The sequence below is a fragment of the Nycticebus coucang genome, chromosome 17 (assembly GCF_027406575.1).
Source record: "Nycticebus coucang isolate mNycCou1 chromosome 17, mNycCou1.pri, whole genome shotgun sequence".
Taxonomy (NCBI): Eukaryota; Metazoa; Chordata; class Mammalia; order Primates; family Lorisidae; genus Nycticebus; species Nycticebus coucang.
In genome coordinates, this window is record NC_069796.1 from 85,537,189 (window position 1) to 85,680,021 (window position 142,833).

The 142,833-nt window shown below is 49.0% G+C and overlaps 2 protein-coding genes and 1 pseudogene across 22 annotated transcripts; 2 read left to right on the forward strand and 1 right to left on the reverse strand.

Moving 5' to 3' along the window:
* Window positions 1–6,105: 6,105 nt before the first annotated feature.
* Window positions 6,106–63,852, reverse strand: TRMT44 (tRNA methyltransferase 44 homolog). Of its 13 annotated transcripts, none has more exons than XR_008375206.1 (13): window positions 59,497–60,142; window positions 45,352–45,466; window positions 42,150–42,369; window positions 40,481–40,549; window positions 39,665–39,772; window positions 38,469–38,540; window positions 27,390–27,496; window positions 25,810–25,993; window positions 23,453–23,882; window positions 20,859–20,975; window positions 19,007–19,071; window positions 16,250–16,360; window positions 14,440–14,572 (listed from the first exon to the last, which is right to left on the reverse strand). XR_008375206.1 is itself a non-coding variant. In XM_053566554.1 (12 exons), exons 1-11 carry the CDS (start codon window positions 60,083–60,085, stop codon window positions 19,028–19,030), a joined length of 2,055 nt encoding a protein of 684 aa, XP_053422529.1. In that variant the 5' UTR covers window positions 60,086–60,142; the 3' UTR covers window positions 14,452–14,572; window positions 19,007–19,027. The 13 variants fall into 13 exon arrangements, 8 of the variants coding, with proteins under 8 accessions (XP_053422527.1, XP_053422526.1, XP_053422534.1 ...); XR_008375207.1 differs by lacking the exon at window positions 14,440–14,572 and adding an exon at window positions 14,611–14,720; XR_008375205.1 differs by lacking the exons at window positions 16,250–16,360; window positions 19,007–19,071 and adding an exon at window positions 6,106–10,700 and having other exon boundaries at window positions 13,931–14,572; window positions 59,497–60,141.
* Window positions 34,029–38,462, forward strand: LOC128568733 (cytochrome c, somatic-like; annotated as a pseudogene).
* A 3,619-nt stretch (window positions 63,853–67,471) lies between the features above and the next one.
* On the forward strand, window positions 67,472–114,976 carry ACOX3 (acyl-CoA oxidase 3, pristanoyl). Of its 9 annotated transcripts, none has more exons than XM_053566563.1 (18): window positions 67,472–67,546; window positions 70,228–70,382; window positions 70,730–70,963; window positions 71,563–71,637; window positions 72,124–72,213; window positions 78,162–78,305; window positions 80,925–81,013; window positions 87,100–87,196; window positions 89,354–89,536; window positions 90,874–90,996; window positions 92,542–92,662; window positions 94,521–94,643; window positions 94,920–95,033; window positions 101,399–101,514; window positions 107,132–107,306; window positions 108,541–108,608; window positions 110,493–110,579; window positions 113,976–114,976. In XM_053566563.1, the coding sequence occupies exons 2-18, from the start codon at window positions 70,239–70,241 to the stop codon at window positions 114,288–114,290; spliced, it is 2,298 nt and encodes a 765-aa protein (XP_053422538.1). In that variant the 5' UTR covers window positions 67,472–67,546; window positions 70,228–70,238; the 3' UTR covers window positions 114,291–114,976. The 9 variants fall into 9 exon arrangements, 8 of the variants coding, with proteins under 8 accessions (XP_053422538.1, XP_053422537.1, XP_053422535.1 ...); XM_053566562.1 differs by having other exon boundaries at window positions 67,478–67,558; XM_053566560.1 differs by lacking the exon at window positions 67,472–67,546 and adding an exon at window positions 67,563–67,637.
* The last annotated feature ends 27,857 nt before the right edge of the window (window positions 114,977–142,833 follow it).

A 142,833-nucleotide genomic window follows, 5' to 3' on the forward strand; every position in this document is an offset into this window, starting at 1 on the left:
CTCACACCAGGCGCCGGGTACACAACACACGCTGCACAGACAGACACCAGGCGCCGGGTATACACCACACACTGCATAGACACACACCAGGCGCCGGGTACACACCACACGCTGCACAGACAGACACCAGGCTCTGGGTACACACCACATGCTGCACAGACTCACACCAGGTGCTGGGTACACACCACACGATGCACAGACTCACACCAGGCACCAGGTACACACCACACGCTGCACAGACAGACACCAGGCGCCGGGTACACACCACACACTGCACAGACAGACACCAGGCGCCGGGTACACACCACACGCTGCACAGACTCACACCAGGTGCTGAGTACACACCACACGCTGCACAGACTCACACCAGGCGCCGGGTACACACCACATGCTGCACAGACAGACACCAGGCGCTGGGTACACACCACATGCTACACAGACTCACCCCAGGCTCTGGGTACACACCACACGCTGCACAGACAGACACCAGGCGCCAGGTACACACCACACGCTGCACAGACTCACACCAGGTGCCGGGTACACAACACACGCTGCACAGACTCACACCAGGTGCTGAGTACACACCACACGCTGCACAGACTCACACCAGGCTCTGGGTACACACCACACGCTGCACAGACAGACACCAGGCGCCGGGTACACACCACATGCTGCACAGACTCACGCCGGGCGCCGGGTACACACCACACACTGCACAGACTCACACCAGGTGCTGGGTACACACCACACGCTGCACAGACTCACACCAGGTGCTGGGTACACACCACATGCTGCACAGACTCACGCCGGGCGCCGGGTACACACCACACACTGCACAGACTCACACCAGGTGCTGGGTACACACCACACACTGCACAGACTCACACCAGGTGCTGGGTACACACCACACGCTGCACAGACATACACCAGACTCACTCCAGGTGCTGGGTACACACCACACGCTGCATAGACTCACACCAGGCTCTGGGTACACACCACACGCTGCACAGACTCACACCAGGCTCTGGGTACACACCACATGCTGCACAGACTCACACCAGGCTCTGGGTACACACCACACGCTGCACAGACTCACACCAGGCTCTGGGTACACACCACACATTGCACAGACTCACACCAGGTGCTGGGTACACACCACACGCTGCACAGACATACACCAGACTCACTCCAGGTGCTGGGTACACACCACACGCTGCATAGACTCACACCAGGCTCTGGGTACACACCACACGCTGCACAGACTCACACCAGGCTCTGGGTACACACCACACGCTGCACAGACTCACACCAGGCTCTGGGTACACACCACACGCTGCACAGACTCACACCAGGCTCTGGGTACACACCACACATTGCACAGACTCACACCAGGTGCTGGGTACACACCACATGCTGCACAGACTCACGCCGGGCGCCGGGTACACACCACACGCTGCACAGACACATACCAGGCTCTGGGTACACACCACACGCTGCATAGACACAGCATTGTGGCTCCTTCCCCATAGGGCCCCCCATGTAGCCACCTTTGTTTAATAATGAATGGATCAGTACGGGGACACGCCTAGTGACAGATTAAGCCACACAGCTTTACTGTGTTTGAACAGTGACAAGTCCTCAGAGAGAAAAGGTAGGGAAGAAGTAGGGCAGGCTCCTAATTTCCCCAGGGCTACAGAGAATAGCAACCCTCCCAGGACACAGGTGGGCAAACGGAGGCCTGAGGCAGACCAGCTGTGCGCGTCTGCACTGGTGTGTGAGTGTGGTGGCAGTGGGGCTGAGCCACCGGCCGCGGCCGCGGCCCAGCTGTCCATACATATCCATGCTCCTGCTTTGCAAATTGCTGCATCTTTTCTCCACACTTCACTCCAGGGAACAGAGAATGAGCACACAGCCAGGGGCTGGATGTGCTGGGAGCTCCTAGACTGCACCTGAAAGCATAGGCTTCTCCAAGGTCATCCTGCCCATGAACAGGTGACGCTGTAACTCGGGTCTTGGGCCCAGCCTGTGTTCCTGGGCATTGCCTTTCCTTTGCACCCCACCCCCACCTCTTGCTGCCCCCAACACTCTCTGGGATCCTAGCTCTGTCTCACCAGTAGGGTGGCCAACCACCCCTGTTTGCTGGGATCTGAGGGGCTTCTCAGGATGCAGGCCTTCCAGTGCTGAAACCTAGAACATCCTGGCAAACCTGCAGGACCAGTCACCCTCCCCACTGAGGCTGCACTTCCCCACCCCCAAGAATAGTCTCCCCACCCCTCACATCTGCCAGTGTGTTCAGGGCTCTCTGAGCTGCACAGCACCCAATTCAGCAGCCAAGTGCATGGATCTGGGGCCAATGCCTTTCCCTTAGCCTCAAATATCCAGCACTGGAACAGCAAACGAGGCACAGTGGGGGATATCCCCACACTGCTGCTGGTTACGGGGGAATTCTAGACCCTAGACCCTAGAATTCTAGATTCTAGACCCTTTTTCCACAGTGGACATCCCAGTGGTGCAAGGCTAGGAGCCAGAACAGACAGACTTTAATAAGGCAGACACAGTCACAGCTGGCAACCTCCCTCACAATGGGTCAGTCACTCCAGCCACAGTTCAAGTGGCCAGTAACCAGGGGCTGCCATACAGGACAGTGCAACCCTAGAGCATCTCTGTCATGGCAGAAGTCTCTACTAGGCCCAGCAGTCTAAAGCAGTGGTTTTCAACCTTTTTTATCTCACAGCACACGTGACCCTATGGTTAAACTTCTTGGCACACTTAAATGATGTTGATAAAAAAAAAAAAAGTTAAAGAAAAGAATATACTTACTGTGCTTTGAACTTCTTTAGAAAATAATTTAAAATTTTTCATGGCACATCTAAGATCCTCTTACGGCACACTGGTTGAAAATAACTGGTCTAGAAAGGTCCGGGAAGATCAACGGCTGAGAGAGCCAGAGCTTGGCTTAGATGGGAGAGAAGAACTGTGGGGGCCTGACCTTGGAGGTCAGCAGTCCGTGGCGGGGTCTGGACACATGTGTGGATCTGAGATTTTCAGGCTTTAAGCCGCGGGCATTGACTGAGATGGGAAAATAGATGTGGTCGTTGTTTCCTTCAAGCCTCATAAGACAGGATTCCAGCTTCCAGGAATCATGGAGTGGTGAGTATTGGACAGACTTGTTTGTGAATAACAATTATAAACCTCTCAAAAAAGAACAAGGTACTGAGAGTGATCAAAAACAAGCGAAAACTGGAGGGAAGCCCACCCCTGAAAGAAAGGGGGCACAGAGGCACAGTCTGTGTTTATACAGCTTTCCCCTGAGGACAATGCCAGACCACACAGGGCACAGGGACACAGACCAAGGAGAAATGTCATCTTATCACCCTGAGGAGTTAGCACATAGAGTTCAGGGCAGCAGAAACAACTGGAAATTGAGGGGGAAACCTAGAGAGGACAGACCCACAGAAGGCGGATTGCCAAAATCTGCACATAAACTCTCCTGATACCCTGGCTGTCTCCTGAATCACACAGAGGCAGATTAGGAATACAAGGAGGTTAGGGAGAGACAGTCAGAAGCTTGGGTGAGCGGAGCAGGCGGCAGCTGCCCACCAGAGGAGGGACAGAGCTTGGAGTTAAAGTCCAGCTAAGTTAGACAGGTTTAGCAAAACCTTGCACTGTCCACTGCAACCTTAGAAACCCCACCTTAAATGCAAGAACCATGTCCCAGGACTGCAGGGGGACATGTTATAGGGATTAGGAATAAGGGCAAAACAGAAATAGATCTATTTTAACAAAACCTAAAACCAAGGCTCCACAAAATGAAAGTGACCGCAGGTAATTTTAAAAGTACTAAAACAAAACTCAATACTCTCCAGAGGAAGATAATAGAAATTAGAATTTTGACAATATATCATCCATATATCCAGTATACAATAAAAAATATATATTCTTGTGAACAAACAGGAAAATGTGACTCATTGCTAAGAGAAAAAGCAGTCAATAGAAACAGACCCCTGGGTGATTCAAATGTTGGAATTGGCAGAAAAGGACTTTAAACCTGAGGAATAATGACTGAAGGGGTGACATTTTTTAGAAAAAAAATCATTTGTTACAAATAATAACTAGATGGAAATGTTATAAGTGAATACATTACCTGACATTTTAAAAACGTTATCATTGAATAGGATTAATAGCAGATTGAATGTAATAGAAGAAAAAAACCACTTTAAAGAGATCAAAATAGAAATCATCAAACTGAGGTATGTAGGAAAAAAGTAGGCAGAGCCTCAATGACCTGTGAGACAGGGTCCAGTTCACCTAACTGAAACTTCAGGAGGAGAAGAAAGAAATAAGGGAGCAGGAAAAAATTATGGACGACCGTGTCTGGAGCCAGACAGGGCTTGATGCCATGGTAACCCAGATTTTAGGACAACCAGAAAACACAAGGTTCCCCAAGCTGACAAGGAAAAGATCACGTCTCCTCCAACAGCGACAGAGGATGTGAGCTCAGAGTGTGCAGTGTTCAAAGGTTACACAGTTGAAGGAGTCCGGCAGTTACCCTGCAATCACCTCTTTCACAGTAGCTGTACTGTGCTGATGGCAACCATAGCTATCCTAAATAACCGTCACATACAGGGCACTGCTGGACAGGTCCTGGATGCTCCAAGGTCCATAGTGCCAGGGCAGCCTCCCAGGAGGATGGGAGGGCTGGGAGACAGGGAGGCTGGGGACAGGGCCTCGGGACAGCAACTCACTAACCTCCTGTGTTCTAGGAGGATCACAGGGTGTTCTACTAAGACTTAGATCAGCTGATCACTGCGGGCACCCCACCTATGTGGCCTCTGTGGAGCAACAATACACCCTGCTCTTCTGCTGGCACCAACACTGATACCTGAGGCCCCTTCCTCCCCACCCCAACTCCAGACCTGGAGTACCGACTAACTATAAATTTAGGGCAGAGTAAGAATGCTTTGAAGACATAAGCTCTTTAACATAGGGGGATATTGTATAACCTTGTAAACTATGAGGAGGAATCTATTTAATGTATACAATGATTAGTAACATTGCTGATGCTGCTTTTACTATGAGAGTGTAAAAGTAACAGAGAAACCGGAGAACAGAACAGCTCCTTGAAGAGATATCCTCACTGTTCTGTGGAATTTCTGATTTTCTGTAAATAAAAGTGAAACTGCTGTTCTCTCATCCACTTCTCCGTTTATTGGTATAGTGACAGGTGGACAGATTCCTTGGTCCGGCAATAATACCATGGCCATAACTGCATGACACATGTCCTGCCTATAGGAAGAGCTTAAATGGTGAGGACTCCACTTGGTAAACCCAGAGCTCCGAGGCCTCTACAAGAAACAGAGTTAGCAATGGTAGCCCCTACATGACCCACTGACTTTCTGAAGCTAAAGACCACACCTGAACCAGGCCTATGGTAGTCTTACCATAGCTGTAAATTATATCAAAAAAAAAAAAACACAGTAGATGGATTAGGAATCACATACGAAACCCCAAACCATGATATTAATGCCATGAGTGTTTTTCTTCTCTAAATGTAAAGTTGATATTTACAGATGGAATTGTGAACTAAAATCCTAAGCAAACCCCTCCTCCTCCAAACGCTGATGAATGGGCACCCCCTCTCTTGGCCAAGGGGATGCCAGAAATGCCCTAAAGCTGAGTTGTTGGCCATGAGAAGGGAGGACAGACGTGCCCCGTCATGCCACCTCCCTGCTTGGAGATATTCTCTGTAGCTCATTACCAGGCCTAAAGCTGTGCCCGACAAACTTGAACCACACCTGCAGGTCCTCTGTTTACTTAACACATCTCTTGAGTTTGGGTGGATGTCCAATGGCTCATCTCTGATTATCAGACTTAAAACATTCCAAGCCTTCAGACAAAGCTTCATTGTAGCCAATTAAAAATCAAAGAATATTAAGGCGGCGCCTATGGCTCAAATGAGTAGGGCGCTGGCCCCATATGCCAGAGGTGGCGGGTTCAAACCCAGCCCCGGCCAAAAACTGCAAACAAACAAACAAAAAAAAAAAAAAAATCAAAGAATATTAAAACCCACCTATAACTTATAAGGACCCCCCACTTCAAAATGTCCCACCTTTTCAGGCCACCTCGATCTGCTCCTTCCACACATTGATTTACTGGAATTCCTGTCTCCCTGAGATGTATAGAACCAGACTGGAACCCAATCATGGCAAGTCCAGGGGCTCAAGGCTTCCTGGGCATGGCTCTGGCCCATGGTTCTCATATGTGTCTTAGAATAAACTTGTCTCTTCAAATTATTTTACAGAGTTAGGCCTCTTTTCTATTGACATATCCGACTGCTGAAAGAAAAATTTTTAAATCATCTAGACAAAAAATATTCCCTGCATACAGTGTACAACAATACAAATCAGGATTAACTTCTTTGAAAACACTATGGAGGGCAAAAGACAATGGATAACAACTTTAAAATGCAGGAAGAAGGCTCGGCGCCTGTGGCTCAAGTGGCTAAGCGCCAGCCACATACACCTGAGCTGGTGGGTTCGAATCTAGCCCGGGCCCGCCAAACAACGATGATGGCTGCAACCAAAAAACAGCCGGGCCTTGTGGCAGGTGCCTGTAGTCCCAGCTACTTGGGAGGCGGAGGGAGGAGACTCGCTTGAGCCCAGGAGTTGCAGGTTGCTGTGAGCTGTGATGCTACAGCACTCCACCGAGGGCGACAGCTTGAGGCTCTGTCTCCAAAAAAAAGAAAAATGCAGAAAGAAAAAAGATGTCAAGATATAACCTTATATACAACTAAAATTCCTTTCAAAAGTGGAGACAAAATAAAGCCAGTTGTCAGACAAACCAAAGGTGTGAGGTTATGTTGCCAGCAGAGCCACAGCACGAGAAATGCCACAGGAAGCCCTTCGGGCTGAAGGAGGGCAGATGGAAATTCCCGTGTGCAGGAAGGAACGGAGAGGACAAGAAACAGTAAAATAACCTGTGCTTTAAGATTATAATGTGAGAAAGAAAATGTGTGACAACAGTACGGAGGACAGGAGGCACAAGAATGGACCTGTGAGGCTGCATGTTCCGTGTGACACCGATCTTAGGTAGACTGGAAACATTAAAGATGCAGATTTAAACCCCAGGCAAGTTGGGCATGGTGGCACCTGTAACCTTAGCTACTCAGGAAGCTGTGACAGGAGGATCACTTAAGACAAGGAGTTTGAGGCTGCAGGTGGTGTTGTTAGCTCCGGGGGAGGTGTAATTCCTTCTCTCTGCCCCAGTAGTTCTCGGCCACTCAGTAACACCCCACCCCCACCATCCATCCTGGCCTGATGGCAAAGAGCAGAAGGCCCCAGGGGTCAAACCAGCACACTATCCCCACCTGGGTAACATCTATGCATGGAAAAGGGAGACCTAGAGCCCCACCACAAAGGCCTCCTGCAGCCTCTTTTCATTAAAAAGCATTACACTGCTAATTGCACAAGGAAGAAAAATTCCCTGGCTACCCCAAGGCTCTGTCTGGCATCTGCCGGAGAAATTAATATGTGGTTTTAATCAATCACCCAGCAGTGTCCCGGATGGACTCCTTTCCCCTCTTGGGGACTGCAATCCTCATTTGGAAAAGCTGCATAGTTTTTTCACTCCTTCTCTGAAGAAAAAAGAGGGCTCAGCACCAGAAATGAGGGAGGCTTGGACTCTCATTTCAGCAGATGGAAGAGGGGTTGGGGGATTTATGACTGCAGCCCAGTAGCAGGAGACAGCTGAAAACGGCCTTTTTGGCTCTTTTCTTTCTGTTTCCCAGGCAGCAGGTTGATAATATAGTTTGTTTTCTCTGAATAGTGAGAGATGTACGGGACCATCCCCCCTCACGCAGAACAACTTTTTCCAGGCTGAGAAAATAAATTTTTCAGAAATAGTAAGTTAGGCCACAGGTGTTCTAATTAAACAAAGAGGGTGGTTATGCTGGGAGTTTTCAGAGGGGAAATGATGTGCTATGAGTTTATTTCTTTTACTGTCTTTGACAGTTTATTTTCCTTTGGTAGACGGGTTAATAGTAAGACCACCATTCACAAACTTGCATCACTCAAGACCCACCTTCGCAGGTTCAGCCCCCTCCATGTACCAACTCAACTACCGTGTTTCCCCGAAAATAAAACATCCTCCGAAAATAAGATCTACTTACAGGTTTCCTTCTGGGTGAAATATAAGGCATCCCCCTGAAAATAAGGCCCCCCCAGGCTCTGTCTCGGAATGAAAATTAATTTACCATAAACTGGTTGCTAGGGCCGCCTTGACTGGCGTCTAGCAACCAGTGACGTTAGGCGGAGTCCTGAGTCACTGCTGTGTGGAGGCGGAGCGGAGGTCAGAGTGAGCGGTGAGCGCGGGGGCGGAGAGGGGAGGAGACTTTCACAGATGCGTGTATAAGAACAGGAGGATCAGAGCGGACGGGTCGCCGCGAACAATAAATGTGTACCGTATTCTTCTTCATGGAAAAATAAGACATCCCCTGAAAAGAAGACCTAGCGCATCTTTGGGAGCAAAAATTAATATAAGACACTGTCTTATTTTCGGGAAACAGGGTATCATGTAGTTACTATTTTTTATTGACTCACTTTGTCCTGAATTGGCTTCATCTTGAAAGTACGCTTTAGTTCATGACCACCAATGAGAGACCAGCACCTTGTGCCATCACTGGGAGGTGAAAAACAAATGCACGGCCACCACACTAAACTGCACGCGTCCCTCTGGCCCCAGGCCTCGAATTTTAAGAGACCTGCTGGGAGGTGGCAGCCCAGCCTGTAAATCTTGGCTCTGGCAGTTGCCGTGTAACTCTGGGCAAGTCCTTTAATTTCTGAGCCTCAGTTTACTCCTCTGTGACACCAGATCACTGACACTCATGGGAGAGAGGTTTAACAAGGGCAAAGCACACAAACTGTCAAGTGCAATGGGGCTGTGAGGGGCACTGCAGGCCTCCGAGTCCACCTCGAGCCTTCTCTCTACCCCTGACCTGGGTTCTCCCAACCCAAGAACTTCAAAAAGTTGTCCCCCTCTGACGGAGGACCCCCACAGTGGTCAGACCAGTCATGGCAGCCACTTCCTTGGCCATTTTTAATGTAACATTTCAGTCTATGATGGAACACATGGAGACGGTGGTCCCGTAAGAATGTAATGGAGCTGAAAAATTCCTATTGCCTAGTGACGCTGTAGTCACTCTAACACCAATGTGTGACATATGCCTGGTGTGTTTGTGGTGCTGCTGGTGTGAGCAAACCTACACGCTTCCAGCTGTGCACGGCACACACTGAAAGTGGTCACAACCCACTGTATTACTGGCTTATTTACTATCCTACACTTTTTTTGTCATTAGAGTGTCCTCCTATTTATAAAAACCAAGCCCATCATGAACAGAACACCAGGTGCCAGCCTTGTGTTTACTGTGTCTCCTGATCACATCTTTTTTTCTTTGGCTTATCTTAATCCTATGGTTCTGTTCCTCATTGGCCCCTGGGGATAAAAAAATCCAGGGCTAACGTTGCCAGCAGGAGGCCCTACCCAGTGATTGACCTGAAAACGAAGAAAAGTGGCTGAAGACCATGACAACGGAAAATCAAAGACAGCTGCCATGCTCCAGCCAGGCACGGCCCGCCCCGCCATAGGGGCAAGTCTCACAGCAGGAGCAAGTGACAGGCAGGGATCTGCTTCTTTGAAGGTAATGAGACTAACAAGGTTTAAGAACAGCTTCTATCAGACACAGACCAGGCACCGAAGCAGGGTGCCCCTGCCCCTATCAGCACCATGACAACCATGGCCAAGACAAAAGAAAAGGCTGAACACAGCTACAGAGCTGCTTTAGTTAGTTCCAGGTGGCTGATTCCAGAATCCTTATTCACTACATACTGTGAGAATGAAGGGCAAGTCTTCCAGGGCTGATGTGAAGGCAGATGAAGAATTTTTAGAAATTCTAGATAAGCTGAGTGTGGGGGGAAATTACTTGCTAGAGCAAATCTTCAGCATGGATGAAACCTCTGTTCTGGGAACAGATGCCTGAAATGACTTCCATCCGGGAGGAGGCCCAGTTGACACCAGGTTTCAAAACTTTTAAGCATAGGGTGACAGTCTTGCTTGGAGGCAGGGCTGCAGGTGACAAATAGAAACACCTCATGGTCTGGCACAGTGAGGACCCAGGGCCAGCACACGCAGGAGCAGCAGGAAGTCACAGCTCACCCAGCCCCTCTTTCCAGACGCCCCAGCTGCCCTGCACGTTGGCACACCTTTTGAGACTTTGCTCACGGTGGACAATGCTCTTTCACACCCTCCTCCTGCCAGTGATCTTCCTCCCAGTATCAAAGTGGTGCTTCTCCTTCCAAATAGCACCTTCAACCCAACCACAGGACCAAGGAGCTACAGCAGCTTTTCAGGCCTACGACCCAAGGCCCCTTGCCTAGGCAGTTGCTGCAACTGAGGAGGATACTGCTGCAATTCTGTGAAGATCCCAACATCCACGACACCGTCAAGAAACGTGCCTGGGCTTGGGGTGGTGCTGCCAAAAACTGTGTGAGGGACATCTGGAAAAAGTCACACGAAGGGGATTTGCCAAATCTGAGGAAGCAGCAAACATCGTCAAGGCTGGAGCTGACAACCTGGACCCTGCCCTGTGCTGCCCGGTGATGGCAGGAGGCTCTCCTGAGGAACTGACCGGTGAGGAGGTGCTGGAACTGGAACAGAAAGGCACCGGCGGGAGAAAAGACAAGAGAAAAGGTGACTGCAGGAGAACAAACCGAAGAGCCCCCAAACTCCACTGGGAAGGGTCAGCAAGAGCTTTTAAAAACTTCAACAAGTTCCTAAAAAGTGTGAAAAGACTCTAACGCTGACAGGTTTTCACTGATAGAGAGGTGTTCAAGGGGACTTAGATGCTCCCAAGTAAAGTTCTGAAGAGAAGACCCAAACCAAGCAAACCGCCTGGGATCTATTTCTGAAGAGGCCACAAGTCCTCCGGGCTCTTCCGGAGGGCACTGTGACCACAGGAGATGACAGCCGCTGAAGACCCTCAGGACAAGACGTCGGCCCTGTCTGGACAGGCCAAGGGAAATGTGTGTTCTCAGTTTTTATTTTTATTTCAGATTAATATGAAGGCACAAACTATCAGGTAACAATGTTTGCGTTTGTTAGGTGAGGGGCCTGCTGTAGTTGGGTCCCACGCCCAGGAGGTGCCATTATGTCCTTACATTGCGTCCATTAGTTGGGAGCACACGGATCCCCCTCGCCCTCCCTCCTCCCCCCAGCTGGAATCGAGTTTTCTCCTGTGTATTAGACCGTCTCCTGGCTTCACGTTAGTATTGAGCACACTGGATACTCGCTTTTCCATGTTTGTGATACTTTACTAAAGAGAATATAATTCTTAAGTTTTTAACAAACAAGTTTTTAAAATATTTTTAAATAGAAAAGTTTATTGAATGAGGATATAAAGAAAAAATATTTTTGTATAGCTATATAATGTGTATTCTAAGTGTTATAAAAGAGTTAAAAGTTAAAAAAGGCTTATAAAGTAAAAAAGTCACAGTAAGCACATGTTAATTTATTACTGAAGAAAAACATTTTTTGGTAAATGTGGCGTGGACTCAGTGTGCAGCGTGTCCCCCAGCTCCAGCAGCAGCGGCCCCGGCCTGCAGGTTCACCGTTCAGCAGCTCACCCAGAGCCATTTCCCAACCCGCAGCTCTGTGGCACGCCCTACACCATGCACCATTTTTATCTTTCATACATACTTGTACTGTCCCTTTACTACGTTCAGACACATTTAGATCCCAAAGCACCTGGAGTTGTCACTGCGCATGGCATGCTGTGTGGTGGGCCGTGCCACCCAGGCTTGTGTCGTACACCCTATGATGTTCACACATGACAAAACCGCCTACCGACACTTTTCCCAGAATTTATCCCTGTCATTAAGTGACATGTGACTGTACTTTCTTGTGGACCATCCTTCCCCACAGCAATGAAGCCCACAACACAGCTTTCTAAGCAGACAACTGTTAAGGAAGTGTCGGTCAGAAATGAGGTGAAGAAAGTTAGCAGAGAGCTCTGGGGCTCCTCCCTGGGCACTCCCCAACATGGGTTCTGCCCACCCAGGACCTGGGGTCTTTTCCTGTGGCAGCTGTGGCCCTGGCCAGTGACCCCACAGTGGGATAGGTGGTCAGGGCAGGATGAGAGGGGAGAAGCCCCTCACCCTTCCCCCAGGAAGCCTGTCCGGCTGAGGCAGAGCCCGCACAGCACCATGACTGACCCCAGTACCTGCCTCAGGGCACCATGGTCACCAGGGTCCTGCCTCACTGCATCTGCAGGCCCCAAGACAACTCTGCTCACCCTGAAGGCACATCCCTGTGACAAACATGAGCGGCTCTGGGAAGGGGGAGGTACTGCCTGGCCGTGCACCTACTGAGCCCACAGGGTCCCCTGAGGACCTGGGAGGAAGGCAGGCTGCAGATGGGCCTGCTGAGTACTAGTGACCGGCAGTATAGGTCCAGCTGGGACCTACAGCAGTATGTGCCCAGCTGGGCTCCTGTTACACCTACCCACAAGGCATTCCCTACAGCCAACCTCTCCAGGTTAAGGAATTTAAGCTTAGAGCAGTTGTAGTGAGTCTTTGGGGCAGGCCACAGCCAGGCTGCTGTGGTGACTCACTGCCAAGCCTCCACCTGACTACCATCTTGATGCCCAGGCAAGTAAGAAATGGCACGTGGGCGCTTCCTGGACGTGGAGTCCTCACAGGCTGTGGGAGTTCCCTGCCTGCAGATATCCACGGGGTTAAAAAAAGAAAAGAAAAAGAAATGGCACCTGGAACCAGTGGTTAGGCCCAGAATTATGCTGGGTGGAGTGTGAGGTATCTTTGGGGAATGGTGGCCCCCATTCAGAACAGCTCTCAGACTGGCAAGACCCCACACGGGAGAGCTAAAGTCACCCAACACCTCCTCTCAAGACACTTTCTATCCTTGAGCAGAGGTCCACAGGTGGCTGGGTGGTGGGAGCGGCTCTGGCTGCCCCCCTCAGAAGCCTGGAGATATCTCTGGGAAACGGATTATCTGCTCCACCACACTCCGTGCAGGGATCCTGGCGACACCCTCAGGGCTTCCATGTAGGAGGTATCCCATGCAGGGAGGACTCCCCCCAAGTGGGTGGGACTCCCCAGAAGCCCTGGCAAAGCCCCGAGTTGCTCACTGGCCTACGCAACCAAAGCAAAGAGGCATTCCCACTGCTCACAACAAGTAGGACTTCCTTCCAAGACTTGGGGCTCCAGGCAGCAGTCTCACGGGGAGCGGTGGGGAGGGCAGGGGGATTCAGGCACAGCCCCTTCCCTACCTGGCCGACTCCTCCTCTCAGGCTGCAGGACCAACAGGGCACTCCTGAGGGTGGGCCTCATGCCCCAGCAGGCCCACTGGGGTAATGCACAAAGCTCTTGGCCCTTGCAGAGCAGGCAGGCCTTTATTACCCTGGTCCAGGATGAAGGCCAGCGTGCCGGGCCCGGGATGCTACACAGCTGTCAGAAATAACAGGGCTGATGAGCCCACACGGAAAGGTCACCGGACACATTCTGTGGAAAATCAGGGACCAGAACAGCGCACATCACATGCAGACTTTTGTGTAAAACCATAAAAATAATTTTAAATAGAAAGACATCTTAAAAGGAGGGAATAAAAAGAACGTGGCAAGACTTCTGTACAGTCTTCTGTACATCTTCCCTTTTGGGGGAAGATGGAGCAGGGCTTAGGCTTTCTGTAATAGTCACATTTTTTTAAGCCTTGTAGATATCATCACTTATGATTCTTTTTTAATGCTGCTCATAGTGGCTAGAAGGGAAAATCACAGGCGTGCCATTGTGTTTTTTCCTCTATAATTCTCAAAGTAACCTCAACATACGCAGCAGTAAGCCTTACACGTTTCTAAAATACACACCTGGCGTTTGCCCCCCAGCGCAGGAGGCTTGGCAGACACAGCTATACTTCTCCCGTGTCCTGTCTCTCCACAGAGACACCAGTGTAGCGTGACTGACAGTCAGAACAGGCCCTGGAAGGGCCTCGGAAGGTCTCCCAAGCTGCTCTCCCCAGGAGATGCGACAAGGACCCGCACATGTCCTCTGACGCAAAGACGCTGCGCACATTTAAGTGACCACATTGAAGACAAACGCAGCACCCAGTGGGGTTGGTGATGTTGGCTTCTCTGGCTCACTGTTGATGAAGTGCGGCCGTGGCACCGTGAGAGTCTGGACAGAGGCAGAAGGAACGGCTGCACAGAAGCACAGTGCCCAGGAGAGCTGGCAGCATTCCTTCCTGCTCAGCCAGCCCGCCAGGTCTCAGCGGGCAGCTCACGGAATCGGCCTTTTCCTCTTGGCGGCCTGAGAGGGCCGCAGCTCCCCAGGCCCATGGGCAAATGGGCAGCAGTCTGAGGGCAGAACGCAGCCGTCAGGGTGATGGGTGAAAAACCAGCAGACGCGGGTTTTGAAGGATTCAGAAAACAGTCTCCGTTTTGCTTCTGGTTGCTTTTTCTTCTGTAGCTTCTCTTCTCTCCAATCGCGAATGTGAACTCTCCCATTCAAAACTGGTTTGAGACAGAGAAGACACCCCATGAAGTTAGCTGGCAAGTTCCCGAATTCTCCAGGATTTGTCAAGCCCCCACTCCATGGGAGGTACCAATCCAGGGTCAGGGTTTCAGCAGAGAGAGCAGAGCCAGAGTCCCTACCCCAGACCTGAGGGGGGGGGATCCAGGTATCAGGCAGGAACCGGGAGGCCTCCAAGAGAAGACACTCCTGCAGGAGGGGAGGAGCGGCCCCATGCACACACACCTAGGAAGAGCATTTCAGGGGGAAACAGCAACAACCCCAAGTGACATGGGATGGACTGCATCAGGGCTGGCCAGAGTGGAGGGGCAGAGGGAAGGACAGAGGACAAGGCTGGGTCATGTGAGCTGTCTGAGCTGGGAGAGGCTGCAGAGTTATTTTAGAAAGATAATTTCCATGTACTGAAGGATGGACCAGGAGGTACAAACTATAAATATGGCTGTGGCACTGATCTTTGAGGACTTTGTCTCACCAACACAGGAAACAGAGCCAGGCAGAGTGGCTCACTCTTGTAATCCTAGCACTCTGGGAGGTTGAGGCGGGTGGACTGACTGACTCAGGAGTTCAAGACCAGCGGGAGCAAGAGTGAGACCCCGTCTCTAATAAAAATAGAAACACTAGCTGGGCATCATGGTGGGCACCTATAGTCTCAGCTATTGGGGAAACTGACGCAAAAGGATCACTCAAACCCAGGAGTTGGAGGTTGCTGTGAGCTATGGCACCATGGTACTCTACTCAGGGCAAAGAGTAAGACTCTGTCTCAAAAAAAAAAAAGAAAAGAAAAGAAACAGAAAACCCCAAACAAACAGGAAACAGACGTGTGGCAGGAGGCAAAGGAGGGTGCTGTGTGCAGGGCAGGCTCCTCCACCAGGCCACCTACACGGCCGGAGGCCTCCACCCTGATGCAGAGGGGAGCTGGGGACCAGGAAAGGGATGGGGGGCAGAGCCTCCCTGTGTGGTGACTCGGACCCCCAGTCTGGAAGTGCCTCTGGGATCTCACAGCCAGGGCTAGTTTCAAAGCAGGGGAGCTGGAGGAACACTGGAGCGGGCAGCTGTGGGTCACTCATTGACCAGGGCGGGGGCCCAGCTTCCCTGACCCAGCCGTCCCAGTCAGCCGAGATTCCCCACTGTGCTTCTACTCAGCCATCTCCTACTAACAAGCCAACAGCTCCGCAGGAAATGTGGCCAAAGCAACCAAACCTTTCCTGGTTTTCACAGGAAGCATAAAACCACTTGAAACAGAAAGGTTCAAGAAGAAATAAAGGAACATTATTGAGTAAGTCTGGCTCACCAACTTCCAATGAGAAAACTTGAAAGTGTGTGAATTAAAGCTTGCATTTTGCTTTCAAATCACCTTGTTATATAGCAATCATGAGCCTGTTTGCCTTCAGCAGACGGACTTTTAAAAATATCTTCCCTTGGAAATCAGAGAAACAAGCTCAGAGAGGCACCTACTGCACTGACAGGCACAACGGAGGGATTCATCTCCATGGGATGGGAGGCCCTGACGCCTCTTCACCCTTCCACGGCCAAGGCCGTCCTGCCTCCTGACCCAGGGAAGCTGAAGTCTCCTAAAAGGAACTCCTGGGCTCCGGCAACTTCAGGACGTTGGCTGGATGCTCCCGCAGCAGCACCTCCTGAAGCAGAAAAGGACTCACCTTGGACCCCCTAAAGTGTGCTTGGGAGCTTCAAGGGAAAGAGCCTCCTCCAGACTCCTTGCAGGGCACATGATCCAAATAGCAAGGTGGCCTTGACACCCCCCGGAAAGTCTGAGTAAGAAGGAGTACAAGGAAGAGGGGGTCTGAGGAAGAGGGCTGGGCTTGCTGGGCCCAAAGCAGGGCAGGGATTCCCTGACCAAAGAGCTGGTGGCCCCACAGGCAGTCTTGCCTTTGCCAAAGAAGACCACACTGGCCACATTATTGGAGTGATACTTGCAGGGCCAGGGAAGAAGGATCCAGCAGGATTTCCACTGCCTGGGAGCATGGAAGCTGCCAGGCACCCCCACCTGCTCCTGGGTCAACACTCCAGGACACAGGGCAGCTCCTTGCTACCCCCTCCTAACATAGGAGCCCCTGTCCTGAGCAGACCTGTGCCAGGCGCCAGAAGAGGCAGACCTGCAGGGGCACAGGCTGGAGCCAGCTCCAAACTCAGGCCACCAACAGACTCTCTCCTGTGGAAATGTGCTCCTAATTTTAAAACAGAATCTTGGGGGAAAAAATACACCCTACATAAGTTCACTTCTATGTTTCTGAACTTGCTGTCTCCCTACTGTCTGTGGCCCTGCAACTTGCACTCAGCACAGAAATTCACCATTCTGTCTCTGCCACTGTTTCGGACAGCAGACATGCCCTGAATTGTTCTGTAGAATTGGCTAAAGGTTAAGGAGAGTGCTTGGATTGTCCCGTGCTCAGATGCACCAATGCCAGGTCAGACTTAGCCTGGGCCATCAGTGCACCCTCACTGGCTGGGAGATCTCAAGCAAGCTCCTAAACCTCTCAGCACTGTGTAGTGTCCCCTCATTCAAGGTGGGAAGGCCTGATGCACACTCGGCGCTGGTCACCCTGACGCATGGTATTCCTGTCCCCTCCCCGGGCCACACACCCTGAGTTTCTTTACTGATGCTGTGCAGCAGTCCCCAGGACAGTACATAGTGCACAAAAAGGTGCTCAGCAGCAGCTGACCTGAAGTCACCTGAAATCAGTTTTATTTCCTCAATCTCGAGCTTTTCTTGAGACTAGTCACGTTAGAAAACAAAACAAAATCTCATTCAGAGATAAGACCCAGCTTCAGTGCATATTTTTTGCATGACTAGAGGAGAATGTTTATATGAAACTCAATCCCCAAGCCTCTTACTCAGAAGTGTTTCCAAAAATAATTTTCCCGCCTGATGTGAAATGCATGGAAAAGCACTAATAAATATGCACATTTACAGTGGAAAAAAGATACTATTTCAAAAAATCAAACAAAAAAATGTGCTAGGAAAAACAGAAGAGAGGCCCCTCTGGGCTACGGGGAGTATTCTAACCGCCTACAGCTCTGAGAGCTGAAGAGCAGACTCCAGCTCACTTCCAGCTGAGCCTAGTCTGGCTGCACACCCGGTGACCCCTCACGGACAGCCCAGGCCAGGTCTGACCTGGCACCGGTGCTTCTGAGCATGGGACAGTCCAAGCACTCTCCTCTGGGCCTCCCCCTCATCCCCTGCCTCCAGAAATGCAGACTCCAGCCACACTAAGCAAAGTCAATTTAGATGAAAGCCAAGTTTAACTCCCCAAGGATAACCAGGCCACCCAAAGGCTGGGTATGTGAGAAAATGTGGAACTTTTGCTCTATGTACACGTGTGATAGTGTGTGTACACCCACGCTCTCACACATGCAAGGCACATGGAAGTGGTGGCACCACTCAAGTCCCTTACCAGGCCTATGGGCTGAGGTGGGGACAGAGATGCCTCTGTCAGTCTGGGACTCACTGCAGCTTCCTTCCCACCGCCCACCTCCCTGAGCCACTGCCTAACCACAAAGATGGGGGTGGGCCATCCGCCCCAAATCCTGGGGCCCAGATAACGCTACCTTCCCTGGCATCATCAACCAAGGCGGCAAGGCTGGCAGGTGCCCACCCCCTGCGGCTTCACTCACTTGGGAAAGCTCCCCAGCCACCCAGCAGGCCCAGCTATTCCCTTTCCCACAGACACCCCAGCAAGGCACTTACCCTGTTCTGCTGGATGTACCCCATAGGCTTGGTGACCCTGAGTCCCTGTCAGGCCTAGGGACAGGGAGTGGGCAGCCCTCAGTAGAGCATTTCCATGCACCCACATGGAGTCCTGTCCTTAGATGGCACTTCAGGGGCCTGTGAAGCAGCTAAGGAAATTTCACCCCAAAATATGATTCCTTGGTATAAAGAATATTTTGAATTAAAGGCCATTCATGACCAGAAAACATTGGTCTCTCCTCTATAAAACCCAAGTAACCTGATTTAGAAGCAAAGGGGCTGCTGACTTCCTTATTGCATACTAACAGACCTGGCCCTAAGGTCATCTGAACCTCTCAGATTAATCTACAAGTCAATCTGTTTCCACCCATCTACACACATCCTTTCAGTGAGCCAACCGAAGGGAAAAGGGCAGGTTTCCAAGTGATCCCTACACCTGCAATCAGAGAGAGGGTGGGGTCAGTGAGCCCCTGCTCCTGGCCATCACTTCCTTCCCAGTAACACGAACACAGCACCACAGTGGTGGCTCCAGGCTACAGTGACGGCTGCATAAGGGCACGGCCCCACCCACAAGGAGCTCACCATCTCACTGGGCGCAATGTAACTGAGACACAAGCAGACTGTGAACCCAGGCTCAGGCCAGGCGGGCTGGGCGGGGCAGATGGGAGCAGTTTAACAAGGAAGGCTTCATGAAGAGGACACTACACACCTTGCAAGACCTTGCTGCTCATCAGAGACCATAGCACCAGTGGGACAGGAGCAAGCAGGAAGCTTCTGGAGAAGAAAGAACACAAGAACAAGAGCCACTAGCCAAGCGAGAAGAATGGGGGTAGGAGGTCAGTCTGGCAGAAATGGGGGGGCCAGGATGGAAGGCAGGCAGTGTATGTAACTCCCAGTCCAGTATACCACCCGGTGCACACACTGGCAGGAGCCCACACACGCAGCTGGCCTGCAGCCAGCCTCTGTGCAACATTTCAGAGCAGAAACAGGTACCAATCACTTATGAAACACCAAGCATGGAGCCAGCTGCCATGTGGGAAGTGAACACATCCCTGCCCTCATCCCCCACAACAACCGAGAGACCCACAGGGACTCCAGACCCTTGACTCTACGGGAGGGGAACATGGAAGTTGGACTGGGGTTCCTTCCCACCATGACTTCAGTGTCATCCCTCCTGCTAGTCACAGAGGCTCCCATTCTCCTGACATGCAGGTGCAGCCCCACAATCCAAATCCCTACTCCTCCCAAACTCAGGCCCTTTGCACATGCTGTTCCCTCTGTCTAAAAAGCTTTTCCTTGTACTCATCAGCAGATTCGCTCCCATTTTCCTTCTATTCCTAGCTCAAGTGTCACTGCCTCTGTAAAGCCTTGAGCCCCCTCTGGGCCCAGGCCACTTCTGCACAGAAAATTGTGCTTCTGGCATGGTGGTAAGGCAAGAAGACGCAACCACTATTATTCTTCTCTTTTTGAGACAGGGTCTCGCTCTGCTGCCCAGGCTGGAGTCCAGTGGTGTGATCACAGCTCACTGAAGCCTTTAATTCCTGGGCTCAAGTGATCCCCCTGCCTCAGCCTCCCAAGCAGTTGGGACCACAAGCACATGTTACCACGTCTGACTCAATTTTTTTTTTTTAAACATGAGATCTCACTATGTTGCTGAGGCTAGTCTCAAACTCCTAAGCTGAAGTAATCCTCCCACCTCAGCCTCCCACAGTGCTGGGATCACAGACACGAGCCCCTGCTCCCAGTTGCACACCAACTATTTTTAAAGATGCACACGGAAGTACACAGGAGTTCAATAGCACACCAGCTGAGATTTGCTTTAAAATACTTCAATAAAGAAAAAGGAAAAAAAAAAAGCCCCATGAAGCAAGTGTAGCAAATTCTCAACTTTCTGGTGGTCTCCTCCAGGAGCTCCCTATACTGTTCTCACTGCGGACACTTGAAAACTTTAAATCATGAAACATTTTTAAACCTCATGTTACTTTCCCTCTCCATGGTCAGACTGTGAACTCCGGCAGGGCAGGGACTGAACCTGCCTTGCTTTGCAGATGTGGAGGGAGCAGAGCACATCACCCCAAAGCATAGCTTCCCACAAGAAGTGCCCCACTGCAGAGGCAGGGCAGGGGCTCTCTGTCCCACCCCCGGCCTGGCTCTGCAGCTCCAGATGCTGCCAGCGTGCAGGCAGCCAAGATAAAAAGCAAAGCCAATGATGAAGCCCCAGCTTGGGAGAGTTCCCCGGGTGGTTCTGACTCACCCTGTATCTTGTGAGGAGCAAGGGAGTACACACTAGACCGGGTGAGCTGAGCCTGACGGGTGCGGGCTGGGCAAGGAGCTGAGAGGGAAAGGGGGAGTGACGTCCCACCCTGAGGTCAGATGCTAACCGTGTACGTCTGCAGGGCCCAGGGAACTGCACGCACGTCAGATCCTTCAGTGCGTCTCACTACCCTCAACTACAACATTCACTTAACTGAAAAGAGGGGGAAGGAGGAAAGAGAGTGGCACAGGGGCCTGAGGGAAGCCTGCCCTGGGAGGGTGGGGCATCCCCCATGCACGGCTTGTACCTTTGAACACCTGGTGACTGTTTCTGAGCAGCGTCTGTAGGCCCCCACACTCTCGCTTCAGCCTCTGCAGGGTCTCCTTGTCCAGCTCACTGGCTACTTCTGCCAGGGAAAGGCTCTCTGTTGAAAAATTGGGTTTTCCCCGAACAGTGACAAAATATTACAAACCAGTTAAAGAGGAAGAAACTGTTGGGTCTGGAGTCTGGAAATCAACCCAAGTTCTATAAACTCAAATCCCTCATGCACTTCAGCGGGAAGGGCCGTGTAAGTTTAATTTAACTTAACCCACACCTCACAACACTCAGCACCACCCCAAGCCGAGAGGCACAGCCAAAAGGGAGACGAGGAGAGAATGCTCCCAGGGCCCTGAGCGCTTCAGGACACTGCAGCTCTGGGTAGTCGCCCAGGTCCCTTCTCCATGGTGACCCAAATGGGGTACAGCTGCTTAAAGCCAAAGTTCCTCAGACTAAGGAAGGGAGGCCAAGGCCAATCAGCCCTGGAGCCCAAGCTCTCCCAGCCACGCTGACAGCCATGGCCTGGCAGCTACTGGCTCTCGGCAGGACTGACGGCGGCAAGTAGAAGGTTACGGGTTTAAGAAACAGAGAAATGGCGCAGACATTACAGCGGTGGCCTCTCTGTCACTTCACCTTCCTACTCTGGGAGCCTACATGCATTTCAAAATGCTCTAATCAGAAAACCCAGGGACAATGAAGTCGGCTTATTACCAAAATATGTATATAAACAGGAAACAAAAATTGGTTCTCGCATGTGTCCAAGAACTTCCCGCCAGCTGGGCCCTGCCCGTCATGCCTTACACACACCCTCCCTGTCATGTCTCCCAGCCTGGAGGCCCCAGGGTGGGCAGCTGCTCACTATCAAAGCCCAGCCCACCTTCAAGGTCCACCTCTTAGAGCCCCCTCACATTCATTCTGAGAGGATATAAGATGTTTAAAGAAAAACTGAACAGCATCCCCATCAGCCTACCCTGTCCTCTCTCAGGCTCTGGCCCACCACGACCGGCATGACACTCATCTCGACACCCACAGCTCAGCATGGCCTGTCTCTTAGTTGCTTGAAGCCACTCAGGACAGGGACCCCTTTACCCATCTCACCCAGCAGTGTCCTGCAGATGGCAGATGCCCTAGTGAAATCGGTTAGGTCCTGGGGACAGACCAATACATGGCCCTTGGGGCTCCGAAATGCAGAGGCCCTGCTTCGGGAAAGGCTGGAAGGGGGTCAAAGGACCTGAAGGCTACCCGTGGAAGGAAACCATGGCTGGGCAGCTTCTCATACCTGGGGACACCCAGAGAGCCTCCAAAGTGTCTCAGACCTATGGACGCCAAGCTGAACCCCTGGTTGCCCAGGAATTCCCAGCGGGTAGGTAGGACTGAGGCTGGGCCACTCACAGCCACCTCTGCTCTCTAAGTCTGAGAGAGCCCACTCTATGCTCACTGAAAGCCTTTCTACCCCAGGCACTGGCCAGCATCTCCTGTACTCCCATTATTTCCTGGGAACCGAAAGGTCAGACGCCTCACAGGAACTTTCACAGGTCGCCGATCACTGCACTCAGGAATTCTCGGATCCACTCTAATGTCCTGGGCACCAGCCTGCCTGCTTCTGAACTCTGGCCCACCGCAGAGGGGTGCACCTTGTCAACAGGGCCACTCAGAGACCCCTCAGTTACACTGCCCCATCCGCCACCTGAACCAGGGCCACTCTGGAACACAGATGCCACCAGATCCCTGGAGAGGCCCTTCTGACTAGACACCCTCGGTGCTGTGTTATTTCTAGAGGGAGACATCCTTGACGGCCTTGCCATGTCACATATACATGAGAGATGAGAAGAGGTAAAACAAAGAAGTTAACACAGATGCAGAAGACAGGGCGTGGAGAGGAAGGGGCACTTCCTCATCCCCGATCTGCCCTGGAGGCCAGCCAGCAGCAGAAATGGCCCACAGCGGGGCAGGCTGAGAGCCAGCAGGGCTAGACTCCTGCCCCCACTCCCGTCAAGTTACGCAGAGCTGCAGAAGTGGCTCCCTCCAGCCCCAGCACACACAGCCCTACACGCCCTCTGGCGGCTAAGCCACGTCCTGGGCACCAAGTTCCTCCTGGATGAGCAGCCCACCTCCGAATGCCAGTGTTCAGTGTTACTCACACTATGAGGACAATCAGATGCAATTTTCTGCCTTTAACATGACTGATTCCTCTATTTCATGGGTCACAAAGAGAATTAAATTATCAAATAATATTATCTGTAAATATTACCTATATTCAAAGGGATGGTGCATTTTTCTGGCATTTGGCAACTGTTTTCTGTTTGGATGATTTGTACAGATTGGAAATGAGTTAGCTCTAGCCTCTGAATCTGTATGTTTCTGTAAACGTTAATTAGGAGTCCAACGTAAAGTTTACCACTCCCTATCTTCAGTCTTAGGAAAATTTTAAATAAGCTTGGAAATAGCCTATTCATCATTAACTTTTTATTTTTTTTAAGTGTATTTAATCACAAGCCTATACAATTTTACACTATCATATAGAAGGGAATTATTGCCTGAAAGCCAGCATATGTACTGCCCTGGAAATAGTAGATGGCTTACCTCCTCCATTCCAGGTCTTCAAACTCCCATTCTGAGAACTTCTTGGGTTTAATTCCTTTGCACCTAACAACAAATTGGCCACTTGCAAAACCACTTGGTCAATAAAGTCTCGGGGGAGGGTGGCACAATTCCTCACGCGTTCAGCTTTGTCTCTGGGGTGAAAGCCTGGCAGCCAGGGTCCTTCCACCTGGACCTCTGCTCCATGCTCAGTAGTAGCCTTGGCCTCGGGGGCACACTCAACTCTGACGTCCAGGGCTCTGTGACCATCGTGGGGACAGCCAGCAGCTACCCGGGGTGAAGAAGAGGAAGGCTTTCCACGAGGCAGGCGCACAGGGCAGCCCCGCCTGCTGGTGATGTACTGAGTCCTCTGCTCATCAACCAAAGGCTCTGCAGTGGGAGGGTATGTTCTGGATTTCCCAATGAGACAGACCTGCATTCAAAATAGTAAATTTTAATACTTTAGCAGGATGGATGACACTTCAGGCTTCTCCATAGAATCCTCTTGTTCTGGAATACAAATTATATAAAAGTTCTAGACATCTAACATGAATAATCCTTATTTTAAAAACTAACACCAATATGAACAACTTAAAAATAAAAAACTAATAGAGCCCATGAAAACTCTCATCAGAGCCTGGGGGTTGCCTGATCCAAAAGCTTCGTGGCAACCCCCATTCCACCACACACTCATGCCAGGAGGAGACACAGGAGTTAACACTGAGGAGTTCTCGAGGGGGCTCTGAAAGGATGAGGCTTTGTATCAACCTTGCCAGAGCAAGTATACACAGCGCTTGGTACCGTGTAGATGTTTAATCTGCATTAATTTCTTCCCTTTTCAGTAAATCCAAATGAAGGCCACGGTTCAAACAGTCCCGTCTGCAGAGTAAAGCTGAGCCAACAGGACTGTGGCCAGTGCATCATTTCTGGACTTCCCCTCTGGGCATTAACTACAAAGCCAGTTACAAGGGATAAAAGAGGCCACACCTGGTTACTGCCCCCCCCAACTGTGTGTGATCTTACCTCCCTAGTGCCCATCAGGCACCCCACCCCCATTAGACGGCTGCTGTGTGTAGACTGCTTTAAAAGCTACAAAGCAAATTCACTCTTGCATGTGAGCCCCAAACCATCCAGTTATAAGAAAACTAAGGCTCAGTGAGACAAAGTGACGGTCCCTGGTCTCCCACAACTGGTAATGAAAAGCAAGTTCAAAAATCAACACTGTGGGATCCTCTAATCTACCTAGATGACCCCAAACTTCAGCAGTTTCCAAACATCAATTCCAACTTCAGAGACTAAGACATGCCAAAATGGAGGAATTTTAGAGGATGACATGACAGCTCTGCTCACAAGACGTAAAGGAACCTTCCACAGTAGCATCAGCAGTAACACCAGTGGCAACGAAGCTCCTGCCGCCAGCTAACGCTGCTCTTCTGCTCACAGCCATGGCTGCTGACAGCCAGCAAGTACTCACAACACGCCCTTACCACCATGGTCTTGTAAGACATCACTTGTTTCATCCTTAATACAGTCCAAAGCAGTCTTCCTGCCATTTTACAGGAGAGGACACAGGTTCGGAGAGTCCCACATTCGCCTGAGAGCGCACAGCCAGAGTGGCAGAGCCAAGGGCTAAATTCTGATCTGTCCCAATCCTTTCACTGAGGCCAGCAATCCAGCTGTGCCTTGGATATGACAGGGTCACTTTTTTAAAAGCACACCATATGAGAGCCATGGAGTCTCATAAAATAAAGGTACCACAGAATAACATAAACTACTATAAATACTTCCCAATATATTTCCAATGGTCAAGCCCCCAGGGCCTTGAGTCTGCTCCGCCCACCTGAAGGTCACACAGATAGTGCAGGGGCCAATTTCTGCCCAAGTGACATTTCAGGTAAATCTGAATTAACAAGGCTTTTAATGAGAAAATCTGAAATCGCTTTGGATTTCTGAAACAAACTTCAATTTTAGCTAATTATTTGGAACTCCAAGCAGTGAAGACTTCCCACAGAGTCCAGCTCCTGGCAACCCTGAGGTTGGAAATCCCTGCCTATTTGGGAAAAAGGGCCTCTGGAGCCCCTCCGCAGTCTTGGGAGAGAGATGAAGACTTGGCCAGGGCTCGTGCAGAGGCACCACATACCAGGAGGAGGGGGTGCCAGGAAGCCGTCAAAGGAGGGACTATCCATACAGAAAGAGCCTCTGAGTCCCATCACTGACCTCCACACTGAAATCAGCATCAGCACCTTCAGGAAGGTTTGTACACTTTGAACCTCATGGTGTGGTGTACAGTTCTGTGAGCTGGTCCTCAGCCCTCCAAACACTGACAGACCACGAGGGGAACGGTGATAACCAGGACGTACTCTTTTGGTTGAAGGAATTCTAAGGCAGTCTTCCTCTACATGAAATCCACAGGCAAATCCCACTTCTTTAATGAAATCAAGGTACTCTCGGTACTGAGTCTTCTTACTCTGCCTCCGGTGGTATTTTCCAGCGAAGTCAAAGAAGCAGCAAGGAAGGACAAAGAAGCGGCAACTATAGGAAGACCTTCAAAAACAGTGAACAACCACAGACACCAAAAATCTTGAACAGATTCATTAAAGAAAACTCAGCAGAATGGCCATGGCAATAGTGTGTCAGGGAGAAATATAGAAGATCTGTTCCTGGCTAAGGTTGGTTTTTATATTTAAAAAATTAATTATAGCTCTCTCCAACTTAATTTCTAGAAATAATGCAGAACAGTATATCTTTTCAATAAAATGTGAATATAATTGCTTTTATAAAAAATAATTTTCCATCACATTTACTCTTGTCAACTGTAATCTAAAACTTTCTGAAGTACTTTGAGATTTCAGCAATGAATAAGAAACTTCAGAGCTGGAGGGATAATAAAGATTAAGACTCTTTGAAAACTAAAACTGTTTAAAAGAACTGTGACAAAGGAGACTTGGTCATGAAATACTAAGGAGCTCCTCGGGGAGCCCCGACATACAGGGTGAGTGTCCCCGACAAGCGGGCAGTGCTCCCACTCTGAAGAGACAACCCTTACTACAAAAGGCCCATCTATGGACAGGTTTTTTTCTTTGAAGACAAATTGTTATCAGCAAAAAAAAAAAGAAAAAAAAAAAAACACTTTCAAAAAGGACACATCTTTTGACACTGGATAAAATTACTCTAGACGCAATCACAGTTTCAGTCAGTCCTGGCCAACAGACACATAATATGAATCACATATGTAATTTTACATTTTCTAGTAGCCGTATTTTAAACAGTAAAACAGTTAGATTTTCTTTTAAATGTAACCCAATACAGTCAACATATTATCATTTCAAAAATTTGAACTAGGCTCGGCACCTGTGGCTCAAGCAGCTAAGGCACCAGCCACGTACACCTGAGCTGGCGGGTTCGAATCCAGCCCGGGCCTGCCAAACAACAATGACGGCTGCAACCAAAAAATAGCCGGGCGTTGTGGTGGGCACCTGTGGTCCCAGCTACTTGGGAGGCGGAGGCAGGAGAATCACTTGAGCCCAGGAGTTGGAGGTTGCTGTGATGCCACGGCACTCTACCTAGGGCGACAGCTTGAGGCTCTGTCTCAAAAAAAAAAAAAAAATTTTTTTTGGAACTAGCTCTGTTTCAAGTACTTCACAGGAAGCACAGCTACTACTGTGGACAGCATAGTTTAGACCAGTGTTTTTCAACTTTTATTATCTCAAGCCACACTTGAACCTATAGTTAAACTTCCATGACACACTTTAATAATGTTGATCAAAAAAAGATTTAAAAAAATATACTTACTGTGCTGTGAATTTCTTTTGAAAATAATTTAATGAATGATCTTGAAAAATATTCACAGCACAGCTAAGATCTTCTCACGTACACTGGTTGAAAATCAATGGTTTAGACATTCTCAGCCACTCACCAGGCAACTTCTCTACTCACTCACCTGGATGCAATAACAGGTATCCATGGTGTGAGTTCATCAGAATGGTTACCAATCAGCCAATCAACGTCAGGGAAAAGGGTTTTATCATTAGGTGTTATTGCAGCTTCCTAACAGAGTAACACAAAAACAGGATTGGATAATTAGCAAATCACTGCAAAGCTCTGAGTCAGCAGCACACAGGAGGACAAAGGCTCAAATTCAAACGCGGTGGAGCTACAGTTCACCTGCTGCAAAAGTCACCAGCAGAGAGGAAGTGAATGTGCCTGCCCTAGAGGGCATGGAAGATGGGCAACTTCTAGGGCAGGAGTCCTAAACTATGGCCAAAGGTGGCCTGCCGAGGACATTGATCCGGCCCTCCGGGTGTTTTTGCCACCACTGCCTGTCCTGCTACAGTGCGCATGTGTGGAATGTGTGCGGCACTCTCCGACTCCCCTCCTCTCTGTCTCTCACTCCCCCCTCAGTCTTGGGACTACCTGATGCACACTTGCATCACTTGTTACACTAGCAGTGACAAATATGGAACGAGACATTGACTATCTCATTAGTCAAAAGCAGGCCCATAGTCCCCACTGAAATACTGGTAAGTTTGTTGATTTAACTTTAGTTGTTCTTCATTTTAAATATTGTATTTGTTCCCATTTTGTTTTTTTAATTCAAAATAAGATATGTGCAATGTGCATAGGAATTTGTTCATAGTTTTGTTTTTTTTTTTAACTATAGTCCGGCCCTCCAACAGTCTGAGGGACAGTGAACTGGCCCCCTGTTTAAAAAGTTTGAGGACCCCTGTTCTAGGGAAATCACAGGAGAAACTAACAGCATTTTCTGAATGCTAGTCTTTTGATAATTAAGAACATAATTTTTACATAAGTATAAAAAGGTGCTATAAGAGAGTGGGGATGTGTGAACTGCTTTACTTCTGGCAGAATATGGGAGCAGGAAATGGCATGAAAAGTGGGTGGATGAAAAGCAGCCAGGTCTGAAACTGATCTGAGCACACAATCCCTCTACCCAGCATAGCTGCAAGGGCTGGGCAAGCTACACAAAAGTGTGTCTGTGAAAAGATGGACGATGCGTCCACACAGGCACATACACATACTTTCTTAGCATTATGCTATTAACCTTTTGTAAGCTCTCAGAAAGTGATTACGCACTTCCCTCTGAATAAGCACTTTAACCATTCTTACTATGTAGTTAAGCTAGGAATAGCTTTTATGATTTAAGAAGTAAACACCTTACAAAGCAATCTCCTGTTTATCTCAGATTGGCTTTTGGCCCATGCCTGTGTTGTGCCTTGGACACACGGGCAAAAAGAAAACTTAAAAAACACCCTGTCCTTTCTAATAACTGGCAAGTCATAATTAATTGTTGAAATCAACAATCTCAATAGTGAATTTCGGTAAGAACCAGACAGAGAAAAAAAGACTATACAACCATTCAAAATCTTCTTAAAGTTATAACATGAATCCCTAAGGGAAGCAAACAGAATTCTATTCCCTTATCAGAGCAAACGGGGAAGATAATATAACAACATTCACTGTTTAAGGCCGTTCCTGATGACAACCTACAAAGCTACAAGAATCTTTGCAGATCTGATATATAAAAAATAAAGAACTGAAATTCTATAATCTTTCTGGCTCTTTGATAAGCATATGTGCTTCTATTTACATAGATGTTAAAATGCTAAAAATAGTATTGTTCATGAATATATGCGTATCTACAAGCGGGAAAATCAAACCTTGGGAAATAGTTATTCTTTTTTTTTTTTTTGTAGAGACAGAGTCTCACTTTATGGCCCTCGGTAGAGTGCCATGGCATCACACAGCTCACAGCAACCTCCAATTTCTGGGCTTAAGCGATTCTCTTGCCTCAGCCTCCCGAGTAGCTGGGACTACAGGCACCCGCCACAACGCCCGGCTATTTTTTTTTTTTGTTGTTGCAGTTCAGCCGGGGCCGGGTTTGAACCCGCCACCCTCGGTATATGGGGCCGGTGCCTTACCAACTGAGCCACAGGCGCCGCCCTGGGAAATGGTTATTCTTTATTCCCACTTATTCTAGACTCAAGTTTGCCCATCTGTCTCTTTAAATGGCTTGAATTAACTACCATGTAATTTATGCTTACTAATTCCACATTCACATTTACAGTTATCTTGCCAGTAGCATAAAACAAAATGCCAACTGTTTTATAAAAATTTTCAATCAGCATTTCGAACACAGTAAATTGCAATATTTCTATTTCATATATACACAAAATTAAGACAATTTGTGGTCACCACAATGCTATTGTTATAAACAGGTGTTACTATTTAATACACTCTTGCATACAATCAAATGAGGTTTTGAAAGAAAAAAAATAAGTATCCTATGTTTGGCCTTGGAATTTCTAGATCAATTTGTTCATGCAAATCACTCAACTGTGACTGGGAAGAAATAATTTACTGGGAATTAAACAACATGCACTTAGCAACAAAACCACTCTCATTTTGGCCATTTCCTCTAGGTCAGAAAGTGCAAAAGAAACATGGCTTCTCTACCCCTTGTATTTAACACTAGAATAAGCACAACTATTCTAGCACTAAGACGTAAGGTTCAGAAGTAATGAGAAAAAAATGAACTACACAAGTTATTAGAATACAGAATTCTCATTAGCAGCGACTAAGTGGTTGGAGTAAGTTTCTCCAGGATGACCCCACAGAAAAGTTTAAGGCAGGCTGCCAGGAACCTCAAATAAAGAACTAGAACCATCTATCCATTCTCCAAAGGCACCCCACACCAGGCCAGCTCTTCCCTAGGACCACAACCTAAAGAGAAGACCTATTCAATTGCTGTCTGAATATCTTACACAGGAAATTACTTTGCTTTTTCACCTGGGGACATAGGAAACTTGGAAATCAACCAAATTTCCACTCATTTTGCTTTCTTCATTCATTTAGAGCCCAATTTTGTTAAGTGTGTAAGAATCTAGTCTGCATACATGTTTGCAGAACCTCCCTAGTGCACCTACTAGTTTACCACCATTCCTTAACTATTTCAAAAACACTTTAAATTTACTATATGAATATATATAAGCAAACACAAATCCCCATAGAATAAAACAAAGCACATGTAGCAAAAAAAAAAAAAGGCAAATAAAGAGATGTCAGGCAGCTGCATCAAACTTCCCCTCCACCAATCTCTTTTCTTTCTTTAAATATTATTCTCAACTTTAAAAGGTGGTGAGGCCAACAAAAAATATAAAAATAATATCAGAAATTTTATTTTCTATTTAGTATTTTACTCCTAACTCTACAAAACTAGATACCAGAGGTTTATTTCAAAACAGCTGCTGGTGCTAATGGAGGAGGGGTGGTCTGAGAGAAAAAGAATCTTGGCAGTTGGCTGAGGACTACATGGGGGCCATTACGCGACTGCCTACTTTTATACATTCTTCGAGTTCTCCATGACAGAAAGGAAATACTTTACTTTTCAAATCTGGCAGATGAGAATCTATGACCCAGTCATCCCTATGCATTTAACTACAGGGGCAGAACCGAGGCCGTCGGAGCAGCTGGGCAACAAGAGTGTCAAGGCCGGAAGCCACGCCCACAGCACGGCCCAGCAGGGGACAGGCCACGCCCACAGCACCACCTAGCAAGGAAAAGCCACGCCCACGGCACTGCCACAAGAAGCCACACCCACCACACACACACACCACTTAGTGTTGTGCCCGAGTCCGGATCCCCCACATAAATCACTCTGAGACCAAGTCCATGCAAAAGCAAGAGGTTGTTTATTTACAAACTCCAGCCTGGGTTTCCTGCTCCTGACACAGCAGGAGAGCAGAGAAGTCCCGTTGAAAAGGAGGAAGGTTTTAAGTGTACAGAAAAGAAAAAAGGGAGGGGGTGTGAGGTGAGCCCCTGAGGCGAGCTGACAGTGGGGGGAGCTAGGGGACCGAGCAGTTGTCCTTGGCTGTCTGGAAAGTGCTGTTTATCGCACTCAGAGCAGACGTTGTGTAAAAGCGCGGATCATGGGACAAGGACGGGGGTCAGGGGAGGGAGCGGGTTGCCTAACGCCTTTGGTATGCAGCTGCAAAATGAAGACTGAGGGACAAGATGAAGTTAGTTTTAACAAAATGGAGTTAATTTGGTCCTTACATTAGCAAGAGGAAACCACACCCATAGCACTGCCGAGGAAGAAGCCACGCCCACAGCACCACCTCGAGGTCAGCATCCAGAGCCCACCCCACAGTGATGTGTCCTAGGAATGCTCCCAGAGATGTGACACATTACCTCTTTCCCTTTAGAGAGCCACTTCTTTCTGTCCTCAACACCTGGAAAAGCCAGAGATGTTCTTAACCAAGCTCTGACTTACCTGAATTCACAGTAACCCCATGGGCAGGTAGCTCTCCTAACCAGGGCTACCAGACAGCCCATGCAAATTTGCTGTCAGTCCCAATTCCAAAGGGCTTCTGAGTCTAGCCCCACCCCACCCGCCTTTTTATGTTCCTCCAGTGGTGAGGCTGTCCCTGGCTGCCCCTTGGCTGCAAACCCAGCCCTTCATGTCTCCTCCTCACTGGTCCCCACCCAATGTGCACATGGTGCACTGGTGGGTTGTCTGGCCCCCCACCTCCCACCACCAGGAAGGCAGGACCTCTCTATCACTGCTGAGTTACTTCCACCTAGGAGTGCCTGGCAGGTAGCAGGCACGCAAATATTTGATACATATTTCTCTTTTTTGTCCTGTTTAGTTGCCTACATCCCTTAAAGTATTCAAAAATTTTTTTTTGACATAAAAGTATAATTGAAGTAGAAACTTTCTGAAAAAGATTATGGCAATACGTATCAAAAACCTTTAATTTTGGGCAGCACCTATGGCTCAAAGGAGTAGGGCACAGGCCCCAGGTGCCAGAGGTGGCAGGTTCAAACCCAGCCCCGGCCAAAAACTGCAAAAAAAAAAAACCTTTAAAGTCCAGCTGAAGAAAATTGTTTTTGTTTTTAAGTGGACTAAGATGCATGCATAAAGATTTATGGATCTTAATTTGTAATCTGAAAACAGATGTCAAGAACAGAAGAGTTGAGTAAATAATTACACTTTTCACTACTTGCTGTCTATTTGGGTGACGTAACCTCTCCAAGTACACCTTGGTTTTGTCATCTGTAAAATGGAGATGAGAGCAGGAAACCCCTAGGGCTATTGTGAGGAGTACAGTTCAAGCACACGTCTTCATAAAGGCATCGGCACATAGCACTCAGTAACTAGCAGCCTTTCTTACCATACAATTGATCCTTGGCCAACATGGGGGTTGGGGCACTGACCCCTCCTCACAGTCAAGAATCCTCATATAACTTTTGACTCCCCAAAAGTTAACTATTAATAACCTACTATTGGGCGGCGCCTATGGCTCAAAGGAGTAGGGCACTGGCCCCATATGCCAGAGGTGGTGGGTTCAAACCCAGCCCTGGCCAAAAACTGCAAAAAAAACAAAACAAACAAACAAAAAACAAAAATAACCCTACTATTGACAGGAAGTTCTACCAATAACATGAAGCAATGATGAAAACATATTTTATATATGTTTTATACACTATATTCTTAAAGTAAGCTAGAGAAAAAAATTGTTATTAAGAAACTCATCAGGGGCTGGGCACTGTGGCTCATGCCTATAATCCCAGCACTGTGGGAGCCCAAAGCAGGAGGACTGCTTCAAGCCAGGAGTTCAAGACCAGTCTGAGAAACATAGCGAGTGACCCGATCTGTAGACAGGTGTGGTGATATGCATGCTTCTGTAGTCCCAGCTATTCAGGAAGCTGCGGCAGAAGGATTAACCTGAGCCCAGGAGTCTGAGGTTGCAGTAGCCATGAGGAGCTATGACCAGGGCACTGCTCTCCAACCTGTGTAACAGAGCGAGATCCTATCTCTAAACAAAGAAAATCATAAGGAAAAGAAAACACATTTACTATTCATCACATGGAAGTGGTTCATCATTAAGGTCTTCGTCCTCACCATCACTGAATAGGCTGACGGAAAGGAAGGGATTGGGCTCGTGGCCTCCAGGTGGCAGAGGTGGAAGAGGAGGAGGGAGGCAGGGGAGGAGGGAGGCAGGAGAGGAGGGAGGCAGGGGAGGCAGGGGAGGAGGGAGGCAGGGGAGACAGGGGAGGAGGGAGGCGGGGGAGGCAGGGGAGGAGGGAGGCGGGGGAGGCAGGGGAGGAGGGAGGCAGGGGAGGCAGGGGAGGAGGGAGGCAGGGGAGGAGGGAGGCAGGGGAGGCAGGGGAGGAGGGAGGCAGGGGAGGAGGGAGGCAGGGGAGGAGGGTGGCAGGGGAGGCAGGGGAGGAGGGAGGCGGGGGAGGCAGGGGAGGAGGGAGGCAGGGGAGGAGGGTGGCAGGGGAGGCAGGGGAGGAGGAAGGCAGGGGAGGCAGGGGAGGAGGGAGGCAGGGGAGGCGGGAGGCAGGGGAGGAGGGAGGCAGGGGAGGAGGGAGGCAGGGGAGGCAGGGGAGGCAGGGGAGGAGGGAGGCAGGGGAGGAGGGAGGCAGGGGAGGAGGGAGGCAGGGGAGGAGGGTGGCAGGGGAGGCAGGGGAGGAGGGTGGCAGGGGAGGAGGGAGGCAGGGGAGGAGGGAGGCAGGGGAGGCAGGGGTGGCAGGGGAGGCAGGGGAGGAGGGAGGCAGGGGAGGCAGGCACACTTGATGTAACTTTACAGGAATACGTCATAATTTCTGTCTGACTTTTGCTTTTTCACTTCTCTAAAAATGTTCCTGTCTGGTCCCAATCCCTCTTCCACCATTTACTTTAGTTTCAATGCCCGTATCATAGAAAGGTCCATGTTGCAAAACTGTCCAAGGCAGTCTTGGCTAACGTGATGGAGGAACCAGGCTGTCTAGTGCTGGTCTGTTTCCCAGCACGGCTTCTCCTCTGTCCTCTCTCCATCATCTGGCACTGGCTCGGAAGCACCTTCACCAAGTTACCACCTGTCTCTTCCTCTGGTATGGTGTCTATTAGCTATTGAATTTCTTCAAGATCCATATCTTGAAACTCTTTACCCAACCTTTTTGCTGCATCCACAATCTCTTTCATGATTGTAAAGAGACTGCTGTAAATCTGCTGAAGTCATGCACAACACACTTATAGTTTTGTCCAGCAGGAACTTATTATTTCAGGCTTCGTGACTTTCACGGCTTTTTCTGTAACAACAGCATCTTCAACATTGTAATCCCTCCATACTTTCACTATGTTCTTTCTGTTGGGGTTCTCTTCCATAGCACTGACAATCCTTTCCACAGACTACCATGTGTAATGAGCCTGAAAGGTCCTTCCTATCCCCTGATCTAGAGGGTGAATTACAGATGCTGGGTCTGGGGACAAGTATACCACTTGAACACCTCTGGTGTTGAACTCTGGGTGGCCCAGGGCATTGTCCAGTATCAAACTGGCAAGGTACTTCCTAGCTTCAAGGACACAGCACCAATGGAACTATCCTAGAAAGAATGTCCTTGTATTCCCGGCCTCCCTGCTTTACAACCAGAAGCCTGGCAGCTGGTGTTCACCTCTTCCCTTTGAGGTATGGGGTTAGCAGCTTGAAAGGTGAGGCCTGTCAGGATCACAGACCCCACTGCATTTGCACAAAGCAGTAGTCTGTATCCCTTCCTGCCTTAAATCCTGGTGCTTGCTTCTCTCCCTTATTAATTAATTTCCTTTTGGTCCAGAATAGGGCTCTTTCATCTGCATTTAAAACCTGTCCAGGCAGATATCCTTTCTTTTCAACCATTTTAACGGCATCTGGTAACTCATCTGCTGCCTCCTGGTCAGGGTAAGCTGCTTTTCCTGTTATTTTTTATGCCAAATCTCTTTCTAAAATTATCAAACTATCTTTTGCTGGCATTAAACTCTTCAGCTTCAGGTCCTTCACCTTCCTTTTGCTTTAAGTTGTCATCTAGTGACTTCACTTTTTCACACAAAGTTCTACAGTATGCCTTTCTTATTAACAATCCTGTACCTACATAAAAGCTGCGTTTTCGATTAAAGATAAAAAATTATTTCTCACAAAGTGCAAGGTTTTTGCACTTGCTGGCACAGCTGCAGCAAAGGCTTCACAAATCTCCTTTTCTTGTTTTTAGGGCATTCCTGACCCTGGATTCATTTATCCTGAAATGGTGGACAACCACAGCCGCAGACTTCAATCTAGAGGACACAGCAAGCAAGTCAACTTTTTCTTGTAATGTCATGGCTTTTTTCTGCTTCCTGGGAAGACTTCCAGCACCGCTGGTGGCACTTCATATGGGTCCCACTGTGTTATTCAATGTTTACAATACTGCAGTAAACATAATGAAAATTCCACAGGAGGTCACTTTCTACTTCTCTACACAATTTACTGGAAAGATGAACTGCTCACACAGAGATGATTAGCATCTCCTGGCACTTTAAGCAGACGTCACACTTCAGCTCACCCCAATAGCAACAGAAGGTGGCTACAAAATCCCTACAGTGGTACTGTACGTACTGATTTTATGCACTTATGATTTAATACTGCATCTTTACATTTGTTTACATTTCTCTTGACTGGAAATAGCACCATGTATGGCCTGTGTGTGAATTAAATTTTGATTAACTTTTTATAATAAACTTCAACTATGGGCGGCACCTGTGGCTCAGTGAGTAGGGCGCCGGCCCCATATACCGAGGGTGGCGGGTTCAAACCCGGCCCCGGCCGAACTGCAACCAAAAAATAAATAGCCGGGCGTTGTGGCGGGCACCTGTAGTCCCAGCTACTCGGGAGGCTAAGGCAGGAGAATCGCCTAAGCCCAGGAGTTGGAGGTTGCTGTGAGCTGTATGAGGCCACGGCCCTCTACTGAGGGCAATAAAGTGAGACTCTGTCTCTACAAAAAAATAAATAAATAAACTTCAACTTTTTATAATAAACTTCTGTATATTTTATGGTAGTAAATGACAAAATAAACTAGTATCTATAATGTATTTCATGTATTCATAATATACATCTTATTTTTTTCAATATTTCTAGGCTACAGATTTGCAAGGTTTTTCAAACTGTTGCAAACATCAAAAAAATTTTCCAATTTTTAAACGAAAAAAATATGCATGTAAGTGGGCCTGTGCAGTTCAAACCTGTGTTGAGGGTCAACTGAACTTGTTTACATTGTTGTTATAATACATACAATTCAATGGAACACAATGTCAACCATTTTAAAAAAGGCTTATAAATAATTGCTTAAGACTTCAGAAAATGCCTAAAATGGGAAGTTAAATGAACAGAAGGCAGGGTCAAAAATTTATAAACACCGACGTGTCCTTGGACTTAAGAGAGCAGGACGTCCGGCTTCTAGCTCGGAACTTTACTGTCAGCAACCAAAGAGAGAATTAAATATGGGTGATATTGAGCAAGGAAAGAGGATTTTTGTTCAGAAGTGTGCCCAGTGCCATACTGTGGAAAAAGGAGGCAAGCACAAGACTGGGCCAAATCTCCACGGTCTCTTTGGGAGGAAGACAGGTCAGGCTGCTGGCTTCTCTTACACAGACGCCAACAAGAACAAAGGCATCACCTGGGGAGAGGATACACTGATGGAGTATTTGGAGAATCCCAAGAAGTAAATCCCTGGAACAAAAATGATCTTCGCTGGCATTAAGAAGAAGGGAGAAAGGGCAGACCTGATAGCTTATCTCAAAAAAGCTACAAATGAGTAATAGATGGCCGTTGCCTTATTTATTACAAACGAGAAATATCTCACGGCTTTTTTTATGTATACCATAATTTGATTGGTCTCATTTACCAGAATTCAGATCATGAATGAGTGACAGAATATTTTTGTTGGACAGTCCCGGTTTAACTAAGACTGGCTTGTGGTTAAATGAGTATGATCGTTTTTTTGGATTTTGATAGTGATTCCAGTTCAGTAAATGCTATCACTGTTTTCCATTTCTAAAGATATGTTCAGATTTAATTAGCGATGTTTACCTTTTCACAAAGATAGTAAATTGCCATCCCAAAGCCTATTGAAGATTGGTTTTATATTAAGATTTATATAACTGATTATGTGAATATATTTAAATACTGGGGAAATCCCCTCTCTGTCTCAGAACCAAGCAAGACTCACTGATGTTTTAATTGGTGTTCATTAGCCTGTTAAAGGTGAGGGCTGGAGAGAAGGCAGCAATGTTTACTTTGTACTTTTGATCTTTATTACGCCAATATAATTTCCCTGGGTCTACTAAAATGCTGCCTTTTATTTATTAAAAGGCATTTTAGTTTGTTTTATGTGTAATGTCAAATAAAAAATATTTAACATTAAAAAAAATTTATATAATAAAGACAAATCATTTAAAAAAAATTTATATATAATATGGTCATAAATGTATTTTTTTTTAAGTGTACATAATTTGTGACCATGAATAAAAGAGTGATTATCTCTGGGTAGGGGCATTAAGAAAAATAAGAATGTCTCATTCAAGTTCTAGAAAAAGGAAAAGTGAAGAATCAAAAAGACTGGCCCAAAAGTATGAGAGAAATTCCCTGAAACCACACGGTCCACCCTACACATCACCTCTTGTGTATCAGAGACAATCCAGCAGACGACAACCTCAACTCTAAGCTGAGCACCTGGCCACCCCCAACTTGCCCCTGAAGACAAAGCTCTATGAGGTGGCTCCAAGAAGCCTTCTCAGAGCCCCCAAGTTGAGTCAAATGCCCTCCTCCGATTCCCCTCTGCCTCCCAAACCTAGCCCTGACTCGGCCACTGCCCTTCATGGCCAGGAAGCCCCCAGAGTGTTAGGTCTTGGAGAAAATGCAAAGAACCCAGGGCACGTCCACAGCCCTCGCAGCAGCACAGGAAATTCCACACAAGATGCAAGCTGCCGAGCAGATATGGGGAGGAGACAGTACTTCTGGCTGGAGGTAAGTGTCCTTTCTCTAGTTTAACCAGAGGCTATGCAAAGTATAAAGTTTCATCTTTCTTTTTTTCCTAATTCCAGAGCTCTTACATTAACATGAAGGTTTATGGTTATCATTTCTGATCAACCTATACAAAGAGGACACTCATTAAAACAACTGCCACGAGGGGCTAAGGCATGTTACATCAAGCACATGAACCAAGGCGGTACCTCTAACTGAGTCTGAGGTCCATACGTGTCCCAGATTTTCCTTCTTCGGACATCAATCCCTCTGCCTGGATGCTGAAATAATTAATTGTAGAAATCAAAGGTTAAGTTTTGTACGTAATAACATATTAGGAAGAACAACATAAAGCTCTGCAGGCACTGCCCCCAGAATGAACAGGAGAGACGCTCAGCATCTGGGCTTGGCACGAGCAGTTTCTCAGCTATTTGACATCTAGATACTCACACCCTTCCTGCGTATATAAAAACCTGTGCTCTGCTAATGGCCATTTTGAATCTTTAAGGAGAGAAATGGAGTCAAGTGACCACAGTGGCCTTTAGTCTGGGAACATTTCCATCTGTTCACAGGTGTTATGAATACAAACTCACTCTTTAAAACACTTCAAAAAGTGCATTTCGTAACAACTGTTTCAAGTTCCCACTGCTGTGGTCAAATATGTGTATCCCATAAGCAGAAAGCAACAGCAGGAAGAAAATCAGCTTGGGGTCACCAAGATTGGGTTTCAAATTCTAGCTGTGTCATCCTACAGTGTAAAGCTGCTCTGCTCACTTCTGGGTCAAGGAGCAATGGGACCTAATGCACTGGACAGTCCAGGAAGGGTAAGAGCTGATGGTGGGAAGCTGCTGGCACAGGAAGCCAAGCTGGCTGTGTGCGGCTCTTCTCAGTACTTGACTGCCTCTACTGCACCAGGTGAACATCCAGAAAATGGGCCCAAAGCCCAGTACCGTGCTGCCTTACGTTGTGCCTGTGCGTACACATCCTTTAAGTCCTCTGAGCTGGAATTGAAGCTTCTCAAAGCCAGAATCCACCTAAACCCTTTACTTCCTTCCAGTTCCTTGAAATGGTCGGTTTTTAAAAGAAAAATTTGATAGCAGAAATATACATGCTATCAACAGACAGCCTTTCATTTTAAAGGCCTATATTGGGATAATCCCTTGGACCTCCTCTTGCAATTCAATGAGATGTGTATTTCCCTCATTTTATGTGCTGTTTAACAAATTAGCAGAACTTTACTCAAACTTTATTCAGAACTTTATTCAACTTCAAAGTCATGACTTTGAAGGCCCAGCTGATTCTAGATCCACAGACTGTACCAACCAAATATGATGTCGGGGAACCCTGTGTCCAACTTGAAGAAACTGTGGACAAGCTACTAAAGCAGGTCAGAGTCAGGCCTCACCCCTTCACTGCTCAGGATGTGGACCAGGAGCCCGTTGCCGCAACCCAAGTCAACAAAAGACTGCTTGGCAGTTACTCCCCTCTTGGTCCTTTCTTCTTCCCATAGAATCTTAGCAAAGAGAAAAAAACAAAACAAAGCCAGTTGGTAATTCACTCTTTTCAAGAGTAATTCAGATACAAATTCCACCAGGGGCTATAAACAGAGTAGGATGGAAAAGTCCCAAGGAAGGCGATGCAGGCAAAGGGGCCAGCCGCTGAGTCCACTCTGAGGTGGCTGGAGTCAGCCCCATGCTCAGTACACACATCAAAGCTTTCTTGGTCCATCAAGAGTCCACAAGTGGTCACCTCTGGGTAAGACCTGTATAGATTATTGTTAGTTTCTTTATGCTTTCTCTGCATCCTTTCAGTTTTATATACTTTGATAATCAAAAACAGATGCTATTTCTAAACAGTCAAAGGGAATTATAAGTTCAAAGGAAATTGAAAAGTATCTAGTCTATTTAGATAACTTCTTTATTTATATAAGAAAAACAAGACTAAGGCAAGACGTCAGAGCCCCAGGCCAAGGCTGGAGACCTTCCCCTCTCCCCACCAGCCAGTACCTCCCAGTCACCACCAGTCATGGACGTACCAGGATGTCATTACATTCATGCAGAAGTCCCTCACAAAGTAAAACCATTCCCTGTGTAACCAAACTTGCAGACCAGAGATGTAAACACCATACGTTACAGGTCTGGGATATGCCCTTCACTGCGGTGGCACCTCCTACGGCAACCCTCGCCCACGCCAGATGAGCTTGGATTACAGACATTCTTACCAGCAGGTATGTAGCAATAGCCACATCTTCATATACAAACTTCTCAGGATCTGTTACTTCAGGCCACACCTAAAAATTTTCAAAAATTATTCTTAATCCTGAAAGTATCCCCAGAAAGCATAAATCAAACTAGACTAATAGTACAATAAAACAAGTCTCATCAGCTCATTCGAATGCACAAATTCATGATCAGTTACTTACAATAAGAAATCTACATATATTGGGATAGTATATGCTCAAGTTAAAAAAAAAAAAGACAAGAGAAAAAAATTTACATAAAGATACACAAAAATACGATGCTACTTGTACATAAGACACGCCACAGACAATACAATCCAAAGCAAGATTATGCAATAAAGAAAATGTAAGATGTTTAGACAAGGCAAGGGGACACTGGGGGAAAACACTCCACTCCACTGTGCTGTTTATGTACATGACAGTAATGAACAGGAAAAGGGGGTCAGGGGGTCGGGGGGTGGGGAGAAGCCTCCCCAGGGAGCAGGAGACCAGCGCTTGCCCTCTGACCCAGCAGTGCTCTGAAGGAGGAAGAAAGCCTGTGCTTTAACCGTCACGCAGGGTGATCACCAGGAGCTCTGAACCCTGGGTAGCACTAGCTGTGTAAAGGTAAGATCTCACTTTTTTTTTTTTTAATTATTCGGGATTCATTGAGGGTACAAAGAGTTAGATTACACTGATTGTGGTTGTTAGGTAAAGTAGGTGTCACTCTTACAATCAGTAATGTACACAACCAGCATTTGGTAGAAGAGAAAAATCCATGGCCAATATTAAATGGTGGAATTTCTATTTCCAGTCATAATGCATTAGATAATTCACATGAACCATCTAAAGATAATCTTAAAAGCTGGAAAATAAAAAGTATCTTCTTGAAGACACTGAATAGTTAACCAGATAGTGAAGAAATACCCACCCAAGGCCTGAAGGAAGTGCGGGTCCAGCCTCTGTTAGCCAACCCTGGGGACCCACAGGTGCTTCAGCAACAATGAATGGTCATGCGTTAAGCCCGTGACTTTTAGGGTGCTTTGTAACACAGCAGGAGGTGACTTTTTAAAGAAATACATGGAAACGATAACTGTGGTTCCTTCTAGGAGAAGGGAGGCAGATGTGAACTAAGTGGACCAAGGAGCCTCAACTACATTAGCAACGCTTTATTTCTCAGCATGAATACACAACGCTGGTTGTTACAGTCTTTCTACAACTTATATATTAAGGACATGTTATCACAAACTTTGTCTCCTTTTTGGAAATATGTTCTTTTGTACCTTAATTTTTCATATATTTTCTTAGAATATCATAAGTCTATACTAAAGAATTATGGTAATTTAGTCATTTAATCAAGGCTCAATTCACTATAAATTAAATGTTAGTATTTCCCTTTTGTTTTCCTAAAAAATACACAAAAAGAGATCCATTTCCATAGCATATCTACCTCTGTTTTTGTTTTTTTTGCACCACTAAGTATGTCAAAGTTCAGCATATAACAAGTAACTCTAAGTGGGTATACCTGGACTTGATGTCTGCATCTGTATAAAACTAGAAGGTTCACAGGAAAAACAGGCAATTTTTACCAGGCAGTTTGATCATGCATAGTATCGCCTCATTTAAATAAGGAGGTGGGGGGGGAATCACAGATGTTTTCCACCAGAATTACCTTAACCATTTCTTTATACTTCTCTTTAAGTTCCTGGTAAGCTTTGCTGTATTTCATAATGGAAATGAGGGAAAGGGTGCTTTTAAATTCACTCCTTTTGTTCTCCACAGACCACTTGGCCAACTTGGCCAACAATTCTTCTCCAAGCCAGGGGGGTTTGGGATACAGAATTCCATCTGAATGCCATCCTTCTGGACAGAAAATTAAAACAGACATGAACCTTTAAAAGTAAGAGAAACAGGAATAAGCAGAGCTAGTTTTAATTCTTATTTTTAAATTATATAATTATTTACCAAAACAGCAACTAAAACATTTATAATTACCAAATATTTTACCAAAAACACAAAGCAATCAAACTAGAGAATTTTCATCTAATAAAGAAAAACATGTAAAAAGCACAAAGAATCCCTCTTCTCTTTGCAAACTTAGCTAAAAATGCACATACACAGCCTGTGACTCCCATCAGACTGTTGAACAGGTAAAGCCCCTCCTTCTTTCTCCTTCATGCACAAACTAGCCAGATTCTAAAACATCTACAGTTCCTAACATTTTTATTGTTTATGCATTTTTGCATATGCAACTGAAACACAGATAGACTGGTTCACAACATATCAACCTGTATGAACGCTAAGGGCTCAGTCACAAAGACAGAGGACACACACGGTCCCTGTACAGGTCTATTTTCTCTCTCGTGTGTCTTCCACCTCCAGGAGGTACAAGGGCAGGGTTTTTGCCTGTTTTGCTCACGCTACACCCCAGCTCTGAGCAGGACCGGGTACACACTAGGCCCTCACTAGCTGCGTATTCAATACATGAGTGGATGCTCGCAACCCACGGGGTGGCTGGCGGAGACAAACAGACCCAGATGACAATACATTGCCCAAGAGCTGCTTTTGAGAATCCCAGTGGAGGCAAAAGAGCAGTAAGTTTACTAGGCAGATGAGAGAAAGCTACAAAAAAGGTAACATTCAACAGGCATCCCTAATAAAAAGAACCAGACTGCTGGATGAGGGGCCCAGCTGGAGGCCTAACAGGTACACTGGGGAGAGGTGGCATGGCACCAGTGGGGACAACCACGAGCAGTAGGCAGTCTGGTGAGAGCTGTGATTCTCAGGTTTTCTGCACCACAACACATCACAGGAACACAACCCAATCTCCTAAGATTCTCCAAAGAGACGCACCCCTGAGCAGGCCAGAACCTTTTCCACAGCCTAGCTGAGCTTCTGGCCTGTGAGGCCTGTGTGTCTCACTTTAGAGGCTCTCCTGTGTGGCCTGATACTAACCTCAGTGGCCTCTACACATTCTGCACACGATGTGCCCCAGCAGTGTCCCCTGCTCCACCCTGGTGTGATGCTCTTCCCCAGGCAGCCTCCTCCCTCATCCACTTACGCCTCCCTTTGATTGTCCCCTCCTCAGAGGTCTTTCCCAAGCACCATATACATGAGGACAACACTGTCATCTCTAATGAGGGGACACAGGGCCAGTGTCCTGTTTACCCGTTTTAGTGTTCTTCGCAGCACTGGCTGGCCTGGAAGCACGTGCTGTCTCCCCCATGAGACGTGCTCCCCACTGTATGCCCAGTGCCCAGCACACACCGGGCACACAGCAGTCACTGACGAAAAGCAGAGATTGTTTCGTTTGTGCTCATTTAGAATGCAACACATCTGGCCTCGAGCTGTGCCCAGGGACTGCTGCTGGGCCATGACAGGAAATACCAACTAGGGAAGGCAAGCAGCAGCAGCCACATCCTCACTGGCTTGTCAAAGAACAGTGAAGGTGACACCAATGCAGCAAACGCACCCCAAGCGCCTCCTCTGCCAGGCCCCGTGCTAGGTGCTCTCCCTACACTCGAGGAAAGGGGTCACCTTCAGAGCCTAGTGACAAACAACCGCAGCATCAGCACGCACGGAGGTGACTGCCACAGGTAAATCGCACGACTCCCAGCACCGCTCTCACTCCCCACTCTGCAACACAAACTCACTGACAGGACGTGACCTCAGGGTAGGTTCCTGTGACAATTCTGGGCAACACTCGGACAGTTCCCAAGGGGGGCTCTGTCCTTGGGGCCTGAGTGTTTTCGCCAAGCTTTCAACCTGCAACAGGTCCCTGTGAGACTCAGCCCAGGCGCCTCCTCAGAGGCTCAGGAATCATTAAGCCCATTTCATAGGTGAGAAGACTGCGGCCACAGAGGTAGAGCGACACACCCAAGACCATGCCGTGGTGGGCAAACCAGGTTCTCCCCACCATATCCTGCTGCTTTCTAGGAAGCCATGTGCAAACCCATTCTGGTTACAGACTCATCGCCCAAGACTGTTCTAGAAAGCACAAGCTGAATGTGGCACTCAGGAAAACATCAGCCAAAACAGTGATAAGTAAATTTACTCCTCCTCTGACGTTTTTGCTTAAAAAACAACAACAAATGTGGATCAGTGAGTAGGGCACCAGCTCCATGTACCAAGGGTGGTGGGTTTGAACCCGGCCCCGGCCAAACTGCAACAAAAAAACAGCCGGGCATTGTGGCGGGTGCCCGTAGTCCCAGCTACTCGGGAGGTGGAGGCAAGAGAATTGCTAAGCCCAAGAGCTAGAGGTTGCTGTGAGCTGTGACGCCACAGCACTCTACCAAGGGCGACAAAGTAGAACTCTGTCTCTAAAACAACAACAACAACAAATGGTATAAACTAAATTTCATACAGGTCCAAATAGCATATGAAATTAAGGGTTCTTACAATATTAAACTGTTACTTTCATAATAAGCTTTACTGAACATCCACTGCAAAAGGAAGCATTACCTACCTCCTATTAACAAGTTACAAAAAACAAAATAGGGCGGCGCCTGTGGCTCAAGGAGTAGGGCAACGGTCCCATATGCCGGAGGTGGTGGGTTCAAACCCAGCCCCGGCCCCAAAAAAACAAAATAATAAAGGATTTCATCTTTTTTGACCTGGGGCTGCTATCAAGGGTATGTGGAAGGTAGACACTAGAGACTTCGGCCAGGCTACGACCCCCCAGACGCAGGGATAGGCAGCAAGAGAAAGAAAAACATGCCACGGCCGTGCCAACTACTAAGTGCAGCCCTACAGGCCACACTGCTTAGCAGACGGGACCTGAAGCTCTTCAGCGGTCCAGAACCTTTCAGATACCTAAAGAAATAACAGATCAAAACCATAACACAGGGCAACAGGAATCAGCCTTCAGTTCTTACCATTCTTCCTTGCAATGACTGAGCTGAATTTGATACACATTGTTCATCTTAACTTTTAAATTCCCCTCATCATCTTCTTCCAGAGGTAAAAAAGTGACAGCTCCATTGAAGATATCTGCAAAAAAAAACCAGAGAAGGATGACAATTTCTAACTGTTTATTTCAGTGTCTTATCAGAACCAGTATTAAAAACAATAAAGAATAAACTATGACACTTTCAATCTCTCAGAGGCTTTCTCCAGCACTCTATTTATGATGGTACTCCAGGAGGGAGGGGCTTTTGTCACTGCAACCACCCAGTACCCAGAACGTGCAAAGCACCCAGCAGCTATTCTCAACAGCTATTTGCTGGGGGACCTATGAGCCAGGACCTGAAGGAAGAGCCAGCTAACAGGAGCCTGTCAGAGTGGAGACCTCTGTCCCAGTTAGGTGTCTGCTACAGCCTGACCTTGACCTTCAGACATGAGAAGCACAGAACACTGCTAAACCGTCAGAGGCCAGTTCAGGAAAGTAAACATTTCAGGTTCTCATAACCCAGGCTTCATGTTGTGTGGAGCCCTCACTATTTGCAGAAACTTTGCACTCACCTTCTCATTAAAATATAAGCAGAGTGACATATTCCTAAGCTACATTTACAGCATCATATCAATTTGTGTGGATACTTAGGTTTGGTTTATGAATTTCTATCTCCACCAGAAATTGCACTTACCTTTGATATTAAACAAAATCAAAATCCCAGTTAAAAATGAGTGTGTATCTCACTTCACAAACCAAGCAGGCATAAATGAAGTCTACCTTCCCCAGCAACCCAAAAGAACAAGAGCTGCCAAAAGGAAGTAGAGGTTAAAGAGGGTGACTGCACACAGACAGACTGACAGCAGCAAAGGGAGACAAGAAACTGTAAATCAGGTAAGTCGGGGTGTTGCTGCTGAATACAGGGAGCCAGGGAAGTCCTCCATAATAACATGACAGCTGAACAGAAAGCAGGAGAAGGTCACAGACTGAGCCACAGTATGTCTGGAAAAAGAGATTTCAGACAGAGAAGCAGCAAATGCAACAGCTCTGGGGCAGAAGCAAGCTCACGTGTACAGAGGACAGCCACAAACAAGGTGGCACGTAGTGGGAAGGGATGTCAAAGGGTAATGGGGCCAAGGCCCCAGAGGCCTTTCAACTAAATGGAAGTACAGCTTTCACTATGAGTGAGACCAGTCTGAGACAAGGACCGACATCAATCCATCAGCCTTTTGTGAATGATCTCATTTAAAACACACTACAACCTTCTCCTCTAGTATTATTTTACCACCGTCTAGATCAAGATTTCTCAGCCTCAGTGCTCCTGGTATTTGGAGGTGGATCACTGTATGGTTGAGAACTGTTCTGTACACTACAGAACGTTTAGCAGCATCCCTGTCCTCTACCCCCACATACCAGTAGCATCCCCTCCCTCTCCACCCAGTGTGGCAACCAAAAATCTGTTGCCACTGTTGTCTACAAACAATGACAAACTTCTGGGGATCAAAGCTGTCTCAGTTGAAAATCTCTGCTCTAGATGAAAAAATCGAGTTATTAAGGAGGAGGTTAAATAATCTGTCCCAAATTCACATAGCCCCAAATTGTATTCTAATCTGACTGACTCAAGTTGCTAAATTCTTAATTCCTGTGTTGTCCCAGCCTGCTACTAACTGTTAAGATTTAATCACATTAATCTTAATTCCTTTGTAAGCTTACCTAGAACAGGGTCAAGAAGGATATATAACCCTAAGAGAGCATCTCCACTATTCAGAAACAGCAGTTAGCATTTCCGAGGCACTTACCACGTGCCAGGAACACTTCTAAGCACTTTATAATGTATAATTTCACTTAACTCTTCCAGCAATTCTAAGGGATTTTATTATCCCATTTTACAAATGAAGAAACTGAGGCACAGTGAACACCACACAGCAAAGCCAGAATGCAGATCAGGCTGTCTATACTCCACAGAGGACCTACATATTCTGTTAGCCTTCCTATAGGAGCTGAACATGGAAAGTAATCCTGAAAATGACACTTTTTATAAAGGGAACACTGCTTCCCTAAGAGCAAGAAAGAAAACGTCCAGTCCTCACCCCCTCTTCAGTGAATGCTACATGTGAAAGTTTCAAGGACACTGCTTTCCTAACCTCTCAATCTAATGAGTCCAGGAGTCCAGATTCTTGGGTGATTTCTCAATGGCCTGGACTACAGCAGGTCAGTGCTGATTCTGCAACAAGAGAGTGAGGAGAGGATGGTCGGCTGAGAGGGTACCACGCCAGAGCAGTGGTGCCCCGAGGCGGAGAGCAGCACCCATTTTTGGCAACAATAGGGCTCACCCCCAGATATTCCGAAGTCACACCCCTGTCTCTCTGGGCAACCAGAGGAGGCCAGGCATCTTCTAAGGTGGCAACCACCTTGAAACAGATCTGGGATGGAAACGCAGACCCCGTGAATAAAGGGTTTGCCTGAGGCAGTACTGGCCTGGGTGGAGCGCAGGGAATAGAAAACGCACGCACAGAGCGTGCGGACTGACCAAGGGGACTGCTTTACTGAGCCTAATACGCACCCGGTGCTCAGGGGATCGTCAGCCTATAGACAAAGAAAGGCAGGAGGCTAGAACTGACTGTGCTGCGAATACAAACCTGCAGGAGCAAAGACAGGGCCTGAGGCGCAGGTTCTGGGAACTCAAAACAGCTTCTCTTCTGCAGAATTTAGCAGGGACAGAAACAAATTCCCGCAAAGTTGTTCTGTTCTGTCAGTACCATCAATCAGGGGTGGGGCTGGAACTGAGTGAACACCCCCAGCCTCCATCAAGCACCCAAGGATGTCAGGCCTCACCTCCCCCTGCTGGACAGAGGCAGAGAACAGCGGCCTGGCTGAGCAGCAATAGATTTCCTTGTGATTCAGGCAGATGAAAACCCCTGGAGTATCTGCTCATTGGATGCAACTGGGTCACAGCCCTGCGGGGTTATAAGTGACTGGGTGTGACAGAGGTACAAGGTGGGGAAGGAGGCATCAACCTTCCCAGACTAATCTATTAGCTGGGTGGGTCCTCCTGACTTCACGGAGCACCGGAGCAAGTCATATTTGAGTTGTAAGCAGACTCCTGCAATCTAGTTGCCAGAGACCTTTTAAAATCTCCCAATGAGATAGGTGCTGACTGAGACAACTGATTTAGATCTTTTGAACTGAGCCAATCGCCAAAGGACTATCCAAGAGGTGCCCTGGGTGTGTGGTTGTAGGAAGATTTGATTTTTCTTTTCCAATTGTTACCTGTGGGGGGCGGGGTGACTTAATTGCTGGTATTTCTCCACAGCTGAGACTTCAACCCAGAGTAACTGTTTCACTAGGGTCAGACAGAGACCAGCTGAAAACAAGACAGAACCACTTAGCCCCACCACACCAAACAGGTCCCCAATTTTTCAGGCCGAAGCACTGTATGGGTCCTCAACAAAGCTCCAGGGGAAAAGTGAAACAGTGTAAAATAATCATGGGGCGGAATCAGCGGAAAAACTCTGGTAACATGAATAACCAGAATAGATCAATGCCCCCTAAGGAAAGATATGGCAGATATAAGTGAATATTCCATTCATAAACAGCTGGCCAAGATGTCAGAAATCGAATTCAGAATTTGGATTGCAAAGAAGATTAATAGAATGGAGGAAAATTTGGAATTAGAAATTTGAGGAGCAATTCGAAAGTTGGAATTAGAAATTCGAGGAGAAATTCAAAAGTTGTCTCAAGAATTCAATAAATTTAAAGACAAAACCACCAAAGATTTTGACTCACTGAAGCAAGAATTTGCAGCTCTCAAAGATCTGAAAAACACACTAGAAGCCCTCAGTAACAGAGTGAAGCAAGCAGAAGAAAGGATTTCTGACATTGAAGACAAAGCTTTGAACGCTCCCAAACTCTCAAAGAGGAAGAGAAATGGAGAGCAAAACCGGATCATTCTCTCACAGAGCTCTGGGATAATTCAAAGAAGGCAAATACCTGCTTCATTGGAATCCCTGAAAGTGATGAAGTGGCCTTGCAAGGCACAGAGGCCCTTCTCCATGAAATTATGAAAGAGAATTTTCGAGACATGCCAAGAGATTCTGAAATTCAAATAGCAGACGGTTTCAGAACCCCGCACGATTCAACCCGAATAAAACATCCCCCAGGCATATCATAATTAACTTCACTAAAGTTAATATGAAGGAGAAAATTCAGACGTAAGAAATCCATTACCCACAAAGGGAAGAATATTAGAATGACTGCAGATCCCTCTGCTGAAACTTTTCAAGCCAGAAGAGGGTGGTCATCGACTTTTAATCTCCTAAAACAAAATAAATTTCAAACCCGGATTCTGTATCCAGCTAAACTGAGTTTCATTTGTGATGGAGAAATTAAATACTTTAATGACATTCATATGTTGAAGAAATTTGTCATAACCAAACCAGCTCTTCAGGATATTCTCAGACCTATCCTCCTTAATGACCAGCCCAATTCTCTACAACAAAAGTAAACTCACTCAGAAACTTTTGATCAAACTCCAACTTCCACAGGGGCAAAAGGATTAAAAATGTCCACTGGACTTTCAAAAAACTCGATACCCAAAATATTATCAGACTTATCAATATTCTCCATTAATGTGAACGGCTTAAACTGTCCTCTAAAGAGGCACAGGTTGGCTGACTCAATACAAAAACTCAGACCAGATATTTGTTGCATACAAGAGTCACATCTTGCCTTAAAAGATAAATATAGACTCAGGGTGAAAGGATGGTCATCTGTATTTCAGGCAAATGGTAATCAGAAAAAAAGCAGGTGTTGCAATTCTATTTGCAGACACAATAGGATTTAAACCAACAAAAGTAGGAAGGACAAGAATGGTCACTTCATATCTGTTAAGGGTAATACTCAAAATGATGAGATCTCAATTATTAATATCTATGCACCCAACCAGAATGCACCTCAATTTATAAGAGAAACTCTAACAGACATGAGCAACTTGATTTCCTCCAGCTCCATAATCGTCGGAGATTTCAACACTCCTTTCGCAGTGTTGGATAGATCCTTCAATAAGAAGCCGAGCAAAGAAATTTTACACTTAAACCTAACCATCCAACATTTGGATTTAGCAGACATCTACAGAACATTTCATCCCAACAAAATTGAATACACATACTTCTCATAGGCCCATGGAACATACTCCAAAATCGATCACATCTTAGGTCACAAGTCTAACCTTAGTAAATTTAAAGGAATAGAAATTATTCCTTGCATGAAATAAAAGTTGAACTCAGTAACAACAGGAATCTGCATATCATACAAAAACATGGAAGTTAAATAACCTTATGCTGAATGATAGCTGGGTCATAGATGAGATTAAGAAGGAAATTGCCAAATTTTTGGACAAAGAAGACACGAATTACGAGAACCTCTGGGATACCCCAAAGGCAGTCCTAAGAGGAAAATTTATAGCACTGCAAGCCTCCCTCGAGAGAACGGAAAGAGAGGAAGTTAACAACTTAATGGGACATCTCAAGCAACTGGAAAAGGAAGAACATTCCAACCCCAAACCTAGTAGAAGAAAAGAAATAGCGGGAGGGCGGAGCAAGATGGCAGCCCAGTAACAGCTTCCTTCCATCTGGGTACCGTGAGTCTGGGAATATAGGACTCCAGGCATCTCTGGCTGGTGGGATCTGCCTATCATCACCCCTGAGAGGATACAGGGAGTCAGCGAGAGACCTCTGGACCCCAAGAGGAGGACTAAAACAGTGGAAAACCGGCAAGTGGTCGCATGTGTTCAATCGTCTAAACCCGCCCGCAACTTCCACAGGCACGAGAACTTAAAGAGCAAGAGGAAGTGAAAGGAAAATTAGGGCAAGGAAACAGATAGAAGAAATCACCCATGAGGAAGAATCAGCAGAAAACTCCAGGCAACATGAAGAACCAGTCCAGAACAACCCTGCGAAGGGACCATGAGGTAGCTACTGCAGAGGATTCCACCTATACAGAAATGTTAGGAATGACAGAAAGGGAATTTAGAATACCCATGTTGAAAACAATGAAAGAAATGATGGAAACAATGAAGGAAACTGCTAATAAAGTGGAAAATAACCAAAAGGAAATCCAAAAACAGAATCAAATCAGAGATGAACGATATGAACAATATAAAAATGATATAGCAGAGCTGAAGGAACTGAAACATTCAATTAGAGAACTTAAAGATGCAATGGAAAGTATCAGCAACAGGTTAGACCATGTAGAAGAAAGAATTTAGAGGTAGAAGACGAAGTTTTTGAGATAACTCAGATAGTAAAAGAGGCAGAAAAGAAGAGAGAGAAAGCAGAACGTTCACTGTCAGAATTACGGGACGTTATGAAGCGTTCCAACATACGAGTTATAGGAATTCCAGAAGGGGAAGAAGAATGCCCCAGAGGAATGGAAGCCATACTAGAGAATATTATAAAAGAAAATTTCCCAAACATCACCAAAGATTCTGACACACTGCTTTCAGAGGGCTATCGGACCCCAGGTCGCCTCAATTCTAACCGAGCTTCTCCAAGACACATTGTGATGAACCTGTCCAAAGTCAAGACAAAAGAAAAGATTCTGCAAGCTGCCAGGAGTAAGCGCCAGTTGACCTACAGGGGCAAATCCATCAGAGTGACCACAGACTTCTCTAATGAAACTTTCCAAGCAAGAAGACAATGGTCATCTACCTTTAATCTACTTAAACAGAACAATTTCCAGCCCAGAATTCTGTACCCTGCTAAGCTAAGCTTCAAAATTGATGGAGAAATCAAATCATTTACGGATATACAAACATTGAGGAAATTCGCCACAACAAGACCAGCTCTACAGGAAATACTTCAACCTGTTCTGCACACTGACCACCACAATGGATCAGCAGCAAAGTAAGAACTCAGAAATTAAGGACAGAACCAAACCTCCACACTGATGCAAAAGATAAAACTAAGCAATGGACTCTCACAAAATAAGACGAATAGAATACTACCACACTTATCAATTATCTCAATAAATGTTAATGGCTTGAATTCCCCACTGAAGAGACATAGATTGGTTGACTGGATTAAAAAACACAAGCCATCCATTTGCTGTCTGCAAAAAACACACCTGCCTTCAAAAGACAAATTAAAGCTCCGAGTCAAGGGTTGGAAGACAATTTTTCAGGCAAATGGAATTCAGAAGAAAAGAGGAGTTGCAATCTTATTTTCAGATACATGTGGATTTAAAGCAACTGAAGTCAAAAAAGACAAAGATGGTCACTTTATATTGGTCAAGGGAAAAATACAACAAGAAGACATTTCAATTCTAAATATCTATGCACCCAATTTAAATTCTCCCAGATTCTTGAAACAGACCTTACTCAGTCTGAACAATATGATATCTGATAATACCATCATAACAGGGGACCTTAACACTCCTCTTACAGAGCTGGACAGATCCTCTGAACAGAAATTAAACAAGGATATAAGAGACTTAAATGAGACCCTAGAACAACTGTGCTTGATAGACGCATATAGAACACTCCATCCCAAAGATAAAGAATATACATTCTTCTCATCACCCCATGGAACATTCTCCAAAATTGATCATATCCTGGGATACAAAACAAATATCAACAGAATCAAAAGAATTGAAATTTTACCTTGTATCTTCTCAGACCATAAGGCACTAAAGGTGGAACTCAACTCTAACAAAAATGCTCAACCCCACCCAAAGGCATGGAAACTAAACAATCTTCTGTTGAATAACAGATGGGTGAAGGAAGAAATAAAACAGGAAATCATTAACTTCCTTGAGCATAACAACAATGAAGACACAAGCTACCACAACCTGTGGGATACTGCAAAAGCAGTTTTGAGAGGAAAATTCATCGCTTTAGATGCCTACATTCGAAAAACAGAAAGAAAGCACATCAACAATCTCACAAGAGATCTTATGGAATTGGAAAAAGAAGAACAATCTAAGCCTAAACTCAGTAGAAGAAAAGAAATATCCAAAATCAAATCAGAGATCGATGAAATTGAAAACAAAAGAATCATTCAGAAAATTAATGAAACAAGGAGTTGGTTTTTTGAAAAAATAAATAAAATAGATAAACCATTGGCCAGACTAACGAGGAATAGAAAAGTAAAATCTCTAGTAACCTCGATCAGAAATGATAAAGGGGAAATAACAACTGATCCCACAGAGATACAAGAGATCATCTCTGAATACTAACAGAAACTCTATGCCCAGAAATTTGACAATGTGAAGGAAATGGATCAATATTTGGAATCACACCCTCTCCCTAGACTCAGCCAGGAAGAAATAGAGCTCCTGAACAGACCAATTTCAAGCACTGAGATCAAAGAAACAATAAAAAAGCTTCCAATCAAAAAATGCCCTGGTCCAGATGGCTTCACTCCAGAACTCTATCCAACCTTCAAGGAAGAGCTTATTCCTGTACTGCAGAAATTATTCCAAAAAATTGAGGAAGAAGGAATCTTCCCCAACACATTCTATGAAGCAAACATCACCCTGCTACCAAAACCAGGAAAAGACCCAAACAAAAAGGAGAATTTCAGACCAATCTCACTCATGAACATAGACGCAAAAATTCTCAACAAAATCCTAGCCAATAGATTACAGCTTATCATCAAAAAAGTCATTCATCATGATCAAGTAGGCTTCATCCCAGGGATGCAAGGCTGGTTTAACATACGCAAGTCTATAAACGTTATCCACCATATTAACAGAGGCAAAAATAAAGATCACATGATCCTCTCAATAGATGCAGAAAAAGCATTTGATAAAATCCAGCATCCTTTTCTAATTAGAACACTGAAGAGTATAGGCATAGGTGGCACATTTCTAAAACTGATTGATGCTATCTATGACAAACCCACAGCCAATATTTTACTGAATGGAGTAAAACTGAAAGCTTTTCCTCTTAGAACTGGAACCAGACAAGGTTGTCCTCTGTCACCTTTGCTATTCAACGTAGTGCTGGAAGTTCTAGCCAATACAATTAGGCAAGACAAGGAAATAAAGGGAATCCAAATAGGAGCAGAGGAGGTCAAACTCTCCCTCTTTGCTGACGACATGATCTTATACTTAGAGAACCCCAAAGACTCAACCACAAGACTCCTAGAAGTCATCAAAAAATACAGTAATGTTTCAGGATATAAAATCAATGTCCACAAGTCAGTAGCCTTTGTGTACACCAATAACAGTCAAGATGAAAAGCTAATTAAGGACACAACTCCCTTCACCATAGTCTCAAAGAAAATGAAATACCTAGGAGTATACCTAACGAAGGAGGTGAAGGACCTCTATAAAGAAAACTATGAAATCCTCAGAAAGGAAATAGCAGAGGATACTAACAAATGGAAGAACATACCATGCTCATGGATGGGAAGAATCAACATTGTTAAAATGTCTATACTTCCCAAAGCGATCTACCTATTCAATGCCATTCCTATCAAAATACCAACATCGTACTTTCAAGATTTGGAAAAAATGATTCTGCGTTTTGTATGGAACCGGAAAAAAACCCGTATAGCTAAGGCAGTTCTCTGTAACAAAAATAAAGCTGGGGGCATCAGCATACCAGATTTTAGTCTGTACTACAAAGCCATAGTGCTCAAGACAGCATGGTACTGGCACAAAAATAGAGACATAGACACTTGGAATCGAATTGAAAACCAAGAAATGAAACTAACATTTTACAACCACCTAATCTTCGATAAACCAAACAAGAACATACCTTGGGGGAAAGACTCCCTATTCAATAAATGGTGTTGGGAGAACTGGATGTCTACATGTAAAAGACTGAAACTGGACCCACACCTTTCCCCACTCACAAAAATTGATTCAAGATGGATAAAGGACTTAAACTTAAGGCATGAAACAATAAAAATCCTCCAAGAAAGCATAGGAAAAACACTGGAAGATATTGGCCTGGGGAAAGACTTCATGACGAAGACTGCCAAGGCAATTGCAACAACAACAAAAATAAACAAATGGGACTTCATTAAACTGAAAAGCTTCTGTACAGCTAAGGAGACAATAACCAAAGCAAAGAGACAACCTACACAATGGGAAAGGATATTTGCATATTTTCAATCAGACAAAAGCTTGATAACTAGGATCTATAGAGAACTCAAATTAATCCACATGAAAAAAGCCAACAATCCCTTATATCAATGGGCAAGAGACATGAATAGAACTTTCTCTAAAGACGACAGACGAATGGCTAACAAACACATGAAAAAATGTTCATCATGTCTATATATTAGAGAAATGCAAATCAAAACAACCCTGAGATATCATCTAACCCCAGTGAGAATGGCCCACATCACAAAATCTCAAAACTGCAGATGCTGGCGTGGATGTGGAGAGAAGGGAACACTTTTACACTGCTGGTGGGACTGCAAACTAGTACAACCTTTCTGGAAGGAAGTATGGAGAACCTCAAAGCACTCAAGCTAGACCTCCCACTTGATCCTGCAATCCTATTACTGGGCATCTACCCAGAAGGAAAAAAATCCTTTTATCATAAGGACACTTGTACTAGACTGTTTATTGCAGCTCAATTTACAATCGCCAAAATGTGGAAACAGCCTAAATGCCCACCGACCCAGGAATGGATTAACAAGCTGTGGTATATGTATACCATGGAATACTATTCAGCCATTAAAAAAAATGGAGACTTTACATCCTTCGTGTTAACCTGGATGGACGTGGAAGACATTATTCTTAGTAAAGCATCACAAGAATGGAGAAGCATGAATCCTATGTACTCAATTTTGATATGAGGACAATTAATGACAATTATGGTTATGGGGGGGGAACAGAAAGAGGGAAGGAGGGAGGTGGGTGGGGCCTTGGTGTGTGTCACACTTTATGGGGGCAAGACATGATTGCAAGAGGGACTTTACCTAACAATTGCAATCAGTGTAACCTGGCTTATTGTACCCTCAATGAATCCCCAACAATAAAAAAAAAAAGAAGAAGAAAAGAAATAACCAAAATTAGAGCAGAATTACATGAAATTGAAAACAAAAGAATTATACAACAGATCAATAAATCAAAAAGTGGTTTTTTGAAAAGGTCAATAAAATAGATAAACCTTTGGCCAACCTAATCAGGAAAAAAAGTAAAATCTCTAATCTCATCAATCAGAAACGACAAAGACAAAATAACAACAGACTCCTCAGAAATTCCAAAAATCCTTAATGAATATTACAAGAAACTTTATTCTCAGAAGTATGAAAATCTGAAGGAAACTGACCGATACTTGGAAGCACGTCACCTTCCAAGACTTAGCCAGAATCAAGTGGAAATGTGGAACAGGCTTATCAAGTTCTGAAATAGCATCAACCATATGAAATCTCCCTAAAAAGAAAAGCCCGGGACCAGATGGCTTCACGTCAGAATTCTACCAAACCTTTAAAGAGGAACTAGTACCTATATTACTCAACCTGTTCCAAAATGTAGAAAAAAGAAGGAAGACTACTCAACACATTCTATGAAGCAAACATCACCCTGATCCCAAACCAGGAAAGACCCAACAAGAAAATTATAGACCAATATCACTAATGAATATTGATGCAAAAATATTCAACAAGATCCTAACAAACAGAATCCAGCAACACATCAAACAAATTATACATCATGACCAAGTCGGTTTTATCCCAGGGTCTCAAGGCTGGTTCAATACACGTAAATCTATAAGTATAATTCAGCACATAAACAAATTAAAAAACAAAGACCATATGATTCTCTCAATTGATGCAGAAAAAGCTTTTGATAATATCCAGCATCCCTTCATGATCAGAACACTTAAGAAAATTGGTATAGAAGGGACATTTCTTAAACTCATAGAGGCCATCTACAGCAAACCCACAGCTAATATCGTATTGAATGGAGTTAAACTGAAATCATTTCCACTTAGATCAGGAACCAGGCAAGGTTGCCCATTGTCTCCACTGCTCTTTAACATTGTAATGGAAGTTTTAGCCATTGCAATTAGGGAAGAAAAGGCGATCAAGGGTATCCATATAAGGTCAGAAGAGATCAAACTTTCGCTCATCGCAGATGATATGATTGTATATCTGGAAAACACCAGGGATTCTACTACAAAACTCTTAGAAGTGATCAAGGAATACAGCAGCGTCTCAGGTTACAAAATCGACATTCATAAATCGGTAGCTTTATATATACCAACAACAGTCAAGCTGAAAAAAGTTAAGGACTCTATTCCATTCACAGTAGTGCCAAAGATGATGAAATATCCGGGAATTTATCTAACAAAGGACGTGAAAGATCTCTATAAAGAGAACTATGAAACTCTAACAAAAGAAATAGCTGAAAATGTTAACAAATGTAAAAACATACCATGCTCATGGCTGGGAAGAATCAACATTGTTTAAATGTCCATACTACCCAAGGCAATATACAATTTTAATGCAATCCCTATTAAAGCTCCACTGTCATACTTTAAAGATCTTGAAAAAATAATACTTTGTTTTATATGGAATCAGAAAAAACCTCAAATAGCCAAGACATTACACAGAAATAAAAACAAAGCAGGAGAGAATCATGCTACCAGACCTGAGACTGTACTATAAATCGATAGTGATCAAAACAGCATGGTACTGGCACAAAAAACAGAGAAGTAGATGTCTGGAATAGAATAGAGAACCAAGACATGAATCCAGCTACTTACCGTTATTTGATCTTTGACAAGCCAATTAAAAACATTCAGTGGAGAAAGGATTCCCTATTTAACAAATGGTGCTGGGTGAGCTGGCTGGCAATCTGTGGAAGACTGAAACTGGACCCACACCTTTCACCATTAACTAAGATAGACTCTCACTGGATTTATAGACATGAAACTATAAAAATACTAGAGGAGAGTGCAGGGAAAACCCTTGAAGAAATCGGTCTGGGCGAGAATTTTATGAGGAGGACCCCTCGGGGAATTGAAGCAGCTTCAAAAATACACTACTGGGACCTGATCAAACTAAAAAGCTTCTGTACAGCCAAAAACACAGTAAGTAAAGCAAGCAAACAGCCCTCAGAATGGGAGAAGATATTTGCAGGTTATGTCTCGGACAAAGGTTTAATAACCAGAATCCACAGAGAACTCAAACGTATAAGTAAGAAAAGAACAAGTGATTCCATCGCAGGCTGGGCAAGGGACTTGAAGAGAAACTTCTCTGAAGAAGACAGGTGCATGGCCTACAGACATATGAAAAATTGCTCATCATCTTTAATCATCAGAGAAATGCAAATCAAAATTACTTTGAGATATCATCTAACTCCAGTAAGATTAGCCCATATCACAAAATCCCAAGACCAGAGATGTTGGCGTGGATGTGGAGAAAAGGGAACACTTCTACACTGCTGGTGGGAATGCAAATTAATACATTCCTTTTGGAAAGATGTTTGGAGAACACTTAGAGATCTAAAAATAGATCTGCCATTCAATCTTATAATTCCTCTACTAGGCATATACCCAGAAGACCAAAAATCACATCATAACAAAGATATTTGTACCAGAATGTTTACTGCAGCCCAATTCATAATTGCTAAGTCATGGAAAAAGCCCAAGTGCCCGTCGATCCACGAATGGATTAATAAATTGTGGTATTGTACATCATGGATATTATGCAGCCTTAAAGAAAGATGGAGACTTTACCTCTTTCATGTTTACATGGATGGAGCTGGAACATATTCTTCTTAGTAAAGTATCTCAAAAATGGAAGAAAAAGTATCCAATGTACTCAGCCCTACTATGAAACTAATTTATGGCTTTCACATGAAAGCTATAACCCAGTTATAACCTAAGAATATGGGGAAGGGAGAAAGGGAGGGGAGGGAGTGGGGAGGATGGGTGGAGGGAGGGTGACTGGTGGGATTACACCTGCGGTGCATCTGACAAGGGTACATGTGAAACTTAGTAAATGTAGAATATAAATGTCTTAACACAATAACTAAGAAAATGCCAGGAAGGCTATGTTAACCAGTGTGATCAAAATGTGTCAAACGTTCTATAAAACCAGTGTAGGTGCCCCATGATCGCATTAATGTACACAGCTATGATTTAATAAAAAAAAAAGCAAACTCTTACCTTGCACGACTATTTCTCTCCTCGGGGCTACAAGCCGGGAATGAGGGCTCATTTTAGGTATGACGGTTCTGAGAATCACCTCGAATTCGCGCTGCGCCCCAGGACGGGTGAGGAAAGCCAACATCTCGGGATTGCTACCCTCCAGACTTGTAGAGAAATCGTCCCAGAGCGAATCCAGATCCGCGGTGGGGAAGTCGCCCTCCCTGCCTCCCGTCTTGCCGGGCTGCCCCGCATCTCCGGCTACCAGAGGCGGTAAGGTTGCTTCCTTCTGTGTCTGCTGGAGCTGGTCCCGGGCCTCCCCACGTCCGCGACACGGTGTACCCTCCTGGAGTCCTCCTGGCGAGCTGGAGCCGGGGCCCAGTCCCTCTTCCATCCGGCGCACAGAAGGACCCAACTCCTCCTGCTCAGGGTCTGCGCTTGGGCCCTCAGCCCGGGGCAGGACGACGTTCCGGCGGGCCTCCAGCCGGGCGCCGCACAGCCGTTTGTTGACCACCTGCGGCCTCTCCAGCCACACTGCCACGGCCCCCCAGAAGCCTCCGGGGAGCAGCCCTCCCGAGTCACGCACGGCTGCCCGACCCACCTCCGCCATGTCAGCCGGCGAGTACCGAGCCCGGGTCGCGGCGCGCGGCGCTGACACAGGCCGGGCGGCGCGTGACGTCATATGAGCAGCGCCGGAATTGAAAGCGGCGTTAATGGATCCGCTTTCACGCTTTTGGTTTCCCTGGAAAGGGTTCAACTGTGGAATTCTTGGCTGAGGAGTTTTAATCTTCGCTGTAGTCTATGAAATGTAAGTCCAAGGTGTGCTTGTGCACCTTAGGAAACACCGTCTTGGATCATCTACAGTAATTAAACATGGTCAGAGCTCAACTTTTGAAGAATTCTGGATATTAAACGTCAGCCCGAAGATCCGGAACCTATCCTCTCCAGTACTAATGACTGATAAAAGTGAAGGAGCCTAAATGCGCGAATGTTCAAGATAAGTCCTCTTTTGAAGCTTCCTTCTCTCCGCTTGTGTTCCTGTTGGCTTTTTTTCGTGGAAGAGTTAACAGCCAGTGCGTTCCTACGTCTGGGCACAGCCACGGTGTTTCCTGAGAATGATACAACTTTATGTACGTGAAACCCATGTACGTGTACCCAGAGGAACAGAGAAGGTTGGATACTGCCAATTTAGTCACTAGCGCCCCGTCTTCAGCATTTCTAGTGAAATTCCAAAAATCTTAAAGATTCTTCATTCTTTTTGTGCAACATTAGTCCACTCGGAGTTTTGACATTCCCTGAAGGATTTCTGTTGGAATCAAAGACATGGGAAAACTAACTCAAGTTATGTGCTTTATCAGAGAAAAGAGCGCAGACCGATCATCTGTGGAATTAAGTAAGAGACAGATGAGTGATGTAAACTCAGAGACACGCCTGCTCACTCCAGCCCAGTCGTTGATCACCTACAGTAATTAATTTTTATGCTGTCCTTATTAGCTTCCTATGGCGTGGCTTCCATAACAAATTACCACAAAGTGGGTGGCTTAAAACAGAACACATTCACTATCTCACGGTTCTAAATCCTCTGAGGAAAAATCTATTCCCCTCTCCTGGCTTCTGGTGGTTAGCAGCAGTCCTTGGAGTTCCTTAGCTGGTGCCTTCATCACTCCAGTCTCAGACTTCAGGATCACACCCTGAAGTGTGACCTCTTTTTAACTTACATCTGCAAAGGACCTATTTCCAAGTAAGGTCACAGACACCAGGGGTTAGGACTTCAACATGTCTTTTGGGGTATCCAGTTTAACCACAGAGACATTTAGCCTGCTTGGGGCAGTCTAAAGATCAATAACTACAAATCTTACCAAGCTGCCAATGTGCCTGGGGACCTGGAATAAGCCCTGAAGTTGCAGACCCTGTCCTTGAGGAGCTTTCAGGCTGACAGTAGAGGCAGAAAGATAAGACAGTGGCTGTGGAATATGAAAAGTGAAACAGTCAAGGCATGTACAGAGGTCAGAAGTTGCAGAGAAAGAGAAGCTGGTTATTCTCTCAGGCACCTTCTATCCCTAAACAAAGGTTTTGTAAAAGGGGGAGCCAGTGACAACTAAGTTAAAGAGAACTAACTTTAAAAAAATCTTTTGAGGGAATCCCAAGGCAAGGTGTCCACTTTGATTTCTCCACATACAGCAAAAATGCTGCTTTGTTTAAATGTGGGCTCAAGTCCTCTTAAAAGTCTCGTTTTCTAAAGTAGATATCATGAAATGCAAAAAAAAAAAAAAGTCTTGTTTTCCAGGCTCTCTACTCTCACGTTTCTGGGCCCTTTTGTGGTCCTGGGGCTCTGTTGTGTCTTGCACTAGCTAACTTAGTCTCTGCTCTCAGCTGCATATCACATGGGCATAGCAAAGAGAAGCCACAGAAACCTGCAGTCCTAGGACTTTGGAATAAGGAGTCATAAATCCAGAAGCCAGTGTTTGGCAAGGGAGGTGGAAAATTCCAGTATGACATGGTCTGATATCCTTGCACAAGAGCATGTCACTTCCTTTCTGGAAACTATCCTGTTGATCTATGAATACAGTTAACCTGCCTCCTACCTCCAACCTCCAATGCTCTGTGCAATCTGATTTCTGCCTCCCTTTCCAACCTCTCCCCTTACTTGCTAAGCCTCTGCCACGATGGTCGTTTTGTTCTTCAAACTCAACAAGCTCATTCCCGTGTTAGGGTCTTTCTACTGAGTTGTCCCCTTGCCTGACGTGCGTTCTCAGATCTTCTGCCCACTCAGGAACAGCTGAACTATCTCATCCTCAGGCAGGGTTTCCCTCACCTTCAAACCAAATAGCTTCCATTTTGCACATTATTGCCATGTTTTATTTTCTTATAACTATCCAAGCTTTTTGAATCTTCTCTTTAGAACATATGCTTCATTGGGTTGGGACCCTGTCTGGATTATTGCCATAATCCTAACGTATTTTTTTGGCTTATAGGAGATGCCCAGTGAATAATTGCTGAATGGCAATGAGCAATCAATGAGATTAGGGAGTGTGGCAGTTCTGTGCAGGTGGCAGAGCTGTCCATGACTGTCTCTCTGGGGAGAAGCATCCTCAGCCAGAGGCAAGACCCAGGCTTAGGTCAAGCTTCCAGTCCAAGGCTGGGAGTAGTCTCTAGATGGTGCTATGCTGTAGTACTTTCTGTGATGATGGAAATGTTTCATTTGCATTGTACAATCAAGTAACTACATGTGGCTACTGAGTACTTGAAGTGTAATGAGAAAACTGATTTAAATTAAATTTAAAGGTAATTTTAACTAATGCCACATGAGGCTAGTGGGTACTGTGTTAGATGGTGCAGCTCTAGAGAGACTCATCTGGAACCCAGAAAGCCCCTCCATTCTGGGTCCTCAGCGTGTAAGTGCTGGAAGCAGGACAGAGCTTGGGAACTCTGAGGCTGAGGCTTCACCTGGAAGGCCATTGCTGCTCTAAGTGTCCTGCGTGGCAGCTCTACTATGCTGATCAGAACACAGCCTTCAGGCAGACACTCACGTGATGCCAAAACTCTTTCAGGATGTAAACCCTTTGAATTGAATGTGTTGGGTTTATAGTAAAACAACAACAAAAAAAGAATTTGTATTGCCTCATGCTGGTAACGTTCACCACGAAGACCAAAGCTTCAGATGTTTGGATATGCATCTTTAAAAACTGTATTTAGGACAACCAGGATAAATGACTGAAACAAAGATCTTAATCATTGAAGGTGTATTGAGCCAAGATTTCGAGGACAAACCCAGGAAAAACACAAGCCACAGACAAGCTATGGTTATTTTACCAAAGGGGCAGTTGGAACCTTCAGCATTTTGAAGGCAACAGAGAGAAGGGAAGGGGGGAGGGGCTCATGAGACAAAGTGGTTACATTCTTGTGAGGTCCAGGGTGACAAGACTGTTAGAAGGGAAAAGGGGGGTGAAGGAAGCATCAATTATGTAGATGTCCTGGGGCAGGTGGAAGAATGTCTAATTCTGTCTTGTTTCCAGTTCTGTGACCTATAACAAACTTGTAATTCCTTGTAAGTGTGAAATCAGATAAGCTTTAGTTTTAGGTGCTAAACATAGGTACATTTTGCATGTCCTTCCTTGTGAGCGGTTAACAGGAAATTTTCTTAATGAATAATACGTGAGGTCAGTTCTTCACAAGTGTCGGAGGCTTTTGCCTTCTCTTTTGCATGGTTGGGGGAGGGTGGCCCTGAAACTTTGGGTTTCTCTCTACACAATCAACGGAGGTTTATTAAGCTAAAGGTTGAGGATGCATTCAGGAAAAAGACAAGCCACAAATGCAACTGTGGCGGTTTTTTTCCGAAGAGGGATTTGGGAAATCAGTATTTAAGGAGAGGGGGCATGTGGAAAGAAAAGGGGGGAAAGTGGGGGTGGGCAATGAGGCAACTGGTTATATTCTTGTGAGGCTGGGAAAATCCACATTTTACTTAAGATAAGCAGAGCATTTGTGAATTAGAAGGGAATAAAGGAAGAATCAATTATGGAGAAGTCTCTGGGTGAAGAATAATTGATCTCGTCTTATCTCTGTTCTGCACCTGGGAAGATAAACTTGTAGTTGATATCAATGTGGACTCAAACAGGCTTTAGTTTTAGGAGCTGGACTTAGCTTGAAGACCCAAAGTACAATTTGGGTGTCCTTGGTTATGGAAGGCCAGCAAGGTATTTCCTTATGAATGGTCTGGGCCAGTCCTTGTAGACACCTCAGACCTTTTACCTTCTCGTAGCAAGCTGGCTGATGTCTAAAGTTAGTAGCAGCTTTTTCTGCAGAAGTGGGTGTTGCAGGACTCAGCCTACCTCTGGGCTTCACCTTCCCTTTTGCATAAGGAGTTGGGGGATGGCCCTGAAATTTTTATTTTCTTTTACATTGATAGTCCACAACTTTTCCCTAATACCATTTTCACTGCCTTCTACTTTATGTAATTTCACAGGGGGAGGGTGGTGGGTGTGGAGTGGTGGTGATTGTAGCTGGGCTGTCATGGGGCCATGCCCAGCCCAGTGCCCCGGTGACTCCTTCCCAGACAGGCCTCTGTGCAAGGGAGGTGGTGGTGGGAAAGAGAGGAGGAAGGGGATAAAAGGTGACAAATGGCTAGAGGGTGGGAGACAACTTCAGTTTTAACCATGTGTACAAATAATTGCAGTTGCTAGTGGTGGCCAATCAAGCAAAAAACTAAAAATGAGCAAGAATGGGTGTTCCAGAAGCATCAGGATGGGATGAGTGTCAGAATAAGCAAAAGATGGGTGAGTGGGGACCGATAGCAGAGCTCCTGTGGATCACTGAGTTACCAAAGAGCTCCCTCCTCCTCTCCAGCACACACCAGGCCTCTACAAGTATATCCCTTTAGCTAACAAAACCAAACTCCCTTTCTTGTCCCCCAAACTGCTCCGTTTGTGCCGTTTTCCTGGCATTTCCATCCACTCAGGTTCCAGCAACATAGCTCAGAGTGGAGTATTCATTGAAGAAATGATGAGGTTCATAATTTGGAAGGGAGAGCTTTATTTCTCATAAAAGTTTGCATCCTTCAGGTGGCCACTCCCTGGAAAAGCACAGGTCATGGCCATGAGCCAGGAACTTATGGTTTGAGGCAGGAACGATGGGAACAGAAACTTATACTGAGTGGGGTGGCCAAATACACATATTTAACAAGCTATAGCAGGAGTTATTAATATTTAGGAGAAGAGAAACGTGCCCCTGTGCAATGGGGCTTTCTGCCCTTTTATGGGGTCCATGTTCACTGCCCTCTATGTCAAACAGGTGAGACAAGGACAGGAAAACCCTCTGTGCCCATGCTCCATAGATCCTTTAAAACTACTTTATGGCTGGTGGTCTTTTATCAGGAAAAAATGCTGGTCTGGCCCTTAGGAAAAAAAGCCTCACCGGAGGGGATGAAATAATGCGTATCTGTCCTCCTCTCATCCTGTCCATGGCTAGGAGCTCAGTTTTAAGATTTCTCTGGGGTCCTCTTGGACAAGATGAGGTGCATGCAGTCAGTGGGGGTTTAGAATTGTATTTAGTTTACAGGAGCATGACCTCTTCTAACCTCACCACCATCCTGTACATCTCATGGTCCCCCTGACGGCACTTAGAGATGTCCAATGACATTCAGCCAGTGTACCAAGGCTCAGGAGGGAACATTGGGTGGGGAGAGGTGTTACAAGATGGACAAGCAAATGCCAGAAAGTGGTCCTGGGGTAAAGCCACAGTCAGAACTGGAAACAAAAGTCTTAAGCCTAGGCACCAATCCAGGAACCTAAATGGAGAGTGAAGTAATTAGGCTAGAACTTGTTTATGAGCCAGGCTTGACAAGCTGGGAGGTGCAGACAAATGTGAGAAAAGGAGGGCCAAGCGAGATAGAAAGGAGGGGAGCCTGATGACATCCTCAGGGTTAGAAACGTGCTTTGTGCATTTTCTCCATGTTATGTTTTGATGACATCCTAACTTAAACAGAACTGAGGAAGTCACTCAGCTCCATCCTTACCCTCCAGCTCTACTTGGCCTTAAATCAGGGACTCTTAACCTCTTACCTGGACTAGCCCACCAGTTGCACCAAGGTCTTCGCCTTTAACTTACTCTCCAGTGTCTACCTAGAAACAGCTTATCTCTCCCTTTCATCCCTGCGATGAACGTGAATGATTTCCTAGTAAAAAGATGTCTTCCTGATGTCAATAAAACACGTGAACTCAACTTACTAGTAGTTGTAATTTTGGCAGAAATTGTGACCCAAAGGAGGTGCAGATTCTGCAATGAATGGGTATTATTTATCACTTTAACCAGAATCTCCACACATTTGAAAACCAGTAGTGTGTATTCTTATTAGACCATGACTGATTCCGTCTCCAGGCAATCCTAGATGCTCAGGACCACTTGCAACGATTCCCCAGACCCCAGGGTGGAAATGGCTGGCCTGGACTGAGGATCTGTTCTCACTGATTAGCCGGGCACCTGCAGTGTCCTGGGTTGTTATTCAGTCCCTTCCTTCTGCTTTTGCAACTAATAAACTTAACTGTAAGTCCGTTTTGAATAAGAGTGATAACTGTGAAGAAAAACCTTTTCCTGGAATTAAGAAGGTATTTCAGAGTATAGCAGGAGTAGAGAGGATGTCCACAGTCAGCTGAGCATCCCCATCCAGATGTCCTACCTACAACTTAAAACTTGCCACATCTCTGAAATTGAACTTAATTATCTTTCTCTTCCCTATAGCCGTGCTGCCCATTTTCTTTCAGTTCCTCCCCCTCAGTAGGAAACCTTTGGCCTTCTCTTTCCTCTTTATGCGACAAATCGCTAACTCCGGTTGATTCTCTCTCTGTAGATTTCAGACAATGTGTATGTCTTAGTTTAGATCGCCCCCAAACAGCCCTGGAGACAAGATTTGGGTGCAGGTAGTCAGAGACGGAGATGATCCCAGGATCCGGGGTAAGGAAATGGGCAGTGTAAGACAGAAACAAGAAAAAGTGAAGAATGGGTTCTTGAATTGGTTGGTGCTACGGGTAAGCAGGGCTCACTTCCAGCGGGGCTCTCTGAGGAAGTGTGTAGAACCAGGACTCAAACTCCAGTGAGAACCTGGGCCTACTGCTTTGGTTTGGAAATGCCCAGGTCCCAGCCGAGGTACCGATTCCGGAGCTTGGGAAAGGGCCCAGGAGGCTGCGTGTTAAACAGATCCCAGAGATTCTAACGCTGGCAGGTCCCCGGGCACACTCAGAGAGTCCGTGCAAACCGCAGCTCAGAGCGACAACGCTCGCCGACCCACAGCCGCCCAGCCAGCCCTGGGCGGGAGGCGGAGAGCTGCCGGGAGCGCCCAGGGTCCAGCTTTCCCATTGCCCCATCGGAGCCTCCGGCAGCCACGGCCAAGTTTCCCAGGCGACAGGGCGACGCGTCGCGATGACGTCAGGAAAGCACGGGTCTGGCCCCGCCCACAGAGTGGACGGAGGCCGAGAAGCCTCTCGGACTGCGGTGCTCGCTCTCTGGGACGCTGTTGCGGCCGGACGGATATCCGCTGCGCCCTGCCGTGGGGGCTGGACGGTGTGGGGCCCGGGGCTGGGTGAGCCCGAAGGTGGGGTCTGGGGCCTGAGAAAGCCTTGGGGAGCGGGGACAGCGCAGGTGCAAAGACTCGGGGCGCTCAGCGGGAGCAGGTGCAAAGGCCCAGGGGCGCGGCGGGGGGGACCACAGGTGCAAAGGGCCAGGGGCGCTGGGAGACCGCAGGTGCAAAGGCTCAGAGTGGGGGACGACGGGGAACCACACAAGCAAATGCGGGGATGGGGCAAGAGGAAGAGGGGACGGACGAGGGGGAACCGAATGAGCAAAGATCCAGGAGTCTGGTTGGTTGGGCTCGGGGGGAACACATGTGCAAAGGACTGGGGACGCTAGGGGCCCGAGATTGCCGAGAAAGGAGGCTGCGAGGTCCGGCAGTCAACAGCTGAAGTTGTTGGTGTTTGGAAGATTTGGACATTGTCCACTGAAGTTACTAAAGGGACCATGATCAGCTTGGCATTCTAAAACCGTCTCTTCCGCTGGCAAAGGAGAAAGACTGGACATGGCTATTGCCAGAACAAGGATAGTTAAGGCCCCACTTCTGTACCAGGAAGTGTTCCAAAAGCCTTATGTGGATGACAGCAGTGTAGATAGCAGACCTTTGCACCAGTCAAACATCATACTTATCTCCCCTGAGAGAGAGACATTGCTTGCTAAGGTCACCCAACTAGGTAGTAAACTATAATGTTGGGATTTGAGCCCAGCCAATCTGGCTTCACAATCCATGCTTGTAACACAGTAATCTTAGTGATCTCTGGTGGCATAGGGCCATAGGGGACATAATCTGGTTAGGATCCTGGGATAGGGACCCAGCAGTGCCAGATAAGAGTTGTATGACCTTGGTCACTTCATGTTAGGAAGTTCCAGTTTCCTCACCTGGAAAATGAGAATGCTGATAGTATTTGGGCTTGTTAGGCACAGCTGAGATGGTGTAGCTGTTTAACACTTTCACCTGCACACAGTATTTGCTCATGTCTGATAGGATTATCAGTAGTAGCAAGAAATGAAAGGATTCTGTAGGGTAGAGGTTCTCAACCTGTGGGTCGCCACCCACAGGAACTGTATTAAAGGGTCACAGCATTAGGAAGGTGGAGAACCACTGCTGTAGGGATTAAAGAGGTACAATAGGGGGTCTTGATAATTAGGGCATGAAGGAGAGAAGAATTCTAGGGTGACACTCAGGTTTACAGCTCGAGTTATCCTTAGGCCACTAGCAGTGTGAATTAGCAGCTATTAGGGGAGACATTGAATTCAGTATTGAACATTCAGTGTGAGCACGTGAGCTGGAGGTATGGATTTGAGAGCTCTCCATGCATCAAGGACAATTTAAATGTATGCAGTGATGCAGAGAGAGTGGCTAAGGGTGAGAGTATGCTAGGACAGTGGTCCCCCAACCAGAGACTGGTTTTGTGGAAGACATTTTTTTCTACAGACTGGGAGAGGGGTATATGGTTTTGAGATAATTCAAGTGTGTTTTGTTTAGAGTGCACTTTATTTCAATTATTATTATACTCTGTATATAATGAAATAATTGTCCAGTTCACCATAATGCAGAATCAGTGAAGGTCTCACCGAGTTTGGCCCTGAGTTTGTTTTCCTGAAACTAGGTGGTCTCATCTGGGGGTGATGGGAGACGGTGACCCCCAAAGTGTATTGCCCATGACCAGTATACTCCGTATCTTCATTTTGGTGGCTGTCTTTGCAAGAAAACCCTGCTTCACAAAGATGGGATGTTGGAAATGGAAGAGGCTTCTCTGTGTTTTTGTGGCATTCTCGAGATATTCCACCTTGACTTTATTTTAATACAGAAAGTATAGAGATTTGACTGAAATATACTTTTAAGGTCATTGTCATTTGCGCTTTCCAGCAATTGATCCTCTTTTAACACGGATGAAGTCAATTTACCTGGCTTATTCACAAATGGGTCAGGCATCCAATCCTCCCCAGTTCAGGGGTCTTTCATGTTTGGGAAGTAATGTTCAAGCTCTTTTGAAAGCTGAGAGAGGTGATCATGCACCAGCTGGGAGAAAGATGGCCCTGGATCAGTCTCTTTCATCATCTCTGCTAATGTTTGAAACATGTCAAAAATCCCATAATTCCAGTTTGACCTTGAATGCAGCCACTATATCTGCTGACTTGAACACAGTTCTCCCCTGAAGTGACAGATTGAGTTTCACTGAGCAGGTTGAATATGTCACATAAGTAAGCAAGTTTTGCACCTCATTCTGTGTCACTGAAATGTGTTGCCAGTGGTGACTATTTTTCTGAAAGAAATCTCTGGAGCAACTCAGAAACTTTGGCCAGTGATCTACTTTTAGAAAGCCACCTCACTTCTGTGTGTAAGAGAAGACGTGTGCTCTGTGTCCATCTCCTTATAGAGCCGTGCAAACCGTTAAGAGTTAAGCACATGTACTTTAATGAGATTGATGATTTTACTGTATTTTGCCATGTATAATACATGCTGAAGTTTTTTGCCCAAACTTTCAGCAAAATGCCTCTCTCGAAAGTGGGCAGCTCGTTTCTGGGAGAGACACATCGAGTGGAAGGTAACTCGTTGACTCGGGCTGTGTATCTTGTGCAGGTGGCACAGATCTGTGGAAGGGAATTTGTTGACTCGGTCTGTGCGTCTTGTGCAGCTGGCACAGATCCGTGGAAGGGAACGCGTTGACTCGGGCTGTGTGTCTTGTGCAGGTGGCAACACAATGACGCCCACCGTGGAGGGAAGCCCTGATGCTCGGCTCCCCGATTTGCCCAGAGGACCCCTCCATGCCTACCGAGCGAGGGCATCTTTCAGCTGGAAGGAGCTGGCGCTGTTCTGGGAAGGCGAGGACATACTCCACTTTAAGGTGACTGTGTGTGGCTGTGCAGTGCTTGTCTTGTTGCTCCCCAGTGAATCTAGCAAGTGACTCAGCTCACTGGCAAAATTGGATTTATGGCCCTTAAAGCCACTTCTCAGTGGGGTGAGGCTGGCCTTTCTCCTCTGCACGCCAGGATGGGCCTCGGGAATGATAAGGAATATGGAGATGGCACAGATTGTGTACCATGCCTGAGCATCAGGCCCCTGTGTTTCAGCAAGTGTCTCTGGGTCAGACCGTGTCCCCCAGTGGCCTTGAGAAAAACCACATAAGTAAGGAGGTATTGAGATTCCAGCTTTTGTCCCCAAATACCCTATCCCTCTCTCCTGTGTTTTCAGAAAACCATCTTCTCAGCTTTGGAGAGTGACCCTCTCTTTGCCCACTCCCGGGAAGCCCATCTGTCCTTGGAGAAGTACCGAGAGCTGAACTTCCTGAGGTGTAGACGGGTCTTTGAGTATGACTTCCTCAGTGTGGAAGACGTGTTTCGGAGCCCTCTGAAAGTGTTGACATTGGTTCACTGCCTGGGGATGTACGACTGGTCCCTGGCTGCCAAATACCTCCTCCACATCCTGGTGCGCATGCGGCAGAGGAGGGTGGGGGAGGTGTCAGAGAAGCTCCATTTTTTTCAACTGTATTTGCAGATTTTCACACATAAGTCCTTGAATAAGACATAGTGTTGTGAAGCTTCAAGTCCTATAAGAAGAGGAAGAGCTTCAGAACTTTATTTTTTTGCTTTATACAAAAAAAGACAAAAGGACTTGTGCTTTTCTTCCTTCCCAGCATTGCCTCCATCCTGCCCGCAATGTGTGGTGGTTTCTGTCTGCTCCCTACCCCCTCATTCTCTCCCTTATCTCCCCCGCCCCCAACTTCATGTCTCCCTGCCGTTCTCAGGTCTTACCAATAATATGAACTCAGGGCCCCAGAGCAGCCGAGTTTAGGGAAACCCTGGATCTTGGATGTCAGTGCTGTTCTGACCTCTGGGAGCTTCATTCTTCTCTGCAGTGAAAGGATGAGTTGGTGGAGACCGACTGGGTTGGGGGAGACCTGAGATGGGCCCAGGGCAGTGGGGGTGGTGTGTGTTAAGCTCACTGTCAATTGTGAACTTCCAGAATAGCAGGGTTCTTCTTAACTGCTATCCATTTATATTTACACGATGGTGTTATATTTTCAGGTTTTTGGATCAGCAATTTACAACTCTGGTTCTGAAAGACATTTCAAATACATTCAAAAGGTCTTGAACATGGAGGTAAGTTCAGGGTCATGGTGAACTGTGAGCCCAGTTCTCTTAGCTGTTCTGTGTAAAGATTTGTGAAAAGGGAAGATAGCAATCGAGGGTTCCCTGGGGTCGTACTTTTCTTGCTTATGGTGGTCCAAGGTTTCTCATCAAATTGCTAATATGATTCTTCACCAAACATGGTGCCTCAACTCCTGGCACTGGGAATATACTCCGAAGCCTTCCACTTTCTTCTGACTGGGGCAGTTCTTGCCACTGTGCTGACTTGGAGAGGCCACTGCCAACTTGGTTTAGCCCACCGTCCTCTCTGCCTGGGTACGTGTGGGGCAGCATGACAGAGTGACCCGGTCACATCACTAGTTGGGTAAATAGTAAAGGGAGATTTGGGGTTTTGATCCATACTTCAGTCTTAAAGGAAAGAAGATGGTGGTAGGGTCCCTCTAGTAACGACACAGAAAGCTTTGCTTGCTTAAATTGTTCTGTGCCTCAACTATTTAGATTTTTGGATGTTTTGCCCTGACGGAAATAAGTCATGGGAGCAACACCAAGGCCATCCGAACAACTGCTCACTACGATCCTGCCACCAAGGTGGGTGTTCCCTTCCCGTTGTCTCTGGGTTTAGAGATATGCAATGTCATGAGTGCAAATGAAATTGCCATGAATGAAAAAAAAAAATTAAACCAAGAAGCCTGTGCTTATAAAACACACTGAGAGTCATCACAGTGGATGGCAGGCACTCAGGAGTTACCACGTTGAGAGGCAAAACTATGGCCACTGTGACGTTTATGGGGGAGCACAAGGAGGAGGTCTGCAAGGTGTTGGGTTAGACAGCAGTTCCAACTGCCCGTGCTCTGTGCCGTGAGCAGTGTGGGATGGTGCCCAACCCTCCCTCTGCAGCTGCTCGTCTGCCTGGGCAGTGGCCGCGGTCTGGCTTCTCGGGTCCTGGCCATCTTGACGACTTCTCTGTGGCATCTGCACTGTGGCTGCTGCCTGATACGTCCTTTGAGCACCGTTCATGCTGGTGCTGCTGTCTGCAGGGAGGGACACATGAGCTGGCCTTGTTCTTGGGGCTGCCTAGTGCTATGGCAGGGCCTGGGGCAGGGGAGCGGATGAGAAGGGCCTGTCTCCTCTTCCCTCTGCATACCCTATTCCTCTCGCCCCCCCAGTCTCCTGAGCCTCCACTTGTCTCTGAGGGCTGTGTCCCCCTGCCTGTGTTTGTGGAACCTCTTATCTGTCTCCCCATGGGTAGAGGTGGTTGGAAGAGTGCTTGGCAGCAGGAAGTAAAGCTGTGCCACGTGTTTCATCATCATCATTCATTCACTCAACACGCGGGCGAGTGGGAGCTCTGTGCCCTGATGCTGCACAGAGGAACCCAGGAGTAGACCTGTGTGGAGCTCCCCGCCAGGGCCGGGGACAGTGAGAGCTGATCCCTGTGCAGTATGACACAGGCTGCCATCCGTGGTGGGGTCTCCCGAGTGGAGCTGAGGAGCTTGCACGTCAGGGTGGGGCTGAGGAAAAGCTGGACACAAAGACCCTCTCAGGTTTTTATTTCTTTTTTAAGTCATGTGGCATCTTTATCTGAACCCACATCTCCGACCCCCAGCCCCTTCCCCTTTGCTGCCCTCTGTTCCATGACCCTGCAGTGCTGGGGGTGGGGACGAAGGACGTTGGTGGGCATGGCCTGACATCTGAGGAGCATTTCTCTGCCTACTTCCTCTGGGTGGGCTGAAAGTGAAGATTGGAGGGTGAGATCAGGTCCATCAAGATGAGATGCCCAGGAGCCTGGCCCAGGGCTGCGGCTGTGCCTTCATCTAGAGCTGCGGTTCTCAACCTGTGGGTCGCGACCCCTTTGTAACAATGAAAATACATCCTGCATGTCAGATATTTATATTACGATTCGTAACAGTAGCAAAATTACAGGTATGAAGTAGCAATGAAAATTTTATGGTTGGGGGTCACCACAACATGAGGAACTGTATTAAAGGGTCACAGCATTAGGAAGGTTGAGACCCATTGACCTAGACGACAGACATTTGCTGTGTGCTAGATGTGGCTTTCCGAGACAGGGCAGGATGCATCAGCGCAGCAGGCAGGTCTCTGCCGCCGTGAAGTTGCAGACTGGAGGGCACGATCCAGGTGCCATGGAGACCCTCCGAAGGGTAGGCTAGAGTGACAGGTGCAGGGGACAGGCTGGGAGAGTGAAGGATGCTGTGGATCTTGCAGAGGCCCTATGGGAGGCGCTCTGCACCTGCACGCCTGTGCACCTGCAGGGGACAGGAACTGATGGAGCATCAGAGCTGCTGTGCTAAAGAGTGGGCGGGGAGGGCTGGCTGATGCAGGGGCACCCCCACCCACCCTGGAAGGTGACAAGCTGGTGTTCCCTGGGAGAACAGAAGGTGCAGCGGGCAGCCCCAACCCCAGCCAGCCCCAGCTTACTGCTGGATTACAAAAAGACACCCCTCCAGCTCCCCACCCTGAGGGAAGTACCCCAGAACTTCCCCTGGCAGTGAATGGCTGAGCACAGCCAGGGGCCTGGCAGTCAGCTGTCTCCCCCCAGGACAGCTGTGCCAATCCTGCTTGCACCAGGCAGCCCTGCGTTCCGGGACTCCGTGGCTTCCCCATCGCCTTACTCATGGGCATCCTGGTGTTTGCCCTGGGCAGCTCCAGTCGCCCCAATTCCCACCTGCTCTCCTCTCTCTGAACACTCACTGTGTCCTGGGGTACCTATCCTCGCCCCTTCTAGCCAAACACTGAGCACTGTGAGACCACAACTGCTTCTTCATGAGTTCCCTCATTTCTTCTGACTTTCTGAGTGTCACTTTTTGCCAGGGGTATCGCCCTCAATCATGGAGCATATAGTTGGGCTAGCCAGATGGAAAAAACAATAGTGTGTCCTGAGTAAGAAGTTGGTAGATGACAGCTTGGCAGGTTGTTGAGCAGGGCAGAGGAATTTGCTTAAAGAGTGTGGTCAGCCATGGCCTCTGATTACTACCTGGGGGCCTACAAAATATTTTGCGTCTATTTTTTTTTATTGTTAAATCATAGCTGTGTACATTTGTGCAGTCAAGGGGTACAATGTGCTGGTTTCATATACAATCTGAAATATTCTCATCAAACTGTTCAACGTAGCCTTCATGGCATTTTCTTAGTTATTGTATGTAGACATTTGTATTCTGCATTTAGTAAGTTTCGCCTGTACCCATTCTAAGATGCACCGTAGGTGTGGCCCCACCCATTACCCTCCCTCCACCAAAACCTCCCCTCTCCCTTCCCCTTCCTTGGCCCTTTCCCTATAGTCTTGTGCTATAGTTGGGTTATAGCCTTCATGTGAAAGCTATAAATTAGCTTCATAGTAGGGCTAAGTACATTGGATACTTTTTCTTCCATTCTTGAGATACTTTGCTAAGAAGAATATGTTCCAGCTCCATCCATGTAAACATGAAAGAGGTAAAGCCTCCATCTTTCTTTAAGGCTGCATAATATTCCATGGTATACATGTACCACAATTTGCTAGTCCATTTGTGGGTCAATGGGCACTTGAGCTTCTTCCATGACTTAGTAATTATGAATTGGGCTGCAATAAACATTCTGGTACAGATGTCTTTGTTATGTTGTGATTTTTGGTCTTCTGGGTATAAACCTAGTAAAGGAATTATAGGATCGAATGGCAGGTCTATTTTTAGGTCTCTAAGTATTCTCAAAACATCCTTCCAGAAGGAACGTATTAGTGTGCATTCCCACCAGCAGTGTAGAAGTGTGCCCTTTTCTCCACATCCACGCCAACATCTCTGGTTTTGGGATTTTGTTATGTGGGCTACTCTTACTGGGGTTAGGTGATATCTCAAAGTAGTTTCGATTTGCATTTCTCTGATGATTAAGGATGATGAGCTTTTTTGCACGTGTCTGTAGATCGTGTGTCTGTCTTCTTTAGAGAAGTTTCTCTTCAAGTCCTTTGCCCACCCTGAGATGGGATCACTTGTTCTTTTCTTGCTAATACATTTGAGTTTTCTGTGGATTCTGGTTATTAAACCTTTATCAGAGGTATAACCTGCAAATATTTTCTCCCATTCTGAGGGCTGTCTGCTTGCTTTACTATATTCTTGGCTGTGCAGAAGCTTTTTAGTTTGATCAGTTCCCAGTAATGTATTTTTGATACTGCTTCAATTGCCTGGGAAGTCCTCCTGGTAAAATATTCACCCAGGCAGATTCCTTCAAGAGTTTTCCCTGCACTTTCTTCAAGTATCTTTATAGTTTCATGTCTTAAGTTTAAATCTTTGATCCAGTGAGAGTCTATCTTAGTTAATGGTGAAAGGTGTGGGTCCAGTTTCAGTCTTCTACAGGTTGCCAGCCAGTTCACCCAGCACCATTTGTTAAATAGAGAATCTTTTCCCCACTGAATGTTTTTAATTGGCTTGTCAAAGATCAAATAACGGTAAGTAGCTGGATTCATCTCTTGGTTCTCTATTCTGTTCCAGACATCTACTTCTCTGTTTTTGTGCCAGTACCATGCTGTTTTGATCACTATGGATTTATAGTACTGTCTCAGGTCTGGTAGCGTGATTTCTCCTGCTTTGTTTTTATTTCTGAGTAATGTTTTGGCTATTCGAGGTTTTTTCTGATTCCATATAAAACAAAGTATTATTTTTTCAAGATCTTTAAAATATGACAATGGAGCTTTGATAGGAATTGTATTAAAATTGTATATTGCTTTGGGTAGTATAGACATTTTAACAGTTTTGATTCTTACCAGCCATGAGCATGGTATGTTTTTCCATTCGTTAACATCTTCAGCTATTTCTTTTGTTAGAGTTTCATAGTTCTCTTTATAGAGATCTTTCACGTCCTTTGTTAGATAAACTCCCAAATATTTCATCTTCTTTGGCACTACTGTGAAAGGAATAGAGTCCTTGACTGTTTTTTCGGCTTGGCTATCGTTGGTTGGCAAAGTTCGGATGCTTGCTATCAAAATGGTGTTTTAGTTTATTCAGTTTCATAGATTCGGCTGATAGAACTTCGCAACAAATAACACATTGTGGATTCTCAATTCCTGCTGTAATTATTGAGGTAAAACCACACTGTAAGAAATCCTCACTCTATTTTCTTTTCTTAACATTCCTTTCTACACGATCCATTGTCATTGGATGGTTTGCTCCAATACTGCTGCTTTCAACACAGCAGCTGCTCTCTACACAGCAGCTGCTCTCTACGTGTGACTGGTCCGGAGAGGTACATTACGACCCCAACCCTGTCACATACACTTGTGTTTGTACAGGGCGTATGTGGTGGGGTTGGCCCGATGATGTCATCCCGCCGGGGACTCGGATGTGGCCGTATTTGCATGTGGGCAGACCCACTTTTCTTACCGTCTTTCCCTTTTGGTTTCTCTAGTTTAATTTCACTGCCAAAGACTTTCAAACCAGTGAGCTCCAAGGCTTTTTCCAGGTCTTCAGCAGATTCAAAATCCATACAGCCAAACTTTCTAGTCATACCAATTCTGACATCCACAACAGCAAGATCGTTTTTAGCAAAAACATCACTTATACCCGTTTTTAATTCGGGACCAGATTTGTTAGCATTCAGGTTTCCAAGAAACAGACTGAAAGATGTGGTCGGTTCTGTTCCTTCCACTTTCTGTTTCATCATTTCTGTCTTTCGTTTTCCAAGTGCTTCTTTGACAGGCTCTTCCTCACCATCTTCATCCTCCCCCTCATCTTCGTCCTCGTCCTCCTCATCATCATCCTTGTCTTCCTTCTTGGCATTCTTGCGTTCTTTGCCCCCTGGGCTGGAGTGGCTGCTCCCTTCTTACCAGGGGTTGCTACCAACCCTTTGCCGGGTGTGCCTCCCTTTCCGCCAGGCGTTGCTGCTGCTTTGGCTGGAGTAACCGTCTTCTCGGCCTGTGGGCTGCTGCCTTTTTGCCTGGGGTGACCGCTGCTTCCTTGGCAGGTGTGGCAACTGCAACCTTTTTAGTTGGAGAAACCACCACTTTCTTTGCTGGGGTGCAGTAGCCTTCTTGCCTTTCTTCTGAGGGACGGTAACCTCTTCCTCACTGCTGAAATCATCCTCACCTTCAGACATTTCCTCATCTTCACTGCCTTCTTCTACCTCCTTTGAGGGAGGAGCCATTTTCTTGGGGTCACCTTGATTTTTACCTGCGTCAGGAGGCGGGGCCCGGCTCACGCAGGTTGCAGGAGTTTGGCCCCGAGGCCCGGCGCCCCCTTCCCCACGTTCATCTCCTAAGTCTGTCTCGGCCATCTCCTAAGTCTGTCTCGGCCACATTTTTTGCGTCTATTTTATTGTTTGAAACATTGGTCATCATTTTCCACAGAAAGGCTGTTCTTTACAGTCATAAGACACAGGAATATGCTCTGTTTAAAAAATATTTCCTACCTGGGCTGCATAAGAAATAAAATGTAGCATCAGTTAGTATCTTGCCTCAAGGATTATGAGCATAGAAAATTGAATTTATCAAAAAGGAAAGAATCCTACATATGTTTCAGTTGCTAACTATAACTTCGGCATTTTTTTCCCTCATGCAGGAATTCATCATACATTCCCCTGATTTCGAAGCTGCCAAGTTTTGGGTTGGAAATATGGGCAAGACAGCTACCCACGCTGTGGTGTTCGCCCAGCTGCACATGCCCGGGGGCCAGTGCCATGGCCTACATCCCTTTCTTGTGCAGGTAGGACTGGGGTGTGGTCCCCAGGGAACGTTTGGCAACGTCTGGAGATAGTTCTGTTAAAATTGGCAGGGGTATGCTCCTGACATCCAGTGACTAGAGACCAGGGATGTCACTGAACACTCTAAGTGCAGAGGGCAGCCCTTCCCTCCACCCCCAGGAAAGGACTATCCAGCCCAAAGCATCAGTAACACCATTGTTGAGAGATCCTGCCCAACACTGCTGGCCGTGGGAGCTACGAGCCTCAGATCTTCTGGTTGAGACTCTCCTTGTCCTCTGAGAGGCTGCATTGGTGCAGCCTCTGATGCTTATTATGAATCTAGATTTCCTGGCCCCATCCTCCCAAGATTTCTATTCAGGAGGTCTGAGGGGGAGTACAGGAGTTCTGGGAACCCCAGTGTGCCTCTGAGGTGTTTCGTGGGACTGATGGCTGGGCCAGGACTCAGCTTGGACTTCCTGCCTCCCCTGTGGGGACTTGGCGCTTCTAGAAGCTTGTCCAGAGCCTTCCTCTCTGGGCCGACTTGATATTGAATTAAGTACCCTCAACCGCTGCCACCTCAGTCTGGCATTTTTATCCCATGAGACTTTTCTGATCAGGAGGGGTGCTCATGACAGAAGAAAATAGCCATGGCTTTTTTTTTGTAAAGTGAGGTGAAATTCATAGAGCATGCAATTAACCATCTTGTGGCGAAGAGTTCTGTGAGATTAACGCATTCACAGTGTTATACGCCCACCACCTCTAATTCTGAGACGTTTTCATCTCTCTAGAGCAGTGTTTTTCAACCCTTTGTATCTCATGGCTCACTTGAACCTATACTAAACTTCTGCAGCACACTTAAATTACGCTGATGTGAAAAAGAAAGAATGTATTTACTGTGCTTTGAGCTTCTTTTGAAAATAATTTAATGAACAATCCTTAAAAATATTCGCAGCATACCTGGGTTCCTCTCATGGCACGCCAGTGTGCCACAGCACAGCAATTGAAAATCTCTGCTGTAGAAAAACCGCCCTGAAGCAGTCACTACCCACTCCCTGTCCCTCAAGCAGCCACTCATCTTTCTGTTTCTCTGGATTTGCCTATCGTGGACACTTTATATAAAAGCAATCATAAAATATGTGACGTTCGTACCCAACTTCTTCCACGTAGCGCAGCGTTTTCAGACTGCGACACATGTCAGTACTTCATTCGCTTGGCCGAATAATAGTCCTTTAGATGGACGGACCACAGTCCAGCCGTCCATCGGTCCACTGATAGACATTTGGGTTTTTTCAACTATTGGCTATTGCGAACAAGGCTGCTATGAGAATGCTGTGAATAAGTATCTGAATATATTCTTTAAAAAATAATATATTCTTTTTTTTTTCACATTTTTCAGTTCTTTTGGATATTCCAAGTGGAATTGCTAGATCACGTGGCGATTCTACGTTCAGCTTTTTGAGGCTCCCCCTTTACTGTTTTCCATTGTGGCTAATGTTACATTACCACTTGCAATGGGTGAGGTGTCCAATTTCTTCACATCCTTACCAACACTTGTTATTTTCTTTTAATAGCCACCCTAGTGGGTATGAAGTGGTTCTACTTTAGCAGAAATTCCATATTTCTTTAAAGCCAGTTTCTCTACTTGAGCACTAATGGTGATGGGGCTGGGTGGTGCTCAGTGGAGGGGCGTCCCATGTCCTTAAGGGTCTGCCACTGTGTACCCATCCTCTACCACCTGATGCTAGCAGCTGCCTTCATTTAGGACAACAAAAATCTCTCCAGACATGGCCCAGCGTGCCCTGGTGGGAGCACGCAAGGTGGAAGTTCCCCTAGTTGGGAATCTTTGCTTCCAAGGTGTCCAAACACAAAGCTCCCTGTCCCTTCCCTTGTGAGCAGCCACAGCTGGCTGGATCTGTCATTTGGAGGTAAGTATACTCATTGGAAACTCATTTTGAGGTGCGGAGATTTAGCAAAATAATCTCAGCCGTTTCTCCTCCAGCAAACACATGGATAGCCATTTTGTCATTTTGTTAAACTCCAGCAGAAAGTCCTGTATCTAAAACATAGAATGTGAAATTCCCGATGGCTTCCCCGTGAGACTTGCTAACCAGCTACTGTGTCTGTCAGTCTCTCTCGGCTGCTGCATTAAAGCATCACAGTTTGGGGGCTTCAAACAATATACACTTGTTCTCCCAGTTCAGGAGCCTGGAAGGTTGAAATCAAGGCATCTGCAGGCCGAGCTCCTTCTGCGGGCTCCAGGGGAGGACGCTGCCTGTCTCTTCAGCTCCTGGTGGCCCCAGGAGTCTCTGGGTTTGTGGCCACAGCACTTCACTCGCTGCCTCTGCCCTCACCCGGCCTTCTCTTCGGACTCTCACAGGACACTTGTCAGGCGATTCAGGTTCCCCTGGGTAATCCAGGGTGATCTCATCTCTCTACCCTTAACTTCATTACATCTGCAAAGACCCTATTTCCAAATAAGGTCCTGTTCCCAGATCTCAGGGTTGGGAATATGACTTAGCATTTGCGGAGGGCACAGTTTAACCCACAGCCACCCATAGTGAGTCCTTGGGCCTTTGGATGCATTTATTTGGGTTTTCATGTGATCATAATAGTCACCATTTGCTTTCTGTGGCTTTGCACAGATTCGGGACCCAAAGACACTTCTTCCCATGCCAGGGGTGATGGTCGGCGACATAGGGGAGAAACTGGGGCAGAATGGTCTGGATAACGGGTGAGTAACCAGCAGTGCTCGGTGCTGAGAGTCCTGTGAGCGCCACGAGCTAGCGATCGCAGTGCTGTTACCTGGCCCCTTAGACTCAACTGCAGTGGGACCCATAACTCACCTCTGAGCTCCACCTCGTCAGCTTGCTTCGCCCTGGCAGGGGCAGCTCCTGTTCTCACCTCAGGCCCAGGCCCCGCCTGCAGCTGGTGGAGCCTCTCCCTTATTCTCTGTGTAAGGACCATGTCAGTGTCCCAGAATAGGACTCGGCCTCACCATGCATCCACACTGAGCTCAAAGGACCCGCGTCTGCAGTGGCTGCCTCCACTTGCCCCTTTGCCGGTGACCTCTGGGGTGCAGCACTTGGGGGGAGAGAGTTCTGTGGCTTCACTTGTTTCATCGGACCTCAGACACCACCACCACTCCTCCCCATAGCAGCATGCTCTGTGGCACAGGACCTGAGCATGCTGGGCCACAGGTACTTAGGGGCATTTGCTCTTGAGGTGCAGCAGGGCCCGTGCGGCAGGCCCATCGTGAAGTGGCTGGGGAGGAAGTCAGCTCAGTGGCCTGCCCAGCAGAGCTGGTCCGGGACACCTGGCAAGGATTTTAGAGCTGATCATTAACAGCATGAGCTTTGGAATCAGGCAGATTGAGATTTTAGCTTTTTGTGTTATCTTGATTAACTTTCTATCCTATTTCCAATCTGTAGAGTGGACACAGTGAGGGCAGTCCCTGTGCTGGGCCCTTCCGGGGTTGTCCTGGCCCTTGGCTGTGCCGCTGCCTCCCTTACCTGTGCACACAGGAAGCCCAACCCTGCTGGGTTTGGGCCCTTCTGCACCCACGAGTTAATTTCTGACTAAGGAGGAAGCGAGGCTGGGGTGTTATGTTATGTCTCCAGGACGTTTATGGACTTGCTGCTTGATAATGAGGCTGTTGTCAAGTCAAGAAGGCCTCCCTGTGGGTGGCACCACCTGGCTGTCCTGACCTGGCTCTTGGACATAAAGTAGGAGACAGGTCATCCCCAGAGAGAGTTCAGTGGGACCCAACCGTGGAGACAATTCTCCCTGTGTCCTTTGGGAGACATTGGGGTGCTAGGGAACAGTGTCTCAAATCTCTGCTTGGCCCTTTACAATAGGACTGCACCAAAGAGGGCAGCAAACCACTGATTTTTATGCAGTGTCAGCTTGGAAGTAAAAGGACCTTGTTAAAAGCCAGACACATGTGCACAAAACCCTCCTAACTGACTTCTGTCTTTCAGAATCCTGAACTTCTCTCTCTCTGGCTTATACATGGAACCTGTTGATTAATATTAGAGCTGTCAGGAAGGAGGAAGCCCAGCCAGGCTAGGGCTGGAAACTCCTTAAGTCATTACTTTGTGGGGGCACGTGGGAGGCCTTCGTCAGGGATGGTGCCCAGTGGCATGCACAGAGATTCACTCTTCTGGCCCTCTCTCCTTAATGCTAGGGGAAGTCCCCTAGCACCCAGTGCGGGGAGTGACACAGTTTGGTCTGTTTGAGAAAGATGGCTCTGGCCTCCGGGTGAAAGGCACGGAGCTTGTGCAAGAATAGGCTGAAGGAACTGTCTTGCTATATGTGCGCGTAAGGCCCGGCAGGTGTATTCTCCTCGGGCGTGTGGTGACGGGAAATTGTCATGTGCCATGGGTCACTTCAGTTTTGATGAAGGTTCTCTGCTCTCTATTCATTCCCTTTAACAAATTTGAATTTAACATTATTTTGAAACGTCACAAAAACAGCAAAACTCTGCCTTTGGTTCCCCTTAAAGAAACACAAATTCCTCTAGGGGGCGCCTGTGGTTCAAAGGAGTAGCGCACTGGCCCCATATGCTGGAGGTGGTGGGTTCAAACCCAGCCCGGGCCAAAAACTGCAAAAAAAAAAAAAAAGAAAGAAAAAAAGAAACTCAGATTTCTTGAGCTATGTGGATATCTTCCTCTCTTATTGGGATTCTTGTTGGGAAGATCTTCCAAGGAGCATTCAATCAAAACACTCACAAAACATTGATGCAGTGCGGCTCTTCTCAGACCCCGGAATGCCAGTCACCTTGGGGCATGTTGGCGACAGCCTAAAGCAGCAGTTTTTGCTGCACCACACCAGAGTCCCCGTGCTCCTAGAGCAGGCGTCCTTAAACTTTTTAAACAGGGGCCCAGTTCACTGTCCCTCAGACCGTTGGAGGGCCGGACTATAGTTTTAAAAAAAACTATGAACAAATTCCTATGCACACTGCACATATCTTATTTTGAAGTAAAAAAACAAAACGGGAACAAATACAATCACACCGCCTCATGTGGCCCACGGGACCGCTGCCCTAGAGCCTTTCCACTGCCCCTTTTGCACATCAGTGGCAGTAGACAACCAGTGTTGAAAGCAACCTCACTCAACTCCTGAGCCTCATAGGCCTAGGGACTTGCCGGGGCAGGGGCCAGGCAGGTGTGCGCTCTGCCCTCCTCCGCAGAAACCGCTCTTCGAGGGCCGGCTGGGTGTGCGCGCCAGCAGGGGGCGCTGCGGTGCCGGAGCACGGCAGTGGTTTGAGAGCTGGCTCCGATCCCCAGGGGGGTTCTCTGCTCAATGCTGCCTGCACTCTCTAGCTTAAAGATCATTGTCATAATTTAGTGATTTTCGCTTTTGTCATCAATGTCAAGATATCCACCTTGAGAAAAGTGGCAACAATTTGTAGTTTAGATTTTGTCACTTTACAAGAATTCCCAAGTTTGTCGGATGACTGCCTAGAAATCAGAAGCAAACATAAATTGTGTCGATTAATTTTAGCGAAATAGCTCCAAATGCAGAAAAACCAAGATCTTTTCAAGTGATGTTTTCAGCCAGACCCTTACACTGGGCCACAGGTACTTTTCTGTGCAACTGCTCTGAGGTGTGGCAGGGCCCATGAGCCTGGAGACCCATTCTGAAGTGGCTGGAAGTCTGCTCAGCTGGATAGCCTGCCCAGTGGAGCTGGGCTGGGGGCCCTGAGAGGTCTCAGGGAGGAAGGAAACTGCTGGAACCTGGAGTGGGAAGCCCAGCAAGGAAGGTGCATTCAGGGCCCACAAGTAGGGTTGTAGTCCTTGAGCTCCAGGCGGTGGGTCTTCAGTACCACCCTCAGCCCTTCTGTGCTACATCCATGCCCCCTGGTGCGCGCGCGCACACACACACACACACACCTGCCCAGTGCTGCAACATACCCGTGTTCTGTGACACACATGTGCCTGGTGCCACATACACACATACGCACCCTATGGCACACACATATCAGGTTGCCCAACCCCCCACATGTATAAGAAGTCAATCTGTAAAATAAAGAGGTTTATTCTGAGCCAAATTTGAGGACCATGGCCCAGAGCTGGGGTGGGGTTACCGCATAGTTTTATGCATTTCAGGGAGAGAGGAGGTAAAGTTGTCAATCAACACGTGAAAGCCATGCATTGGTTTGGCCCAAAAAGGTGGGATGTTTCAAAGTCAGGGATTACAGGTTATAAGTGGTTTTAAAGATTCTTCAGTTGACAATTGGCTAAAAGAGTTAGGCTTTGTCTAATAGAGCAAGAGTCAGTGAAAAGGATTGCTGAGTTAAGAGTCTGTTAATCAGAGACCAATTACAGACATATGTCCAGACACGGTGGTTTGTTGTGTATGTTGAGGACCAGCAGCTATGTCTTACATAGCCTTAGGCCTGGTAATGAGTCACGGAGGACGTCTCTTAGAAGGGGAGGGGGCACGAGGAGGCACATCTGATTTCCTTTCTCGTGGCTAGCAACTTAGTTTAGGGGATCCCCTTGGCCAAGAGGGGGTCCAGTCAGCCAGCTGCTGGGGCAAAGCATTTAGATTTTATTTTCATTTACGACCCTCTCGTACAACACACATACACACACCCAGTGACACACACGTGCTCCCCACACACACACAGCTGCTCCATCTCACAGGCCCCATGACACGTACATGCCCTGTGACAAACACGCCTGATGCCCCACACATGTCTCCGCTGCCTGCTGGGGACACTGAATTCTGACATGCAGGTTGGCCCACCCGTTGGCTACGTCTGACTGTTTCTAGAGCTGCTTTTGTGATCAAAGTGATCGAAGGAGGGTATGTGGAATTTTGCTCTCAGTTAAACTCAAGGGAATACTTGTGCAAGTATAAATATACTCAGATTTGTTTCATTTCTGTGTGGCAAGAATGGTGAAGAGTTTCCACTCCTTAAAAAGGGCACTTTCTGTTACAGAATCACACTTGAAAAAGCATTCCTCAGTTTCCACGTAACAGGCTGGCTTTTTAAGAAAGCCTTGGCACCGAGGCCAGGCTTTCTTAAAAAGTGGGTATGCAGAGTCCACAGTCTGTCACTGTGGTGTTTCCAAGGCTGCCACCTGCTCAGATACCTGAGGCAGCAGCACATCCCAGCAGGCTGGCTTGGGCACCAGAGCTGGGGGGCCTGTGAGGAGCGAATCTCCACGGGACTTGCTTTGTGCAGGGGCAGCCGCAGAGGCCTGCTAGCCTGGCCTGGAACACCCCTTTGCCCGATGTCCTCAGTGTTCTGTAAGGAATGTGGGAGAGGACTCCCCAGCCCCAGGTTCCTGCTCTTTCCTAGGTGTGCTGGCAGGTTCTGTCCCCAGGGTCATGTGATGGCTTCAGCACTTCAGATGATGTTGTGAGAAGGTGAATAAGCCCAGGAACCTGCTAACAAGGCCCATCAAGGACAATGACAGTCACAGGCTACCACAGAATGAGGCCACCCCTGGGGTCCACCATGTACCCGTCACAGGGTAGGGTGGAGAATCATGACGGCTCCTGGGGAGGCAGCAAACTGTGCTCTAAGGCTGCCTGGGGATTGACAGTGATGTGCAGGGTGTGCCTGGAGGTCAGGAGAAAGCCCTGCTGGGTTGAGGCATCACAGTCAGAGGGGACCAAACTATGGCTGCAGGCGGTGGCACCGTGGGAAGGGCAGCCAAGCTCAGGGAGGGAGTTTCACTCATTGTTCTATGGGTTAAGAAAGTGGGTGATCAGTCTCAAGCAAAGGGAAGCCTTCCATTGGTGGCTTGGAATAGTCTCTGCTCCGAGTGGAGGGCAGGCTGATGGGGTGGTGTCTGGAAAGAGCCAGTGAGGAGGTTGTTGCAGTGAAGCAGACAGGAGGAGAAAGGGACTGATTCGGGGTACAGAAGGCAGATACGTGGAGTGGAAGGGGGAGGAAACGGACAGCCTGGATGTGGCTGGAGGTGACCCCAGTGGAGACCCAGGAGCTGGAGTTAGGGAGAGGCAGCTGGGGAAGGCTCGCTCTCCTTTCCTGCAGCAGTTTCCCCCCACCCCGACCCCGTGTGTACTGTGGTTCTTTGCATACAGTGTTGTCTGTGGTTTAGTAAAAGAATATTCCTGGAGACATGGCAGGTGATCTTAGTAATTGGTGAGTTGCTATAGGAACTGTTGATGTTTTCACATTTGTTTGGGGGTTCTTTTATGCACAGTTTATGTAATATCCATATGTTTGCATAGATTGTTCCCTAGAGTATTATGAAATAGATTTTCTTTAACCAACAACCATAAAAAAAATCTTAGATTATTAGTACGTCATGATCCGTAATGATGTGTATGTGATCCTGTCCTTGGCTGTACAAAAGAAATGAATTTGCTTGCTTTCTGAGTGCTAATACCAGGACACAGTTTTTTAGTTTGACTTGAGAGTGTTAGGCCTCAGTTGGCTGGGGTTGCCACGTGGTGCTGCAGTCCTGGTTTAAGAATCAGAGATTCCAGTCTTTAAAATTGTAATTCCCTCTTTTCTGGTGCAAATCCACACTCAGCCTGCCCAGGCCTTCCCTCCTGCACACCCTCAGGGCAGCCTTCCCTGAGGAACATGGGAATGAGGACGTGGCTTCGATGCTTGTCAGAGTATGGCCAACCTTGTGTCGCCTGGAAGCCCCCACACCACACTCTATTTTGTAGCCTGCCCTTTAGCATAGAAAGTCTGTTGGACTTCCCTGTTCCCTGCGGCTCTCTGGTTTTCTTTTCCTTGGGGATTATGTCGCCTTTGAAGCTGCCCTTGGGGGAGAAAAGAACAGCCCAGGTTGGACCCCACGTCACGGAAGCCTGCCCTTCTCCCCGCAGATTTGCCATGTTCCATCAGGTGCGAATTCCTCGCCAGAACCTCCTGAACCGCACCGGAGACGTCACCCCTGATGGTACCTACCTCAGCCCCTTCAAGGTACGGGTGCTTTGCTTCCCAAGCACCTCCCTCACCTGGAGGATACCCTTCCATGGCTGGCTTGGCAGGAGACCCTCTCTTGGTTTGGGTCCTGGGCCCCAACTAGGAAGGGGACCTTTGGGTTGGCACAGCACCTTTGCTGGTGTCGGGGGGAGTCAGGGCCTGACAGTGATGCTGGCTGACCTGCTGCCCTGGGGCATCCCTTCCCTTCCCTTCCCCCAGGTCCTCTTCCAGTGCTGCCTCTGAGGGCTCAAAGGGGAAGGATCTCCTGGCAAACTGTCCTCAAGGGAGTGATAAGCAGAGCTCTCTGGTGTCCAGAACTCACACCCCACCTTAAAAGCATTGAGAGTAGAAGAGAGACAATTCCATGGTTCTGGGCAGAGGTGGCCCAAGTCCCAGCTGACTACCCTAGCTGACCATGCACGAACCCTGCAGAAAGGCACCCGGGACCAACCACACACCCCCCAACTGGAGCAGAGAGCGAGGATTTAAAATGAGAGTGATGTAGGTGTGGGGGAGACGAGGCGAGGTTAGCAACAGGAAACAAGTCATTTAAAACATGGAAGTGCTAGTAAACAGTTAAAAATGAACAGAGAAATAAAGTCCTAGCTGGGATGTACTGTAGGAGAACGAATTAGAGATCGGAAAATTACCCTTTGGAACACAGCAAGGAAGGGTTAAAGACCATGAAGAGGCAAAGTCACAAGAACGAGGGAGAGAAATGTGTTCAAAGAAAGGAAGATCTCTGATAGGAGGGAGCTGAGGGATTCCAAAGAGGGGAAGGAAGGAAAAGCCCCTACACCCAGGTAAATAGTAGAGAATTGAAGCATTTTAGGGGAAAGTTCTGAAATCTTCTAAATCTGACTCTAATGGAATAAAAATCAGCATAGCTTCAGGTGTCTCAAACACGGCGCTGGATGAGAGAAGACAGTGAAATCAGATTTGACGCCGTCGAAGGAAAATAACTTCAAACATTTTAAAACAAAATTGTCACTCTTATGTGAGAATGTGAGACATGTTCTCAGGCGCACACAGTTTTGGAAGATTGCTGTACAAATACTGCAGTGATTTGAAAGGTGCAAATTATTAAAAAAAAATTAAAAATGAGCTTGGGTGAGGTAGCAAGAGAGAGTGGTGTGGAGAGGGTGAGATGCCGGGTGCGCCGGGAGTGAGGCGTCCCCACGGCACCACCGCCGGACCGTGGTCAGACAGGGGTTCCGACTAGCTGCGCGCGGAGGGACTGCCCACTTTATAGGAGCACAAACAGTGAAGGCACCACTCATCCCCTTAGGATGGCTGCCTTGGATGGGGACAGAGGAATTCAAGGAGCATTGGAGTGAAAGGAATGCATTTTATTTATTTTCTTTTGTTTTTGAGATACGGTCTTCTCCGGTTGCCTAGTCTGGAGTGCAGTGGCATCATCGTAGCCTCACTGCAGTCCCATACTTCAGGGCTCAAGAGAGCTTCCTGCCTGAGCCTCCTGAGTAACTGAGCCCACAGGCACACACCACCATGGCTCATTCATTTTCTCATTCTATATAGAGGTACGGTTTTTGCTGTGTTGCCCAGACTGGTCTCAAATTCCTGTCTTTACGGGATCCTCCCACCTTGGCTTCTCAAAGTGCTGGAATTATAGGCATGAGCCACTGCACCTGGCCAGGAGACACACTTTATTGACAAAAATCTTGGAGCTGAACATGGGGTCACAGTCCAGTGACATTCGCCCTGCCCTCTGGCAGTGCAGGCCAAGTGTCCTCACCAGGGTTAAAGGCAGGGCCTTTAAAATAGGAAGTACTAGTAAACAGTTAAAAATTAGCATAGAAATAAAGTCCTTGAAGGGAAGAGTACATGTTTCTCCACGGGGGAAACACATGCAGGGTGCTGTGCTCTCTTCTTAGGGTGACCCTTCTCCAGGTGGTAGCATGTCCCTTCCTCGGGGCGTCCCCATCCCATCCCCAGCGCACTGGTCACCTGCTTCTGCCCCTTACAGGTCCTTCCTGCTGTCAGTCCTGTGTCGGGGGTGCCCTGGGGGCAGGGCCTGGACTGGTGGACCCAAGGCGTCATGAAACGAGCAAGAGCGTGCACCTTCACTGCGGCGCTGCTCCGGCTGAGGCGGCCGCGCTCCGGCTCCTGCTCATTGTCTGCTTTCCCTCCCAGGACGTCAGACAGCGCTTCGGAGCGTCGCTGGGAGGCTTGTCTTTTGGCCGAGTCTGCATTACGGGCATGTCCGTCGTTAACTTGCAGTTGGCCGTGTCCATAGCTCTTCGTTTCTCAGCCACTCGCTGTCAGTTCGGCCCGACAGAGGGGGAGGAAGTGCCGGTACTTGAATATCAGTTGCAGGTACAGCTTTTCCAAGTATTTCGTTTTTGTTTTTCTACTGTGTGTACAGGTAATCTTCTCTGTAGATAGTTGCACTTTGGTTACTGACAGTCAAAGCTCTCAAGGGAGTTAACAGGACGGTTAGCAGGATATCAGCATCTCTCAGGCAGCAAGGTCTGGGAAGTGGCTTTTGGTTTACAAGGTGTGTAAATGAAGCAGCCAAAGTGAGGAAAATGGAAAGAAATGAGGTTGGGAGGTGGCGTGTGCCCCAGATGCATGAGGGAGAAATTATTCCAAGGAGATAACTTTTAAGCAGCCGCAACTAAGTACATAGCCCTGTTCGTGTATTAGAACAGCAGGCGGGATACACGTCTGCTAATCCTCAGACAGTCAGCCCAGAGCAACACAGACGTCCTCACGAGAAGTAAGTGGTCATGGTGAATGTCCCTACAGTGCTTGTAGGGCACCAGGCCTTCCACAGTGCTCCGTGGAGCTGTGCATAAACAAGGGTATATTGGGATGAAAGTCTGAGGGCGTTGTCACAGCATGGCAGTTGATTCTTGGAACATTCCTTTTACTGCGGCCATGAATCTGCTTTAGTAAGTGTCCTGGTTCACGTCTGTGCAGCGCACACCCACTGTCTGTGCCAATCTCGTGGCCCGTGTATTCACAGTGTGCTGACCACTCTCAGCACTAAGGGTCCTTGGTGCTCAGGAGGGCTCCCCAGGACCCCCGTGCTTGGGCTCAGCACTCATGTCCCCCTCGCCTGGCTGTGTGTCCTCAGGCAAGGTCCCCACCCTCTCTGCTTTGGGGTCTCATTAGTAAATTGGAACTGATGCTAACACCTTTCCCTCAGGCAGGTGTAAGGATCAAAGACGTTAATACACAGAGCCAGCTGACACAGGTTCTGGTCAGTATGTATGCAGGGTGTGTTAGACCATGGTGCTGATGGTTCCCCCAGACTCCTTCCTGGCTTATCCCCTGGATGCAAAAGTGAAAAGGACAAAGCCTGCCCCCGAGGAATTGCCAGCCCTCCGTTTTCCCACCTGGCCGGGAGTGATTGCTTCACCCTGCACAGCCTGTCAGCCCATGTGCATGGTCGACCCCCAGCAGGGTGGCCCTCTCAGTTCATAGGTAGACTGACATTTTGTTCCATCATAACTTTGACAGGACAGCTGTGAGAGGTGGGGGTTCAGGGAGTTGCATTTGAGGTTGGACAGCCAGGGCAGTGGGTAGCCTTCAGGGCTCACAAACTCCGGCCCTGACAACCTCACCTTCCTCTGACTTCACAGTCCCCCAGGGTGATCGGCCCTGGTGGGAACCTGTGACGTGTTCATCCCGGCACCTTGTTGTTCTAGCAATGGAGGTTACTTCCGTACCTGGCTGCTACCTTTGCCTTAGATCACTTCTCCAAGTCGCTCTTCCTGGACCTTGTACAGCTTCAGCAAGGCCTTGTGGGGGGAGACCGCAACGCCAGGCAGGTGAGTGGTGTGCCCTTCCTCAGCGGCATCGTCCTTCCCATTTCTCAGAGGTTGCACAGCGTAGTAGATCCAGCCTTTACTTCAAAACAAAACCAGTCTGTGCAGTTGTGGGGCCAGGGTCTGTGACATCTTCCTACAGTGGCTCTCTTCACGTGGAACTCTGGGCGTCCGCTGCGATTTGAACAGTTTAGGCATGCGTCCATGTCCTGCTTCTCAGGATGTGCTGACACGACTCCGGATTCAGTGTGTGAGTTCAGCTGCTGTGCTCCTTTTGAGAACATGGTGGTTTTGCAAAATCCGCATTACCAGCCCCTCAGTAGATTTCATGGTTCTGAGTCTTTCGTAAACAACAGAACGAAGGTCAGAGCCCAGCTGACTGCATCTGAGTTGACAGTGAAGGATTTGTGCCAGAGCAAGCGTGCAGACCCACTGAGATCAGCCACCGCGTAAGGAGAAATCCGCTGCTGATTTCTCGGTGGATGGTTTGCAGGCAGGTCTTCCATATTCACTCCTGCTGCCTCCTGAGCAAGAGTGAGATGTGAGAAAAAGCAGGTTAGAAATGCTACAGATTGGGGTTACGTTCCACGTCAGCAGGAGTCTGTATCCAATTAGTGTATTGTAGAACACTCAGCATGAACGTTGAGGACAAAGATGGCAGACGGACAGCCGCTAGGATTCCTTGCACAGCAAACCAGGAGCCCCGCAGGGCCTGGGGTGGGAGCTTTTCGTGAGAGATGAAGGGGTAGACTGTTTTTCCCCCGCATGAGTCACTGTAACTTTTGCCAGCTGACATTTGCATCGTTCTCTCATTAATAATGTTGTAAAGCATGGTCACGCTTTATTCTTCCTGTAACTCCATGACTTAACCCAGGCACGGAAGGGCCTAAGCGTAGCCCCTTATTTGAAGTTGGAACTAGGGAAATTGATCATTTTGTGTAGCAGGTGTGTGCTTCTCTTTCTCCTAATTGTTTTAATTGTTTATGAGGTATCGAGTAGAAGCAAGAGAAGCTTTATAAAAATCTGTTGGTCACAGGGAGGATGACACGGCACCCACGCAGAGTGGACTGTTGGTCACTGTTACCGCTGGCAGCCTTCTGGGAACCGGCAGATCCCAGCCCTTCCCTCTTCTCAGAAAGAGCTGCCGTCTCCAGCACCAGACCTGATTCCCTGGCCTTTCTTCATAGTTTTGCCACACATGATTGCAACTGTCATCTGCGTATTATTCTCTTTTACAATTGTGAACATTATGTAAACCGGGTCATGACGTTTGTTCTGCCATTTACCTCTGGGACCCACCTTAGGTGCCTGAGGTTTAGTGCTGGACAAAGCTGTGGCCTGTTTTCATTGCATATGAGTGAGTGTACCCTGATGTTCTTAGATGAGGAATTTTTGTTTTCAATTAAAATTGGGTTTCCTTTCCTGAAATTGTGGGGTTATCTCAGATGGGAAGAGACAGCCTTTTGAGACTAGTGCTGAAATTGACCCCTTACTTTTGATATCAGAAGTCTGTTTTCACCTGTTCTTGTTGGATTTCCTCACCCAAAGGCAGAGCTTGCACAAGAGATCCATGCGTTGGCATCAGCGGGCAAGCCTTTGGCCTCGTGGACAGCCCAGCGAGGAATTCAGGAATGCCGGGAGGCATGTGGAGGACACGGCTATCTGGCCAGTAGGTGTTGGAGATTTAGTTCTGCCATTCGGCTCTAGACCAGGGGTTGGCAAACTACATCCAGCCTGAGGACCAAATTCAGCTTTCTGCCTGTTTTTGTAAATAAAGCTTCATTGGAACACAGCCATGCCCAATCATGGCTGTGTTTTTGCACTGTAACCGTGGAGTTTAATTGTCGACAGAGACTATATGGCTTTCAACGCCCGAAATATTTACTACCTGGTCCATTACAGAAGAAGTTTGCCAACTTCTGCCCTAGACAGACCCTGCTGCTTTCTGATGCCTGATGTATCTTGGTCAAAATTCAGGGCTATTAATGAAATACCAAGAATTGTCTGAATGAACCCACTGAAAACCAGAGCCAAGATCAGGTTATTTGTTTATTTGAATTATAACTTTTTGGTCCATGCTTTGGTATAAATTAGCACCGAGTTGTATTCTAATATAAAATTCGTAAATTTAGGGGGGGAAAGTTGACTTTTGCTTGGGCAGCTGGTATATGCAGGTAACCAGCCAGCCTGGACCAAGTCCTGTCCCTCCCTCACTCCCATTGTGACCTCCTGAGCAGCTTAACCTCACTGCGCCTCGTTTCCTTATACATAAAATGGAGATGATGATAGTATTATACCCATGACATAGGTGCTTGCCAGGACGAAGTGAATTAACAAAGATAAGCTGTTAGCACGGTATCTGCCATGTAATACCTGCCCCATAACTTTCATCTGCTATTGTTATCATTACAATGCCTATCATTATTTAATTAAGTAATTGATTGGTTACAGACTGGTTGCTCAAAGCAGCCAGGTACACCCTCAAGATGGCAACAGAATTGGCCAAACCTCACTGACCTATAAGAGAGTATTAGGGTCTCGCCGAGTGTGAGTGGCTTGGGGATGATCTGTGGATAATTGCTCACGTGTTTTCAGTGGCCTGTTCCTGTCTGAGCATGTGCCTGCCCCAGCGTGGGGTGACCAGCAGAGTGTCCCTGGGACACTCCTTCCACAGTCTGTCTTGTCTCCTCCCACACATGGCTAGCCAAGGCTGTGTAGGTGGGTTACTCATTTACGGGTTTCATCCTCTGTGCGAAGCTCTCAGTAGTTTTTATTGTTGTAACTCATAGAGATGCTATAAATAGCTCAGCTTTGTTCTGGTTTTAAATAGAATAAGGAAATTAAATCTTGCAGTACCACAGACAACAAAAACAACCGAATCAAGATTCGTTACATGTACAAAAGCTGGGATGAGACCAGTAAGGCTGCGGCCAACAGGGAGAAATAAATGAGAAGGCCTTTATCAGGTTCAAAATACCCATTGCGAATCTTTCCCCCGTAGTCTCTCCCTGCTCTTCACATTCAGTGGCTCAGCCACGGTGTGGGGAGGGGAGATGCGATTTGATAGCACGTTGGCAGCTCGTTTCCCACCCACCTGGCCTGAGAACCGTGGATATGAGCAGGAGAAGTGCGAGTCCCCTCCTGTCCCAGCCTCACATTCAGAGAACATTTTCCATCAGAGGAGGGAGACCCTGATGCTTTAAAATATGTGAAGGAATCAGTCTATTTAAGTAGCAGGAGAAACAAAAGAAAAATGAGAGTTGTCTTCAAATACTTGAAATTTCTTGTGTAAGAAGAAAGGTCCTATCAGTTGTAGAAGGAAGAAGGGCAGCCCCTCCAAGAATGTCCCCATCTGTCAGTGGCCCCCACATGGTCCCAGGTGACTGTGCAGGGCTGGCGGTGCAGTGGGGGTGTTTGGGCTGGTCTATGAGGCGGGATCACCAGAGCTTCCTCTCTGGTCACACTGGGCGAGGGCTGCTTCTCCGATGTGCATCTGCAGTGATGGTGATATCGTGGCCTCATTGCAGTGAACCGGTTGGGGGTCCTCAGAGATGATAACGATCCCAACTGTACCTATGAGGGTGACAACAACGTCCTGCTGCAACAGACGAGCAACTACCTTCTGGGCCTCCTGGAGCGCCGGGTCAGAGGTGAGGCTCTACTGCATGCTGGGGTGCCCAGAGCTCACTCGTGAGGAGGGTTCCTTTGGCCCCCACTGATGTAGCTTTCTGTCAAGATATCCCCTGGTTCTGCAGGAAGAAAAACAAGCTGTGCCTGGGTGACTTCCAGCGTGGCGGGCTAAGGCCCGGTGGGGGAGAGGCATTGAGCCACGGACCCTGGCTGGTGGGCTGGGCATGTCCTCCAGATGTTATCCATGGTTTGGGGTCTCCTGTCTTTCACCAAGGTCACTAAAATGTGCATCCTAGATGGAGCTTGCCTCCAGAGCCCTCTGAAGACAGTGGACTTTTTGGAAGCCTATCCCAACATCCTCAGCCAGAGGTTCACAGCCTCCAGCATTGCCGACTGCCTGGACTCTGCAGGTAAATATGTGCTGTCTTCAGTTATCAGGCCGGGGGATTCCATGGCTTTCCAGATTCCCCATCGTTACCACCAGGAAATGTTCTGCACCCTGGGGAGGGACCTTGATGATTACAGCTGGGAGCCAGGCTGCGGTGGCGTTGGGGCCCCAGGTGCAGCTTGTCCCGGGTTCATTCCTTCCTTGGCTCACTCCTCATGTATGTGTGCCCCGGGCTAACTCCAAAGAGGAGATACAGGTGCCCGTGCTGTGCCCCAGACCTCCCTCTCTTCTCTCCCTGGTGACAAGGCTGAGTGCCTCTGGCCTTCCCGCCTGCCCCACCTGTCTCCACGCACCCGTGCCACCAACTTCAGGTGTCCCCTCCCACGTTTGGTGCACCCCTTCCTGGCCTTGGCATGCTCTGTGTGGGGCCCTGTGGCACAGGCTCAGGAGTGTCCACGCCCCTGTCCCTTGCTTGCCTCCCAGGGCCCAGCACAGAGCCAGCTCCACAGCATCCACTCAGGGTCTGTCCTGGGAGAGATGGCCTGGGGTTGGTAGTGAGGAAGCAAAGTATGCTTCATTATAAACTGTAGAGTAGTTGTATTCATGTTGTTCACTCATTCATTGTACAGATGTTGGCTAATTGCTCACTCTGCAGTTCCAGGAGCGGGGTTTAGAGGTGCCTAAGACCAGCCACCTGTTCTCATAGGTGGTACAGTCAAGACAGGGGATAGGACCACATGCCAAGGCCCCAGTCATGGTGGAACAGGAGCCTGCAGAGAAGTGGCCTGGGCTGGTGGCTTCCCTCAGGGCCTTAGATGCCAGGGACAACCTCTCCAAGGACATGGCTTTGGAGCTGAGAGCTCAGCTGGAGGAAGGGTGGCCGTGGGACGCCTCAGGCAGGACATTTTTGGAGAAGGCAGAGGTTGAACCTCCTGCCAGGGCCGTGAGATCATGAGGTGACAACAGGCAGGAGAGCAGCTCAGGTGACTTGAGTTTGTGTTTGTTTTGATGATTCATGTCTTTAAAATGTTACTGTGGAGAAAAGGTTCCTCTGGCTGCTCAGTGGAAACTGACAGAGGTGAGTGAGGTGGCCAGTGTCAGACCGCAGCATCAGAGGTGGAGAGAGGGCTGATTGGCAGGATGGGGCTCACAGGGGCTGCTGTGAGTCCTGCTCTTTCTGCGGAGACACCCCTGGGGTGACCTCCCAGCTTTCTAAAGGACTAACTGGGGCTATGCTTGGTGGCTCATGCCTATAATCCTAGCACTTTGGGAGACTGAGGTGGGAGGATCGCTTGAGCCCAGAAGTTTGAGACCAGCCTGGGCAACACAGCAAAATCCCATCTCTGGGCAGTGCCTGTGGCTCAACGGAGTAGGGCGCCGGCCCCCTGTGCTGGAGGTGGTGGGTTCAAACCCAGCCCCGGCCAAAAACTGCAAAACTGCAAAAAAAAAAAAAAAAAAAAATCCCATCTCTACAAAAAAATTCAAAAACCAGCTGGGCATTATGAGGGGCACCTGTAGTCCCAGCTACTTGGGAGGCTGAGGCAGGAGGATGGCTTTAGCCTAGGAGTTTAAGGCTACAGTGAGCTATGATGATACCACTGCACTCCAATCTGGGTGACAGAGCAAGATCTTGTCTCAGAAAAATAAATAAATAAAATAAGGGGCTGGGCAGTGCCTGTGGCTCAGTCGGTAGGGCGCCGGCCCCATATACCGAGGGTGGCGGGTTCAAACCCGGCCCCGGCCAAACTGCAACCAAAAAATACCCGGGCGTTGTGGCGGGTGCCTATAGTCCCAGCTACTCAGGAGGCTGAGGCAAGAGAATCGCTTAAGCCCAGGAGTTGGAGGTTGCTGTGAGCTGTGTGAGGCCATGGCCCACTCTACAGAGGGCCATAAAGTGAGACTCTGTCTCTACAAAAAAATAAATAAATAAAAAATAAAATAAGGGGCTAATGGGAAACAGGGACACACTTGAAGATCTATTTCTGATGTTTGCAAGTCACTTTCCGAGATTCCCAAACATTGCCACAGAAAGAACTAGAAAATGAATCATTACAATAACTTCAGCCCAGCCAAAAGTTTTTTCCTAAAGCCATTACTCCATACAAACCCAGAACATAGACAAGGGGTCCACCAGCATCTTCGTCTATCTTCGTGCCTTGCCTGCCTTCCCTCCCGCTGAAACCGTGGAGGCAAGAACCATTTTTGTATACTGGCAGCAGGCAGATTGCCAAAGTGGCGTCATCTGTTTTTCCTCTGAGTGGCCTAATTTTTGCAAGATCCAACAAAGTGAAAACATTTTCTGGAGGAAAAAAAATGCAAGTGAAATACACTGGGTGAAAGTGGTTTGGCAGCGACAGGCGTCTTCACACACAGAGAGGCGCTGGGAGCTTGGCCGACTCCTTCGTGTCCTGGGCGTCGGATTACCAAACCCCAATCCCAGGCTGCCTGCACAGCCTGTGTCATCTGGATTTGGGGTAAACGTTTTGGGAGTGACTTGTGTGCCTCAGGCTCTTGCAGGACTAGAGAGAGGCAGGCCTTTTCCAGGATTTGGACACCTGTTTGGGAGGTGGAAAGATTTCGCGAGCCCATGGCCCTGACCCTTCAGGGGTCAGATTGTTATGCCGTGCAGGGAGGGGTAGGTGTTGCTTCCTGTCAAGTTCATCTCTTTGCTGCAGGCTGTTCTGAGCCCTTGGGCCCTGTGTGCCTGAGGCCTTGCAACATCAGCCTAATTTCGCTTTCTTTAGTTGGCTCACTTGTATTAATAGCAAATGACAATGTTTACCACTGAAAGCCACGTATATAGGCAGTGAGAGCCCGTGATGAGAGCATGAGGTCACGTGAGGCCATGTGTGGGCAATGAGGTCATGTGGGGTCATGTGGATTGGGCAGTGAGGTCACCTGACCCAGCCGTGGATCTCATGGGTTGGATATATTCCCAGAGGTTGGAGCTCAGGTGTTCAGGTCAGCACTGCCCCCAGCAGTGTGACTTTGAGCTGGACTTTGGTGTTTCCCTTCTGCCCTGACTATGCACTGCCCATGATGGGGGTCTCCATCCTGACACTCTCTTGAGCACAACAGACCAGGTGAAGTCTGCTTTAGAGGGACAAGGAATGTCTCCCAGGAAGCTAGCACGAGATGGGTCCGTGTGGGGCATCTAGGCAGCCACCAGCCATTCAGGAGCCCCAGGACCTGAGTCTCACTGTCTGGGCGAGATTCCAGGCATGCTCTCGGGTGACCCAGAGGGACCTGGGTGCAGGGACATGGACAAGGAACCAGAGCCCCAGCCAGAGGCACGGCCCTGGGGGGCAGCAGAGACATTAAAGGACAGGAGGGTGGGTGGTAGGGGAGCCCTGGCTGACCCCAGGGTCAGGCTAGGACATGTGGAGCTGAGATGTCTAGAAGCCCCTGGCATAAGAGGCAGGGGAAGGCTGGCAACCCCAGGAATGGCGGGAGAGTGCTGGGGTGGGAGGGGCGGGGGAACAGCCAGCACGTGGCAAAGCACCAGCCATAGGCCAAGGGCGGAGACCAGAGCCAAGGCAGGTGAGTCCAGGGTCGGGCAAGGGGTCCAGATGTGGTGGCACATGCGGAGGGGCAGTGAGGGAGCCTTGGAGTCCCTTTGGGGGGTTCAGCAAAGAACCCTTGTGACCCAGGACTCCAGGACGGTCGAGCACAATGGTTGAAACTATGTGGGGGTTGAGAATTTACTGCCAAATTGTTGCCAATTTTCCCACGCAGTTTGTTTCCTTGGTGGTGTTTCACTTTGGAGTAAGCTCTGTGAGCTGGACACACAAGCCCTTTCATTGTGGCTCACATACGCGTCCACGCGTCTGTTGGGGAATCTTCTCCCATCCCTGTGAACACATCAAAATAAGCAATATATTGGCTCCCCGCCTGTAACTCAGCGGCTAGGGCACCAGCCACATACACCGGAGCTGGCAGGTTTGAATCCAGCCGGGGCTGCCAAACAATGACAACTACAACCAAAAAATAGCCAGGCATTGTGGCGGGCGCCTCTAGTCCCAGCTACTTGGGAGGCTGAGACAAGAGAATCCCTTCAGCCCAAGTGTTTGAGGTTGCTATGAGCCATGAGGCCACAACACTCTACCCAGGGCAACAGCTTGAGACTCTGTCTCAAAAAAAAAAAAAAAGAAAAAAATGCAATATATTTTTTCATGAGATCATTAAAAACTAAAAACGGAGTTTCTGAAGAAAAATGCTGGGTAAACCTAACTCATTTATCAAGCTTGTTTCCGTTCAAAGCAGAAACAAAAATCTAAACTGGTCATTGACATTAAGCATTGTGGGTTAAATCTGGTTGTGGAAAAAGCTTGGAAAATTTCGGTAACAGCAGTGAAGCATCCACGGCAGAGGGACCTCCGGGGCAGTGTTTGGGAGGGACTCTGGCCGTGGCTGATGTGTTGTGGGACACAGGGACCTCTGGTGTGGTTAGGAGGAATCCATACAAGCCGTTTCTGACCTGGGCCATTCCTCAGGTCCTGTTGCTGTCTAAACAGACCGTGGAAAACATGAGTGCAGCGTCCACCTCTCCCTGCCGTCCCATCCATCCTGCTGGGAAGAGCTTGGGAGGCAGCAGAGTCTCAGGTTCCAAGGACAGGGCGTCAGGAGGGCCTGTACCATCAGCGTGGGTTCAGGAACCCATGCCAACTTTCAGATAATGGCCTGAGGGCTGCATTTAAGACTCAAGAATGGCCACTGAGCAGCCTGTGTGTTCATTCTGGGGCTGCTGATAACAAAGTGCCCCAAAGAGGGGGCTAAAAACAGCTAGTTTCGGGGACAGAAATCCAAAACCTAGGTGCTGGCAGGGCTGTGCCCCCCAGACCTCTAGGGAGGGGCCTTCCTGCCTGCCCCGCTCTTGCCGGCTCCTGGGAGCTCCAGGCATTTCTTTGGCTGTGGCTGAGTCTCTCCAGCTCTGCCTGTGTTCACGTGGCGGCCGCTTCTGACATCTCCTTTTCTATCTCTTATGAAGACACTTGGTGTTGGATTTAGGGCCCACCCTGGTCCAGGATGACTTCATCTTGATACTCTGACCTCAGCCACATCAGCCACCTTTCTACCAATAAGGTCCCACTCACGGGATCTGGGGGTCTGAACGTGGACAGCTCTCTGGGGGCCACCATTCAAGGCTCAGCACCTGCCAGGCTTGTGGGTGGGGGGCCTCACCTGGGCACCTGTGTGGAGGATGCCTTTGGCTGTCCCCTGCCCGGGGAGTCAGAGAAGCCTGTTTCCATCCCAGCTGTCCCCACTGAGAGCTGCTTGGCCCTCTGGGACTGTGGGTGGTCTGATTTGATTATTGATGGGCTTCTCGGTTGTGCCGTGAGGACCCACTAATGCTGTTGGGAAAGAAACAGTGTGATGTAGGAGGAACTGCAAACATCGGGTATCCCCTTCCAGGGAATTGGGCTGCGTGCTATAGAGGGGTCCTCTTAGCTCCGCCGACGGGCCCAGACCCCGTGTGGCCAGATCCCCAATTCCTCCCTGGGCGTCTGAGCTGAGACCAGCCACCAAGCAGAAAGCTCCCTGTTTCTGCAGCCCAGCGTCCCTCAGGTTTGGGTGCTGGACTCTCAGTGCACAGGGAGAAGGTGGTGAGAACGTGGACTTGGCTGCTGCCTCCCCAGCGGGGTGACAGCACTGCCTGGCAGTGTCTGCTGAGGCTGTACCTGGTCTCTGGTAAGTGCTATGTGAGGTCAACATGAGCTATGACCAGGATGGCCCACCGATGTGAGTACCACCACATAGGAGGAGGCGGGAGCAGGGAAAGGTCCACCGTCCCATCCGTCTTACACCCTACTGTGGCCCCTCCACTGTCAGCGGCCTCTCCTTCTTGCCTTATACAGCCTTGTTAGGGGGACTGTGCAAGAGGTGAGGTCTCAAGGGACATGGTATCAGTGTCCAGCAGGCCAGTGAGGTCCAAGGGCGAGGCCTGGTGAGTAGACAGAGGTACCCCCTCCTCTTGCCCCCCAGCTGCTATCTGCCCGGCAGTTGTCCTGAAGCCCATGCAAATCCTTGGTGATGCCAAGGGAACAGGATAGACAGGGTGCACGGGCCAGAGTGTGTAGCTCTTAGGCTGGCTCTGCGTCCTCACAGCTTCCGTGGTCGCCAGGACAGTGTGCAACTCAGAAAAGCCTCAGGGCTGAGCCAGGAAACATCCACAGCCCTGCCTACCCCTGCCTGGGGGTCTTCGACCGTCATCTCCCTGTGCCTGAGTTTATCTGCCTGTAGAATTGGACGCTCCTCATGCGCTCACCCACCATGAAGATGGGCAGGTCCCACTTACTGCTCACAGTGCCACAGTTCTCAGGGTAAAGGCATGACAAATGTGAGATGCTCAGCTGTTACTTTTTTCCTTTCTGTTGCTTGTTTTTGAAGTCCCCCTGGAAGCGTACAAGTGGTTGGTTTGTTACCTGCTCAGAGAGAGTTACCAGAAGTTCAATCAAGAGAAAAGATCAGGAAGCAATGACTTTGAAGCAAGGAACAACTGCCAGGTATGTGCTTTAAAAATTGCTGGCTCACGCCTGTAATCCCAGCACTGTGGGAGGCTGAGGCGGGAGGATTGCTTGAGCTCAGGAGTTCGAGGCTTGTCTGAGCGAGAGTGAGACCCCAACTCGTGAAAAAAATGGAAAAACCCAGCCGAGGCAGCAGGGTGCCCACAGCCAGAGTCCGAGGCTGCGGTGAGCTCCGACGCCACTGCCCTCTGCTCAGGGCATAGGGTAGAACTCTGCCTCGACAAAAAAAAAAAAAAATTGCTTTTTGTATTCTTTGCTCTTAATTCCTCTGCTGGTGTATCCCCAGGAAGTTGAACATCCTGGTGGCTGCAGTCCCTGCCCTGCAGCTCCCATGACCCGGTGCAGGGCACTTAACTTCTTTGCACCTTTCTTTGGTCTGCTATAAAATGGGAATGGCAGCACCTGCCTTGCTGGGTTGCAGAAGAAGTTGTGGATTTTATATTTACAGTGTCTAATGACATCTGGGCCCCAAGTCAGAGCTGTGATTGTTGGGGTTGGAACATTAGGTGGGGAGAGCCTTAGATGCAGCAAGGCCGGGACACCGCTGGGGGGCTGCAGAAAGCCCTGCTGACTCACAGGGTCACATCTCGCTCTGCACGTGGTTGTTCTCAAGTCATTATCGCCTTTACTCAGGGGCCAAGAGGTAATGGTCCAAGGGTGGCTTTTAATGGGTGTTGGAAAGCGCTTGGGTTCTCACCCATGGACACACAGTGCTAAGACACCCTGTTATAAAACAGCTCATTATGGCCAGAGCCTGGTGAGGCTGCGAATCCAGTTCTGTCTCATACTCTGTGGGAAGGCCGGCGTGTGGGAGGGCCGTGGGTGAGGAAGGTGCAGAAGCTCCAGAGACACTGCCGTTCCTTCTCCCTGGCGCAGTCATTGAGCTCTGTGTCGCGCTCCGAAATGAAGTCATCCAGACCCCATACCCTGCTGCTTGCAGAACCCCACATTGACTTTGTGGCTTTAAAGAAGTAAGTTCAGCAGGTGGCCATGGTCAACAGAACTTATAGTTTAGGACCACAGTGACCAGAAATAGGAGGCTTGAAGTGACCCTTCCAGAACAGACACTTTCTGTACCCACCTCAGCCTGGGCCATAGTAGGTTTGATCACTGGAAAACTCACAGCGCCTGTTCCTCCCACTGTAGGTCAAATAGCCATTCAAGGGTGGACACAGAGGCACTGTGCTGAGTTACAGATCAAGATCCCTGAAGAGACAGCACAGAGGGGCCCATTCCTAACAACATCTAGGTCTCCTGAGCTTCCTGGAAGGGCTCTGTAGGGCCTTAGCCTCCTTCTAGCCCCATCTGTTCTGGGCCCTGGAACATGTGACCTCACAACACCCTGAGTACGGGTCTTGGTTGTCGAGCAACAATTCATCTTTAGGTCTTCACAAAGTAACTCGGCAGCAGCATTTCAGTGAGTCCTGTAGCACAGCAGGGGCCAGCTGGAGACTGGTGTCCCTGGGGAGAGCTTCTGGGTGGACAGACACCCAGAGGCCCAAGCTGCGAGGCCCAGCCACCTGGAGCTGCAGGAGGCTGGGGCAGGAAGGCAGCCTTGAGGCCTAGAAGGGACAGTAGTGATCACGAGGGGCTTCGTGTTCCAGACGCGATATAAGGAGCAGGGACATTCCTGACAGCCGAGAGCTCTCTGGCCTGGGCTGGACGCCAGGGGGGCCAGAGGGAGACACAGTCTCTTTCCCTCAGTGTAGCCTGAGAAGAAAACTAGAGAGACTGTTTATATAACCTCCCCATGGGACAGGCCTTCCTGAGGAAGACAGGAAGCCTCAAAGCTATAAAAGAAAAGAAAACTCAGATTTCACTGCATAAAGGTCCATCATTTCTGGATAGGAAAAGATACTCAAAACAAAATGGGAAGATGAACAACAGACCCGGACGCACGTGTGGCACGTGACCAACAGAGAGCCCCGGGAAGGGGTCTGTGTTAGGCCTCCTCACCAGAGGCAGCCCCGGCAGCTGCTGACCCAGAACCAGGGGCCACACTCCCGAGGGCACTGGGCTGAAGTCAGTGTGGGGGATGGCGAATGGCTGTCCTTTGGGAAAGTTCCTGGCCATTTTTGTTAGAAAGTGTGCTTACTTTGTGACCTGGGGAGGGGGAGCATATTTATTAACTTTTTTGGTCTACTTGTGCCTACCAATAAAAACTGCCATTTACTGTCTACTAGACATGTACAGTAGGGTCTTAAAACACACGCATTGCTCTCACTTTTCGACCAGATGACACTTTTGTATACAAGTTCAGCATCTTCCCACCCCTATGACGAACCTGCTGCAGGTTCCTGGGGAGTCCCTCCAGAGATCTGCCCATCAGGAAGTGGACAGGGACATCTTTTCTCCTCTAGTCACACACTGGACTCTACCTGTGACATTCTGTGTCATCGTCTTTGGGAGTTAAGGCTGCTGAGGCTGAGAAGTACCCAGGTCTGCTGCCTTGGGCCCAGGCCTCCTCCCGCAGCCTACACGGCCAACATCTGGACTTGGACCGACTGGGGCTCATTTTTGCCTAAAGTATCCATTACCTATTAAAATGCAGGTACCCTGGGAAGTGCAGGTCGCCAGGCAGTGGTGCCCCCTTCCTCTCCTGGGGCCGGGCGCTTGCTGGGGTGGGGGACTGATGTGGAAAGGGTAAGGTCTCGAGTTCGGGGCCACCTACATGGCCAGGGGTGAGCCTTCGTCCGTGGTGTGCCCACACTCACTGCTGCAAAGTAATGCTGACCCTTAGCTCCACCGGGTCCAAGAAGTGCCCCTTCACGGTTCTAACTGGGGACAGTGAAACATCCTGGCTCCAGTGAGAGGGCTGAGACTATGCCAGAAGATTACCCTGGCGCAGATGCCCAGCCCAGTGCCCAGTCTGTGACCCAACTTTTGGGGGCAGTAGAGCTCCCGCACTAGTCTGTGAGTGCTGTGAGCACACTCAGCCTGGAGCAGCCAGAACCAGGACTAGGGGATGCTTTAGCCATGGGGGAAGGACTGTACCTGAGGCATTTCTGTTGCCCTGGCTCCTGGAGTCAGCACTGTGGGAACATTTCCTGGGCCCCAGCCCGCCCAGGGGTGTCCAACCTTTTGGCTCCTCTGAGCAGCATTGGAAGAGGAGTTTTTCTGGGTCATATACCAAATACACAGAGACTAAGGAAAGATGATGAGCAATAAAAAAGCTCTGTGCATAATTTCCATGATATCCAGTAGCACAAATAAGCAAAAACGTCCTCACATAATCTGCATGGGGCCCGTGGGCTGCAGGTTGAACACCGCTGCCTGCGTTGTAATGATAAATTCTATTCAGAAAACTTACGGACTTATCTGGACCTTTCTCAGACCCAAAGCAGCACAGTGCGTGCCAAATCCCAGGGACTGGGCTCAAACAGTCTATGTGACAGAGCTGCCCGAGGGCTGTGCAGCCACTTCACACCATGCAGTTTAACATGATCCTCAGTGACACTGGGAGGTCCCCCCTCTGCCAGTGAAGACACTAAGGCTGGGGACATGAAGCCATTTGCATACACACGCACAGCTACAGAGCCTGAAGGATCAGGATGGCCAGGCCGCTGGCTGCTGTGTCCATGTTTCAAAGCCCAGTGGGACTCAGTGTGGATGTATACACAGACTTTCTGGGCCTGCCTGTCCAACCCATGCCTCAGCGGAAATTGAGGAGTGTCACTTCCATAGAAAATGCAATGAAACAGCCTCATGTTAAACATGGTTGAAAAGAGGGCGAGGTTAGGAGAGCACACAGTTTGGGCTCAGTTCTGAGAGTGGTCTCTCTGCCTTTGTCCAGACTCTGTGGGAATCAGCCTCATCTCTGTGTTCAGAGGAGACTCCATAGGGATCAGCCTCATCTCTGGGTTCAGAGAAGACTCCGTGGGGATCAGCCTCATCTCTGGGTTCAGAGGAGACTCTGCGGATCAGCCTCATCTCTGGGTTCAGAGGAGACTCCATAGGGATCAGCCTCATCTCTGGGTTCAGAGGAGACTCTGTGCGGATCAGCCTCATCTCTGGGTTCAGAGGAGACTCCGTGGGCATCAGCCTCATCTCTGGTTCAGAGGAGATTCTGTATGACAAGAGGCGCGTCACTGTTTGGGTTGAGGAGGGTGGGGTAGCCTGGGCAGCTGGCAGTGTAGAGCCTGGCCGGTGGCACTCCCCAATGACCTGCATTGTCAGCCTCCTGCCAGAGGCTTTTGGAGAGGCCTGAGGGGCTCATCTCCACCCAGCAGAGCTCTGGGAAACCTGGGTGCTGGTCCTAGCTGGGGTCTATTGTGCAGTCTCCCTTCCCCTGCCCCAGCACAAGTCTAGATCCTTCCAAAACCAAGGGCACATGCACGCTATGTGTGTGTGGGGCAGGGGAGCGCCAAGCTGCACCTGAGGATCCCAGCTAGCCCTCCTGCTACTCGGACAGCAGGAAGCAGGATGGGAACCTTCTTGGCACCAGCCACAGCCTGGCCTGTAGTGTGTGTGGCCCAGCAGGGTCTCCAGCTGGCAGGAGTCAGAAGGCAGAAAGCATCTCCCCCACGCCTGGTCATCCGAGGCTCTCCGAGTCTCAGCGGGTCTTGCGCTGGAGACCCTGTCTTGGCTCCTGCCGTCCAGACCAGGCCTTGGAAATGAAGCTTCCTCCTGCGCACCTGCTGAGGTTTCAGTGCATCCTCCCTGCCTCCCCAGTGTGCTGCTGTGCACCCCACTTCATTGCAGAAAATTCGGGGGCAGCACCACGTGCCAGACACACAGCCAGGGACTCTCACAGCGGTTTGTTCCCCCTGCCCTGTTCTGTACTTAGGTGGATTCATTTTTAAACTTCAAAAGTGGTACACACTCATTCTAACAAGTCCAGCAATGCATGTATTACTTTTGTAATTAAAAAATATCTGGTAAGAGGTAGAAAGAAAGGTAATCAGGGAAGCTGATGATTGTCAGCAGCTGTTTTGGGTATTGGTCAAAAAATAAGTTGGAGTAGGCTTTCGGTGAAGCCCTGTTCTGCCCGCCTGGCAGCCGGTGACTCGTGAGGGACATGGGTTTAGCTGGGTCCTGTCACACTGTTGCCCCTCTGTGGCTGTTCTTGTGTTTCTGGACATCACGTGTAAGTGGGAGAGACTGTTTTAGATGCTATGGCAGAGAGAGTGTGGCCACACCCTTGGAGAGCTGAAGTCACTGTCAGTGAGGTCCTAGAGGGGGCCCTCCCAGGTGAGCGAGCAGGGCTGGCCTCCCAGGGGACACTCACACTTGAGTAACTGCGGTGTCCCCAGCCTGCCTGAAGCCCCTGTGTGCTCTTTGCTGGTGCCACCCACATTCCAGGCTGAACCAAGCTGAGCGTGCCCCGGAGCCACCTGAGGCCTCAGCACATTTAGGCTAGAGCCTGCTGCGACTCTGGGTGTTCCCTGCACCGCCTTTTCCTTTGTTTGGTCTTGGCTGTTTCTTCTGCGACTCCACATCCAGACGCTGCTTCACTTCACAGTACCATCCTCAGATGCGCACCAGAGTGCAGACCTGGGCCTGTGTTTTCTGGTATTTCTTCCACCGTAAGATCTGAACTGCAGCTGAGACTGGGCTGCCTTCCTGTGGCCATCGGTTGCTCTGTGTCTTTTCCCAGGTGTACTACTGCCGCCCCCTGGCCCTGGCTTTCCTGGAGCTCACGGTGGTTTGGAGGTTCCATGAGTACACGCACCGGCCGGGTGTGCCGCCCCCACTGCGGGCCGTGCTGGGCCGGCTCAGCGCTCTGTACGCCCTGTGGGCCCTGAGCCGGCACGCAGCTGTGCTCTACCAAGGTGAGGCACCTGCTATGGGCTGCTATGGGCCCCCTCTGCTTTCCCAGCATGGCGTTACTGCCAATCAGACTTACTGAGCCTTTGTCACAGCCCAGGGAGACTGGGAACAGAACAGAGCCCAAGTCCCATAATAAGTCAAGTAGAAGGGGCAAAGAAGTGCAAGGTGGCTCTGATGGTCCCGGTGAAGTCAGTTTCCAGCTCTCCTATGGGCAACGTGCTGGGGTCTGCAGAGAGCTGAAGCCACCATGGGTAGGGCGCACACACTGGGAACCCTGGAGGGCTTCCTGAAGGAGGGGACGCCTGGGTCGAATCCTGGAGTTCTGGTGGGAATGGGGAAACCAGCATCTCTCAACCTTTTTTCATTATCACTCCATAAGGAGCCTTATTAGACATTTATTCCTGTGCCTTCAGCTGTGAATTTTGCCTGTAGACACACACGTATCCTAAGTATCACTCATGTTCTGGGCTTATGAAGTGCAGGATCCCCTCTCCCACCAAGAACCAACTTGCCCCGCAGAGGCCTTGAGGGTGCACGGGTTAACTAAGGAAGGCACGAGGGCGTCCAGGCAGAGGGGTGAAGGCAGGGATGGAGCCTTCTTGCTGAGAAAAACTCTTCAGTGGCAGACACAGTTGTCTTCAAAGCAAAATAGGTTCCAGCAAAATGCATTCCTAAATGTACAGGGGCACTGTCCCTGCATCTACTAAGACCCCACAGGAAAACTGCATCTGCCAGTTCCCTGTGGGCTGCAGATAGCCTTAGGTGCCCCAAGGGTCCCTCCCAGCCTCGGCCCCACATTTACCACAGTAGTCCCGGTGCCCCTGCTGCTCCATGCCTCCTGTTGTGTGCAGGCTCCTCTCTGCCCCTTTGGCAGTGCTCCTTTAAAGGAATCAACCCAGCTTTGAGGCCCTGCCATGCCCCTGTCCTCCACCCGGCCCCTGCCTCTCTGGGATTAGCCTTGGCAGCCCAGCGCCTGCACAGAGCCACTAGCGCACTGCCTCTGGACCAGGCCCAGTTTCGTGTCCCAGCCTGTGACCTGCCCAGTGAACTGAGTGGGAAAAGCCTCTTGGAACCTGGCCTAGAGCTGGCACTTTCCTCCAGAGGGCTCACAGCTGGTGGGGAGTGCTGGTGATGACACATTGACGTGTTCACACAAATGGGCCACCAGGGGAACAAATTTGGGGAATGATGTTCAGAGGATACCAGACCCCAGGGTGACCAAGGCTGTGCTTACAGGTGGATACTTCTCTGGTGAGCAGGCGGGTAAAGTGGTGGAGAGCGCCATCCTAACCCTGTGTTCCCAGGTGAGCAGTTGCCCTCTCAGGAGTCTGCAGGCACCAACCGCCTTAGCCTCCCACATCCACCATGCATCCAACATTTGGGAAAAGCAGGAAGATTGCAAGAAACAGGCCTACATCAGAAACTTTAGCAGAAGTTCGTGTGGGCGTCTCTGGATCTGTACACATCAGCCCACCCTCACGTGCCTGTCACAACTACATTGTCATTCGGCTACTCAGCCTCCAATTTAAATTCATCCCATGGTGTTGCTGCTGTTCTACCCAGCAGCACCTGCTCTGAGGGCTCCCACAGGGACTTCCCCATTGCTCTGTCCACAGTCACCCCTGGCCACGTGGGGCTAGTGGTGGTTAGAATGTGCCTGATGTCACCGAGGATTACAGATTTCCTTTAATGAATTTAAGCTTAAGGAGCCTATGTAGTGGCTGCCACAATGGGTGGTGCCCCTTCAGTCAGCTGAGCCCCTCTGCTTTGGATGGCAGGACCTGGGTCAGTGCTTCCTGCGTCCCAGCGTCTCAGGTGACCGGAGACGCTCCCACTTGTCCCTCCCCTTTCACTGCTCTCAAAGTTGATCTGGGACCAGGGAATGTCCTTGTGACTGGCTCTGAGCCTCTCCCTGGAGTAGTTTCATACAGGATGATGGGGTGAAAATCACCTTTGGGCTCTGGAGAAGGGTGTGTCTATAATCACAGTGCACACGTGTAGCCATCTCAGCGTGTCTGAAAGAAAACCAGGGACAGGAATTTCCTGGGTCTTCAATGGTGGAGAGTTTATTAAAAAAGCCACAGCTATCTCCCTGCTCTCCAGCACTCTGACGAGGCAGGCAGCCGGTGCTCACTGCCCCCCCCCCACCTGTGTACACTGTGCCTCCACCAACATCTGGCAAATCTGAGGCCCAGGTCAGCCAGGTGGGGACTGCCAAACTTCTTCTAGACCAGGGTTAGCAAACTCAGCTGCACCCTGCCGTCCACCTAAGCATCGTCTTCAGGCACTTGGTGAATGGTTGCCGTAGAGATCATGGCCCACAGAGCCAAGTATATCTGCTGCCTGGCCCTGTATAAAGAACATTTGCCAACTCCTGGTATAGGAGTCACAGAGCCCCTGCTCTGTGGAGGGATTCCCCTCAGGAGGGACCGCAGGCCTGGTGTGGGCCCCATGCAGAGGCATGAGCAGCGCCTCAGTCACAAAGGCACGCCCCTTACTGTTGCTGATGGGTTTGGGGACCAGTCACAAAGGCACGCCCCTTACTGTTGCTAATGGTTTGCTGACCAGTTCCTTTCAGTCTGTGTCATCAAGGCTGTCCCCGTTCCAACGTTCTATGCAGTGTGGCCATGGCATTAAATAAGTTATTTTAAGAGAGTTTTGCATTTCAAGAAAATTCTTGGGAGTCTCCTTGTATAAATTTCATTTGCCATATTGTAGAATCAGGTCTATGGTGGAAGGGGAGAGCAATAAAACTACTGCAGGCTGGAGAGGCTTCGTAGCGTTACAGCTTTCCCGCCTGTTCTTAAGTGCTTTCTCTAGTACACGTCTTACAGACATACCTCCCTGTACTGGAACAGGAGCTGCCCGGATAAGTTAGGGTTGAGAGACCTCTGAAGACACTTGCTACTTAGTAAGCTACAGAGCTGTCACTTTTATGAGCACCAAGCATTAGAAGTCTTGAGTGAATAGCAACATGGTCAAAGTATGCATGGGATACTGTGGGGCACACCGAGGGACTCAGTATCTGGCCAATAAAAGGGTGATGCGTTAGTAACAGAGCCGTGTGTGCCTGCTCAAGTTACCCTTTGCTACTGGATCGTAGCAACCATCAGCCGTGCTCTGTTACTCAGTGGTCACTATGGAAATTCCTGGAAGTTGCCAAGTGTATGGACTTTGTTTTCCAACAGCTGAAAGATGACGCAGTTGCCCTGGTGGACGTGATCGCTCCTCCCGACTTTGTTCTGGACTCACCCATTGGCAGAGCCGACGGAGAGGTAAAGGGAGCCCCCCTGCAACTGGGCTGGAGCTGAGGGTGGGGCTGCTGAAGGGCCAGTTGGAGTCTGCAGAGCCTGACCAGAGGGGCCAGAAGAAGTCAGGTGATTGCTGTCTGGTTCTCGGTCACACTGGCCCTGTGGCCTCAAGGACTTGCCCGCACTGCCTTCCCAAAATGCGGGAGCAACTCCCACCTGGGGGGCTGAAGTTGAAGGTCAGCACAGGCACTGTGGCTTCTGCCCTTTCCCCTCCCTAGTGACCACCCAAGTCCTGGGTCCCGCCACGTGGGCCTCTCATGCTCCAGTCTTCCCTCCCCCACCCAAATCCCCAGCTGTCTGTGCCCCTGACACTTTCCCCTTGCTCCCGTGCTTCCCTGGCGGCTCCTGCAGGGCCCCGTGTTCAGAATGCTTTCCTAGAAAGCTGGTGGAGTCAGGCTGCTGCCCCGACAAGCCCTCGGCCTCTGAGTGTTCTCCAGGCCTGTTTACCCCGCGGGAGGGAGCCCCTCCCTCCACCCCCCAGTGCACCTGTTCCTCCCACTGCTGTTCACGCAGCCTGAGCCAAAATGCCACCTCCTTGGAAAGGCCTCCTCCAGCCTCCAGCTCAGGTGCTATCTCCCGGGTGTGTGTCCCTGCCCTCATCTGTTACCCTCGTGGCATTGTCACCAAACCTGCAAGTCCCCTTCCAAGCGCACCTGTCCACTTGGGGTTCCCAGCACCTCTGCACCTGCATGGCTGCTGCAGGGACATGGCATTGCAGCTTCAGGCCACACGCATGAGGGCCCCTGGGTGTGAGCTATGGAACAGGATCTAACCCCCTCCCCCAGACCCTGCTCCTCCTGCCAAGGTTCCTGCTGGGATGGTTCTGCTTAATGGAGACTGAACACAGATGGAGCCTCCAACTGCTCTTGTGGGCACTGAGATTGGTAATTTAAGAGGCTACACAGACTTATCTAGGGAGTGGCAGGCCCTGGCCTCACCTGGGTAGGGGCAGGTGTGCCCTGAGAGTTCCTGGTCAGAGCAGGAAAAATGGGGGGACGGGTGCATCTAGGGAGGACCTGCTGTCCTGCAGCAGGGGGCATTGGGTGCTGGCCATGAACATACTCCTGGGTCCCACACAGTGCACATGATCACATCCATGATCATGTCAACTTTGCTGCTGGGGAACTGAGATCCAGAGACCCCAGTGGGTTGTTCACCAGGTAAACAGGTGGGCAGGCATTCAAGGAACCCTCCCCCCTCATCCCCCACCCCCCCCGCACACAGGCCTATCTGTCCCTCATGGAAGTGCCTCTGAGCAGACAGGAGAGCCTGCCCTCATAACAGAGAGGGGCCCCCTTTGGCTCTGGGACTCATAGTTAAAACCAGAATCAGCTGGAGGCACCCCCTGGCAATTTTAGATGTACGGTTTATAAAATGTACATCTCTCCTAGTTTTAAGGAACTGATGTTTTAACCAGGTGCTACCAGGTAAATTCACCTTAAATGAATAAACACAGCTGTGGGAGGTTATTTGCGATGATCCTTAAATGAAACCCAGTGCGCTAAGTTGGGAAATGTTACCTGGAATTTGTGAGCCATGGAGGAGCAGCCTGAGTGTGTCTGTGGGAGCCAAGAATAGCGTAGTGTAGGGGGAGTTGGTAAGAGCATTTCACAGGTGCAGGCAGAGCAGCTTCTTAAGAGTAAAACTGGTCACCATCGGCAGACATAAAATAGACCATTTCCCTGAGTTTCCGTGGACTGGGTAATCCGTCCCAGCCGCTGCCCAGCCTGAGTTCTGACCCTCTGTGTCTAGAGTGGGCAAAGTGTCATTTCGCAGCTGTGTTTGGTTCTCAGGAACTTCCTCTGAGATAAGAGCTGCTCTCCCCTTACCCTAGTTAAGTCTGGAGTCTCAGAGAGGGAGGCTGGTGGCCTGGTGCCCAGGCTGTGTGTGGTAGGCATGGTGGCCCAGGATCCAGCAGCCACACAGCAAGGCCAGCCCACAAGCTGTCCCACACTGCTTGGCCATGTCTTGCCTGTGCCAGTGCCAGGAGACAGATTTCAGGACAGTGTGGACCCACAGAGTCCTGTGGTGGCTACAGAGGGTCCTTTTCCACAGTCATTTCCAAGGCAAGAGCAAGGAGGTGATTTTCACCATAAATGTGATTTTTGGTACTTTATAATTGAGTTTTCTAATTGTTTTCTACTTTTAAAAAATTCACATAAATTAAATTATCTTAAGTTTTTTTTTCTAAAAAGCAACAACAGAGAATTTCCTGTGTTTTTGTTTTTGTTTTTGTTTTTGAGACAGAGTCTCACTATGTGGCCCTGGGTAGAGTGCTGTGGCATCACAGCTCACAGCAACCTCAAACTCTTGGGCTTAAGCGATTCTCTTGCCTCAGCCTCCCGAGTAGCTGGGACTACAGGCACCCACCACCACACCCGGCTATTTTTTTGTTGCAGTTGTTTAGCTGGCCCGGGCCAGGTTCGAATCCACCACCCTCAGTGTATGTGGCTCGCGCCACAACCACTATGCTATGGGCCCAAGACAATTTCCTGTGTTTTTAACAAAAACTTATGTCAAAGGAGTCTCTTCACTATTCCTGCCTCTTTGCTGATGTGCGTATATATTTCCTGCAGCTTTATAAAAACCTCTGGAGCTCCATCCTTCAGGGAAGCAATGTGCTGGACAGGGCGTCATGGTGGCCAGAGTTTTCCTATAACAAACCCATCATAGGAAGACTGAAATCAAAGCTGTAGTCACCCCAGCCACATTCAGCTAAATCTAATGAAGCTTACTCATTAAACTAACGAAGACAGCACATCAATTTCTAGTTCCAGAAGGCTCTGGGAACCCCACTTTCTGAACACACACCTTTACCCTTCAGCAGCTGCTTGGTCCCCTTTGCAGAGGGCACTGGAGGGTGGTGCTGGCCGGCAGGGCCAATCTGGCGCCCTGAGGATTTGCTGGGTGAAAAAGAAACCTCAACAATCACACCTTCCTGATGAGCTGCAAGATTTTTAATCATTAGAATTTTGCACATTCAATTTTCAAATATCGCTACTCAAGATATAGCAGACTGCTCATAATGAGGGATTTTCTCGCTGGGCGATCTTTTGCATTGACCCGAGACTTTTTACAGAGCTCTGCTTCACTGAGGAATTAGCGATTCCAGTCTGATTCTTCGTTAGCTCTCCTCTCACTTCATCATGTAACTGAATTATTACCTATTCATTTGCACAAAGACTGAATGACATAGTTTTAAGATTTTTAAACAGGAGAAATCTATTTTAATACTTTCTTTGTCGAAGTTTCTATTGAGGAAATGTTTCCAAAGAAGCTAGTAATGAATTGAATGGGCAATTCAGTCTGCCGTCTCCCAGTCACATGCAGGTTATTTTACATGTAGTGTGTTTCACTTAGGTGAAGTGTCCAGTGCTGTGTGTGCTCAGCAAACCCTTTCATGAATGTGACTGGCCTCTGCAGTGCTGGCCGCAGTCTGAGGATGTCAGCAGCCCCTCCCTCTGGTCACTCCTACTTCTCCCTCGGGACCAGAGGCTTGGTTGGTTGTTTTTACTCTACGGTCTCTGCTTCATTGTGGACTTGGCCGCTCAGATCATGCTCTCCAGCCTCTGGTCAGTTCAGAGCATGGACTTTATCAGCAGCACCAGAGAGTTGGTCACCTGGTGTTGTCCAACTTCAATGGCGTGGGCACATCTGTCACCGTTTCCACTCTGACTGTGGCCACCCTGTGTCACTGTGGGCCAGCAAAGATGTGATCCAGGCTCTCTTGGGGTGGGTGCCAAACCAATGAGAGCCAGTTCTTATTTTTCCAAATAGCCCAGTGAACTTGGGAGCATCCGAGGTTGTGGTCAATATCTGTTTCTAAAGACTGAGCTCCCAGTCCTGGCTGTCACTTGACTTACCCTCCTACCTGTGGGCTCTGGAGCGCCTAAGAGGTCATTCAGGACGCCGCACTGAGCACCTTCTGAGCCCCAGCACCTTGCCTGGCTCTGCAAGTTCACACCTGGTTAGCCCCTGGGACAGCTGCATGGGGTGGAGGTGCTGCCAGCACATTTCACAGAGGAGGAACTGGCCAGAGAGCTGGATCACCATGTGGCAGACAGTCAGGGATGTCTGAGCCGGCCCGGGGACCTCTCAGATGCCCGTGAGACCCCGCCCAGGGCTGAGCCTGCAGTAGGACATTGCTGGTTTCCATTGTCGTTGTAACCCGAGTTCCATCTCACTCTGGTTCGGAGGCTTCCTTGGGTTGAAATAAACTCTTCATTTAAAGTGTAACACACAACCACACTTTATGGGGGCAAGACATGATTGCAAGAGGGACTTTACCTAACAATTGCAATCAGTGTAACCTGGCTTATTGTACCCTCAATGAATCCCCAACAATAAAAAAAAAAAAAAGAAATAAACTCTTCATGGTTTTAAGTGTTTCGTGTCTTGTACTCCCCTCTTCCTGCTGTCACACAGAATGGGAACAAAAGAAGATATTCCAGCCCCTTGCCAGTTGAGGTGGGTTGGATCTTAGTGCAAATCCAAGTAAGGTGGTTGCAGGTGCCAGAGGGAGGGCTACTCCTCAGAGAGCACTCAGAGGCCCTGGCTGGGTCTGTGTGTGCATGGGCAGCCTGCTTTTAGTACATCCATAGCTCCTAGGTTTTTGAGGAGTTGGGGTGCCTGATGCCTCTTCCCAGTGGGCTCTTACATCATGCGCTCCCGTCCACCATTGGGAGAGTTGGGGTCTTTAGAATTTTTTTTTTTTTTTGAGACAGAGTCTCACTTTGTCGCCCTTGGTGGAGTGCCATGGCGTCACAGCTCACAGCAATCTTAACCTTTCGGGCTTAAGCAATTCTCTTGCCTCAGCCTCCCAAGAAGCTGGGACCACAGGCGCATGCCACAACGCCCGGCTATTTTTTGGTTGCAGTTGTTTAGCTGGCCTGGGCCGGGTTCGAACCTGCCACCCTCGGTATATGCAGCTAGCACCATAACTACTGTGCTACGGGTGCCAAGCTGGGAGAGTTTGAGTCTTTATAATGAGTCATCTTTCTGTCTAAAACTATTCAAGTTGTTTTTATTTATTTATTTTTTTTTGAGATAGAGTCTCACTATGTCAACCTCGGTAGAGTGCTATGACGTCACAGCTCACAGCAACCTCAAACTCTTGGGCTTAAGCAATTCTCTTGCCTCAGTCTCCCAAGTAGCTGGGACTACAGGCGCCCGCCACAATGCCTGGCTATTTTTTGGTTGCTGTTGTCATTGTTTAGCTGGCCCGGGCCAGGCTCGAACCTGCCACCTTCAGTGTATGTGGCCGGCACCCTGTTCACTGAGCCACAGGTGCCGAGCCTCAAGTTGTTTTTAATAAACAGCTGCATGATTTGTGTGTGTTTATTTTGGTAGCCTTATTAAAGTCTTCTTTAATTATTACAGCCTTTCATTGACCCTCTTTGATTTTCCTTCCATATCATTGGCAAAGAGTGATGGTTTTGCCCTTAGATCGCCTGTCTAATGGCAAGTGCTGGCCCTGAAGGAACAGTCTTCTGCCCTGGGGCATCATTGCCTCGCTCCTGGCCTTGGGAGGTGCCTTCAGTTCACATCAATGTGGTCTAGAATGACAGGCTCTGGGCGGAAGACCCAGCAAGAGATCTTGCTTGGTGGTGGGGACAAGCATGTTCCAGTGGCTCTGCCAGTGGTCGGAGATGCCCCCAGAGCCTTCTCACCTGGGCATGCAGAGGGAGAGAACCTTCTCACTGGGCCTGCAGAGGGAGAGAACCTTCTCACTGGGCCTGCAGAGGGAGAGAACCTTCTCAGCCTGGGCCTGCAGAGCAACAGAACCTTCTCAGCCTGGGCCTGCAGAGGGACAGAACCTTCTCAGCCTGGGCCTGCAGAGGGAGAGAACCTTCTCAGCCTGGGCCTGCAGAGGGAGAGAACCTTCTCAGCCTGGGCCTGCAGAGGGAGAGAACCTTCTCAGCCTGGGCCTGCAGAGGGAGAGAACCTTCTCAGCCTGGGCCTGCAGAGGGACAGAACCTTCTCAGCCTGGGCCTGCAGAGGGAGAGAACCTTCTCAGCCTGGGCCTGCAGAGGGAGAGAACCTTCTCAGCCTGGGCCTGCAGAGGGAGAGAACCTTCTCACCTGGGCCTGCAGAGGGAGAGAACCTTCTCACTGGGCCTGCAGAGGGAGAGAACCTTCTCAGCCTGGGCCTGCAGAGGGAGAGAACCTTCTCAGCCTGGGCCTGCAGAGGGACAGAACCTTCTCAGCCTGGGCCTGCAGAGGGAGAGAACCTTCTCAGCCTGGGCCTGCAGAGGGAGAGAACCTTCTCAGCCTGGGCCTGCAGAGGGAGAGAACCTTCTCACCTGGGCCTGCAGAGGGAGAGAACCTTCTCACTGGGCCTGCAGAGGGAGAGAACCTTCTCAGCCTGGGCCTGCAGAGGGAGAGAACCTTCTCAGCCTGGGCCTGCAGAGGGAGAGAACCTTCTCAGCCTGGGCCTGCAGAGGGAGAGAACCTTCTCAGCCTGGGCCTGCAGAGGGACAGAACCTTCTCAGCCTGGGCCTGCAGAGGGAGAGAACCTTCTCAGCCTGGGCCTGCAGAGGGAGAGAACCTTCTCAGCCTGGGCCTGCAGAGGGACAGAACCTTCTCAGCCTGGGCCTGCAGAGGGAGAGAACCTTCTCACTGGGCCTGCAGAGGGAGAGAACCTTCTCAGCCTGGGCCTGCAGAGGGAGAGAACCTTCTCAGCCTGGGCCTGCAGAGGAACAGAACTTTCTCAGCCTGGGCCTGCAGAGGGACAGAACCTTCTCAGCCTGGGCCTGCAGAGGGAGAGAACCTTCTCACTGGGCCTGCAGAGGGAGAGAACCTTCTCACCTGGGCCTGCAGAGGGAGAGAACCTTCTCACCTGGGCCTGCAGAGGGAGAGAACCTTCTCACTGGGCCTGCAGAGGGAGAGAACCTTCTCAGCCTGGGCCTGCAGAGGGACAGAACCTTCTCAGCCTGGGCCTGCAGAGGGAGAGAACCTTCTCAGCCTGGGCCTGCAGAGGGACAGAACCTTCTCAGCCTGGGCCTGCAGAGGGAGAGAACCTTCTCAGCCTGGGCCTGCAGAGGGAGAGAACCTTCTCACTGGGCCTGCAGAGGGAGAGAACCTTCTCACCTGGGCCTGCAGAGGGACAGAACCTTCTCAGCCTGGGCCTGCAGAGGGAGAGAACCTTCTCAGCCTGGGCCTGCAGAGGGACAGAACCTTCTCAGCCTGGGCCTGCAGAGGGACAGAACCTTCTCAGCCTGGGCCTGCAGAGGGACAGAACCTTCTCAGCCTGGGCCTGCAGAGGGAGAGAACCTTCTCACTGGGCCTGCAGAGGGAGAGAACCTTCTCACCTGGGCCTGCAGAGGGACAGAACCTTCTCAGCCTGGGCCTGCAGAGGGAGAGAACCTTCTCAGCCTGGGCCTGCAGAGGGACAGAACCTTCTCAGCCTGGGCCTGCAGAGGGACAGAACCTTCTCAGCCTGGGCCTGCAGAGGGAGAGAACCTTCTCACTGGGCCTGCAGAGGGAGAGAACCTTCTCACCTGGGCCTGCAGAGGGACAGAACCTTCTCAGCCTGGGCCTGCAGAGGGAGAGAACCTTCTCAGCCTGGGCCTGCAGAGGGACAGAACCTTCTCAGCCTGGGCCTGCAGAGGGACAGAACCTTCTCAGCCTGGGCCTGCAGAGGGACAGAACCTTCTCAGCCTGGGCCTGCAGAGGGACAGAACCTTCTCAGCCTGGGCCTGCAGAGGGACAGAACCTTCTCAGCCTGGGCCTGCAGAGGGACAGAACCTTCTCAGCCTGGGCCTGCAGAGGGAGAGAACCTTCTCACTGGGCCTGCAGAGGGACAGAACCTTCTCAGCCTGGGCCTGCAGAGGGAGAGAACCTTCTCAGCCTGGGCCTGCAGAGGGAGAGAACCTTCTCAGCCTGGGCCTGCAGAGGGAGAGAACCTTCTCAGCCTGGGCCTGCAGAGGGAGAGAACCTTCTCAGCCTGGGCCTGCAGAGGGAGAGAACCTTCTCAGCCTGGGCCTTCAGAGGGAGAGAACCTTCTCAGCCTGGGCCTGCAGAGGGAGAGAACCTTCTCAGCCTGGGCCTTCAGAGGGAGAGAACCTTCTCAGCCTGGTGCAAGTGAGAGACAAGCTGCCTGCAGAAGGTGGGGTCAGCTTGGACGTTAGTATCTTGGGGTTGAGGTCTTTCTGTTGTGTCTAAAGTTCCCAGTCCTGGAGTGACGTTGGCTCTTTCTCATTATGGGATGTGCAGTTGAGGTGGAGCAGCCTTTGGGACTATCACTGTTGCGCTCCTCATGGTCACTTTTCTCCACCACTGCTCATACCACCAAGGACTTCAGGTAGATCTAGCCCCGGGTTGCCCACAGCAGGGAGTGTCATCCACCCTGCATTTATCAAGCACCTGACTACACCCAGCACAGTGCAGGAAGAGTACATGTGATCAGGGCCCATGTCCTTGTCACAAGCAGGTTCTATTGAATGTGACATCTCCCAGACTTCATGTGCAACGTGACCCACCCTGAACAGGGGCCCCCATCAGTAAAGTGCCCCAGGCCCAGGTCCACAGGAAGTCACGTAGTCTTCGCTTCCTTCCCTTGTGGGGTGGACCTTGTGGGCTTCCTGTCTAGCTTCTGACCCCTCCCTCCCTAACAAAGGCCTGGCTCTGTCCAGACGTGCCCAGTGACAGCCATGAGCCTTGGGAAGCTCAAGACTGGCCCATCTTGGCCCAAGCTTTTCCACACATTCCCTTTGACCCAGAGACTGGCTCAGTGATGGGGCAGGGTCCTTTGTATTGAGTCTTGAAGGTGGATGTTGGGGTGGGAGTGGCTTCTCGCTTTCACTAGACATTTTTGGCTGCTGAGAAGCATCTTGTTGCTTCAGCCACATGTCCCCCATGAGCCGAAGGCTGGAGCCAACCTCCAGGGAAGGCAGGGGCACAGCTGTGGGCATCAGACCACAGAGGATGCAGCACAGCTGCAGGCCACAGGCCCCTGGATGGCCTTGGCAGACACAGCCCTTCCCCTCTGGCTTATGGTTCTAGGGCAGGATACAGAGACGGCGACATCCTGGGATAAGGTGGAAGCATCTAGAGCAGCCTGTGCTGCGTCCTCGCTCTTGAGACGGTCTTTACAACGCTGTGCTCAGGCCCAGCGGGGCTGGGGTATAGCACCAGGGTGGAATGCTTCCAGGGTCTCTCAGCACCATGTGAACAGCTGTCCTGCCCCTCGGAAGCCCAGTGGAAATCCTGGGCTTCCACTGTCCCTGCTTTCTGGGCAGCACAGTTGCTTTGCCTGACGGTGAGGGTGCTCCATGACACTGCACTTGACCTAGGACCCTTGCAGGTGTGGGAGGCCACCTCCTCAGCACTCAAGGCACTATGGGCTAGCCTTGTTGGACTCCACATGTGGATCCCCGCACTTGACTCCACATGGTTGGGGACTGATTGGCTCCACAGGCCCCTGCCGACAAGCCCAGTTGAATGGCTCCTATGGAACCCTGCCCCAGAGACATCTCTTCCCCGGGGAGATGAAAGATGTCTGTGGTTTGGGGGCCCCTATGCAGCTCCGTGCCACCCACCGTCCCAGGGCTATCTCTGGTTTGCCTGTGCATTCCACTCTGGCCACTTGCTGTCACTGCAACTCACATCAGAGGATTTCCCCTGGGCTCCGGGCTTTGATGCTGGATCCAGGAGGTCAGTGTGGCTGTTGAGAACCCAGAGCTTCCAGGAATGCCCCACTGCCCCATTCCCATGCCAGTGGGAGGACTGACCCCAGACTGTCTAGCAGCAGCTGCCCAGGACCAGGAAGTGACCCCATTTGCTCTGAGATCCCCAGAGGAAGCTGCTTCCAGCTCTGCGGTGGACAGGGGAGCCCAGACTGGGGAGGGAAGGGAGAGCATGAAGCCACCGAAGGGCCATCGCACACTTGCTCTGAGACACACTCCCTGTGCAGCTTGGGCCTCAGCCATGGGCTCTTCATGCGGTGAAGTTTGGTTCACCAGCCCCATTCGAATTCTCTCAGGCCAGGAGGCAACACTTTGTGGAACCAACTGCTTTGCAACAGAAGATCTTGTAGTCTTGCGGGCCCGAGTACATGGGGTTTGAAAACAGAATTAAGAACACAGCATCCCCACTGGGGTTTGTTCAAAGGTGTGTTATTTCAGTTTGCAAAAGTCTTTGGCATCTCTTGAAATTCTTCATCTTTTTTCTGGAGCAAGGCTTCTAAAAAATATATAGTTAGTAACATTTTCCTGTGTAGTCATCCTTCAAGACCCTGGTCAAACACCTTTCTATCAGTCCCTGGGAGGTCGTATGACAGCATCTGACAGGGATAGGCTCCGGAGTTAGGCCCATGTTCGAATCCTAACTTGGTCACTTGCTGTGAGACCTTGGGCACATTTCTCAACCTTTGTTGATTTGTTTCCACCTTTATGAAAAGACTGGCCTGTCAGGGCCGTGGGGGTGCACTACAGCTTGGATGTCTGTCCTCTCAAGTCTCTTGTGGAAACTTGACCCCCAGTGTTGGAGCTGGGGGCTTACCGCGAGGTATTGGGTCAGGGGGTGTCTCGTATGAGCAGATTAGTGCCCTCCCATAGGGCACACACACTCTCTCTCTCTCTCTCTCAGTCTGTGACTGAGCTCTGCACACACCCTTCACCTTCACCAGAAGCCCAGTGACACTAGGCTCTCTGAACGTCCATGGGCCACAAAAAGAGCTTTTCTTTAGGAATGACCCTCTCTCAGATGTTCCTTTATAGAAACACAAAAAGGATTGAGAGTTTGGGGCCTGGGGCCCACGACTTGGATCTCAGGGGTTGAGCCCAGGACTCTGCACCTTGGGCATCCTGCACCTTGGGCAGTTCTGATACACACTCTCAAGACCAGGCCAAGTTACCGGGCCTGGATTCTGGGGAGAAAACAGAGTGGTCAATGGCCCTGGGGATGGAGGGGCCACTCTGTGGCCCTTACAAAGATGCCAATACGGTGGGTGCAAGATCCCACCCTGTGCTCCGAGCCCTTGCCGCTATGTCCCCGAGGCAGGCTGCTCTCACACCACCCCCATCCTCCCTCCTCTTCATGGGTCTTTTCCAGGATCAAGAGAGGGCATGAGGCATAGGATGAGCTTCATGGCTGGCTGCAAGTGGCTCTTCACCAATCCTGGGTCTGCACAGAGGCCTGGCCTGTGCAGGGCCCTGGCACATGATCTTTATAGGGACGTCCCTCCACACCGGGCCATCTGGGCCTTTCCAACCCCAGAAGAGCTGCCGGGCCCCCTCCCCTGAGCACCTGGCCCCCCTCTGCACCTGCCCCGCACTCCCCCTACCCCAGCCAGCAGCTTCTGTGTGGGTGTGGACATGGCATTGGAAGCAAGATTTACTTCCCGCCTGACCCATCACTGCCCCTGCCCAGCAATGGCGGAAGGAATTGCCTGGGAACCAGGCTGCCGTGACAGCCCCCATCTGCTGGACAACACCGACTGATTTGTGGTCAATCTTCCCACCAGTCTGAAAGCTCGTAGGGGTCAGGGACCAGGTCTGAATCATCTGTGTCTTCAGCTCCCAGCAAAGGGCCACACACAGAGAAAGTGCTCAGCAGCACTAAAGGGCCAGCTGGCCGGCCGGGCGGATGGAGGGATGAACAAAGAAGTGAGTAAACGAAGAAATGGACTAATGAGTTAATAAAGGAATGCTTTGGGTCTAGATGGTGCAAGGGAAGGAGGACCATTTTGGCCACTGTGGCTAGTGCTGGCAGGTGTGGTTCCATCACCCCACCAGGGGCTGTGCCCTCTCAATGTAGGGCTCACTAGTGGGCTGTACTGTCTCATGTGAGGCGTGGGCTCTCCCGTCTCCACCCTCTAGGCTGGTGCTGCCCTCAACACCAATCACCCTCCTCCCTGTGGTGCCAGCTCCTCCACCCCAGCAGCTCTGGTTGCACAGGGGCCGGGGGCTGTGTGTGATGGGGCTGCCCGACAGAGACAGGATATCTCCTTGCTGCCCGTCACAGGATGCCCATGACGTGCTCAGTGGAGGTCCCTGGGGAGTAAAAGGTGGACACTTCCTCCCGCTGAGGGTGGATGGGGCCACATCTCCTGACGTAGGGCATGTGAACAGCTGCAAAACTCGAGCTAGAGTAGGACAGGATGAGCCCATGAAAATGCTACGTTTCCTCCTGCAACGTCATTGCATTCAAATTCTTTAAAAGCCATCACGAGGGGTTGGTGGGGGGGGAAGCACAAAGCCACTGATACCTTCTTGTCCTTTTTTTTTTTTTTTTTTTTAAACTAGGCCTCACTCTGGCCCCCAGACTACAGTGCCATGACCTCAGCTTAGCTCACAGCAACCTTAAACTCCTAGACTCAAGTGATCCTCCTGCCTCAGCCTCCCAAGTAGCTGGGACTACAGGTGCTGCCACAACTCCTGCCTAGTTTTTCTATTTTTAGTGGAGATGAGGTCTCGCTCTTGCTCAGGCTGGTCTCGAACTCCTGAGCTCAAGCAATCTACCCATCTCATTCTCCCAGATGGCTAGGATTACAGACGTGAGCCACTGTGCTCAGCTGATTTCCTGTCTTAATAAATGGACACTCTTTCTAGAGTTACTCATTTGCCTGTTACAACAACTGAGGGTTTTTCTAAGGCATGCATTTATAATGCCATCCAGAAAATCGAGTCTGAAGTGTCAGAATACCAAAAAAACACTGAATACAGACCCTGAAGCTGCCAGGGACTCCCAGGAAAGGTACGGGAAGTGGGTTTTCCCTGGAGGTGAGGAGAGAAACGCAAGTGGATTCCTCTGGACGCCTCCAGAAGTGAGGTCAGTGTGGAGAAAGCACATCCAGGGCAAGGGACACCCCTGGGTTTCTCCTGGAGGGGAAGAGGTTGACAGAAAAGACCTTACCAGTCCCAGGGCCCCTCAGAACACCAAGCTTCTCATGTCCTTTCCCAGAACAATGACCACACAAGGTCATTGAGTTTTGTGCCCTCCCCAAATCTGTATGTCGAAACCCTCTAGGACTTAGAGACAGGGCTTTTTAAGAGGTCGTTACAGTGGGCCTTAACCCAGCATGCCTGTTGTCCTCACAAGAAGAGGAAATTAATACACAGACACCCACAGAGGGACGACCATGTGAGGACACAGTGGGGACAGCCGTCGGCAAGCCCAGGGCAGAGGCCCCAGGAGAAAGCTGCTCCACCCACACCGTGATCTCAGGCAGAGAAAACAACTGCCCACTGTTGAGGCCCCCAGTATGTGGACCCCTGTGATGGTGGCCCCCCTACCCCCAGCAGGCTGATAATGCCCAATCATTCATTCCTTCTGGGATATTTGTGAGCCCAGAGGGACCAGATGGTGCTCCTCATTTCAGATGAAGATACTGAGCCTGAGAGAGGTTTGGTGACAGTGGGGCATATCACTCCCACAGGCCAGATTCCAGCTTCTGGTCTAGGCTGCCACTGCCCAGAAGAAGAGGCTGAGGTCATAAGAGGACATGTGACATCCAGGGAAACTTGCCGTGTGGATGGTGCAGGGCCACCTGGGGAAGCTGGGGGAGGCATGTGAGCCTGGCCCTGAGGATGGGGAGGTGCTGGGACCTGACAGCTCCTGGCCATCTCACTTTCTCTCCCACCAGCCTGGGGGACGGGCTGCCCCTCCCTCCAGTGAGCACGTGGCTCTAACCAATTAGGCAGCACAGCCAGGGGCTGGGATGCAAACTCAAGTTCACCAGGCTCCATAGTGCACTGACCTGCCGCTGGAGTGAAACCGCAAGCACTTTGTAAGTTCCGGATGCTCTTGTTCTCATCATGTAATATAACTGCTTCACAGGGGAAGTGTGACCTCCATTTTCCAGATGAGGAGACTGATATTCAGAGAGCCCGAGTGACCAGCCTGCAGTCCCTTCACTGTCTCTATCTGGTCTCTTCTCCAAACCACGGCCAGTGACCTCAGGGAGAAGCCCCCAGAGGACTGGGAACGAGTCGGGGAGTGGTGTTCCAATGCCGACATTCCCTGAGTAGAAAGGAGGTGCCGTGATCCCTGGTGGTAGAAAAAACAAAAGTCACGGGGCATGGAGTGATTCGGCGCCTGTGTTCTGTCTGGATGTTCTGCAGCAAACTCTTCCTTCTGGAAGGTTCCCCCTCCACTGTCTCAAAGGCACTGCTAGACTGGGCTGAAGTTCATGGAGACACCCAGGGAATAAATGCCATGTGCCACAGAACAAGAGTCTGGTGGTTCTTTCTGAGTATGTGGGGCAGATAGGATGTTGAAGATTCAGTCTGAGGACCCCTTACCAGCACTGTCAAGACACAGGCCAGGGTGTGCCAGCTGGTTCTGTGGTTAAGAGTCTAACCCTGACCCTAACCCTACCCCTGTCACAGAAAGGCATGGAGTGGGGAGGCATCTTGGTAGGGCCTTCAGCTGAGGCCCTGCCTCAGTTTCTCCATCTTGGGCCTTGACGAGGAGGAAAAGGAGGAAAAGGAAGAGGAGGACACAGATCTGGGGGCAATGCTCCCCAAACCCACCCATGGTGTCCCACCCCACGTCTGCCTGGCTGACATGCCAGGGGGACAGGCTGTTCAGAAAGCTGTAACACTGGCCCAAGCCAGCGGACAAGAGTCCTTTGTGGGGACAGCCAGGAGGCAGGCAGCTTCCTGCCCAGCTGCTGGCAGTAGACACGCGTCTGGTCTGTGTTTGCTCACTGTCTTCCTGAAGCCAGGCTGGGAAAGATCCTCCACGGCCCAGCCCCTGGGGAGTGACTTCCTTTCCCTGCTGCCTCTAACACCAGGGTCGTTTCCACACACCCCAGTCCCCACCTGGGTACCAGGCTTTCCTGGGGTGACCTTGAAGCTCTGGAATGATAGCTCCAAAGGAATGAGAGGGCAGTGGCAGCCAAATCCACCAGTGCCTCTCCCTCCTCCCCAACCCCTCCGCCACCTCCACAGCTCCTCCTCATCTCCCCCAGGACCCCCTCCACCTCCTTATCACCACCACAGTTGCTTAGTATTTTCCAAATCTAGCAGAGCTGCCACATTTGAACACAAGATGGCCATGAGAGACGACTTATGTGCATGACTCCCCTGGATTGGGCAGTGTCCAGCCTGCACAGCTACACTCAGCAATGCTTGTCCTCCAGCCTAGGTGGTCTCTGTAATAGCCTGCAAGGAAGACAAATGGTCCCCCCTCAGGTGGGTGACCAGGTCTGCCTGCAGTCCAGGAACCTCCTTATTCCCTCTGGGCCTCTGACCTCCCAAAACACACCACTTGGAGGGGCACTGGAAGCATTTCTTGTGCCAAAGCTCATCAGGCTCCATTTCCAAACTCACAGTGGTTCCTGGGGCTCCAGGGATTGTCCCGTCATCAAGACTGTCTATCCAGCCTGTGGCCTCGGAGGATGTGTGGCCTGCTGCCGAGCCATGGAGGCTGGTCCACCCCAGATGGGTAGGCTCTCTCCACCCCTAATCACGGAGATCTCAGTGGGTGCAGAGCATCCTGTGAGGTCATGGCCATCCAGTGAGTCAGGCCTTGTCTCGGGAGGTGTGTGGGGAGTCAGTGGGCCTAGCTGCTGAGAAAGCCCAGGCCTCCCGTGCCAAGGTCCTGGGAAGAGAGGCCTCCTGGCAAACTCTCACAACACATGCTGGCAAATTCCACGGCCTCCTACCAGGCAGCCCATTAACCACTTCGGCTACCATCACACTGTGTGTCTGGAGCTGGGCTGTGTGAGGAGATTCTTGTGAACATCAGCTGTATGTGGAGACTGTGCCAGGCTCCTGGCTATATGACTTAGGGAATCCCAGCCCCTCCACTGCACTGAGTTGACTCAGTGGTCACATGACCCCTGTAGGTCACAGTGTAAATGTGGGGCCCATCAGCACAGCAGGAGTAGGGGGATGTATAGGGACTGAGCCGGGAGAAAAGGTCTGGGCAAGTCCCAAGCTGAGAGGTGGTGGTCAGTGCAGGGGGACTTGGGCCTCACTCTCCTCGCCAGCCTGAGAGCCCAGTGGGGGAAGGCAGGTGTATCATACCCTGAGGAGCCCTGAGAGGCAGACCGAGGGCCACACGGGCAGGACAAGGGAGTGAGTGCCATTTCTTAGGGCCTCTTACAGCAACTTTTAGAAGTTAATTAAGCAATGGTGAGCATTCAGTCACACCGGCTGTGCAGTGCCATCCTCCCTATCTCCTCCTCCCTCCAGGTGCTCTCCCGTTCTGATGGGTCACTCCTCTTCTCTGACTGCACGGCTTGCCTCCCCCCACCCACTTCCACTCAGACCGCAGCCCTCTCCTCCCCTCCCCTTCCTTCCTCCCCATGGGGCAGCAACCCCCTCCACTCCCCTTCCCTCCATCTCCCCAACTTTGATTCATCTTTCCACAGTGCAGCCAGAGGGCTTTTGCCAAACACAAACCTGAGCTCATCTCTCCCATAGAGTCTTCCAAGGCTCCCACTGGCCTCAGACCCCTAGCCCAACTCCTGACTATTAGGCCCTTTCACAACCCCAGACCATTGTAGGCATCATTCCCCCTGTCTGACATGCCTTCCCTCCAGACCCCCAGTGAACTGCCCTCACCATCCTGCCCCCCCACCCCCCAGGTATCTCCCTCCAACTTGCCTCCTCTGTGCTCCCAGCACCTGACTCTGGGCCCGGTTCATGGTTGCTGCTTCATAAACAGCAGCAGGCCCAGAAGCTCTGGCTGGCTCAGGCCCCCAGTGACGCGCCTCACCTTTGCACCAACCTTCCACCATGGTGGGTAGAACCTATTTCCCAGCTAAAACTCCTCACTGATTGCAACAGAAATCTTAGTCTGGACAAGGCAGTCATCTCAGGCCCACCCTCCCATACACAGCTTCCCGCCTCAGGGCCAGCTTTGTGGACCGAGCTGCAGGGAGCTTGCAGCAGGTCTTCTCTGTGTGGGGTGGGAGGTTGAGGTGCTCGGCTCCCCGTTCCCTTCTGTGCTGCGGCAGAACTGTGTCCCCCCAAATCCACATATTGGGTCCTAACCCCAGGACCTCAGGCGGGTGGGTCTGTGTTTGGAGACAGGCCCCTTATGGGGGGCATTAAGGGAAATGGGTCATTAGGGTGGGCCCTGATCCAGTGTGACTGGTGTCTTATAAGAAGGGAGAGTAGAACTCAGATATGACAGAGGGATGACCAGGTGAGGACACAGGGAGAGGGCAACTACTACCAGCCAAGGGGAGAAGACTCAGGAGAAACCAGCCCTGCCTGCTCCGGGATCTTTTTTTTTTCTTTTTGAGACAGAGACTCAAGCTGTCACCCTCGGTAGAGTGCCGTGGCATGGCTCACAGCAACCTCCAAGTCTTGGGCTTAAGTGATCCTCTTGCCTCAGTTTTTCTATTTTTAGTAGAGACAGGGTCTCACTTTTGCTCAGGCTGATCTTGAACTCATAAGCTCAATCAATCCACCTGCCTCAGCCTCCCAGAGTACTAGGATTTCAGGCGTGAGCCACTGCCTCCAGCCTCAACTCCTCGCTCTTTGATTTCTAGCCTCCAGACTATAAGAAATAAATGCCTGTTGCCTAAGTCACCAGCCCCAGGCCCCGTGCTGACGATACACTGTGCTGCCCAGGTCTGGGAATGAGGTGTTATCAGAGTTTGGGGGGTGGGGTTTCTGGGGGAGTTTTAGGGTCACAGGCAGGTAGGTTTCACCCACCTACCTGCCGGAAAGGTGAAGCCTGTTTTAAGACAGTGGGGAGTCCTCTGGCTGCTGTGCACTGAGACTTCTCGTTCGGTGGGATAAACACCCACCCATTTAGGCCATTTCTCGGTAGGGTTTCTTTTCTTTCTTTTTTTTTTTTGAGACGGAATCTCAAGCTGTAGCCCTGGGTAGAGTGCCATGGCATCACAGCTCTCAGCAATCTCCAATTCTTGGGCTTAAGCAATTCTCTTGCCTTAGCCTCCCAAGTAGCTGGGACTACAGGCACCCGCCACAACGCTGGGCTAATTTTTTATTGCAGTTGTCATTGTTGTTTAGCAGGCCCCGGCCGGGTTCAAACCCGCCAGCCTCAGTGTATGTGGCTGGTGCCCTACCCACTGAGCTACGGGCACTGCCCTGGGGTTTCTTTTCCTCCAGCAGAACGCATTCCTGCTGAGAAACACACCCCGGTCTTGGTGCACGTTTTCCTTTCTGAAGCGCCCCTGCCCCTGTGAGCCCCCCTCCATCCCCCGAGAGGGACAGCTTCTTCATGTCCACATTTAATTTGCAGACCCTCAGCCACAGAGGCCTCAGAACCCAGAAAGCAGTCTGTGACCAGGCAGGCCCTCCTACTTCTGGCCTGTAGTTGGCAACCACTTCAGCCAAGCTGACGTGTTTGTGCTCACTGCTTGGAGAGGACAGCTCTGCCAAGCCCAGCTGTGACCTCCATCCTGCCTTGCCTCACTGTTTCTGTGATTTGCCCTGTGTGTTGGAGAACGCTTGTACTGTTGCGCTTGTGTTGGCAGGAGGACACTGGATGCCTAGACCCAGTTCCTCAAGGTTAGGGGAGAGGTCCTGGCCCTTTCTGGGCCTCAGTTTCCCCATTTGCAAAATTGCGGGAGAGACAGATCTCCAAAGGCCCCTTTAGCTCTGCCAGTAAAGGCGGTGTGGAGATGTGCTGGTTGAGCAGCCCCTGGGCACTGCTGCAGGTTGGGTGGTCCCTGGGCCGGGTTCCCAGAGGCCTGGAGATCCTCCTTTCTCACCCTCGCCATCCATCTGTGTCAGGTGTTCAGAGTCTTTCCACTTAAGACTTTTTAATCTCAAGCTTATGTTGAGTCCCATGTCCTCCCCTGTGCTCCAGGCCAGCTTGAGCTGAGACTGACTGCCAGCTGTGGAGGGATGGGGGTAGGATTCAAGGCCTGTGTGTAAGGGGCATCCTGCGATTTCACCAGCAGCTGCCCCTGCTTCTGCAGCAAACTCTGCTGCTATCCTCAAAGCCCTCTGTGTGGGGGACATGTACTGGGGTTTTGGGGGGATAAGAACCCCACAGGGCCTCGACACCCCCACAGCCCCAGCATGGGAGGTCTGGCTGCTCCCATTCCTCAGCTATCCTGCACTGCAGGGTCTTCTCTCCCAGGCCTCAGCAGACAGCACAGGCCAGCTGCTTCTGTTCTGATTCTTGACCCACAGAAACTCGTCAGGTTAGGGTGACACCCCAATCACAAGCTTTTTCTCTAGCCTCTGCTCCTGGCCCAAGCGGAGACAAGGCCTGAGAACTTCCAGCAGCTCTCGTGGAGGACAGGGCAGGACGGACCATGCAGGGAACCCACAGCACAGAGCCCCAACTACCCCACCCATTCCTCGAGGAACAGTACACACCGAAAGGTGCCCCCAGCTGTCCAGTTCGGTCCCCCGTCACATCCCACACAGGCTGTGAGCCAGAGGCTGGGACCCCCGCTCTTGTTTCCTGTTCTGTTCTACCCCAGGGGACCACCCATGGCATAGACTAATTTTGCCTGTTTCCATCTTTGTACATGTGGAAACATACTTTCACTGAGCCCTGGTCGGGTGTAACTCCTGCCGTGGGGTTTCCCGTTGTGTGGACTCAGGCAGTGAGCTTACTCCTCTCCTGGGGACAGCAGCTGGGCTGTGCCCCGTTTGGGCTGCAAGCAGAATTGCTCCCATCATCTCACACAGGTCTCACCTGCTGGGCCTCTGATCTGCACGTGGGGAGCAGAGCCTCACAACTGTCTTCCAGAGACAGTGTCCCACCTCTGGCTCCTGTGGCTCCACCCTGGGCTCCCCTGCCCCACACCTCACCAGCATGTCCCAGCCTTCTCACTGTGACCCACCTGACGGGCATGCAGAGGGACTTCATTGTGGTTGGAACTGGATCTTCCAATGGCTGATGAAACAGAGCCTCTTTCCTACTTGATCGATCAGCCATCAGATTCTTTCTTTTGAAAAATTCCCCCTTTCCTATTTGAGTCAGGGCAGCTTGGGTCCAGGCCCACACCTTTCCCTGCCCCAGGAGGGCAGGGGTGTTGAGGAGGATTCTGATTCAAGAAGAACAACCTTAGTCTGAGCACTCACCCCCCAGCCCACCCATACTCCCCTGGAGCCCCAGTCCAGCCACATGGCGGGAGCAGCACGCCATGCATTGGACTGAACTGTCCTCCTTGCCCCAGAGCTTTGGGTGACCTTTCCCATCTATGCCTCAGTTTCCCCATCTACCAAAACGAGAGTTTGAACTCATGAGCCTTACAACTGAGATCATTTGTCTCAGTGAAAGCTTCGCTTTAAAAATCACAAAACAGGTGGTGCCTGTGGTTCAACGGAGTAGGGCACCAGCCTCATATGCCGAAGGTGGTGAGTTCAAACCCAGCCCCGGCCAAAAACTGCAAAAAAAAAAAAAAAAGCTCAAAAATCACAAAACAACATAAATGCATTGTATAAACTGCAAAATCAAGGAAATAATCACCAGAGTCCCCCTCACCAGAGCCCGCCCTTCACCCGCAAACCCCAGCTGCCATCATTTGGAGGGGCAGGCATGGCAGACCTTTTCCTGGAGTGACCTTCTGGACATAATTGTAGTCCTGTAGTCAAATAATTTTTCCTCTTGTTTCTTCCTTGGACATTTGATTGATACCATGTGGCACTCCATGGGTCTTGTTAAATAGCCACGTTAACAATCCACGGAATGAGCCTGCACACAGCCATGTTCCTGCAGCTGAAAATAAAGCCACTTTCTCATTCTCACAGTGACACACGGAACAGCAAGGGTGCGGCCTTTCCCCCACATTCTTGGAGTTATTTCCTTAGGATTCACTCCCAGAAACAGCATTCCCGGGTTTCGGTTCGTGAACAGTGTGTTTGTAATGACTGATACCAATTTGCTTTTCAAACCTGTTATCCCAATTTATAAAGTCAACTGCATATCACAGGGACTTGGCCAGCTCGGTCCCGCCCCTCAGCACCAGGCATTGCTATTTCAGAATCTCTTAATTTAATAGGTGGAAAGAGAAGCCCCCTGGTTCTGATCTGCATGTGTGTTTCCTGAGAGGGGTGCAACTCTTCAGGAGCCGGGCTGAAAGGGGGCCTCGTCCTCTGCTCCCTCAGACTCTGCCCATCCCACCCCTGTGTGTCTGAGGGCAGAGTGGACAGAGAGTGCTGGGCAGGTGCCAGAACCATGGCTTCTAATCTCCCCCAGACAACAGCAGTCGGGTTGCAAAGGACCAGAGCTTGTCCTCCCGCTTCTGCCATAGCTTGTGACATTCTGGGAAGGGCAAATTCTTGGGCCCCCAGCCAGACGCCCAGGGTCATCCTCAGTCCCTTAGGTACCTGGTGCTGTCAAGGATCCAAGGGCCAGTGTCCCATCTCACCTGGGTGGGGCTGCAGCCTCCAGCCAAGAGAGGGCCAGATGAGGAAACCAAAGAGCCTTCTGTGTGCCCTGGTCACCATGGGTGCAGGAAAAGGTCCATGAACTGGCCTTCTGGGTCCTCAGTCCAGTCTCCTAACCTTGCCCAGGTCCTCCTCTCCTCCTCCCCCTCCCATCCAGCCATCCCGTGCCCCTACACATACCCCAGGCCTCTGTCAGGGCCACCTCTGTGACATCCTGAGCCTCTACGCCAGGACCCATCACACCCTGCCTGGGAGCTGGGGGAGCCCTGAGACTCTTTACTCAGACACTTCAGCAGCCCTGTGCTCCCTGCACAGACCTCAGGACCCAGCTTGGATCCTTGACTGGGCTTTCCAGTCCTGAACCTTCCCCCGCGCCCTGCTGCCTCTTTCTCCTTTCCTGGGCTCAGTGCGAAAGGCACACGTCAGGGCTCCTGGCTACTACTCCAGGGCCCAGGCAAGGAATGCAAACTTGTGGCTCCTCGGGTTCCAAATCTGTAAACCAGGGCAGCATCCCTGCCTGGGCAGGGGGTGGTTCTTGCGAGAACTTGGGGAGATAACGGGCCCCGCTTAGACCCGTGTTCCTTAGATACCCCGTTTCCCTGAAAATAAGACATCCTCCGAAAATAAGACCTATTTACAGGAAAGATAAGATGTCCCCTGAAAATAAGACCTAGCGCATCTTTGGGAGCACACCTTAAAATAAGACACTGTCTGATTTTCGGGGAAATGGGGTAGTAACTGCTGCTTCCACTACTGCTATGCAGTAATCGGAGCAAGGTGGGAGGGCATGGTCTGGGGAAACTGAGAGCACTCAGGGCAGGTGGGGGTTTGGGGCAGAGATCCCAGGGTGGGACACTATAGCTGTGTCCTGTCCTGGGGCTCAGACAGGCAGGGGCCTGGGCTCCTATAAGAGTGTGGGGGACACACGGAATGAGCTGGGACTCAGGCCCCTCTGCCCAGTGGGGTGTGATCTGGTCTCCAAGAGAAGGAAGGAAGAGCTAGTACTGGCCCAAGCCTGAGGTCTACGGAGCCAGGCTGTCATTGCTGTGGCTGTGGTTCTGCTCCTGTGCCCTGGACAAGGCAGTTCGGCTCAGCTGTGTGTGGGATTGCTGTGACCAGCACCACAGGCAAGGATTATTCTAAAGCCCGGCTCTGAGTTTATAAGTATCAGAAGTTTCTCCAAAACATCCATTTTCTCTTGGTCTTGCAGCTGTTTTTCCTAAACACACACACACACACACACACACACACACACACACACACACGTGCACCAGAACCAAACAGAGCAACAAGCAGGATCTGGATGCTTCTGCTCACCCACTTCTCTTCAGTGGCCACGTGCCAGGCCACTGAGATATGTTAACAACGCCAGCAGCTGCTCTGGAACATCTCAGCTGAAAAGAGTAGCAGCCCTCCCTGGCTTAAACTCGCGATGGGAAGTGGCGAGTAATGTTCTCCCAGAATCCCATGGGCCCCTCCAAGGACAGAGGGCGGCTGGGCCTCCTGCTCAGAGCCTTCACATAGGCCATTCCCTCTGCCGCTAACACCATTCCTCTCATTGTCCATTCAACTTCTCCAGGAGCTGTTTCCAGACCAACCCTAACTCACACCCCAGCCCCCCAGGCCCTACCCTGACACCCCCATGCTTGCTTCTGTACCAGGGATGAGCTCTGGTGGGAGCAGGACCATGGCTCTGTATCCTTCTCAGGGTCTCCACAGCTATGTACATGACCAGGGTCCAGTTAATACTTATTGGACAAAAGCCTTGGTGGACTGGGTGCCCGTTAGCTCCTGGGGTACAACAGTGAATGGCAAACACCTGCTCTCCGCAGAGCCCAATGAACAGGTCATTGCCACGTCAGCATCTCCCTGCTCCCCGCCCTCAGAGCAGAGCACCCCTCTTTATACTCATTTTCCAGAGAGGGATGCTCAGAATTTAAATCAGGTCATGTGTCCATGTTTCCTTCAGCACCGTTTGGCACATGTCCCCCAAGCATCCACCTCCCTCTAGGCACCACCACAGGGAGGAACACAAAGAGCCCCGCCCTCGTGGAGCTCACGTTCCCGTGGGGAGAGCTGAGCAGACACACAGAAACTGAACGGTAACAAGTGTGTTGCAAAGAAAGCTGGGAGGGGCTCCAGGGACGGAAGAGATGGGGAGATGCCTGCGAGACCCATCTGCTGGCCATGGCTCAGGGCTGCAGAGGTGAGGAGAAGATTCTAGATCCTTTCGGAGGTGGAGCCTCTGGACTCACTGAAGGTTTGTGTGCAACCTGTGATGGAAGAAGAGAGACAGCTATTCCTGGCTGGAAGGACGGAGTGACAGTCCAGGATGGAGCCCCAGTACAGCCAGCTTCAGATGCACCTGCCTCCTGCCCCACTTCTGCTATTAAAGCCTTGTGACCAGGGACAAGTGCCTGAGGTCCCTGTGTCTCGGTGTTGACTCTACATGTGTGGGAGAATTGGCCACAGCCAGGCTGAGGTGCAATCATCACTGCTGTGCCTCCCAGAAGTTTCTCACTTGCTGGTCCCTGAGACAGCACTGGCCCACTCAGGCCATCCACCCAGCTCGAAGCCATCAGATACATGGGCTCCTGTCTGTGGCTTCCCTTGCCAGCAGGTCCCAGACCACGTCTGCAGCCCAGCCTATGAGCCTGCATCTGAGGACACCTCCACCTACGTGGTTCTTATATGTCTCTAGAGGCTGACTCCAGCCTGGGTCTGTTTGCCCTCCGGAGCCTGGCTGCTGAGTGGAGGCAGCACCTTTGTTTGCTGGCTGGGAGAGTGGACCTGTCACTGAGTCTCACAGTTCTCATTTGAGGTGACTCCCCAAGCGCGTGTGATTGAATCCCATATGAATCCCTTTATACCGAGTGCCCTGAACTGTAACCTGCTCTGGGAAACTGTTTAAATGCAGATTTGAATGCAGGATCTGGAGCATGACCAGTGATTGGCATTTCCAATAAGCTCTGGGGTGACACTGAAGCTGCCCCACTGTGGAAAGAGAGGTGATCAGTCTTAAAAGTGCCCAGCTCAGGGACAAGCACATGTCAAGCACCCTCAGCTATCCCTCTAGTTACCCAGGAGAACTGTCACTACCTGGGCATATAGGGGATAAGGCAGATTTTGGGATTCACAAACTGAACCCTGGGTCTCTGGCCTTGGGACTCAAAGGAACAAAGTGTTTGCAGCTGCCATTAGAATTGGTGAATTTGCCAATAAGTTGAAGGAAATTAGCCCAGAGCTCAAAGGACAGATGGGGCCTGGGATTGTGGTTCTGGCCTCTCCACAAGATCAAGGGGTTGTTTGTTCCTACGTGGGGGCAGACGGGCCAGAATGTTGTCTTTTTCTCAGAATACAAAGGAGTCTTGGCCTTCACTCCTGTCTGTGGCCTTTTAATAGGAAAATAAAAAGGTCAATGTTGTCTCGACATCTGGTAGAGGAAATGGGACAAAGTCCCCCAAGTCAGCCAGTCAGTGCAGGGTGGAGCCCCAGCATTCACCCAGGCCTAGGTCCAGGGCTGAGGAAAACATAGCCCCACCCACAAGGGTGTTCACAAGGATCTAGAGGAGGAGGCAGGGCCAAGAAGCTGCCAGGGGCCACAGTTCCACTCCCCAGGCCATGTCCTCTTCTGTTTGGACCAGTGTTTTGCTCTCTCCTGTGTAGACGGGAAGGTGGACGCACAGTCCGTGGAGTCCTAGTAGTTCTAAAATCTCCACTCTCCACCAGGGAGCCCAGAGTACTTGAATCTCATTCCTTCTTCCTCCCTCGTGCCTTTTGGGCAAGAAAAGGTCTCCATTCCCCACCTGGGATAAATTTCCTGTAAGTCACCATATGAGTGTCTCTTTATCATGGCTCACCACAAAACCTTTTATTCAAGCTTGTTTTTAAATCATAATTGCACATGCATTCAGCTAACATCATACCAAATGGGAAAAGTTAAAAGCATGCCCACTGACACCACTTTTACTCCACAAAGTGCTGGAAGTCCTAGCCAGAATAATTAGGTAAAAGAAAGAAATAAGGGGCATCCAAATTGGAAAGGAGGAGGTCAGATTATCCCTGTTTGTAGGCAACATAATCTTATATTTTGTAAAACCTGAAGACTCCATAAAAAAAAAAAAGAAGTTAACTGATGACTCCATACTGAACCTCAGAATCAAAGCATTCTATAATAGACATACTCTTATTTGACAATGTGAATGTTACTTTCTTTGCATTATTATTATTGCTTAATAAAAAACTGTTAGAACTAATAAAAAAATTAGTAGAGTTACATGATACAAAATAAAATATAAAAAAAGCAACATTTCTATATGTCAATAGTGAAAAATCTGAAAAAAGAATTCAATAAAGCAATTCCATTTACAATAGCTACAAAAATATAATGAAATACCTAGAAATAAATTTAACCAAAGAGATGAAAAAATTCTATGATGAAAACTATAAAACGCTGATGACAGAAATTGAAGAGGACTCAAAAAATGAAAAAATATCCCATGTTCGTGGATTGGCAGAATTAATATTAAAATGTCTATCCTACCCAAGTTATCTATAGATTCGTCCCTATCAAAATACCAGTCACATTCTTCACAGGCATAAAAACAAATCCTAAAATTTATATGAGGCCACAAAAGATCTCAAATTGCCAAAGCAATCTGGAAAAAAACAAAACAAAACTGGATGCATCACACATTTGATTTCAAATATACTACAAAGTTAGTAACCAAAACACGGTACTGGTATAAAAATAGACACACAGACCAATGAAAAAGAATACACAACCCAGAAATAAATTCACTCATTCATACCCAATTCGGACAAAGGTACTAAGAACATACACTGGGGACAGGCTTGGGGGACGGACTCTTCAATTAAAGTACTGGAAAATCTGGATATCCATAAGCAGAAGAATGAATGAAATAAAAGCCCTATCTCTCACCATATAAAAAAATCAACTCAAAATGGATTAAAGACATAAATGTAAGCCCTGAAACTATGAAACTACTAGAAGAAAACAGGGGAAGCACTCAGGACATTGGTCTGGGCAAAAATTTGGGGGGTAAGACCTCAAAAACACAGGTCAAGAAAAGCAGAAAATAGTCAAATGGCATTATATAAAACTAAAAAACATTTTAACAGCCAAGAAAATAATCAACAGAACGAAGAGAACCTACACAATGAGAGAAATAGTTAGATTGCAAATTAACAATCCAGGGATTAACACCCAGAACATATAAGGAACTCAACTCAACAGAAAACCCCCTAGATAATTTGGTTTAAAAATGGGAAAATGGGGCAGCACCTGTGGCTCAAAGGAGTAGGGCGCTGGCCCCATATACCAGAGGTGGTGGGTTCAAACCCAGCCCTGGCCAAAAACTGCAAAAAAAAGGAAAATGGTCTGAATAGACCATTTCTCAAATGAAGACACACAAATGGTCAACATGTATATGAAAAAATGCTGAACATTGCTAATCACCAGGGAAATGCAAATCAAAACCACAATGAGATGTTATCATTTTTTTTTCTTTTTTTTTTTGTAGAGACAGAGTCTCACTTTATGGCCCTCGGTAGAGTGCCGTGGCCTCACACGGCTCACAGCAACCTCCAACTCCTGGGCTTAAGCGATTCTCTTGCCTCAGCCTCCCAAGTAGCTGGGACTATAGGCGCCCGCCACAATGCCCTGCTATTTTTTGGTTGCAGTTTGGCCGGGGCCGGGTTTGAACCCGCCACCCTCGGTAGATGGGACCGGCGCCTTACCGACTGAGCCACAGGCACCGCCCATGAGATGTTATCTCACCCCAGTTAAAATGGCTATTAGCAAAAGGACAAAAAAAGAAATAGCAAATGGTGGTGAAGATGTGGTGAATGGGGAATTCTTAATAGACCATTGGTGAGAGGGTAAATTAGTATAACCATGATGGAAAATAGTAGGTATGTTTTTCAAAGAACTAACAATAGATATATTGAAAAGATATGGGATCAACTCAAGTGCCCATCAATTTATGAATGGATTAACAAAATGTGGAATAGTATGCAGCCATGAATAAGGATGAATTAAGGCCTTTTGCAATAATCTAGATAGAATGGGAGACCATTATCCTGAGAGTAGTATCTGTAGAATGGAAAAGCACCATAAATACCTGCTATTGAATTAGAACTACCTGAGGAGCACATGCATGCACAGAGAGAAGCAAAACTCAATGGAAATCTAATGGGGCGGGGGTTTGAAGGGAAGGATGGGGCAGGGGTGGTGAAAACCTGTCTAGTGAGTACAATGAATACTATCTGGGTGATGGGCACACTTACAATTCTGACTCAAGCATAACAAAATCAGTACACAGAACCAAAAATGTATACCCCCATAATATTTTGCAATAAAATAAATAAATAAATAAGATAGCATTTGATCCAGTAATCCTATTATTATTCAAAAGCAATGAAATCAGTATGTTGAAGAGATGTCTGTACCCCCATGTTTACTGCAGCACTATTCACAATAGCCGAAACATGGGATCCTTCCAAGTAACCATCAACAGATGAATGGATAAAGAAATTATAGTACATTGATGCAATGGGACACCATTCAGCCTTAAAGAAGAAGGAAATCCTGTCTTGGGGGGCCACATGGATGAGTCTGGAGCACATTATATTAAGTGAAATAAGAAAGCACGGAAAGACAAATACAGCGTGATCTCATTCCCAGGGAAGCTAAGACAGCTGATCTCATTGAAGTAGAGTAAACAGTGGTTACCAGAGGCTGGAAAGGATACTGGAGAGGGACAGGGAAGAAGCTGGTTAATAGGCATGAAATTACAGGGAGGAGAATAAGTTCTATGTTCCATAGCACAGTGGGATGATTATAGTTTACGATAATTTATTGCATATTTTAAAATAGCTGGGAGAGAGAATTTTGAGTGATCCAAACACAAATGATAAATATTCGAGGTAATGCAAATCCCGGTTACCCTAAGTTGACCATTATACACTGTACACAGGTACTGAAATATCTTGTGCACCTCAGCAATGTGTACTATTATTATATGTCAACTAAAATTTTAAAAAATCATGGGGAAAAGTTGTATGTGCATATAATCTAAAGAAATAAATAATGCCCAAAGCTTACTGTCAAAGGCAGCAGTCCCCTGCCCCTCTCCCCTACCCGTTCATTACCCTTCTCCAGAGGCAACCACTTCCTTTAAAAAAAAAAGACAAATTATTTCAGTACAGGCATACCTCAGAGATATTAAATTTTGGTTCCAGACCATCTCAATAAAGCAAATATCACCACAAAGCAAGTCACAACAAATTTTTGGTTTCCCAGTGTATTTAAAAGTCATGTTTATATACTGCAGTCTATTATAAAGTATGCAAGAGCATTGCATCTAAAAATGAATATACCTTAATTTTAAAATATTTTATTGCAAAAAAATGCTGACAGAAAGACACAAAAGTGAGGACATGCTGTTGAAAAAATGGTGCTGATGCAAAATTACTTAAAAAAACTTCCATTTGTGGAAAAAACACAATATCTTCAACATGTAATAAAGTGAAACACAAACAAGGTATGCCTGTATTTATATCTGTATTTCTAAATAATATTCTCATACTGCTACTTTGCAATTTTCCAGCTTAGTTATTACCTAGTGACTTCCGCTCACAGAGGTGTTATCTTTCTTGCACGCTCTGCCCCACCTTGCACACATCCGCCCCAACACGGAGAGAATATGATTTGTGCTAGATCGTCTCCGTTTAGGATATTTAAGATGGAGAGCACCGCTTCAAGAATTAGGAGAGACACGGATGGAAATAAAGATCTCTTTACTTACAGGTCCTGGGGCACGCCACGCTCCCAGAAGCCACTCACACCCAGAGGTCAGAGTGTGTGAGTGTAGAGAGACAGACAGATACACGCCTTATCCAGACAAATTTCCTGTGATGGAGTTTTGACTGGTGTATTTACAGCAAGCAGACATGTGTTCTTGGAGGTCACGCTGTGAATAAGAAGTGGTTGCTGTGACCTAGTTGCCCAGTCCATGCAAGGTATGGGGGTCAGTGGGCTGCATCCAGGAGATCACACTAGCTGTTCTGCAGGTCACCAGGAGGACGTCATATAAGGCAGATACTAGGATTGACCACCCAGGGAGCTGGAGGGGGTGCAGAGCTGGAAAGGGCCTCAGGAATGACTAAGCCTGCTTCAGTACGATGAAGTCCATCTTATATTCAAAATGGATGCTGAAGCAACACAAAATTGTAAGAATTCACTGCATAGAGTTGCATCATGAAATAAATGTAACTCACAGCAGAGCCTGAGGGCCCTGGAGCTGTGTAAGGGTGTGTCATATACTACAATTACTTTTTCTTTCTTACTTTTCCCACAGAGATATTTGTTGCTGTGTTATTTTACTATGTGTACACATGCACCTATAAGGCCATTTCAACTCCAGATTCTGCCTATTGTCCAAATCTGTGCAGACCTTCAAACACATCGAATAGTCTATATTTTCACTGGTCTGGATTCACTCCCTGGTTTGGTGGGGAGCTCATACTTTGTAGACTCTCTAAGAGAGTTCTGGAGAAGTAAAGTTACTGTGATCTTAAATGTCTGGACATGTCCTCACCTGATTCTCATGCTTGACTGATAGTTTGGCTGCGTCTAGAATTCTAGTTTGGAGATCATTTTCCTTCAGGAAAAGCTGGGCAGGGGCCAACTTTGCAGGAACTATTCCATCATCTTCTGGTTGCCAATGCAGTTCTCATCAAGCCCAAAGCCCTTCTGATTCCTAATTCTTTGTGATCTTTCCATTTTCTATTACCTATTCAAAAATTCAATGAAAAATAAATGCTTCTGGGGAAGGTCTCATTTGGCCTTCACTTCGGTGTCCTTCTAATAGGAAGAAGCCAGTTTTGGTTTTACTATGATCACGGAAGCTGCACTTCAAAATCCTAGAATCATCCAAGGACTAAATAATGGCTTTGCTTTTCCCCTCAAGCTCATCTACCGCAGGGTCCTTGGGACATTACAAGATAATAGGAATGAAAAGTACAATCAGATTATCATCATCTCAAACATCACACCTACCTACTATGAGTCTTGGCTGGGGTAGCAGGTGCAGCCTACAAACAGGGTTAGCAGACCCACAGCAACTGGTGCTTCTAGTACTATCTTCTCCTGCACCGGAGCACCTGCTCGCTCCCCATTTACCCACCTGAAGCAGGGAGATTTTTCCTGTGAGGCTGAGCACACGTGTCCCTGGCCTGCCCTTGCCACAGCCCTCTGGGGTCTCTGGGTCCTCAGTCACTGGTGTGCAGGAGCAGCTGCTTCTGACTCAGCTAGTGAGGGCCAACTGCACGTCTCCTCCCAACTCTGGGTTCAGAGGCCTCATTGGCATCATGGGGGGAGTATCTGCACCATGGACATTGGCAAATGCTGTGCATCATGCTCCCCAAACCAAAAGCTGGTTGTTAAACATGCACTCACACAGCACCATGTGGGACAGTGACTGTGTGCCTCAAATTGCATCTCTGTCCCACATCCCCCAGGCTGGAGCAGTGCCCAGGAAGCCAGCGATGAGTGCCCCTGTGGTGTATGAATGGACGCTAGCATGGCATCCAGGAGGGTCGCAGGTTGGGGGGGGAGGCTGGGAGTGTCCCTGGAGGAGCACTACCTGTAATGTGAAGCCTTGGATATTTTCAGAGACTTGGAGAAGCCTCTTTTCTTCTTCAGGAGGCTGGAGCTGCTGTACCTAGGAAACTTCTCCTCTGTGGGGTCAGAAGACCCCATCTCAACAATCTGCAGCACATGGTGTCGGTATACATGAGTCACTGAACAGACGTCACCCTGGGAGTCTCGGGCAAGGGACTTTGTTCCCTGAGCCTCCCATCCTCCTCTGTAAAAAGAGGATACAAACCAAACGTGACTTCCCAGATGAGGTTCAGAAGAGGAACAGCCCCTTGTCAACCGCAATGTAAATGCTAATTCCTCCTTCTGGTCTGGAGGCAGCATGCATCATAATCCCCATGGTTCTCTGAAGTTCAGCTGTAGGCAGACCTCACCCACCCACACCACTGCTTTTGAGCATGAAGGTAGAGAAAGGTCAAGGGTAGCAGAAGGCACATGACCCCAGCCCAGCCGAACCCTGAGACTGCATTTGTCAAATGTACCCCAGGGTCTCTTGTGCCTTCCTGAGGACAACTCTGAGTGAGGCTGCCAGATGCTGAAGGGCACAGGTGGCCCAAGACATCCCCAGTACTACAGGTAACCCTGGGGTGGGAAAGACAGATGCCACCACCTTCTATCTAAATTGAGTTTGAAATGAAACTGTACTGATTAAGAGCACAGGCCCTCAGGTTAAAATCACAGCACTGCCCTTACACCTTTACGTAAATTAGGGTTAGGGGATTTGGCACCCTGGACCTCAGTTTCTTCATCTGTAAAATGGGCAGAGAGCCATTTTGAAAACGAAAACAAAATGATGTGATTGGCCTTGCAAAATGATCCCTTCCCTAAGTTATTTTTTTATCCCCTCAGGCTTTCCCAGTCAAGCCTAATAACCAGACTTAACTAGCAAAGTGCCATGCACTGCTGACAGCTCATTCTTGAGGCAGACCTCCTGCAGACCGCTACAGCCCACTATGAAAGCCCTTCCCTTAGGGAGACAGATTTGAGATTATCTCTCCTGATAGATGTCTTTTGCATTAAAATTTTCTTCCTCAGCAATTCTTGTTTCATTAGTTGGCTTTTTATGCAGTGAGAAAGGAGACCATGCTGGGCCCTTTTTGGGTTTGATAACAAAAGGACATGGTTTGGTGAGTGCTCAGGGAGAAAGTCTTCATATGCTACTATTACCCTAAGGCTGGATGCTGGGCTAGCTGCAGAAGAGCCAGAGGGTCTTGGTGGACCCAGACACTCATGACAAACCCCCTGAGATTCTGCTTGGG

Excerpts from the sequence above, each read along its gene's own strand:
- TRMT44 (XM_053566551.1), bottom strand. The coding sequence starts at position 60,085 with ATGGCGGAGGTGGGTCGGGCAGCCGTGCGTGACTCGGGAGGGCTGCTC. Across the intron at positions 39,773-40,480 it reads CTATTGCTACATACCTGCTG|ATTCTATGGGAAGAAGAAAG; the intron begins GTAAGAATGTCT and ends CTCTTTGCTAAG. Across the intron at positions 38,541-39,664 it reads ACATCCTGAGCAGTGAAGGG|CATCCAGGCAGAGGGATTGA; the intron begins GTGAGGCCTGAC and ends TAATTATTTCAG.
- ACOX3 (XM_053566563.1), top strand. The coding sequence starts at position 70,239 with ATGACGCCCACCGTGGAGGGAAGCCCTGATGCTCGGCTCCCCGATTTG. Across the intron at positions 92,663-94,520 it reads AGGACACGGCTATCTGGCCA|TGAACCGGTTGGGGGTCCTC; the intron begins GTAGGTGTTGGA and ends GCCTCATTGCAG. Across the intron at positions 101,515-107,131 it reads AAGCAAGGAACAACTGCCAG|GTGTACTACTGCCGCCCCCT; the intron begins GTATGTGCTTTA and ends GTCTTTTCCCAG.